We start from the raw sequence: 144179 nt of genomic DNA on the forward strand, positions 1-144179 counted from the left end.
AGATTCCTGTAGAAACGAAATAGGTCAATCTTTGTATTAAATTCATTAGTTGAATATGTAGGGGCAAAGGACAGTCCTTTAGACAATAGCCTTATGCAATCATCAGAAAGGGGTTCTCCAGAAATGTTGATCACAGCCTTGTTCTGGTCCTGCTCCGTGTGGTTGGATCGTCTTGATTACTTATAGTTTGGAGTTGTATTTTTATGATAACATAGCTACAGTATTTCACCTTTTAATGTGTATAGTATTGCTTACTAGGTGTGTCCAATCAATTGTGTAACCACCCCCTCTTCCAATTAGCGCTAATTGAAAAGCTGTTAAAAAGAGGACATTGTATTCCTTTTTTTTTGTACTCCCTGATGAAGGCCATGCAGCCGAAACGCGTCTGTTTAAAAAAAAAAAACTGTTTCTATTTAACATGCCATACTAATAAAGGCATTTTAGTCAATTATATGAAGAGTGCCTTGGTCCTCCTTTCTTTTTGAAAACAAAGAGATCTGTTAAATCTGACAATTAATCTTGATGGTTGCACAGTCGTCTCAAATAAAACTATGAAGGACCTCTGTGTTACTCTGGACCCTGATCTCTCTTTTGACGAAAATATCAAGACTGTTTCAAGGACATTTTTTTTACATCTATGTAACATTGCAAAAATCAGAAACTTTCTGTCCAAAAATGATGCAGAAAAATTAATTCATGGTTTTGGCACTTCTAGGTTAGACTACTGCAATGCTCTACTTTCCGGCTACTCGGATAAAGCACTAAATAAACTTCAGTTTGTGCTAAACACGGCTGCTAGAATCTTGACTAGAACCAAGAAATTTGATCATATTACTCCAGTACTAGCCTCTTTACACTGGCTTCCTGTCAAGGCAATGGCTGATTTCAAGGTTTTACTGCTAACCTACAAAGCATTACATGGGCTTGCTCCTACCTATCTTTCTGATTTGGTCCTGCCGTACATACCTACACGTACGCTATGGTCACAGGATGCAGGCCTCCTAACTGTCCCTAGAATTTCGAAGCAAACAGCTGGAGGCAGGGCTTTCTCCTATAGAGCTCCATTAATATGGAATGGTCTAGCTACCCATGTGAGAGACGCAGACTCGGTTTCAACTTTTAAGTCTTTATTGAAGACTCATCTTTTCAGTAGGTCCTATGATTGAGTGTAGTCTGGCCCAGTAGTGTGAAGGTGAACGGAAAGGCACTGGAGCAACGAACCACCCTTGCTGTCTCTGCCTGGCCGGTTCTCCTCTCTCCACTGGGATTCTCTGCCTCTAACAGGGGCTGAATCACTGGCTTACTGGTGCTCTTCCATGCCGTCCCTAGGAGGGGTGCGTCACTTGAGTGGGTTGAGTCACTGACGTGATCTCCTTGTCTGGGTTGGTGGGCTATACACGGCCTTGTCTCAGGATGTTAAGTTGGTGGTTGAAGATATCCCTCTAGTGGTGTGGGGACTGTGCTTTGGCAAAGTGGTTGGGGTTATATCCTGCCTGTTTGGCCCTGTCCGGGAGTATCGTCGGACAGGGCCACAGTGTCTCCCGACCCCTCCTGTCTCAGCCTCCAGTATTTATGCTGCAGTAGTTTATGTCGTGGGGCTAGGGTCAGTCTGTTATATCTGCAGTATTTCTCCTGTTTTATCCGGTGTCCTGTGTGAATTTAAGTATGCTCTCTCTAATTCTTTCTTTCTCTCTTTCTCTCTCTCTCTGAGGACCTGAGCCCTAGCGCCATGCCTCAGGACTACCTAGCCTGATGACTCCTTGCTGTCCCCAGTCCACCTGGCCGTGCTGCTGCTCCAGTTTCAACTGTTCTGCCTGCGGCTATGGAGCCCTGACCTGTTCACCGGACGTGCTTCCTGTCCCAGACCTGCTGATTTCAACTCTAGAGACAGCAGGAGTGGTGGAGATACTCTGAATGATCGGCTATGAAAAGCCAACTGCCATTTACTCCTGAGTTGCTGACCTGTTGCATCTTTGACAACCACTGTGATTATTATTATTTGACCCTGCTGGTCATCTATGAACATTTGAACATCTTGGCCATGTTCTGTTACAATCTCCACCCGGCACAGCCAGAAGAGGACTGGCCACCCCTCATAGCCTGGTTCCTCTCTAGGTTTCTTCCTAGGTGCTGGCCTTTCTTGGGAGTTTTTCCTAGCCACCGTGCTTCTACACCTGCATTGCTTGCTGTTTGGGGTTTTAGGCTGGGTTTCAGTACAGCACTTTGAGGTATCAGCTGATGTAAGAAGGGCTTTATAAATATATTTGATTTGATTTGGTCTGCCTGCTCTTCAGTCTGAGAGAGATATTCTGAGAGCAAGTTCGTGTCTCCTTCCTCTGTACATAAAAAACTGTTTAAAACTATATAACACAATAGTGTCTTTGGAAAATGGGTTCATATTCAATAGTGAATGTGACTATGTATATATTTATCTCACCGATAATGTATTTAAGGCCTATTTCGACAAGTTAACCAAGTTTTTGCTGGTTAAGCTAGCCATGTTAATGACGAGCTGACTAGCACCGTTGTCAGTCCAGTGCACTGTAATGTTAAGCTAGCTATTGCTAGCAGGTGATTTGCTAGCAGGTAATTTATTGAAATATTAAGTGAGTGTTTATTTTTTTACTACCTTAAAAGGTTTATATGAAAAGGGTTGTACTTGTGCTTTGTATTTATGGATTAATATCACTTCACATTGAGGGCATGTATCATTGCTTTTGCTCCTATCTAAAAGATATCTTGTGTTCTACCTAACCAGTGAATGTGTGGCTGTGACCGTCCTGTCAATGCCTGTCATCATTGTTTGATATCTTTTATTGCAGAAAAAAACAAGTCAACCTGAAGTGTGGGTGTCTGTGTGCATTTCTTCTGGGGGGGCTATGTGAAGTTGGTTACAATTGCATAGTGCAGAAAATACACGAGAGTTCAGGGGCCTTGCTTTAACCAAGTTAACTATTTTCACTTTAGTGTCCAAAACATCTTTCAAGCTGTCAGGTATTCCCTTGGTAGCAAGAGCCTCTCCGTGGATGCTGCAGTGTACCCAAGTGGCGTCGGGAGCAACTGCTTGCGCGCGTGTTCCCACTCCACTATGTCTCCCTGTCTTGGCTTTTGCGCCATCAGTACAGATTCCAACATGAGCAGCAGCTACATATGGACCGTTAGTAGAATTCCTGCGCGAGAGTAACGGTTAATGTGATTGGATGTTAATTATTTGACCAGGCTACATGTATTTGACTTTGTGTTGTTATTTCGCTGAACACCCAGATGGTTTAATTTTATTTTAGATGATTTAATTGTATTTTTGGCAGTGAAACGAGGCTACTCAGGCGAGAAAAAAAACTCACCCAAATGCATAACCCTGTTGGAATATATATATATATTTAAATGTGAATCACATTTTTATTTGGTGTACCTCTAGGGGGAATACCTGGGCTACATGAGCATGTTCTTGCTATTTTTCCGCCCTAGGCAGACCAAGTAAATTAGTATTTTCCCGATGTTGAAAATATGTATTTTCTGGATGTTGAAATCAGACTCATATTTGGTTCTGAATGAAAGTTGTGAAGACATTTATAGATTTTTTTATTAGATTTTTTTTATTTCACCTTTATTTAACCAGGTAGGCTAGTTGAGAACAAGTTCTCATTTGCAACTGCGACCTGGCCAAGATAAAGCATAGCAGTGTGAACAGACAACACAGAGTTACACATGGAGTAAACAATTAACAAGTCAATAACACAGTAGAAAAAAAGGGGAGTCTATATACATTGTGTGTAAAAGGCATGAGGAGGTAGGCGAATAATTACAATTTTGCAGATTAACACTGGAGTGATAAATGATCAGATGGTCATGTACAGGTAGAGATATTGGTGTGCAAAAGAGCAAAAAAGTAAAAACAGTATGGGGATGAGGTAGGTAAAAATGGGTGGGCTATTTACCGATAGACTATGTACAGCTGCAGCGATCGGTTAGCTGCTCAGATAGCAGATGTTTGAAGTTGGTGAGGGAGATAAAAGTCTCCAACTTCAGTGATTTTTGCAATTCGTTCCAGTCACAGGCAGCAGAGAACTGGAACGAAAGGCGGCCAAATGAGGTGTTGGCTTTAGGGATGATCAGTGAGATACACCTGCTGGAGCGCGTGCTACGGATGGGTGTTGCCATCGTGACCAGTGAACTGAGATAAGGCGGAGCTTTACCTAGCATGGACTTGTAGATGACCTGGAGCCAGTGGGTCTGGCGACGAATATGTAGCGAGGGCCAGCCGACTAGAGCATACAAGTCGCAGTGGTGGGTGGTATAAGGTGCTTTAGTGACAAAACGGATGGCACTGTGATAAACTGCATCCAGTTTGCTGAGTAGAGTGTTGGAAGCAATTTTGTAGATGACATCGCCGAAGTCAAGGATCGGTAGGATAGTCAGTTTTACTAGGGTAAGGTTGGCGGCGTGAGTGAAGGAGGCTTTGTTGCAGAATACAAAGCCGACTCTTGATTTGATTTTCGATTGGAGATGTTTGATATGAGTCTGGAAGGAGAGTTTACAGTCTAGCCAGACACCTAGGTACTTATAGATGTCCACATATTCAAGGTCGGAACCATCCAGGGTGGTGATGCTGGTCAGGCGTGCGGGTGCAGGCAGCGAACGGTTGAAAAGCATGCATTTGGTTTTACTAGCGTTTAAGAGCAGTTGGAGGCCACGGAAGGAGTGTTGTATGGCATTGAAGCTCGTTTGGAGATTAGACAGCACAGTGTCCAAGGACGGGCCGGAAGTATATAGAATGGTGTCGTCTGCGTAGAGGTGGATCAGGGAATCGCCCGCAGCAAGATCATTGATATATACAGAGAAAAGAGTCGGCCCGAGGATTGAACCCTGTGGCACCCCCATAGAGACTGCCAGAGGACCGGACAGCATGCCCTCCGATTTGACACACTGAACTCTGTCTGCAAAGTAATTGGTGAACCAGGCAAGGCAGTCATCCGAAAAACCGTGGCTACTGAGTCTGCCGATAAGAATATGGTGATTGACAGAGTCGAAAGCCTTGGCAAGGTCGATGAAGACGGCTGCACAGTACTGTCTTTTATCGATGGCGGTTATGATATCGTTTAGTACCTTGAGCGTGGCTGAGGTGCACCCGTGACCGGCTCGGAAACCAGATTGCACAGCGGAGAAGGTACGGTGGGATTCGAGATGGTCAGTGACCTGTTTGTTGACTTGGCTTTCGAAGACCTTAGATAGGCAGGGCAGGATGGATATAGGTCTGTAACAGTTTGGGTCCAGGATGTCTCCCCCTTTGAAGAGGGGGATGACTGCGGCAGCTTTCCAATCCTTGGGGATCTCAGACGATATGAAAGAGAGGTTGGACAGGCTGGTATTAGTGGTTGCGACAATGGCGGCGGATAGTTTCAGGAATAGAGGGTCCAGATTGTCAAGCCCAGCTGATTTGTACGGGTCCAGGTTTTGCAGCTCTTTCAGAACATCTGCTATCTGGATTTGGGTAAAGGAGAACCGGGAGAGGCTTGGGGAGTAGCTGCGGCGGGGGGCGGAGCTGTTGGCCGAGGTTGGAGTAGCCAGGCGGAAGGCAGGGCCAGCTGTTGAGAAATGCTTGTTGAAGTTTTCGATAATCATGGATTTATCGGTGGTGACCGTGTTACCTAGCCTCATTGCAGTGGGCAGCTGGGAGGAGGTGCTCTTGTTCTCCATGGACTTCACAGTGTCCCAGAACTTTTTGGAGTTGGAGCTACAGGATGCAAACTTCTGCCTGAAGAAGCTGGCCTTAGCTTTCCTGACTGACTGCGTGTATTGGTTCCTGACTTCCCTGAAGAGTTGCATATCGCGGGGACTATTCGATGCTATTGCAGTCCGCCACAGGATATTTTTGTGCTGGTCGAGGGCAGTCAGGTCTGGAGTGAACCAAGGGCTATATCTCTTCTTAGTTCTGCATTTTTTGAACGGAGCATGCTTATCTAAAATGGTGAGGAAGTTACTTTTAAAGAATGACCAGGCATCCTCAACTGACGGGATGAGGTCAATGTCCTTCCAGGATACCCGGGCCAGGTCGATTAGAAAGGCCTGCTCGCAGAAGTGTTTTAGGGAGCGTTTGACAGTGATGAGGGGTGGTCGTTTGACTGCGGCTCCGTAGCGGATACAGGCAATGAGGCAGTGATCGCTGAGATCCTGGTTGAAGACAGCGGAGGTGTATTTGGAGGGCCAGTTGGTCAGGATGACGTCTATGAGGGTGCCCTTGTTTACAGATTTAGGGTTGTACCTGGTGGGTTCCTTGATGATTTGTGTGAGATTGAGGGCATCTAGCTTGGATTGTAGGACTGCCGGGGTGCTAAGCATATCCCAGTTTAGGTCACCTAACAGAACAAACTCTGAAGCTAGATGGGGGGCGATCAATTCACAAATGGTGTCCAGGGCACAGCTGGGAGCTGAGGGGGGTCGGTAGCAGTCGGCAACAGTGAGAGACTTATTTCTGGAGAGAGTAATTTTCAAAATTAGTAGTTCGAACTGTTTGGGTATGGACCTGGAAAGTATGACATTACTTTGCAGGCTATCTCTGCAGTAAACTGCAACTCCTCCCCCTTTGGCAGTTCTATCTTAACGGAAAATGTTATAGTTGGGTATGGAAATCTCAGAATTTTTGGTGGCCTTCCTGAGCCAGGATTCAGACACGGCAAGGACATCAGGGTTAGCAGAGTGTGCTAAAGCAGTGAGTAAAACAAACTTAGGGAGGAGGCTTCTGAGGTTGACGTGCATGAAACCAAGGCTTTTTCGATCACAGAAGTCAACAAATGAGGGTGCCTGGGGACATGCAGGGCCTGGGTTTACCTCCACATCACCCGCGGAACAGAGGAGGAGTAGAATGAGGGTGCGGCTAAAGGCTATCAAAACTGGTCGCCTAGAGCGTTGGGGACAGAGAATAAAAGGAGCAGATGTCTTTGATTGGTTCAAATTTGTTTTGTACTAGATCAAAACTCAATGTCCTTGTATGTGGAAATCAACGTTGGTCCAGACTGCACCAAAAAAAGATGGCGTGAGTTGGTCTGTGCTAATTTATTACATTTTTATTTAACTTTTTAATTTTTTTTATCTTGGCAAGTCAGTTAAAGAACAAATTCTTATTTGCAATGACAGCCTAACCTGCATGACGCTGGGCCAATTATGTGCCACCCTATGGGACTCCAAATCACGGGCGGTTGTGATACAGCCTGGAATCAAACCAGGGTCTGTAGTGACGCCTCTAGCACTGAGATGCACGTCCCTCGGCCGCTGTAGGAGTAGCCTACATTGTTGCCTGAAATTGAATTTTGCCCATCTATGTGGTAAGCCTACCGTTTGCAAAACACCAAAAAAAGATGTCCAAAAGAAGTCAGCTCTGAGATCTAGTTTTACCAAATCAGCCCACAATGGAATTTTATGAATCCATGTGGTAGCCCCACCATTTGCTAAACAGGCCGTTACATTGGCTTTACTAGTCCTGATTCATGTGACTAATCAATTTGGCTATTTAAGCTCTGAAAAGCCGCTACCCAACTTTATCAGGAGTTATCGTGAGGCTATTTGCAATGTGTTTACACAGCCGGAAACGCATAATGATTTTATTTTTCGCCATGATTAGCTTGTCAATAATGGACAGGTACAACTTGAAACCACTGATCATGACAATTGGGTGAAACTCCAGGACATTTTACTGACCTATCCTGTTTTTAGGTTAGGCGCATTTTGTAGGTTAGGCTATTTGATCGGATAAACCTGCATGATGTAAAAAGTGTCCGTCTCATTACATTGTCATACCTTTATCTCGAGCCAGTAGGCTACAAAAAAGGCCACATACTCTTTCTACCATATCCTATATCTGCTACATGATTTATGTTGGATTTTTTTTTTGTGACGGAACGTTGGTGGAGACCACAGTGAACAAATTATTATTATTTACAATGCCCGGCCAAAAGCGGACAACGCTGGGCCAATGGCGCGTCGCCCTATGGGACTCCCAATTGCGGCCAGTTGTTATGAAGCCTGGATTCGAACCAGGTTCGGTAGTGACGCTTCTAGCATTGCATTGAGATGCATTGCCTTAGACCGCTGCGCTACTTGAGAGCACAATGGACAATAAAAAATATTTGGACACTGCTTATCACAGGGCAGCATCAACGCTTACCACCAAAGCCCACATCTCTGGTTGAGAGAAATTGGCATTGTTTTTGGGCAGAATTATGTTGAGAACTAAGCCTAGCCCATGCACAAACTCCTTTGTAAACTGGGGTTTTACACTGTTGAGTGCTGACACCGGTGTAGATGGATTGGAAATCTCTATTTGATTTTGAAGTACTGGCTGAGTGGGAGTCTGAAAGGCTAGATAAAGCAGGATGTATTTGCCTACTTTTGAATTGGGTTTGGCCGGGCCTCCTTATGTGGAATTTACATTGACATGTATATTGTAAAGAGGGGCGTGTTTGAGCTGGGCCCTACAACATGTTGTCATCATCATGATCGTGCGCTCAACAACCCAGCCAGGGTAAACTCCATACCGTCTATGGTGGTAAACTCCTTCAATGAGCCTCCACCGGGGCTCATGCGCAGTACTTGACGTTTCAAAGTTGCTTCTCCGGGTGTTTGAACAGGAAGGCGGACATGTTGGTCAGGCGGTGGGAGAAAATCGGGCATCGTTTAGTTTTTCGAAAAATAACATAGCTAACGTTAGATCAAAACCAGATTTATCTATGTAGAACCAGAAAGTTTTCCTTCTGTATAGGTCAATATCGATGGCCGATGACAATGTGAGGCTTACAGCGAACGGACGGCAATGAAATGTTGTAACAAGACGGTGTTTTAAACTGATCGAAATTTGGAAGGATCATTGTTTTTCCGCCACTTCTACTTTGCAGCTGTCAGACTCGTTTATTGTTTTTTTTTCAAGGGCCTTACACTGATATATGGAAACAAGCCCGGGAGTAATGTGGCTACTTTGCAGCCTATCGGATTTTTAAAACTGTATTTAAGTTTTACTCTTTGGATGTATTGATATATTTTTTTAATTCTGCACAACTCATCTGCGGCATCCTGTGGACGCCGACTAATCTGTTGATGCATTTAGCCAAGTTAACTTGCTAACGCGAGCTAAATTAACTTCTTTTGAATTGCTGAAGTTGTCTGCAAAACCTGTCTGAACTGGGGAAATATTTATTCTGAAAATGTGGCTTTTGAACATCAAACGTTTCATGGTCAGTGAAAAAGAGATAAGAGACACGTTTCTTTGATTGAATCTGTGGGTTCTTTCTAAACACTTGAGTTCACGCAAAGGAAATAACATTAGGCTAAATAGCTACGTTAGCACTTGAGCTAGATTGCTAACTCGTTTTATTCAGCTATAGCACCGGCGTGGAACTCTACTTGTCTGCAAAAATGTCGGCTGGAGAAAGTTTGGAAGCTCGTTTTGAGAAAATCGATGCCATGTTGAAGGACCCGAAGTCGGAAATAAACACGGATTGCCTTTTGGTAAGTAAACTAGCCAGCGTTAACCTGACGATAAGCTTGGCTCGCTAAAGTTAGCTAGATATGTTATTGAATTAGCTAACTATCATTAGCATAATTTAGCTAACTAGGTAATGAATGTGTTAGTAAGCTAGCTACCGTTAGCCAAGCTGAAATTGGTTTGATTAAATTAGCTAGCTAACGTTTAGATTAAATAACTGAAGTTAGTTTGCTAACCAACTTTCTAGCTACCTGGTGTAGGCAGCTATATGAATAGCTGCCTGCTATAGGCTATATTTGTTAGCCAGCCGACGTCTTGAAGATTAGCTTGCTACCTTGTAAACGTTAGCTCACTAACGTTGACTACCTGTTAGCTGATTAGCTAACGTTATTTGGCTAACAAGCTGAACAAGTGGCAATCCAAAACAACCATGAGATGTAACGTTAGTAGGGCTGTGAATTGCCAGGGATCCCACGATACGATGTTATCACGATATGTAACTACGTGCCTAAACGATATGTATTGCGATTCTACATTATATGTAACGTTATTGCAATAACACGTTGAGTTTTTTTTATTGCGATTTGATGTTCCAAACATATTGCTCACTAAAGTTATGTCTGCTGCCGAGTGACTGTTGATCAGCCAGGGAAATAAAAGGTATCTATATCGTCATTCCAGTCCATTTTTTTTTCTGTTTCCGGGAACCGTTAGTTAAAATATATATTTTTAAATGTCCATGTTAACTTCTTATCAGGCATCGATGCTAGAATGGCTGAATATTCTAATTAAGTTGAATACCGGTATGTCTGATTATTGATATAATTACAATTGACACATTTCACTACTACTAGTAGCTATTTTAAAATCGTCAACGCTGTTGATAGTGAAGGTGCTATGCTATTTGAACCTGAGGGTATTTTGCAGTCGAAATATTAATAAATAACTGTGTAGTTTTGTTTCCATGAAGATGGACAGACAGTCCAACCTTGACCATGGTGACTTTGCAGCCTGGTCTCATAGACAAGACGTAACACAGTAAAGGTTCACAGAACACTCAAATTACTATGGTATGGTGACACAAGACTTACTCCATCCAAAAATGAAAGTTGGGTGGATGCTACTTCGAATCTCATCATGGACAAAGTTAGCATTTTAGCTATTAACCAATTTTTCAACTACTTACTACTTTTGAGCTACTTTGCAAATACTTAACATGTTAGCTAACTTGTCCCTTAACCTTAATACTTTTAGCTAACCCTTCCCCTAACCTTAACCCCTAGCATAGCTAACGCTAGCCACTTAGCTAGAGTTAGTAACATAGACATTTTGGACACTTGTAACACATCATACGAAATGGGTGTTGGACATCCACAAATTAATACATACCATAAGAAATGGAACATATGCTAAATGGAGTGTCTCGGATTTATGTACAGAATGATACGAAATGCTCCGAGGCCAGGTTGGGCTTTTGGTTGTCAATAATGCATTGAATCAAAACAGGAAAGGCATGTAAAAAGGCAGAGTGGACCAAATGTGACAGGGGTTGTGGCTGTCTGCCTGAAGGCCTCCTCTGTGATGTACAGGCAATATTAGAACAAACTCTTTGGAGAGTAGGGCTATACATGGACATTTATTTTTTAATATCCTCTGAAGTGGTAGCATCACGCCTGTTCGAACCTGCCAACCCAGCTGCATCAGTTAACTTGCTTGGGTCTGCCTGCCCTGACGTTTTACTGTGTCACTCATTCCCCGCTCATGATGTAACTTGTATCAGACTGCCACGTGCTAAACCTCAGAGGAACACCTCCAGACTCGAGTATCAATCATGCAAACCGAAAACAAAACTGTTGTTGAGGTTTCTCCCCCAGAAAAGACAGTGATGTACCCTCCTTGAGTGCGTGTCAGTTGGGGACTGTCGTGTGTCTGCCTATGTTCCCATGAATGTCCATACCACTTAGAATAAAACATTGTATTGGGCATGCATTTTTAGTGACAATCACATGTGGATATTGGAACACAGCCTTTGTCTCTGTTAATATCATTCAGAGCATTCTAGTGAAGGCTGGATGTCTTCGATTCACATGGTAGTCGAAAGCCTCTGCATATTAGCCAGTGTGACATCTAAGTAGTCCATATGTGTGGTTACACTGTAACTATCCTTTTTGGTGAATTGGGCTTTCAGGATATCGCTTACTGTCTGCTTCCCGAGGACTGGGATCATTCAATAATCCCATCTGAAGCAGTATGTAAATGTAACTCAATGGAAAGCACTAGCCTGAATTTCCTGTAGTTGTATTAAGCAACGGCAATGTTATGCAGACAGGTGTGAACCTATAAGGGCCTTTCTATAAACTAGGGTACCGTTGAGGTTTTGGTATGCTGGACAACTTGCTACAGCTGTTGATAAGTCATTGATAATAATCGCAGGTTTTTTCTTGTCATTACATTCAGCTATAAGGATTGAACATATCTATATTCAATCAAATTCAGGAGTTGATTTAAAACCTATTTTTAACCCTGTCATGGTAGGTGTCTTGAAGTATTGGTCCAAAGTCGTGTGACATGAAACACATTACTTTTCTCTCCTTGCATTCATGGCAGTGTAAGTTATATCATATATTAAGCATTAATCAATTAAATTACCCATTGAACTTGAATCCTGGATCTAGCTGTCGGACAGTTTTAGTTTTTTTATATATATATACATGACCGTTGAAATGTTTGGGGTCACTTAAAAATGTCCTTGTTTTGAAAGAGAATCACTTTTTGTTTGTTAATTAAAATAACATCAGATTGATCAGAAATACAGTGTAGACATTGTTAATGTTGTAAATGACTATTGTTGGTGGAAACAGCAGATTTTTTTTTAATGGAATATTTACGTAGGCGTACAGAGGCCCATTATCAGCAACCATCACTCGTGTTCCAATGGCACATCGTGTTAGCTAATCCAAGTTTATCATTTTAAAAAGCTAATTGATCATTAGAAAACCCTTTTGCAATTATGTTAGCACAGCTGAAAACTGTTGTTCTGGTTAAAGAAGCAATAAAACTGTCTGCCTTTAGACTAGTTGAGTACCTGGAGCATCATCATTTGTGGGTTCGATTACAGGCTCAAAAATGGGCAAAAACAAAGACCTTTGTTCTGAAACTCGTCAGTCTATTCTTGTTCTGGCAGCGTCATTAAAAAGTACCTGCAAAACACCAGTGAAGAGGCGACTCCGGGATGCTGGCCATCTAGGCAGAGTTGCAAAGAAAAAGCCATATCTCAGACTGGCCAATAAAAATAAAACATTTAGATGGGCAAAAGAACACAGACACTGGACAGAGGAACTCTGCCTAGAAAGCCAGCATCCCGGAGTTGCCTCTTCACTGTTGACATTGAGACTGGTGTTTTGCGGCTACTATTCAATGATGCTGCCAGTTTTACTGCTTCTTTAATTAGAACAACAGTTTTCAGCTGTGCTAAAATAATTGCAAAAGGGTTTTCTTTTCAAAAAATGTTTATTTAAAAAACAAGGACATTTCTAGGTGACCCCAAGCTTTTGAACGGTAGTGTATATATCTCAGAAATGCAGTGTAACATTTTGTCTCCTTATATTACAGGGTGAAGATAATTATTTTTTTTGACGGACAACTCTCCAAAAATCTGTGATGGCAAAATCGAGAGCTTCTAAAAATATCACCTTAACTTGATAATTAAAACGTCAATTGATACTGTCATTAACGTGGTTCTTCACTGACCATGTTTACATGCACACCCATATCCCCCTATTTTCCGGGGTACTCAAGTATTCTGTTTCTGAGTTGACGAACATAAGCGGCATATCGAGTTTTGCAATAACCCGAAAAAAGATTATATCGCGGTTTTGAGAAACCAGGGTTAAGATGCCTGGGAAATATTTATCTTAGACATGATACTGTGGCATGTAATCATCTTTTCCCATTTTAATGTTTTTCGCGGTCTGTGCAGGCTGTTTCTCTTATCATGGGTGTTGTGTGAGGATGCTTTTATCTGATTGTCAAAGAAATCACTTCAAAAAGTGATTCTGCCAAATTCTCTAAAACAACATTGGAGGTGGCTTATGGTAGAGAAATGAACATTCAATTATCTTGCAACAGCTCTGGTTGACATTCCTGCAGTCAGCATTCCAATTGCACGCTCCCTTAACTTAAGACTGGCGTTGTGTTGCAAATCTCCACATTGTAGTGTCCTTTTCTCCTCAGCACAAGGTGCACCTGTGTAATGATCATGCTGTTTAATCAGCTTCTTGATATGCGACACCTTTCAGGTGTATGGATTATCTTGGCTAAGTAGAAATGCTCACTAACAGGGATGTAAACAAATTTGTGCACTTTTGAGAGAAATAAGCTTTTTGCGCTTATAGAACATTTCTGGGATTTGAATTTCACCTCGTGAAACATTTTTGTTGCATTTATATATTTGTTCAGTGTAGTTAATACTGGTAAAGTTGTCTGTATTTAGAGACCCAGGAGCAAGCACAATAACAGTGAAAAGATTGGTCCTGTCCAAAATGTTAAAATGTCATCAGTTGGATCGGTTTTAAGGAAATTAAAGGTTCAGTTTGCCTTGGGTGCATATTTTACGTGGTTGAAGTACTCTCTGCTTGCGTTTAGTTACTATTCCATTTCACCCATATGAATTTAAATGAGGAATATTCATGGAAACGGGGATACTCGTAAGCGGGATATCAAAGGTGCATGTAAACAGCTTATCGTGAATAAGACCTTAAGTGGGATATGAGGTACTAACCGTAATACTGTGTGTGTGTAAACATGGTTAACTATACTATACATAATACTTGTATGATGCGCATTTGGTGTCAAGCTGTTTAATTACACTGATATTTTCAAGCAGCGTCATTATCTGATCCAGGAAGGAATTTTCTGAATGACAGTCAATATACGAACAGCTGTTGTGATAGCACATGCGATGCAAAAACAGCCCAAGTGCTTGAAGAAAGGTAATTTGTTTCGCCAGTGAAGACAATTGTGCCTATATGCATGTTGGATCTAATATGTCTAGTGAATTGATTTTTCTATGCTTGATAGTGCTCAGTTAACTGGCGTTTTTGTTTTTACCAACATCAGTTCAATTACTTGAATTCTGTTTGCTCCAGATTTTTTGTGACCCCAATGCGCCGTTTCTGTCGAGAAATCAAATAATTCACGAGAGAAATCGAGGAAACTACAATGTGGGATGCTGGGAGTTGTAGTTTTGATTAAGCAAATTTTCAACCTAGGTCAGCGTCGAAACGTAATTAACTACAATGACCATATTCAACCTAACTTTAGACTTAAGTTTGTCGCCTGTCTTCCCGCTTTTGGGATGACCCCCCATTGTTAGGGTGTGGACATGAGCATCTGTCATTATATACTGATCTGCGGACGGATACACTTTTACGCCTGATACGTCAGGTACACACACACACAAACCGTGTGAAAGAGGAATGTATACCAAGACAGTTTGTTAAAGTATGCCTTACCTACTTTGAGGAAATAGTAAAATGATCTCGTCAGACAGCTCTGCAGCATGATAGGCATGCTAGCCAAATAGGGTGACTAAAGATAGTACTGTATGGGGAGCATTATATGGCCTGGCTGCTACTGTCTGAGCAGAGATGAGTTGATTACTTTAAGCAATGAAAAATAATAGTCATCAAATAACTAAATCATTTTATTATTTCCTATTTATCTATTGGGTCGACATCAATCTGGACCTGACAGACTGTTTAAAAAAATAAAAAATAAAAATATGATCAATGTTTTGGCAATTGAATGTTAACTATTTTTAGCTTTGGTTTCTTTTTTAATTTATCCAAACCGGACCGACTGCAAAAAGCACTAATCGCTCAGCACTACTGCTTGATTTACAGCAGGGTCTTGTTAGATTTAACAGAGGTAGCATCCAGGTGATGTCATTTTCAGTTTTTTTGTGGCTCGGATTGGACACTGAGTCTACTGTGCGCAATTGTGTAGGATAGACTATTGTGCAACACCCAACGCTATTCTTCTTAATCATTCTGAATAGAATGGCAACAAATTACATAGCCTCGTGTTCGTCTTCACAATATGTTCTGCTGATTTACATGTCATACATTTTGGTTTCCATGTTACACCTTTTTTAGTTTAAACAATACAAGGGGCTTGAAGTAGTATACTCAATCTGGAATTTGGAGCTCAGAAGTTCAAGTACTGGAATAGGCCTACCTTGAAAATCTGACGTTTCCTTACTTTTGTGCTTGTAATTATCGAAGGCAATTTATACTTTTTCATTCTCCCTTATCTGTGATTATATCTGCCACTTTCGTTTGTTTCCTGGCGCTTCAGTTGAAGGGTGTTGCGAAACTCTGTTGTGGTAAAACCACGTGCTGTTATGAGGATGGCAACATCTAATGCTGGCTCCAACTTGCCTCATATTTTACAATATAGTAATTAGAATTAGAATATCAATTTGTTTGCAAGGCCTAAACAAACTCTTTGATAATGGCATATTTAATTTAATTTTTAAAAAAACTTTTTTTTTTACACTTTGCATACTTTTTGGGGAGGGGTTTGTATTGTGCCCTATATGTACAATTATATAAATTATACAATTGTCTAACATTGAGGTCCTTAAATTACAATTAAGTGCTTGAAAAAGTCCTTGAATTTGACTTGCCAATGTCTGTATGAACCCTGCTTAAATTGTGAATAGGCCTAGATCTATGTTTTATAGGAGGAGTTATGGGAAAATTTGCATATATTCCTTTAACTACACACTTATAACTGCATCAAAATATATATATTTTTGTTTCCAACCATTTTAAATTTTGATCCTAGTGTGTCAAATTTGCCCAATTATTTATAGAAAGACCCACAAGCAAGTTGCCTAAAATGTGTGATAAGTATGAATAGGACTGGGAACTGCCAGGGGCCTCACGATACAATATCATCACCATACTTAGGTGCCGATACGATATGTATTGTGATTCTCACGGTTTTAAATTTGTTGAGATTCGAGGGACGAGAGAGCATGAGAGTTTTATTTTGATCAGTCATGGAAATAAGTGCTGAAAACAAATTGGCTCACTATTTAAAAAGATGAAGAACAAGCTAGAATGGAAAAAATATAACAGTTTTGGTACAGTTACAGCCGACTAGCGCAAAAGTATTGCCATATTGTACAAAATGATATTGCCATATGTCGTCCATAATAATATCCTGATACCCCCCCATAAACAAAACTTATAAACGGGAGGCATAGAAATGGCGCACATAAAACAAATCTACCGCTTCTTAGACTTGCTTTTAATGAGTGACAGAGCTATAACAAACATTTTCTATGTGAATATGACCGGGTCGCCCGAAAAGTTACATATTGCAGCTTTAAATTAAGCTAGCAGGTATTAGGCTAAGCCGAATACAGATGGGGGAAGCATTTCTCTACATGGAGTTCAAATAAATAAAACCGCACACTGTCGAAAAAGTAATTGTTTAAAACCGAGGCTTTAATGCAAAATAAAGATGTTTATTGAAACGTGGCTAAAAAAAGCTCCCTAAATAATTGATATTTCTTGCTTTTGTATATTTTGTATATAATCTAGATCATGTATTCTATTGTACTTGGTACTGATTCATAGATTTTCCAGTGTTTTTCTTGCTTGATCATGTGACACATGCAATTAACCTTGAAATACAAGCCAGGTGTGTGTGCTGACAATTTCCACTGATGACCTGAGGTAAAAAAGCTTGTTTTCACCTATTTTAATTTTATGAATTTTCTTGCGCTATGGTTTTTTGGGGCACCGTGATGGTTCAATAAACATCTTTATTTTGCTTTCAAGCCTCGGTTTTGGATTTTCCTTTTTTTCCTATGGTTTGTGGTTCTATTTATTTGGCTCCTACACACCTGGAACAGACACTATTCAGTAGGTAGGACCTTTTTTAAAGAGCATCATCTACATGGAGGGTGCCAGGGCTGCTAGCCATATTAAAAACGACTCCCTTTTAAAGAAGAACAGTTGTTTAGTCTCCCTGGCCTGCCTGCCTGTCCTAGAGAAAGGCACTCACCTAATGCACACACTCCGGCTCTGCTCTGACTTAATGGCAAAAAGCTGTGGCGACTTTTCCGAAGCTCAAGCCCAGGGCAGCCACACACACAAGGGTGTTGTTCCTCTTTTCCCCCTTAGCTGCAATCTCCCTCAATGAATGGAAGCCTTTGCTTCAACCCCCTCTCCACCACCACTCTGCTTCTTCACCCACAGCTTAATAAAATTCCATGCTAATCAAATAACCTCTTGTCTTTGACTGGCCTGGAGTCCCCTGTGTGTCCCAAAGCCATTCTGTACGTGCTGCCTGCGCCTGGAGAGAGTCAGAGCTGCTTGCCCGGCCTCTGCTCTGAGGTAGCTAGCTGGGTGTGTTCTCTCCACCCATAAAACCAAAATTATGTGGGCCGTGGTAGTTTCATGTTTCTGAGAGCTTTGCCTGTAACATTTAACTCGTAAAGCAGTTTCCAACATGTTTGGCTGCTAGGTTATGAGTAGGCTAATCAGTTCCATCAAAAAACACAATGCTAGCTGTTTTCTAAGGATGCTATGGTTATCTGACTCTAACCTGATTTGACTTTTTGTGGTGTTTTTCCGCTAGCTCTGGCGGGGTCTGGGGTTCCAATCTGTTTTTGCTCTCTTGCCAACTCCCTATGGAATTGCCATGCCAAATGTTGTCAAGAGAGCAGGAACAGACTGGCACCCAGGCTAGTTTGACCGCTGACCTTAGCCGAAAGCAGTGATGTTGCTCTTTTGCCCATTTGTTGTTTTGACTGTGATATTTTGCCCCCGTCCTGCACTCAGGGGTAGCCTACTACTCAGACACTATGTTCCAGCCCTGTCAAGCTTATCTTCTCCCGAAATAATTTCTGTTGGAAAGAGAGATGGAACCTTATCTGTATCACACTGCCCGCCCTCACCACAGCTCCAGGCAGGCTCCTGCTCCTGAGAGCCTCTCCGCACAACCAGAATTCCTGGCATTGTGATGGGAAAGCTCGCTGACATTTTAAGGGTGTTTTTTATCGTCCAATAGTGAGCTATGTGTGTTTTTCCATAGGTCTTTTGATAGTACACAGGCTTAGTTTAAAAAAAGTGTCATGCCCTGGAAATCCTGGAATAGGAGCCTGAAGCTGTCTGAAATAGCATTTTTAACAAAAGCTGCATTCTAGTAACAGAATGTTATATTTAAATCCTAATTGCTAGTTGGTAGTTTCCTTGAGTTTGATCACATGTTTGGTAGAACTAATTCACCGGCTGGCAGAATGGGATGGCTGGATTGATCTGTTGGAACTTGCCTGGTATGGGCCTTTGTTCCTGCCATAGCTCAGTCTTTATTTAAGCAGTAAGGCTCGAGGAGGTGTGGTATATTGGCCATATACCACAAACCCCCAAGGTACCTTATTGCTTAAATAAAGACTTGGCTATTATAAACTGGTTACCAATGTAATTAGAGCAGTAAAAATACATGTTTTGTCATACCCGTGGTATAAGGTCTGATATACCACGGCTGTCAGCCGATTTAGCATTCAGGGCTCAAACCACCCAGTTAATTTTTACATTTTTTTAGACACTTCGCACATTGGGCTCCCTAGCCTAGCATAAGTCTGCTTTGCCTCTTCCTTGAGCTAATGCCTAGCTGATTTTTAATGTGCTCACATTTCTAGATTTTCCTTGTACCAAGTCTTTCATTCCATCCATCCTCAACCCCAGGACGTGGGTGCTGACATTACACTCTGATTCCCTAGTTCAGAGATCAACTAGATTCAGCCATGGGCTGATTTTTATTATAATAATTTTTCCTGGAGCGGATGGTCAGCGGGCCGGAACATGCACATTGGCCACAAAGCCACAACGTATATTTGACTTAAACAATCCTTTAAAACTTTGCTTTCATTTGTATACTTTCATATACACTGAGTATACCACACATTAGGAACACCTTCCTAATATTGAGTTGCAGCCCCATTTGCCCTCGGAACAGCCTCAATTCATTGTGGCATGGAATCTCCAAGGTGTCAGAAGCGTTCCACAGGGATGCTGGCCCATGTTCACTCCACCGTTGTCAAGTTGGCTTGATTCCCTTTTGGGTGGTGGACCATTCTTGATACACACAGGAAACTGTTGAAAGTAAAAGCGTTGCAATTATTGACACAAACTGGTGCGCCTGGCACCTACTACCATACCCCTTTCAAATGCACTTAAATCTTTTTTCTTTGCCCATTCACCCTCAGAATGGCACGCACACTATTGTATTTATTTAACCTTTTATTTTACCAGGTAAGTTGAGTGACAACGCGTTCTCTTTTACAGCAACGACCTGGGGAATAGTGACAGGGGTGAGGAGGGGGGGATGAATGAGCCAATTGTAATCTGGGGATGATTCGGTGACCATGATGGTATGAGGGCCAGATTGAGAATTTAGCCAGGACACCAGGGTTTAACACCCCTACTCTTACGATAAGTGCCATGGGATCTTTAGTGACCAGAGAGTCAGGACACCCGTTTAACATCCCATCCGAAAGACTGCACCGTACACAGGGCAATGTCCCTAATCACTGCCCTGGGGCATTGGGATATATATCTTTAGACCAGTGGAAAGGGTGCCTCCTACTGGCCCTTCAACACCACTTGTAGCAGCATCTGGTCTACCATCCATGGACTGACCAGGATCGACCCTGCTTAGCTTCAGAAGCAAGCCAGCGGTGGGATGCAGGGTGGTAATGTTGCACAATCCATGTTTCAAGGCTTAAAAATCTGTCTTTAACTGGTCTCCACCCCTTCATCTACACTGATTTTGAAGTGGATATAACAAGTGACATCAATAAGGGATCATAGCTTTCACCTGGTCAGTCTGTCATGGAAAGAGCATGTTTTAAGCATGTTTTCAGTGTATGCTGTAGTGTTAAGATTTCCCTTCACTGGAACAAATGGGCCCAGTCCAAACCATGACAAACAGCCCCAGACCATTATTCCTCCTCCACCAAACTTTACAGTGGGCACTATGCATTTGGGCAGGTAGCAATCCCCTGGCATCCGCCAAACTCTGATTTTTCTGTCAGACTGCCATATGGTGAAGCGTGATTCATCACTCCAGAGAACGCGTTTCCACTGCTCGAGAGTCCAATAGCAGCGAGCTTTACTCCACTCCAGCCGATGCTTGGCATTGCGCATGGGGATCTCAGGCTTGTGTGCGGCTGTTCAGCCATGGAAAGCCATTTCGTGAAGCTCCCGACTAATTTCGCGCTCCCGTTTTGCGCTCATGTGGCCGACCACTTCATGGCTGAGCCGTCTTTGCTCCAAGACGTTTCCACTTCACAATAACAGTTGGCCTGGGCAGCTCTAGCAGGGCAGGAATTTGATGAACTGACTTGTTGGAGAGGTGGCATCCTATGATGGTGCCACGTTAAGTCACTGAGCTCTTCGGTCAGGCCATTCTACTGCCAATGTTTTTCCTATGGAGATTGCATGGCTGAGTGCTCGATTGTTATACACCTGTCAGCAATGGGTGTGGCAGAAATCGCCAACTGCACTAATTTGAAAGTGTGTGTGTGTGTGTGTGTATATAGTGTGTTTGAGAAGTCCGTACTAGGCCCATTGGTGTTCCAAATAAGCCCACCTCTTAAATTGTAAATTCTAATTAATTTCCAAATGTTCAAAACTTATAAACTGACATTTATGTAAAATTGGATCATATTAATATTCCTTAAAGTTATTAAAATAAACTGATCATTACTATTGTTGATCATGAAGGTAGCACATAACAGGGGGGTTCAATCGGATCACACGGAGATCAATGTGGATTTAGGCTTTTGTTTTTGCCAACCAGTGTACAAACCGGATTCAACTAATCATAGACTTGATTCAATATGTGATTAGTTGAATCAGGTGTGTTGTTGCTTGGTGAGAACACAAACCTGCACCCACACTGGCCCTCTGAGGATAAGAAGAAAGATAACACACACAATTTTCAATGAATTTTCTGAAAGCTGATTTCACATTTGCTCTACGGCTGTTCTTGTTAATTGTCTTTCTAAAGCATATCTAAAGAATAAGATCTACTCTTATTTTACCAAGGTATAGGTGGTGGTCCAAAAAATGTAATCACCTGGATGAATGAAGGATAACAATATGACTGTCCCCACCCAATATTGCATGAGTCGTCACCCAGTAGTCCATATTCTTGTCCCTCATTTGTTTGCATTTTAGTCTACCACTTGTAGGTTTTTTATTCCTTATGTCCCTCAAGCCTGATCTTATTCTCTCTCTGCATCAACCTGTCCTTTCCAAAAAATCTTGGCGAGAGTACAGAGGTTTCTAATCTTGGTAAAGGCACCGTTGCTAGATTAGGGCTGTGGTGGTCATGACGTTTTTCCAGACGGTTATTGTCATGCAAAAGACTGCCAGTCTCACGGTAATTGACGGAAAGATGGAAAGGCATGGTGGTGAGATTCTGTAGCTTAAGGTAATGTCAGCTTAATTTTAAAAATATAAAAATGCCCTATTACTAGGCTATTCAAAATCATATAGAAATGCACTATAATTGTAGGCAAACTCTGTTAGCCGCCTTGCACAATCAAGGAACCAATCTTATTTTTTTAACTTAAATAGATTTTTTTTTTTTAACTAGGCAAGTCATTTAAGAACATTCTTATTTACAATGACGGCCTAGGAACAGTGGGTTAACTGCCTTGTTCAGGGGCAGAACGACAGATTTTTACCTTGTCAGCTCGGGGATTCGATCTAGCAACCTTTCGGTTACTGGCCCAACGCTCTAACCACTAGGCTACGTACCGCCCCATTGCCTAGGTCTGTACATTCTCTCCCAGACTCACGGATAGAAAGTTTGGAGCATAGCATAAGTCAACCAGTCCATCCAGTATGCGTAATAATTCAGTACACACTCAAAAGCCATTACTAAAAATGTTTATTTTGGAGGATAGGCTACACCAAATGTACCCAAAGACTTCTTAAATATTTTTTTATTTAAATTGTCGTGTGTAATATGCGGTAGGCTATGTATTGTATAACGACACAATCATCATTTTAAGTCAGTTTTTTTGGAGGGGACTTGGGCTCATTATGCCTGTGTAAACACTAATATGCGTATGCTTTTTTTCTTATCTTCAGCGTAGAAAGCTTTGTCCATTTAGGCTTTAAAACAACATCCACAACGACCATGTTTTCCAATCAGTTTCAACCTGTTGAACTACTTAATTCAAATTGATCAATCAGTGAGATGAGCTTTTAAAAAAATATATAAAAAAATACTGTTTTCATGAAGTGTGTGTGGTTTTAGATTGCATTTGCATTGATGTTAGATGGACAATAGAGCCCTGAGTACTAGGCCATCAGCGACCTGATGATCGTTAGTGTGTTGGGTACCACCAATGCATGTTCAGAGTGCATTAATGGAGATTACTGTGACTTTCCTGTGGTCAAGACTAATTAGTGGCGGTAATATGGTCAAAGCAACAGCCCTAGGCTACATGCACAATATGCATAACTGTAGTTTTTTTGTATGTTCTAAATAACTTAAATCTGGAACAAAAAATGTATGCTCATGTTCAATGAATATTAGGGAGAGCAACACAATCCCCATGTTTCAAGTCAAACTGGGCTTAATAGGAGCGTTCTGGGCTTAATGGTGAAAAAGACAGAATAGCGAAGTCTCTACTCATAAAATATGATGCAAAGTTAGTATTGAACAGTATTTTATTTATTTATTGCCATTTTACATTTTGTGTAGAGTGTTGACATGAGAGATGGCATCTGTGTATAACAATGCCAGGTTAATTTGAACAAAAATGCATTGAAGAATGAGCTGTGAAAGATCATTTCCAGCAATCTTTCTGTAGTTCAAGTTATGTTGCTACAGTGTGACATGCAGGCACAATTGCTAGCATGGAAAAACCCATGTTTCTTAATTGTCAAGAAAGTCATTAACTCTCAAGGAATATGCTATCATGTGCATTCAGAAAGTATTCAGGCCCTTCCCCTTTTCCACATTTAGTTACATTACAGCCTGATTCTAATATCGATTTAAATATATGTTTTTCCTCATCAATCTACACACACTACCCCATAATGGCAAAATGTATAGATTTTTATTTTTGCTCAACTTGAATTGGCCAAATATAATGACCTGTGGGCCGCCAGTTGGGGAATACTGCCCTAGTTGATCCTGCCATGCGTTTCTCGGTGCGAACAAAAAACAAAAGATACATTCAAACTGCGAGCTGCTTTATTAGTGTGCCCATTATTATGTGCAGAAACATGGGGAAAGTCACGGTAACTAGGCTTCTCCAAAACTGCTCTGATGCTGCTGATGGTCATTAGAAGCCTACCAAACATGCTAACGGCCAGTCACTAATAGCCTGGTACTCGGCGCTCTGTTGTCCCTCTAATCACTCTGACATCAATGCAAATGCCTAGGACCCCTGGAACAGCTTTAGAGAGCAGATAGCGTACAGAGCCTAGTGACGGGTGTCGCACATGAAATGAGTTTTGACTACCCACTATTTAAAAGAGGATCCCAGCTTTCTCCTGCCTCTACATTTATTGCTCAATTCTTAAAATGAAGCACATGAATCCGCTTTACAACCTGGCATACAAGGGCGTGAGTTTCAAGTTTGGGGAAGTAAATTTTCACAATAAAAAATTTAAAAAATGCAGATTTTATTATAATAATAAAAAAAAATTCTATGCATCATAAGTCTGCATTTGCCTTGTAGCGTTGTATTCGTAATGTGATGAGTAGATCGGATAGTCATAATTTAGGCTAATAATATAACTCACTGTTCAATGCATGGCTGTGTGTGTGTGTAGTGTAGGCCTAGACTATATCAGATAGAAGAAACATATCTTTGCATGGGGAAAAAATGGAGCCTTTTTATGAACACATTTCATGCAATTCTACTACACTTTATGACTGGAGACATTAGCAGAATATGTTTTTATATGACTAATTACAGGGTTGCCTAATCTGCTGACACTGACAAACAGATCAGTGAAAACGACATTGTCCATATAGGACTTTTGAGAAGGGGGAGACGGAATATGAAGTCGATCTAAAAATCCTTGAAATTGTTGCGTTTTTAAAAAATATTTTTGTTAAGTGTAGATGAGTTTGTTGCAGACAGACCGGTAGAGAGATGAATGCGATTTGCAAGAACATTAACAAACTGCCATGCACAGCCGATGTGATTAATAGGATATTTGTTTTTAGCAGGATATTTTCTACCGGTAATATATTTGTTGATTTTATGTAGGATATTTGTACCTAGTTGCATTGTGTGTGTGTGTGTGTGTGTGTGTGTGTGTGTGTGTGTATATATATATACACACAGTGGGGCAAAAAAGTATTTAGTCAGCCACCAATTGTGCAAGTTCTCCCACTTAAAAAGATGAGAGGCCTGTAATTTTCATCATAGGTACACTTCAACTATGACAGACAAAACGAGAAAAAAAAATCCAGAAAATCACATTCTCGGATTTTTAATGAATTTATTTGCAAATTATGGTGGAAAATAAGTATTTGGTCACCTACAAACAAGCAAGATTTCTGGCTCTCACAGACCTGTAACTTCTTCTTTAAGAGGCTCCTCTGTCCTCCACTGCTTACCTGTATTAATGGCACCTGTTTGAACTTGTTATCAGTATAAAAGACACCTGTCCACAACCTCAAACAGTCACACTCCAAACTCCACTATGGCCAAGACCAAAGAGCTGTCAAAGGACACCAGAAACAAAATTGTAGGCCTGCACTAGGCTGGGAAGACTGAATCTGCAATAGGTAAGCAGCTTGGTTTGAAGAAATCAACTGTGGGAGCAATTATTAGGAAATGGAAAACATACAAGACCACTGATAATCTCCCTCGATCTGGGGCTCCACGCAAGATCTCACCCCATGGGGTCAAAATGATCACAAGATCAAAAATCCCAGAACCACATGGGGGGACCTAGTGAATGACCTGCAGAGAGCTGGGACCAAAGTAACAAAGCCTACCATCAGTAACACACTACGCCGCCAGGGACTCAATCCTGCAGTGCCAGACGTGTCACCCTGCTTAAGCCAGTACATGTCCAGGCCCGTCTGAAGTTTGCTAGAGAGCATTTGGATGATCCAGAAGAAGATTGGGAGAATGTCATATGAAACCAAAATAGAACTTTTTGGTAAAAACTCAAAGAATGCTGAGTTGCATCCAAAGAACACCATACCTACTGTGAAGCATGGGGGTGGAAACATCATGCTTTGGAGCTGTTTTTCTGCAAAGGGACTAGGACGACTGATCCGTGTAAAGGAAAGAATGAATGGGGCCATGTATCGTGAGATTTTGAGTGAAAACCTTCCATCAGCAAGGGCATTGAAGATGAAACGTGGCTGGGTCTTTCAGCATGACAATGATCCCAAACACACCGCCCGGGCTACGAAGGAGTGGCTTCGTAAGAAGCATTTCAAGGTCCTGGAGTGGCCTAGCCAGTCTCCAGATCTCAACCCTATAGAAAATCTTTGGAGGAAGTTGAAAGTCCGTGTTTCCCAGCAACAGCCCCAAAACATCACTGCTCTAGAGGAGATCTGCATGGAGGAATGGGCCAAAATACCAGCAACAGTGTGTGAAAACCTTGTGAAGACTTACAGAAAACGTTTGACCTCTGTCATTGCCAACAAAGGGTATATAACAAAGTATTGAGAAACTTTTGTTATTGAGCAAATACTTATTTTCCACCATAATTTGCAAATAAATTCATTAAAAATCCTACAATGTGATTTTCTGGCTTTCCCCCCTCATTTTGTCTGTCATAGTTGAAAGTGTACCTATGATGGAAATTACAGGCCTCATCTTTTTAACTGGGAGACCTTGCACAATTGGTGGCTGACTAAATACTTTTGTGCCCCACTGTATGTATATTCTCTGCTTTCTGCGCAGAGAATCCTTTTAGTCCTTTTAGCTGCCAATTTCTCACGGTGTATCTTATCTTAATGTGTATTTTGCAGAGGTAGGCGCTCTTGCATTAGATTAGTTTAAACTTTTACATTTGTATCATTTTCATTTGGATTTAAATAGGATTTAGATAGGAAGACATGATTATTTAATTTGAAACTGTTCCAAGAAAAGCTGCGAATGAAAAGCATAACTGACGCACAGATCGGTAGAAATGTTAAGGTCAATTGTGAAGTGTCAGTCCACATGGAAAAAGGTTGCCGACCCTTTACTAATTCTTGTGAAGAAGTGTGTCAGTAAACTGTATTCTGTAATTTAGTTACGAAACAATAGAAATGCAATTGTGTATTGCTGCTGTTTGTCTGATATTCAACAGTCCATGATCAGCTCTGTTGGCCATTAGAGCATTTTGTAGAGAGAAGAGAGTGAGGCATATAATTTAGGCTTGGAATGACATGTGGCACATTGTTTACCTTGTTACCTGGCAATGTCCACAAGGGTGTTTAAAAGAGCTGTCAGTCAAGGTGAGCTCATGAATATAAGCTCCCCGCCCACTCAGCCTCTTCTTTAAGATTTCCTGATCTAGATGCGAGAAGTTAAACATTTCTTCAATTTTGAACGTTTTAGTAGTTAAACAATATTATGGGTGAAAAAAACAAATAACTTCACAGATCTTCATTGTAAAGGGTTTAAACATTGTTTCCCATGCTTCTTCAATGAACCATTAACAATGAACGAACATGCACGTGTGGAAAGGTTGTTAAGACACTAACAGCTTACAGACGGTAGGCAATTAAGGTCACAGTTATGAAAACTTAGGACACAAAAGAGGCATGAGGACTGCAGATGTGCCCAGGGCAATAAAATATCTACTGTGAGACGTCTAAGACAGCGCTACAGGGAGACAGGACGGACAACTGATCGTCCTCGCAGTGTCAGACCACGTGTAACAACACCTGCACAGGATCGGTACATCCGAACATCACACCTGCGGGACAGGTACAGGATGTTAACAACAACTGCTCGAGTTACACCAGGAATGCACAATCCCTCCATCAGTGCTCAGACTGTCCGCAATAGCCTGAGTGAGGCTGGACTGAGGGCTTGTAGGCCTGTTGTAAGGCAGGTCCTCACCAGACATCACCGGCAACAACGTCACCTATGGGCACAAACCGGCCGTCGCTGGACCAGACATGACTGGCAAAAAGTTATCTTCACTGACGAGTCGCGGTTGTGTCTCATCAGGGGTGATGGTCGGATTCGCGTTTATCGTTGAAGGAATGGGCGTTACACCGAGGCCTGTACTCTGGAGCGGGATCGATTTGGAGGTGGAGGGTCCGTCATGGTCTGGGGTGGTGTATGACAGCATCATCGGACTAAGCTTGTTGTCCTTGCAGGCAATCTCAACGCTGTGCATTACAGAGAAGACATCCTCCTCCCTCATGTGGTACCCTTCCTGCAGACTCATCCTGATATGACCCTCCAGCATGACAAGCCATACTGCCATACTGCTCGTTCTGTGCGTGATTTCCTGCAAGAAAGGAATGTCAGTGTTCTGCCTTGGCCAGCGAAGAGCCCGGATCTCAATCCCATTGAGCACGTCTGGGACCTGTTGGATTGGAGGGTGAGGGCTAAGGCCATTCCCCGCCCCTAGAAATGCCCAGGAACTTGTAGGTGCCTTGGGAAGAGTGGGGTGACATCTCACAGCAAGAACTGGCAAATCTGGTTCAGTCCATGAGGTGGAGATGCACTGCAGTACTTAATGCAGCTGGTGGCCACGTCAGATACTGACTGTTACTTTTGATTTTGACCCCCCCCCCCCTTTGTTCAGGGACACATTATTCAATTTCTGTTAGTCACATGTCTGTGGAACTTGTTCAGTTAATGTCTGTTGTTGAATCTTATGTTCATACAAATATTTACACATTTAGTTTGGTTTGCTATTTAGTTTGCTGAAAATAAACGCAGTTGACAGTGAGAGGACGTTTCTTTTTTTGCTGATTTTATTATAACACAGGGTGTGTATATATGGAAAAATACACGTTTAAAAATTGACATTGATTGGTCGAAAGAACAGGTGCTTCCTGGTCGACCAATATTTTGTTTTGTCAGGGACAGCCCTAGCTAGAATGCAGACTAAAATGATGCAGATCCAGGCCCTTTACTAGATAGGCAACCCAACCCACAGTCCTCTCCTCCTCCCTTGATTTATTTCATTTAACATAATTTCCTCCTGTTTTTTTTTGTTCCTTTTAATTTTTCTTCTTTACTGTTCTTTTTCTTTGTATCCCACAAACCAAGGAATCCCCTCTGCATGCCCTGGCTGTGCTGTCTGTGTGCTTCAGTCGAGTGAGCTGCAGCTCTACCAGCCTCAGGACAATGTTTAATAAATTGTTTAGTTGGGCCAGGTTATCTCTGGGGTGAGGTCAGGATCCTGCCAAGGCAAGGCAGGCAGCCATGGTTGAGTTTGCTTTGCTTTGCCTAGAATCTGTACTAAGGAACTTGTGAGCAGTGCTCCTCTCTCTGTTGGAATAACTCAATTATATTTTGATGTGAAAGCCTTTGACAGCCAGTACAACTCACTGGGGCCTCATAAGGAAATGGAATGCCCTGGTTCGCCATGCCTGGGTTCACTGTCATTGCCATTTATACACAATGCTTGTTAGATATGCGGTCTTTCTAGGTAAATGTGATTTCCTGTCAGCACTGTACAGTGGGGCAAAAAAGTATTTAGTCAGCCACCAATTGTGCAAGTTCTTCCACTTAAAAAGATGAGAGGCCTGTAATTTTCATCATAGGTAATCTTCAACTATGACAGACAAAATGAGGGGAAAAAAAATCTGAAAATCACATACACTAAGTGCCTTTAAACAGCTTGGAAAATTCCACAAATGAGGCCTTGAAATACATCCACAGGTACATCACTAATTGACTCAAATAATGTCTTCAAACTTAGTGCCTCTTTGCTTGACATCATGGGAAAATCAAAAGAAAATCAGCCAAGACCTCCACAAATCTGGTTCATCCTTGGGAACAATTTCCAAACGCCTGAAGGTACCATGTTCATCTGTACAAACAATAGTACGCAAGTATAAACACCATGGGACCACGCAGCTGTCATACCGCTCAGGAAGGAGACTCATTCTGTCTCCTAGAGATGAACATACGTTGGTGCGAAAAGTGCAAATCAATCCCAGAACATCAGCAAAGGACCTTGTGAAGATGCTGGAGGAATCCAGTACAAAATTACCTATATCCACAGTAAAACGAGTCCTATATCGACAACCTGAAAGGCCGCTCGGCAAGGAAGAAGCCACTGCTCCAAAACTGCCATAAACAAGCCAGACTACAGTTTGCAACTGCACATGGGGACAAAGAGTACTTTTTGGAGAAATGTCCTCTGGTCTGGTGAAACGAAAATAGAGCTGTTTGGCCATAATGACCATCGTTATGTTTGGAGTAAAAAGGGGGAGGCTTGCAAGCCAGCACGTGGGTGGGAGCATCATGTTGTGGGGGTGCTTTGTTGCAGGAGGGACTGCTGCACTTCACAAAACAGATGGCATGAGGTAGGAAAATGATGTGGATATATTGAAGCAATATCTCAAGGCATCTGTCTGGAAGTTAAAGCTTGGTTGCAAATGGGTCTTCCAAATGGACAATGACCCGAAGCACATTTCTAAAGTTGTGGCAAAATGGCTTAAGGACAACAAAGTCAAGGTATTGGAGTGGCCATCGAAAAAGCCCTGACCTCAGTCCTATGGAAAATTTGTGGGTAGAGCTGAGTAAGCGTGTGTGAGCAAGGAGGCCTACAAACCTGACTCAGTTACACCAGCTCTGTCAGGAGGAATGGGCCAAAATGTACCCAACTTATTGTTGGAAGCTTGTGGAAGGCTACCCAAAATGTTTGACGTAAGTTAAACAATTTAAAGGCAATGCTTCCAAATACTAATTTAGTGTGTGTAAACTTCTGACCCACTGGGAATGTGATGAAAGAAATAAAACATTCTCTATTATTCTGAGATTTCATAATCTTAAAATAAAGTGGTGATCCTAAAACGGATACATTTTACTCTGATTAAATGTCAGGAATTGTGAAAAACTGAGTTTAAATGTATTTGGCTAAGGTGTATGTAAACTTCTGACTTCAACTGTACGTCCCTGCATACAGGGTATTTTCCTATTCATTCCCATTATTTGGCTTTTCCCCCATTGACAATGCATTGCAGTAGACGTATGCAAAAAAGGCGTTTCATATATTTTTATTCATTTGATCGGCCAAGGCTTTAGCAAGTAAAGTTTGTATAAGTTGCAGACTGAGAGAGCCCGCCATCGGCACAGTTTGGTTTTAGTTGGCCTTTTTGATAGATACCGAATTTTTTTGCGTCTGTATTTCTAATATGTGTGTGGGTGGGTGACCTCTTTTAGGTGGCAAAGGGAAATGAGAGGTAAAGGCTACAGTTAGACTTCTGTGCCTGGCCTGTCCACAGTGCCCAGCGTTGGTATGTAGAGAAGGAAGATGTGGTTGAGTCGCCCATGGAAACTAACTCCAACTGAAATGTCTGCCGAAAAAAAAAGAGGTGGTCTGACTAAATGTGTAGATTTCAACTCCCTTTCAGCATAATATAAATAATTGCCATGTTATGTCAACCACAGATTTTTATTTGCACTTATGAATGTCCTTTTCATCAATAGTAGTGTGCTTTTTGTGTTATTATTTAGCAATCTTCGGGATGGATGTCACCCTTCCCTGCAGCATCAGCAGAATGCAGGAGAAGTACAGAGTTGGCAGGATGCAATGCAGTGCTCTCCTCGGTCTGCTTTTCTAGCCATTTTCCCCAAACCGCCATATGTGATTGGTAGAGGTTTGATTTTCTTCAGTTTGTGGAGTGAAGCAAGCTATAGCCTATGGACTAGAGCCATATACATGACTCTGGCTATAGACCTAGGCTTACTTTTTTATTTATTTTTTACATAGGCTTAGTCTGAAGAGTTAGGCTTAGCCCAGCATACAATTGATCTGTTTTTACCTTGGTCTGAATCTGTCAAGCAACAGTGCCATACGGAGCAGTTATTTGGCCTAGATCCTTCGTATGCTGAGACTCTAAAATATTACCAGCTGGCCATATTGCATTAGTCATTACTTCTGTTTGTTATGCATTTATTGATGGTCGCTGCACGAGTCACCTCCTGTGCCTGGAAAGCAGATAGACTGCACACCTCTGGTGCTCTGTAATACCCTTCTCGCACGACTGAGCTGAGCCAAGCTGTACTATGCTGGTCTGGTTACACATCCATCATAATGGCTGGAATTGAGATCGAAAGGACAGTCTGACACACAAACTCTGAAACCGCACCGTATGATTCCGGTTGGCGTAAAGGCATTTAAAAAGTGTAAAGAAAAGCGATCCGTACGGTCCGGGTTGGCATGATGGCGTGAAAGGTGTCAATCAGTGCATTGGTGGCAGAGGCTTTTTTGGCCCTGTGTTCCTGTCTTCTCCATGTAGCCAGACGGAGAAAGGAGAGATGGATGAACTCAGGTCAATCACTGCCCGTGCCCTGCTCAACACTGGTTGCCTGGTGCATCGCTTTCTGCACAGAATTTGAAACCAGAGCCTTCATTATTGGTAGGTCTAGTAAAGTCACTGTGGTTTACACAGCTACCGGGTTTCTCAGAACAGCGGCTGTGACTTTTGCCCATGAAAAGACGTTTCACGCATCACTGGTGCATGGATGACCTGGGTTCCATCTCTTTCCTCCACAATGCATACTTGGGCTTAAGCCTTGGGTTGGTGTATCTGAAGACAACGTGTATATACACTTAGGCTAATATGTCTTTTTGTTCTGAGTTAATATTATACTGAACAAAAATATAAACGCAACATGTACATTTCAGACGTAGCTGGTAAATTCGCTCAGAATATGGCTGGTGTCAGCCGAACCAGCTCTGCTAGGGTGAGTAAAATGGTCAGAGTGAGCTGTTCCCTCATTTGTGTCTGGAAGTAGCTAGCCAACGTTAGTATGGGTGCTTGACTGCGTCCAGTGTGCGTGCTGAACACGCCGAGACTGCAACGCTCTGAAGTTACGAATGGACAATCTGACAACGCTCTTGAGTTTACGAACCCAAAGAACATACTGGCACTCCAGATGACGAACACACCCGTAGTATAAACCACCCTTTTAGTCTTGAAATCCTTTGTTGTTTTAGTACATAGCCCCACAGTGAATCCTTAAAGAGATGCGTGGGGCTAAAGCTTCAAAGTGTTTGTATGATGCTAAATGGGTGTAGACGAAGCTCTCCAGTAGGTACCAAAACATTTGATTCATTTTCTCAAAAGTGAGTTTACAAGTTTATCAACCTTCAAAGCAGAATTACTTTCCCATTGTTCCTCAACTGTAGTGTATGATATACCATTTTCTAGCTCTGAGTCTCTACTTTTATCCTATGTAAAAAATAAAATTTCCCATTTTGCTTCATAAGACTGAATTGAGCCAGTCGGTCATATTTTATTGATGGCCATTTGAATGCACAGATACCATGACGAGATGCTATTCATCCGCCGCCATCACATGTTTCAGCATGATAATGCACGACCCCATGTCGCAAGGATCTGTACACAATTCCTGGAAGCTGAACATGTCCCAGTTCTTCTATGGCCTGCAGGCTCACCAGACATGTCACCCCTTGAACAAGCTGTCGTACACATCGATCCAGATGTGGGTGACATGTCACCTACATCTGGATCGATCTGTACGACAGCGTATTGAAGTTACCCGCCAATATCCAGAAACTTCGCACAGCCATGAAAGAGAAGTGGGACAACATTTCACAGGGCACAATTAACAGCCTGATCAACTCTATGTGAAGGAGATGTCGCACTGCATGAGGCAAATGGGGGGGTTACATCAGATAGTGACTGGTTTTCTGATCCACGCCCCTACTTTTTTTTGTGACCAACAGATGCATATCTGTATTCCCAGTCATGTGAAATCCATAGATTAGGGCCTAATGAACTGAAATAGTTACATGTTGCGTTTTTAACATTTTTGTTCAATGTATCATTATTAGGCCTATATTAGACATGTTATGTTTTATATTATTATTGTTAGGTTACTATTATAAGCCTATTATTCAGTATATACTCATAGCGAGTCTGACAACAAATCTGTGTTTTTAAATTGAAAGTCAAGGGTGGGGACCTTCAATGCTGCAGACATTTTTTTTGGTACGCTTCCCCAGATCTGTGCCTTGACACAATCCTGTCTCGGAGCTCTCCGGGCAATTCCTTTGACCTCATGGCTTGGTTTTTGCTCTGGCATGCACTGTCAACTGGGGAGACCATATATAGATAGACAAGAGTGTGGTGTGTGTGTGTGTGTGTCTTTCCAAATCATGTCCAATCAATTGAATTTACCATAGGTGGACTCCAATCAAGTTGTAGAAACATCTCAAGGATGATCAATTAAAACAGGATGCACTTGAGCTCAATTTCGAGTCTCGTAGCAAAGGGTCGGAATACTTTTATGTAAATAAGTTATTACCCTTTAAAAAAAAAATCAAAACCTGTTTTCACTTTGTCATTATGGGGTATTGTGTATAGAATGCAGAGTTTAAAACAAACGAAAACATTTTAGAATAAGGCTGTAACTTAACGAAATGTGCAGTAAGTCGTCTGGTCTGAATACTTTCTGAAGGCGCTGGCATGGTGACCAAATTACCGCCACACCTGCGGTCACAAGTCATGACGGCAGTCAAATTCCACGTGGCTGTTTAGTCATGGTAAATAGGCTTCTCCAAGCTCTGACGCTGCTGATGGTCATTAGTAGCCTACCAAACTTACTAACTGCCTTGTACTCTGCACTCTTATTGTCCCTCTAATCACTCTTATGCAAATGTCATCGCAAATCAAAATCGGGCACTTAATGAGTGCCAGTGAGCTCATGTTGCTCAACATTTCTATAGGCTGTGCAATTGCGTGAGAAAATGTTGAAGGACTCTAAGAGTTTTCTAAAGGCTAGGCCTACTATTTTTTTTCTCAACCTTCCTAATATTAAGCACATTGTTTCTCTTTAAAACAGGAGTATAGCCTACCTGGCTGGCATGAAAATGAACCGTGGGAAAAGTGTCCTCCATTCGCTAATTAAGTGCAAAGATGACATGTGTTCCCCCCCCTGCCCCTGTTTCGAGACGTGCATGATAATGGTCCGTTCTTCTTCTAAAAAAATGTCACACATTATTTACTATCTGTAAAGACGAGATTAAATCAAGTATAGTGTGATGAGTGACAATATTAGCCTATCACTTCTGAATGATGCTTTGTTTCGGGCAACTTTTCAAGTCATAGTTGCACACTTAATGGAATGAAGCACATTAAGCCACTTTACAACGGCTGTAGAGTGGGGCAACTGGCATACAGTGGGGCAAAAAAGTATTTAGTCAGCCACCAATTGTGCAAGTTCTCCCACTTAAAAAGATGAGGCCTGTAATTTTCATCATAGGTACACTTCAACTATGACAGACAAAATGAGAAAAAAAAATCCAGAAAATCACATTGTAGGATTTTTAATGAATTTATTTGCAAATTATGGTGGAAAATAAGTATTTCTCAATACTTTGTCATTGCCAACAAACGGTATATAACAGAGGTCAAACGTTTTCTGTAAGTCTTCATCAGGTTTTCACACACTGTTGCTGGTATTTTGGCCCATTCCTACATGCAGATCTCCTCTAGAGCAGTCGTCCTGGTCCCTTTGTAGAAAAACAGCCCCAAAGCATGATGTTTCCACCCCCATGCTTCACAGTAGGTATGGTGTTCTTTGGATGCAACTTAGCGTTCTTTGTCCTCCAAACTCAACTCGTCGTGTTTTTACCAAAAAGTTATATTTTGGTTTCATCTGACCATATGACATTCTCCCAATCTTCTTCTGGCTCATCCAAATGCTCTCTAGCAAACTTCAGACAGGCCTGGACATGTACTGGCTTAAGCAGGGGACACGTCTGGCACTGCAGGATTTGAGTCCCTGGCAACGTAGTGTGTTACTGATGGTAGGCTTTGTTACTTTGGTCCCAGCTCTCTGCAGGTCATTCACTAGGTCCCCCCCCATGTGGTTCTGGGATTTTTGCTCACCGTTCTTGTGATCATTTTGACCCCACGGGGTGAGATCTTGCGTGGAGCCCCAGATCGAGGGAGATTATCAGTGGTCTTGTGTGTCTTCCATTTCCTAATAATTTCTCCCACAGTTGATTTCTTCAAACCAAGCTGCTTACCTATTGCAGATTCAGTCTTCCCAGCCTGGTGCAGGTCTACAATTTTGTTTCTGGTGTCCTTTGACAGCTCTTTGGTCTTGGCCATAGTGGAGTTTGGAGTGTGACTGTGAGGTTGTGGACAGGTGTCTTTTATACTGATAACAAGTTCAAACAGGTGCCATTAATACAGGTAACGAGTGGAGGACAGAGGAGCCTCTTAAAGAAGTTGTTACAGGTCTGTGAGAGCCAGAAATCTTGCTTGTTTGTAGGTGACCAAATACTTATTTTCCACCATAATTTGCAAATAAATTCATTAAAAATCCTACAATGTGATTTTCTGGATTTTTTTTCTCTCATTTTGTCTGTCATAGTTGAAGTCTACCTATGATGAAAATTACAGGCCTCATCTTTTTAAGTGGGAGAACTTGCACAATTGGTGGCTGACTAAATACTTTTTTGCCCCACTGTACATACGCAGCGCGTGAGTTTATAGTTTGGGGAAGATCATATTCACCATAGAAATGCACCTTTTATAATATGTATTACATGTATATTCTTAATTGTGGTCACTTTTGACAATGTTGCTTTCATGCTAATGGAAAAATGTTTTGCGCATATTGCCTACTGCCTTGTGCGCATTTCTGCGCTCCGTAATGTTTAGAAATAGCCTGATCGTTTAGCTTAAAATGTTGATAAACTTTCTGATCTGTTGCATCAGGCTCATTGCTTAAAACGGTTAAAAAAATAAAAAATAAAAAAAGCTTTTTGGTTGAATTGATTTGGGATCCATCGCGTCCCACAACTGTCCAAGAGTATGTTTTGGAATATTTATTTCTCGCACAGACTAGAATAGGTCAACTTTTGTACTATGGGTATTGTAGGTTGACATAGGGTAGTGCTCTTGCTGTTCGTTAGGCCTACTCATCTTGTTGTCTGCCGAAAATTAAATGTGGACAGTTCTTCCAATATCTTCAATATGCTCCTCAGAATTTGATAAGGACGCGCGCAGTTGCTTCCCATATGTGTCTGTCTTCACTTGTAGAAGAGAAAAGACCCAATCACGTGACTGAGGGCCATGTGCGTCAGAGGTTCTTCAGCATGCAGTTGGGAGAAGAGAATTCTATTCAGCCACAGGCCGCAAAAGGCATGTTTTTTTAGGGGGATTATGGCCACACAGGGACGCAGCCGGGAAATAGAGGCTTGTCAAATGAGACTGAAGTGTGTGCAGCCTGCGCAAAAAACAAAGCAGACCTCATGCCTTCTCATGCAACTTTTAAAAAAATCACCATTAGTCACATCTTGCCGCCTTAATGTTTTAAAATTCAAAACATATATCCCAACATTTGTATCCCAACTAAAGTGACATAATCCTAAATTAAGCATATAGGAGTACCTATTTCTTAACTGCTCAACACAGAATAGCCGCATGTGTGCACTCCCTAAAATCGTTTGGAGAAAATATCCTTTCTATTTTATTCGGCTATGTTCAATTGCATTCTTCATACTATTAAAAATAATGCCACGTAATTCAAAGCAAATCTTGTCTGCTAAATGAGCCTAGTGTAGCCCACAGCCATATGGCATAGCCAGATCAGGGCCTAACATAAGGACAAGTCAGAGTATGCTATTCTGTTCTTCTGAAATAGGCTACATTTTCTTTTAGACCTGTCTAAAATAAATAATGGGTTAATTGTGATGGTGTAGGTTATACAGTGCCTTGCGAAAGTATTCGGCCCCCTTGAACTTTGCGACCTTTTGCCACATTTCAGGCTTCAAACATAAAGATATAAAACTGTATTTTTTTGTGAAGAATCAACAACAAGTGGGACACAATCATGAAGTGGAACGACATCATTTATTGGATATTTCAAACTTTTTTAACAATTCAAAAACTGAAAAATTGGGCGTGCAAAATTATTCAGCCCCTTTACTTTCAAGGCAGCAAACTCTCTCCAGAAGTTCAGTGAGGATCTCTGAATGATCCAATGTTGACCTAAATGACTAATGATGATAAATACAATCCACCTGTGTGTAATCAAGTCTCCGTATAAATGCACCTGCACTGTGATAGTCTCAGAGGTCCGTTAAAAGCGCAGAGAGCATCATGAAGAACAAGGAACACACCAGGCAGGTCCGAGATACTGTTGTGAAGAAGTTTAAAGCCGGATTTGGATACAAAAAGATTTCCCAAGCTTTAAACATCCCAAGGAGCACTGTGCAAGCGATAATATTGAAATGGAAGGAGTATCAGACCACTGCAAATCTACCAAGACCTGGCCGTCCCTCTAAACGTTCAGCTCATACAAGGAGAAGACTGATCAGAGATGCAGCCAAGAGGCCCATGATCACTCTGGATGAACTGCAGAGATCTACAGCTGAGGTGGGAGACTCTGTCCATAGGACAACAATCAGTCGTATATTGCACAAATCTGGCCTTTATGGAAGAGTGGAAGAAGAAAGCCATTTCTTAAAGATATCCATAAAAAGTGTCGTTTAAAGTTTGCCACAAGCCACCTGGGAGACACACCAAACATGTGGAAGAAGGTGCTCTGGTCAGATGAAACCAAAATTGAACTTTTTGGCAACAATGCAAAAACGTTATGTTTGGCGTAAAAGCAACACAGCTCATCACCCTGACCACACCATCCCCACTGTCAAACATGGTGGTGGCAGCATCATGGTTTGGGCCTGCTTTTCTTCAGCAGGGACAGGGAAGATGGTTAAAATTGATGGGAAGATGGATGGAGCCAAATACAGGACCATTCTGGAAGAAAACCTGATGGAGTCTGCAAAAGACCTGAGACTGGGATGGAGATTTGTCTTCCAACAAGACAATGATCCAAAACATAAAGCAAAATCTACAATGGAATGGTTCAAAAATAAACATATCCAGGTGTTAGAATGGCCAAGTCAAAGTCCAGACCTGAATCCAATTCGAGAATCTGTGGAAAGAACTGAAAACTGCTGTTCACAAATGCTCTCCATCCAACCTCACTGAGCTCGAGCTGTTTTGCAAGGAGGAATGGGAAAAAATGTCAGTCTCTCGATGTGCAAAACTGATAGACACATACCCCAAGCGACTTACAGCTGTAATCGCAGCAAAAGGTGGCGCTACAAAGTATTAACTTAAGGGGGCTGAATAATTTTGCACGCCCAATTTTTCAGTTTTTGATTTGTTAAAAAAGTTTGAAATATCTAATAAATGTCGTTCCACTTCATGATTGTGTCCCACTTGTGGTTGATTCTTCACAAAAAAATACAGTTTTATATCTTTATGTTTGAAGCCTGAAATGTGGCAAAAGGTCGCAAAGTTCAAGGGGGCCGAATACTTTTGCAAGGCACTGTAATTACATGGATTTATTAGACTTGTTAAAATTGAGATGTTCCAAAGGTCTGCATCTCAGTGGCTTGTAGGCTATGCGTGGAAGCCAGGAGATGCTAAATGTGTATGTTAATTAATGGTCAGTTACCGTGAGACCGGCAATTATTTGCTTGACAATCACCGGTTGGCATAATTTCATGACTGCCACAGCCCTAGGTTTGCAAATATAGTTTTTCTAAAATGGAAATACATTAGTGCAACATATTTGGCTGAAAAAAATAGCTTCATTATCATCAGAAAACAGAAGTGCAATGTTTTTTTGGCGAGCAGCCACACAAGTAAATTAGCTTGCATCGTTTTGCATAAACGATGCATGGCCATCATATTTCTGTTTTATCACAGAGAGAATGGAACCAGCTACATTTCTTATTGTTTTGCTCGGTGTTAATCTTGCATTTTTCTGGAGAAAAGTAGGCTACACTGACGAATGCCTGTTCGTGAATTGCAGCCGAAGTACAAAATTAGTCTGATGCCGATCAGAAATGACCATAAGGAGCGTTTTAGATATGCGTTTACAAAACGCAGCATGATTTTTCTTATGGGTTATATATTTTATATATTGTTTGAAAATTTTGTATTGTGACCCCTGCAGTTGTAATGCAGGATATCTTCTTCTCACCCACTCTTCCATGGCCAAGCTTAGCCCCTCGGCTATATTGCCTAAAGTGTCGTTTCCAGGCATTTTGACTCCAGCTCCCAGTCCTTGGTGATGGAGTGTGCCGTCGCAGTCACATAGGGCGTAAGGTGCAGCTGGAGAACTTATCATCTGCAGCAGAGGTAACTCTGGGTCTTCCTTTTCTGTGGCGGTCCTCGTGAGAGCCAGTTTCATCATAGCGCTTGATGGTTTTTGAGACTGCACTTGAAGAAACTTTGAAAGTTCTTGACATTTTCAGGATTGACTGACATTCATATCTTAAAGTAATGATGGACTGTCGTTTCTCTTTGCTTATTTGAGCTGTTATTGCCATAATATGGACTTCATCTTTTTCCAAATAGGGCGATCTTTTGTATACCAAACCTATCTTGTCACAACACAACTGATTGGCTCAAACGCATTAATAAGGAAAGAAATTCCATAAATTAACTTTAATCAAGGCACACCATTTGGTGGCCCCCTTTCAGCCTGTGTTGGTATCAGAAGTCTGGCACTATGGTGTGATAGAGCATCTGCTAAATTAACTAAATGTATGTATATGTAAAAATTAACAATCGCATGCTGAGTATTATTCTAATGAGCTCTGCCCCAAAACAAACCCAATAATGAATACCTAGTGTGTTGCAGTTCATTTAGCTATGTTCACATGTACATTTACATTTTTGTGATTTAGCAGACACTCTTAAGGCGTCAGCATGCTTCAGTTCGGCTGGCGCCTAGCTGAACTCTTCTAACCGAACAGGTGTGCTCGCATAGTCCCTTAAGACTGTCACTTGAAAAATTAGGAAAAGCGGCAATAATACTTTGTCCATTTTGAGACATTGTATCCAGTACTCACTGCCTCAAAATTGTCAGAAGGAATCTAAAATAACTAAAGAAATCTGCCGAGGAGATCTTCGTCGAGCAATTTTACGTCAGATGTTTGGTGCAGTATTTCTCGACTAAAAAATTTGCATTAAAACCAGTCTTCTCACATTGAATGACAAATACTTTATTGAAGATTCCGTACTGTTGACCAATCACCGACGAAGGGGCGTAGACTTCGGCTCCGAACTTCGGCTTGCCTTTAGATAGAATCTTGTCTTCCTGAAAAGCTGATTTAAAAAAATCTCACAAGTCCAAAAACAAACGACCTGTGAGGCTTCTGTTTCTCAAACTAGACACCCTGTGCTTGTCCTCTTGCTCAGTTGTGCACCGGGGCCTCTCACTCCTCTTTCTTTTCTGGTTAGAGACAGTTTGCTATTCTGTGAAGGGAGTAGTACACAGCATTGTACGAGATCTTCAGTTTCTTGGCATTTTCTCACATGGAATAACCTTTCTCAGAACAAGAATAGACTGATGAGTTTCTGAAGAAAGTTATTTGTTCCTGGCTATTTTGAACCTGTAATCGAACCCACAAATGCTGATGCTCCAGATACTCAACTAGTCTAAAGAAGGCCAGTTGTATTGCTTCTTTAACCAGAACAACAGTATTCGGCTGTGCTAACATAATTGCAAAAGGGTTTTCTAATGATCAATTAGCCTTTTTAAAATGATGAACTTGGATTAGCTAACACAATGTGCCATTGGAACACAGGAGTGATGGTCGCTGATAATGGTCCTCTGTGTGCCTTTGTAGATATTCCATAAAAAATCAGCTGTTTCCAGCTACACTAGTCATGTATAACATAAACAATATCTACACTGAATTTCTGATCAATTTGATATTTTAATTGACAAAAAATGTGCTTTTCTTTCAAAAACATGGACATTTCTAAGTGACTCCAAACTTTTGAATGGTAGTGTAAGCATGAACTCTTCCAAACTGTTTCGGCTGGGAAGCATGCAGACGCCTTTATCCAAAGTGACTACCTATATTAAAAAATATATATATATAAACGCAACATGCAGTTGTAGTGACGGGTCTGTAGTGACGCCTGCGATGCCTGTCGATCTTCAACAGTTGCATTTCATATAAGGAAATCAGTCAATTGAAATAAATTCATTAGGCCCTAATCTATGGATTTCACATGACTGGGCATGGGTGCAGCCATGGTTGTACCTGGGAGTTCATGAGCTTTTCCCCACAAAATGGCATTTTTACAGACAGTCTTAAGCATTTGAGAAGTTTTTTGTGTGATTATGGAGCATTTTTTTTTTTTTTTCAGGTCAATAAACATGGGACCAACACTTTACATGTTGCGTTAATATATAATTAAGTGTATTTACCGTCCATGCATTCAACTGAGGTAGATAAACATCACATTCATAGCAAATAACATGTTCTGTAACTGTTTCTGAGAATGTTGTTGCTGTTCGGGACGGCTACTTGCAAATGCATTTCTGTATTTTAAAAAACAACACGTATTTTTGTTTTAAATGCATTTCAAAATACAAGTGTTATGTAGTTATGATACATTGATATTTTTGCCCAATCCTGTCCGCCATCCGGAGCCATCGTCACTTAAGAGCATTCCTCTCTTGTCTGAGCTGCAGCTGATTCACCATGTTTCCCCATGAGGAGGGTCGGGCCTATCTGTCTGTAGTGTCATCTATTGTTTTTATTTCACACAGATTGGTTGATCAAGTCATAACTAGGTAGACAAAGGTCAAGGTTCTGTGCTCACGTGACACAGAACAGAATACGTGACATCTATGCCTGACTCAATCAGTCCATCACACTTGACTCAAATGCTTCCTTCTTACTTGTGTGGGAGCCAAGGAAAGAACCATACATGTCCTGCTGTTGTTAAATTGCATGCAGCTCTGATAACTTTTTTATAGCCCTAGATATCAAGGTGTGAAATAATGTTTTTGCATTTTTATGATTCTCTCCGTGAGGCATCAGTTCCCCAGTCAATTGAGCACACGAAAGAGTCACAGACAAAGAAGTTTGCTTCTGCAGCAGCCTTCGCTGTAAAATATAACTCTTTGCAGCAGCGATTCGGTCCTGCTGCAGGCCTGGCTAAAACGTCTCTCTTCGACGATGTGGCCCTACCCTCTTTGTGTGAGACATCCTGGATTAGGGAAGATTAGGTTAAATCCCGCCAGTTGGCTGGCCGGCGGCACTTTTTTATGCTCCAGTATGGCCCGACCGACCTAGGCTCTGAGGAGGTCCCTTTTGTTCACACCCAGATGATGACTGGGGATTAATATGTTATAGTAATTAATCATCGTGTTGGAATAACATCATATGGATGACCTCATGTCATGAGATGTAGAGAGGACTACTTATCTACTTCCATTCGAGTCGAGGTGCTAATTGTCTTAAGCCTTGCCAAGTTGACTTAAGGTAGAAACTCTGTCAACCAGACAGGTTTGCATTGAAGAGAGCTCCCTGACCTGTGAAATTCAGGCAATTATTACAACCCACTGTTTTACGTCATTCGATTTGTAGTGCTTTCTCATTCTTCAGTTTCCTCAGTTGCTGTTCTTAAGGAGTGGCTGGTGTTAAATGAAATCTCAATGCTTGTGAGTGTGACGTCCAATGCCTGTGGCTAACCTGTCCATTAATAATTTGTTTCTTATGAACATAGATTTGCGATCTTGCTGTAAGGGGAATGAGCTGTAAAATCAGACTGAACAGGCTTTGTCCATCTTTTTTTTTTTTTGGAGACCAAATGTAGTCAGGCGTTTTGATGTCACACCATTGCTGTGATGTGTAGTGCACTAGCTCTATGACTTAATGTGACTTGCAGGGCTCTATGCTGAGTTTAAAAAAAGAAAGAAATTACAAGCAGGATGTGTGCACTTACATTGGAAAATGTAGGCACACATAAAGACATTTATGTGCTCAATGAAAGCTCAATGAAAAATATTTCAGATAATGAATTTGTCTAGGTGCATTGGTGCTCCTAAATGAAAATTCCAGGTCGAAGAGGAAAATATTTAGCCGCATTTGCGAGTAAATTGGTCACCACTGTAGAGCCCTGCCTTGATGCTTTTTTTTCTGGGGTCTGAAACTCCTTAAAGATGGATAAAGTTGTGAAACAAAACCCTTTTCAATCTGTCATTAGATCAGCTATTAAACTAAATTGCAACCATTTAGGCTACAAGTGGCACAGAAATATGATATTTTGATTTGCTGAAAACCCTGGCCTCTGTTGGCTAAGCCAGGTTGGGGCTACTGCTTGCAGGGTTGCTTATTGTGAAGGTTTCGGTATATAGCTGGTTTATAGCCTATAGCCTCCAGGTAACACACCATAGATTTCTTCTACTGCAGACCAGCTAAGAGCTGGTTACAGTATTGCCTTAGGCCTTGAAGACTATACTTTTTCTTAATGCTTCTCTTCTCTCTCTCTAGGATGGCTTGGATGCGTTGGTGTACGACCTTGACTTTCCAGCCTTGAGGAAAAACAAAAGCATCGACAACTTTTTGAATAGATGTAAGTAACTAACCCATATGAGGTGCTTTTCCCCATTTGTCATCCTTCCTTTGAATCTGTGACTTCCACCATGTAGAACACGCGCACCAGCGTTTCCCCTAGGATTTTTTCCAGCAGTGGCGACAAAGTTAGCATAGGTGGGGGGTGGTGGTGAGTGTGGCCAATGGCGCAATCTCCGATCAACATTTTTAGAGGCTTTCCTCTTGGCTGCAGAGACACAATTTAGCTGTTTCAAAGAGAAGTTCCTGCAAATCTACACATTTTGCCATGGGGTTGAGAGAATTTGCTGTTTTTAAAGCTAATTTTCTGCATTTCTACACAGCATGAGCCTTGGCAAAATATCTGAGTGACTAAAACATAACAACAAAATCAATAGGGGCCCCATGATCATTTTAGATTCTCCCCGATGGTTATTTTTTTCACCCCAATTTTGTGATATCCAATTGGTAGTTAGTCTTGTCCCATCGCCGCAACTCCCATACGGACCCGGGAGAGGCGAAGGTCGAGGGCCGTGCGTCCTCCGAAACACAACCGCCCCAAGCCGCACTGCTTCTTGACACACTGTTCGCTGAACTCGGAAGCCTACCGAACCAATGTGTCGAAGGAAACACCGTACACCTGGCGACTGTCTCAGTGTGCATGCACCTGGCCCGGCCTGCCACAGGAGTCGCTAGAGCGCGATGGGACAAGGACATCACGGCCGGCCGAACCCTCCCCTAACCCGGCAGATGTTGGGCCAATTGTGTGCCGCCTCATGGGTCTCCCGGTTGCGACACAGCCCGGTATTGAACCCGGGTCTGTAGTGACGCCTGCGATGCCTGTCGTTTTTATTTTGGTGATTTTAGTTCTGATGATGTTATAAAATAATATAGCGATCCATTATCTTTTCTATATGTTTTATCTGGCTTTTGTCGTTTAAGTTCACACTTTTTATATTGAGTCGCGGCAACGATTTAGCAGTGGCGGCAGGAGAGATTGGAGGCTGTTTTTAGGTCACTGCCTCGCCTCTGTCCAGTCCCGGGTATAATTGTCTGCAGCTTAGCCCACTCAGGGTCCCCAACAAAGGGGCTTTCATGAGTGGCTGGTGACCCACATGGTGTCTATCATGACACATTCCCTTCACCACTACACCCTCTATGACTGTAAAACTTATGCTATGGCATTTTTACACATGGACTCTCGTCATTTGTGTTAGTGTCTCTATGATGACAATTCTTCACAAACTGTTCATTGTATTAGAAACAAACTATTGTTGAATTAGTCTACTTGGTACTTTTTTCACGTTCAACTCGGGCTGGGTGATATACCGTATTTTACTATATACCAGTATTCTTGCACCACCCGCTTTGGGTTTTTAATTTACTTTCTATAATGGTATTTTTAATGTTTCAAAAAAATGAAATGTGATACTGAAGTCCAGCGCGTGTAGTGTCTGTTTTTATAGTTTCCTCCAATTGCTATTGGTCATCTTTCTCCCCCTCTTGCTGCATACCACTTCCCACACCAAGCCCTGCCCTCTGTCACTCAAGGAGAGAGCAGTTGCTCAACCAGGGAGTCATGAGCACTTTTTTTCCCTTCAATTTTCACTTCTTCATGGTCAGATAGATGCGACAAGATGTTGGTGACAACTAGTGACGGGCAATTTGAAATTATTTCAGTATTTGAATAACATAATGATATCCGGATAGTTGAAATACATGTTTTCAATTATTTTAATCTTTTTTATTTTACTTCAATGGAGACTTGCTCACGCAACTCAGGAGGAACCGCCGGTAGTGGTGTGCAGGTCAGCTGTTTGTTCACCTGCTCCTGCCTGCAATTACTAATAACGCATCTGAAATCTGAAAACGCCTGACTATTTGTGATAGTGTAAATCTGAGGCCCGCACCTAACCCCCCCCAAAATATATATATATATTTTTTTTTTGGGGGGACAGGGGTTGCAGGATTTTGTTTTGTCATTTAGATATGTTTCTGCTTATAATTTCAGACATATTGGTAGGCTATTTGTTATTCAACTTGTCTATAATTAGATACATATAGCTTCTCTTTTGTCATATGTTGCCCTAGAAGACGAAATAAACCATTGCTCAACAGAATGTGGTTGAAATACTATCATATTTTATGAAGACAGCACCTCTACAGATCGTATCTAACGGAGCATTGCATTCTCAAGATGCAGAAAGAAATGAATCATTATTCTCCACTCCTGTTCCCAAGTAGAAATGTTCCTCATTTGGTGTATAATTTTACTGCATGAAATGCTTAATTCAGCAGAGGTTAAGACTATAGCCCTGTTCGCACGGTACGAATATTACCAGAGAACGTTGGTTATGTATTTGTTACCCCAGAATATCTGTTATTCCAGAGAAGGATTTGACGGGATACGTTTTTTTCCAACCTGCCCCCTGTAATTGGGTTTAGTGTCGCTATAATATTTGCATTGAGGAAGTGTGATCAATATCATTAGGATATTTTAGCTATCCGCAGTAGCCATCCTAAATGCCCCCCAGCCTTTAGATGTGAGCTAAACGGCTAACTACAAATCACATTTTATTTACCAAATACAACAGGTTTAGACTTTACAGTGAAATGCTTACTTACAAGCCCTTACTAACCAACAATGCAGTTAAAAAATAAAAATAAAAGATTAACAAGGAATATAATACAAAAAAAAATTACGAAATGAAAGTTACATAATTAAAGAGCAGCAGTAAAATAACAATAGCGAGGCTATATACAAGGGGCACTGGTTAGTCGAGGTAATATGTACATGTAGGTAGAGTTATAAAAGTGACTGCATAGATAATAACAGAGTAGCAGCAGTGTAGGAGAGGGGGGGTCAATACAAATAGTCTGGGTAGTCTTTTGATTAGTTGTTCAGGAGTCTTATGGCTTGGGGGTAGAAGCTGTTATGGAGCCTTTTGGTCCTAGACTTGGCGCTCCAGTACCGCTTGCCATGTGGTAGCTGAGAGAACAGTCTATGACCTGGATGGCTGGAGTCAATTTTTAGGGCCTTCCTCTGACACTGCTTGGTCTAGAGGTCCTGGATGGCAGGAAGCTTGGCCCCAGTGATGTACTGGCCTGTACGCACTACCCTCTAGTGCCTTGCGTTGGCCGAGCAGTTGCCATACCAGGCAGTGATGCAACCAGTCAGGAAGCTCTATATGGTGCAGCTGTATAAGTTATCCTTTTGAGGATTTGAGGACCCTTGCCAAATCTTTTCAGTCTCCTGAGGGGGAATAGGTTTTGTTGTGCTCTTCACGACTGTCTTGGTGTGCTTGGACCTTGTTAGTTTGTTGGTGATGTGGACACCAAGGAACTTGAAGCTCTCAACCTGCTCCACCACAGCCGCATCGATGTGAATGGGGGTGTGCTCGGTCCTACTTTTCCTGTAGTCCACAATCATCTCCTTTGTCCTTGGTCACTTTGAGGGAGAGGTTGTTTTTCCTGGCACCACACGGCCAGATCTCTGACCTCCTACCACTGTTGTTATCGGCAAACTTAATGATGGCATTTGGAGTCGTGCCTGGCCGTGCAGTCATGAGTGAACAGGGAGTACAGGAGGGGACTGAACACGCACCCCTGAGGGACCCCTGTGTTGAGGAACAGCGTGGCGGATGTGTTGTTACCTACCCTTACCACCTGGGGGTTGCCCGTCAGGAAGTCCAGGATCCAGTTGCAGAGGGAGGTGTTTAGTCCCATGGTCCTTAGCTTAGTGATGAGCTTTGAGGGCACTATGGTGTTGAACACTGAGCTGTTGTCAATGAATAGCATTCTCACATAGGTGTTCCTTTAGTCCAGATGTTAAAGGGCATTGTGAAGTGCAATAGAGATTGCATCATCTGTGGATCTGTTGATGCTGTATGCAAATTGGAGTGGGTCTAGGGTTTCTGGGATAATGGTGTTGATGTGAGCCATGACCAGCCTTTCAAAGCACTTCATGGCTACAGACGTGAGTGCTACTTGTCTGTAGTAATTTAGGCCGGTTACCTTAGTGTTCTTGGGCACAGGGACTATTGTTGTCTGCTTGAAACATGTTGGTATTATAGACTCAGACAGGGAAAGTTTGAAAATGTCAGTGAAGACACTTTAAAAAAAATTTAGGCTATGGATGAGAAAGTGAATTTGTTCCAAATGTTTAGCTCAGTTGTATGCTGCTTTGCGATCTATTAAAAGCAGGGGTTGCATTAAATATCAAATCAAATGTATTTATATAGCCCTTATTACATCAGCAGATATATCAAAGTGCTGTACAGAAACCCAGCCTAAAACCCCAAGCACGCTATTAATTTATCTGTCTGCTAGTTTATTTTCTTAGCAAATGCTGGCTGAAGGTAATTGTGTTAGCCGTGAATGCTAATTGCTAGTTAGCTGGCTAGCTAGTAGGGATCTGAACAATGGAAAATGTTTCTGAATGTTTAAACTGACATTTAAAAAAATGTTTTTTTTCCCTTAAAATTATAAGAAAGGAATATAATTCCACGTGAATTCACACTCCAGCGTCGCTGCTAGAGCAACAGTTTGGTCTCATGATGCGTCCCTTTCGGATGGTTATGCGTTGCACCTGGACTACCATTACTGTACCTCAATTTCAACGGGCAAAGTTAACACTTCTTTCTCGTTTAACTTCTTAAAGTATTGCCATACAGGACTTTGCTGATGTCGCTTGCCTTTCTCTGCCATTGTTCCAACTGTTAACGATGCTAACTAGGCAAGTCAGTTAAGAACAAATTCTTATTTACAATGACGGCCGGCCAAACCGCCCTATGGGACTCCCAATCATGGCCGGTTGTGATACAGCCTGGATGTCGCGGTGGAGTGTCGACTCCAAAATAATTGATTGCTCAACTCCTTACACATAGACTCAATTATATATTTTTTTGCCCATATCATGCAGCTCTGCGTGTGGAAATTAAAACGAAAGTCCAGGAAATGCAGAAATTGGTTAAAATGCTGCAATATTGTTGTTGGATTGAGCATTATAAAACTGTGTGTTGCCACCCTGGTGTCATGAACTAATCATAAAGCATATTTTGAACTTTTATTATTCAAAAACATAAAATAACATGAATTAGAAAAATAAGTTCAACAGCCAAGTGTTGGAGAGGCCTCGATGGACATTAATGGACTAGCTGTGTTGTGAGGGGGACTTGTTGCCAATGGGATGCTTCCCCTCTGGGGTTCTGTACTCCTTGTACTGCTAGTGCTCTCTTTCTTACAAACTGCTAGCCCATGACATGTAGTCCAATCATATTCTTTATCACACATAAGCCTATACACATAGACTCAGTCACATTAGCCGACAGCACAAACACGTGATTTAAAGCTGGAATCCGTAGTGGTGAAACTACCACGCCCGTTTAGGATATTATATTACTTCAAACCACAAACCGTTTTCTTCCCCTCGGGCATCATTGCACATCATTGCTCGATAGAACAGAAGAGTATTTACGACAAAAATATTCATCACGAATTGCCTCCGCTCTGTTTACATAAACAAAACAATGACAATGAGCCTGGGGCGACCAGTGGTGTTGGTTCACCTGATGCGGATCTCGGCTTAAATGCTTCTCAAAATGTATTTTAATCCCGTTTTTTCAATACCATTTCTCAAGTAAGGATCATGTTCTTTACCTTCTTGAAACTGTAACTGCTGGAAATGACTGCATCAAAATGTTCTGATTTTAATGGTCCATGGCTTTATTTTGTAGATCAATTGAACTGTGATATGGATACGGTGACACTGGACTCTGGCGCAGTGGAAATGTGTTCTCTGGATGAATGAATCACGCTTCACCTTCTGGAAATCAGTCGGAATAATCTAGGTTTGGCGGGTGCTAGGTGAACTCTACCTGCCCCGATGCATAGTGCCAACTGTAAAGTTTGGTGGAGGAGGAATAATGTCTGCGGCTGTTTTTCATGGTTCGGACTAGGCCCATTTGTTCCAGGCAAGGGAAATCTTAACGCTACAGATTACAGTGGCATTCTAGACGATTCTGTGCTTCCGATTTTGTGGCAACAGTTTGGGGAAGGCCCTTTCCTGTTTCAGCATGGCAATGCCCCCGTGCACAAAGTGAGGTCCATACAGGTCTTTCGAGATCGGTGTGGAAGAACTGGACTGGCCTGCACATAGCCCTGACCTCAACCCCATCGAACACCTTTGGGATGAGTTGGAACACCGACTACGAGCCAGGCCTAATCGCCCAACATCGTTGCCCGACCTCACTAATGCTCTTGTGGCTGAATGGAAGCAAGTTCCCGCAGCAATGTTCCAACATTTAGTACAAGGCCTTCCCAGAAGAGTGGAGGCTGTTATAGCAACAAAGGGGGAACCAACTCCATATGAATGCCCATGATTTTGTAATGAGCTGTTCGACAAGCAGGTGTCCACATACTTTTGGTCATGTCGTGTACTTCAGATATTCAGTGAGGGTACTGACAGGTTTTCATCTGCTGTTGAGCCTTTTTTTTCCTATTCTGAATTCTCAGTCAGTGGACAAAAGCCTCCTTTAGTCATACTCACTAATCAACCCAGTTTACTAATGATAAACCCTTGCCCTGCTCTAACTGGTTTCCTCTTAATGTCATCTCTCCTCCTCAGATAAGGACACCATCAGTAAGATCCGGGACCTGCGGATGAAAGCAGAGGACTATGAGGTGGTCAAGGTTATCGGGAGGGGTGCTTTTGGAGAAGTGCAGTTGGTGAGGATAACCATTATGGTTATGCTAATTTGTCCTCCAGTGAATTACATCAACTGTCATTTGTCTGTCTGCTTGCCCATTTTTATAAATCTGGTGCAGACGTATGAAATAATTACATGGCTTAAGTCTTTGTTTTCATCTGTATGGAAGCCCAATGCACATCCTAAGAAGACTGTTCTCCCGTCTCTCCCAGGTAAGACACAAAGCCACCAGGAAGGTGTACGCCATGAAGCTGCTTAGCAAGTTTGAAATGATCAAAAGGTCGGACTCTGCTTTCTTCTGGGAGGAGAGGGACATCATGGCCTTTGCCAACAGCGCCTGGGTTGTGCAGGTATAGATAATTGAATAACAGTTTATTTTTTATAGCAACTCCCTAGTGTCGTCCTCACTTTGCCTACTAGGAACAATCTGCAAGGAAGCCCGGTGATTGAGTTTCATATAACAGAATATTCATGCAATTTCTAGTTTTGGGTCCTTTAACTGTCCATTCCTCCTACTTATGTTTGGTCACTAACCCTAAGCCCCCCCCCCCAGCTGTTTTATGCATTCCAGGATGACCGTTGCCTCTACATGGTGATGGAGTATATGCCCGGCGGAGACCTGGTCAACTTGATGAGCAACTATGACGTCCCCGAGAAGTGGGCCCGTTTCTACACCGCTGAGGTGGTGCTGGCTCTGGACGGGATCCACGCCATGGGCTTCATACACAGGTATACTTACTGGGCTTCTCTTTCTCTTCGTCTCCACTTCTATGTCAGTTCTGTCGTGGCAGTTCTCGCCATCCTTCCAAAGCCTCCCTGAATTGGAGAAAGCCGCTCTTTCTCTTGACTGGGTCTTGAAAATGGCAGTTTTAATGTACCGTTGTTGGTTTGAGAACGGTTTGGTTGTATAATATCATGTCTTAGGTTCAAGAGGTGCTGGTTTGTTATATTATTGTGTCTTTGTCTTTTCAGGGACGTGAAGCCTGATAACATGTTGCTAGACAAAGCGGGCCACTTGAAGTTGGCAGACTTTGGGACCTGTATGAAAATGAACAAGGTAGCTATCGCACTAGCCTTCTAATTCACCACGACTAAAAATGAGGAGTTAGTTGACAGTTCAACACCTTGTAGAGTAGACTGTAGGTCTTCTCGGATCCCGAAATTGAGATCCGAACCGAATTGGATCTGCGGAATTTCCATCTGACATCAACAGGACCCTTTTTAAAATGTTTAAAAAAATAAAAAAAGATAATACCGGATCCGAGGTAGACCAGATCCAACCCAAAATATGTCAGAGATGGCGGAGAATTTTATCGGACATGACCCAGTTTATCAATAGCCTAGAGATTTACCATTCAAATAAATGATTGTTTTTTTACCAGTCTAATTGATTGTTTGACTGTATAATTGATTTGTTAATGCATACATAAAATAATCTAATCATTGATATGGAACTCAAAAGATCTGTCTGGATTAAGTGCCATCTGAGACGAGCTGATTCGTCTTCTTTTTTTTGCCGTGGTATTTGTTTTGGTATCGACTATTGTGATACTAAACCTGGTATCGAAGTCAACATTCTGGAATGGAGAGAGGGGCAGGCAGGCGGCGGAGAGATATGAATGCTTTTGACTGAACTGACTGCCATGCGTAGCACGATTTAACCGTGCATCCATCTTTAGAACGGTTTAGCAGTTTAACACATTTACTTTCCATTTTTCCTCATCCATATGAGCTACGTAGGGTTACAATTTTTTTGCTTTCTTGTACTGATAGCTTATGCATTTTATGCAGATCGCATTAAGTATTGTACGATGCGAGACACAGCTGTGTTTTATAAATACGGTAGTGTAGCAGTATAATATGAGGCTGTGTTTCAGGATGGTATGGTACGATGCGACACCGCAGTGGGAACACCAGACTACATTTCGCCAGAGGTACTAAAATCCCAGGGAGGAGATGGATATTACGGCCGGGAATGTGACTGGTGGTCCGTGGGAGTCTTCCTGTACGAAATGCTCGTTGGTGAGTCGCAATACGTGCCTTTTTCTCACACTGTTACGATGGGAAACAAACTGATCATATGAACTTGTTGTAGTTCTGGAGCAGAGTATTCCCATTAACTTGCAGACAGGACATAACAAAATTCTCCTGGTTAGTTCTTAACATCTTTCCCTTGTTTTGTCATGTTGTGTAACCCTGCACTAAAGGAACCATGAAATCCATACTATACAATGATGAAGTTGAAAATAATACTATCATGTGTTTTCACATTGGCCACTGGTTGCGTATCACATGCCTGATTTATTTTATTAGGATCCCCATTAGCTGTTGCAAAAGCAGCGCTACTTTTCCTGAGGTCCACACAAAACCATGACAATACAGAACATCAATAGACAAGAACAGCTCAAGGACAGAACTATATATATATATATAAATATATATTAAATATATATTAAATATATATATATATATATATAATAAATAAATAAATAAATATATATATATTAAATAAATAAATATATATATATTAAATAAATAAATAAATATATATTAAATAAATAAATAAATATTTATTTATTTATTTATTTTAAAAGGCACATGTAGCATAGATATCAATGCATACACACAAACTATCTAGGTCAAGAAAACAACATTTCACACACACTGAACCTGGTTGGATGTGACCTCTGGAATGACCTGGGGCTTCCAGTGTTGTTGTTTATTTGTCGCGTGTGCTTTTCCAGTATGTTTATTTGTGATGGTTTTGTCGGAACTTATTGTAGACATTCCAGGAACCTAAAAGAAGTGGATAGGATGTTTTAACCGGCAGATCCAAAGATTATGGTTCGGCATATGGATCAAAATGGGTTAAGGTGAAAGGTCGACGTAAAGTTAAGGAGGTAGCAAACCACCTTTGTGAACCATTGAAAATCTGGCTGTATATACAGTGCATTCGTGAAGTATTACAGACCTCTTGACATCGTTACGTTAATGTCTTCTTCTAAAATTGATTAAATACCCCCCCTCAATCTACAAACATTACCCAATAATGACAGAGTAAGTACAGGTTTAAAAAAAATGTTTTTGCAAATGTATTAATAATAAACAACTGAAAATACATTTACCTAAGTATTTAGTTCCTTTAGTCAGGTACTTTGTTGATGCACCTATGGCAGTGATTACAGCATTGAGTCTTCTTGGGTATGACGCTACAAGCTTGGCACACCTCTATTTGGGAATTTTACCCCCATTCTTCTCTGCCGATCCACTCAAGCTCTGTCAGGTTGAATGGGGAGTGTTACTGCACAGCTATTTTCAGGTCTCCTTATGTGTTCGATCGGGTTTGGGACAAGAGACATGTTCCGAAGCCACTCCTGACCTTGTGCTTAGGGTCGTTGTCCTGTTGGAAGGTGAACTTTGGCCCCAGTCAGGTTCTGAGCTCTCTGGAGCAGGTTTTCATCAAGGGTCTCTCTGTACTTTGCTCCGTTCATCTTTCGCTCGATCCTGGCTAGTCTCCCAGTCCCTGCCGCTGAGAATCATCCCCACAGCATGATGCTGTCACCGTAGGGATGGTGGCAGGTTTCCTCCAGATGTGACATCTAGTATCCAGAGAATCTTGTTTCTCATGGTCCGAGTGTACTTTAGGTGCCTTTTGGCAAACTCCAAGCGGGCTGTCATGTGCCTTTTTACTGAGGAGTAGCTTCAGTCTAGCACTCTACCATAAAGCCCTGATTGGTGGAGTCCTGCAGAGATGGTTGTCCTTCTGGAAGGTTCTCTCATCTCCACAGAGGAATTCTGGAGCTCTGTCAGCTTGACCATCGGGTTCTTGGTCACCTCCCTGACCAAGGCCGTTCTCCTATGATTCCTCAGTTTGGCCGAGCGGCCTGCTCTTGATGGTTACAAACTTCTTCCATTTAAGAATGATGGAGGCCACTGTGATCTTGGGGACCTTCAATACTGCAGACATTTTTTTGATACCCTTCCTCAACACAATCCTGTCTCGGAGCTCTACGGTCAATTCCTTCGACCTCATGGCTTGGTTTTTGCTCTGACATGCAACTGTCATCCGTGAGACCTCATGTCCAGTCAATTGAGTTTATCACAGGTGGACAATCAAGTTGTAGAAACATCTCAAGGATGATCAATGGAAACAGGATGCACCTGAGCTCAATTTCGGTCTGAGTACCTAGGTAAATCAGGTATTTGTTTTTTATTTGTAATAAAAAACAAATACCTAATTTGTCATTATGGGGTATTGTGTGTAGATTGATGAGGAAAAACAATTTGATCAATTTTAGAATAAGTTTGTAACAAAATGTGGGAAAGAAAAGGGGTCTGAATACTTTCTGAATGCACTGCACTAGCTAACCCCAATGCCTTTGGTTTTGTGTGCCTATAGGTGACACACCGTTCTATGCTGACTCGTTGGTGGGGACGTACAGTAAGATCATGAACCACAAGAATGCCCTGACCTTCCCTGATGACAGCGACATCTCCAAGGATGCCAAGAACCTTATCTGTGCCTTCCTGACTGACAGGTGAGGATGATGATGATGGTTGTTCAGAGGGGCCCGACTTAGAAAGAGATGTTATAGTCTGAAAGGGATAGTGCGAGATTTATCTACTTGTCCAGTCAGCTTAACTCACTGAAGGAAGTTAACGGTAGTTTTGTACGCAATTGCTAACTAGTTAGCGCAATGACTGGAAGTTTATGGGATCAGCTAGCATTGTGCCGACACATCAAACTGCACACAGACAACACAATTGTATCCAGAAGTTCATCTGTCAATTAAGCCCTTTATCTATTTACCCAATCTCGCACTATCCCCCTCTCTGTTTCACCAATGATTTTCCATGTGAACACACAGCTAGAAAGGGAATAGTGTTATGAACTCATTGATTGGATTTGACTTAAGTCCTTGAGAAATGACTTAAACATCGAGCAGTGATCTTTTGAAGAGCTGTCAATCATGTCTAAATGCTTTCACTGGGTTGTGCCCGGAGACTGTTAGATGCAAAGCCATAGACTTAGATTAATAATGGACGTTATCGGTGGACGGCAGAATCGCTAAACTGTACGTCCTCTGTTCCTGTGTTTTAATTTGTCACCAGGGAGGTAAGACTGGGTCGCAACGGGGTGGATGAGATCAAGAGACATCCTTTCTTCAAGAACGACCAGTGGACATGGGAGAACATCCGAGACAGTGAGTTCCGTTCAGGTTTCATGCTTCCTTTGAAGGGGAGGGGCGTTACATTCTGTATTGTTCTGTTGACAAATGTTACAGATAGCCAGACATGCTATAATACCATGTTTTCCAATTGACCTACTAAAGACAGTCACAGGAAAATTCAGAATAAGAACCATTCATTTCATTCAGTATCACAACCACTGAATTCCACGATTTCATTGTGTGAACCTAGATGGTTGATTTTGAGGGTGAGAATGGGGAGGAAAGCTTTCCTCGGTCATGTCCAGTAGGTAGGAAAAAAACAATTTTGAAACTGGGAGGTACCTACCTAAACTTGTCCAATAAGAATGGCTCATTTTGGTTTTCTGTTGCAAATAGTTTTTGCTGCGGTGTACCCTACTGAACAGGAGCCTGGCATTAGTATTCATGTGGTCTCCGGCTACAACAGAGAGATTAGAGGCGGGATGCTAAATGTAAATCGAGTGGCTGTAGCAGCTCTCAGGATCGCTTGAGCTTTCAAAAGTCTGCATTTTCAAAACGCAGACCAACCAAAAAGCTGCGTTTTTTAATAGATTTCATATACATGGGTCCTCTCAGTGTTCTAGAATGCAGGAAAATGGGCCTCCCGGGTGACGCAGTAGTCTAAGGCACTGCATCGCAGTGCTAGCTGTGCCACCAGAGACTCTGGGTTCGCGCCCCTCCAAAAAGAAAACATTTGATAAGTGTTGACACACTCATGAAAATTGGCTAATCAAACACTGGTTCGAACCCAAGCAAACAAACTAGAGTGAAAACGGCGACATGGCAAACGTTCTGAATGTGCACACGCATCCTATCTTACGTCCTCATTTCCACTCCCTCCGTTTTTCTCGATTTTCTCCTTTCGGCAGCCTGGTCAAAAATGGTTTTCCCTTATCAAAGTAAAAAATTTGGGACTACGGAGCCCTCATTTTAAATTTTAATTTGTGTCTGTGGGTTCTGGGAGCTGCAACCCCTTTCAGCGGGAACACTGGACTTTGGGAGGACCACAGAAAGCTCCCCGAGCTGAGCGTGTGCTGGGAACACGTTGCAAAGACCATTGACAGAGACACCAGCCGGGCACACCCTCCCTGCAGAGAGAGTGGTTGTCAGCGAGAGGTTGGGGAGGATGGATGAGACTTTTCAGATAATTGCAGCGGGTCTATTTAAATATAAAAAATTCTGCGTGAATGTGACCCCTGGCTCTTTACCGGGTTTATATGAAGTCATCTGAAGCGCTGCGGTCAGCGCTTTGGCTGGGACCCACTGGCCCTGCTCCGGCCTACTCTGCCATGGCACCAGCTGTCCTAGCTAATACGTCGTACTGTGTCAACTGTCAGACTGAATGCTTGTGTTTTATAGTTGATGCATTTGATCTCCAAGCAACCTAGCCTGCATCCAAATGTATGCTAGATTGACAAGATACTGTTTTATATAATCTAATGGGGGAGGTGCTTCTTGCCTCAGTTTAGGACGGACATTTCCGCTACAACATGCTCTCAACTCAGTGTGGCTCTGCACCAACTCATAGAAAACTAGTAGAATACCTCTCCATCTGCAGTGAGTCATGTTTCTCTCTTCTCTCCTCCACCTTCTGTCCATCCGTGTTTCCAGCAGCGGCCCCGGTGGTGCCTGAGCTGAGCAGCGACATCGACACCAGTAACTTTGACGACATCGAGGCGGACCGGGGAGACGAGGAGACCTTCCCCATACCAAAGGCCTTCGTGGGCAACCAGCTGCCCTTTGTGGGCTTCACCTACTACAGCAGTCATCAGTAAGTCTTACTCCGCATAGCCAGGCTTCAAACTACTACAGCAATCAGTGATGCTCTTAAGGCCCTTTTTTTCCTGGAGAATTTCCATCGATTTTTAGTCCAAAACGGTGTCCAGTGTATGTATTGGCACTGTCTGCTTAGCCAGGCTTCATCAACTACTGTCAACACTGTTAGTCTTTTCCTAGGCTTTTCCTGGTCAGCTCAGTTGGTCAGAAAAAACATCAAGGCCCCTAACCACAGTCGAAATAGTCAGGCTGCACCTACTGGAGCAATCATCAGTTTGTCTAATGTCAACTACAGTCATCACATTCTAGGCTGCACCTATTAGAACAGGCGTGTTTGTGGGCCGGTTCCGGCCCGTAAACACATTCAATCTGGGCGCGCGGGCGGTTTGAGTAAAACAAGTTTTGTGGATTTATAATGGACCTACTTTTATAGTCTCTTCACTCTGCCCAGCTTGCTAACGGTCATCGAAACGAATGGTAGACTGTCAGGAAGTGTCGGAAATTCTAAAAGCCATGGATATGGGACTATTTATTGCTAATTAAGAGAGGCGAGGAAATATAACCAATTTTAAGTGCGGCCATCCGGACCTCGGTGAACGAATGCGGTCAGCGGGACCAAATTAGTTTGACACCTCTGTACTAGAGCCATTAGCCTTTTTTTTTTATACCGCCACAGAAATACACTGCTCAAAAAAATAAAGGGAACACTAAAATAACACATCCTAGATCTGAATGAATTAAATATTCTTATTAAATACTTTTTTCTTTACATAGTTGAATGTGCTGACAACAAAATCACACAAAAATGATCAATGGTAATCAAATTTATCAACCCATGGAGGTCTGGATTTGGAGTCACACTCAAAATTAAAGTGGAAAACTACACTACAGGCTGATCCAACTTTGATGTAATATCCTTAAAACAAGTCAAAATGAGGCTCAGTAGTGTGTGGCCTCCACGTGCCTGTATGACCTCCCTACAACGCCTGGGCATGCTGTGGTGCAACGTGGCGTTGGTGGATGGAGCGAGACATGATGTCCCAGATGTGCTCAATTGGATTCAGGATTCAGGTCTGGGGAACGGGCGGGCCAGTCCATAGCATCAATGCCTTCCTCTTGCCTTCCTCTTGCAGGAACACACTGACACACTCTGTCACATGTGCTCAGTGTGAACCTGCTTTCATCTGTGAAGAGCACAGGGCGCCAGTGGCAAATTTGCCAATCTTGGTGTTTTCTGGCAAATGCCAAACGTCCTGCACGGTGTTGGGCTGTAAGCACAACCCCCACCTGTGGACGTCGGGCCCTCATACCACCCTCATGGAGTCTGTTTCTGACCGTTTGAGCAAACACATGCACATTTGTGGCCTGCTGGAGGTCATTTTGCAGGGCTCTGGCAGTGCTCCTCCTTGCACAAAGGCAGAGGTAGCGGTCCTGCTGCTGGGTTGTTGCCCTCCTACGGCCTCCTCCACGTCTCCTGATGTACTGGCCTGTCTCCTGGTAGCGCCTCCATGCTCTGGACACTACGCTGACAGACACAGCAAACATTCTTGTCACAGCTCACATTGATGTGCCATCCTGGATGAGCTGCACTACCTGAGCCACTTGTGTGGGTTGTAGACTCCGTCTCATGCTACCACTAGAGTGAAAGCACCGCCAGCATTCAAAAGTGACCAAAACATCAGCCAGGAAGCATAGGTACTGAGAAGTGGTCTGTGGTCACCACCTGCAGAACCACTCCTTTATTGGGGGGTGTCTTGCTAATTGCTTATAATTTCCACCTGTTGTCTATTCCATTTACACAACAGCATGTGAAATGTATTGTCAATCAGTGTTGCTTCCTAAGTGGACAGTTTGATTTCACAGAAGTGTGATTGACTTGGAGTTGTGTTGTTTAAGTGTTCCCTTTATTTTTTTGAGCAGTGTATAATGTAACCTGTTTAAATCACCCAGAGCTTGTTAGACCTGCACACGTGTCAAACCGCAGACTAGGTAACCTGACCTAGATAACAACCACAACATGTTTGACCCAAAGGGATGTGTTTTTGCGGTGTGGTCAGGTCATCCTTGGCTCAGGTCAGGTGTTGCCTCTGACGAGATCTGATCCTCCTGTTGTGGTCTATTCTCCAGGTTTTCCCGGAGCTCCAGCACCAAGAGTGTTGACAAACGCAGCAGCTCCACCAAGGAAGACAAGAGCCATGTGAGTACTCACTTGGATATTAAAACATAGAGACTGTTGCATCTGCAGTTGCGTTACTACTTTCTGTATAGGCAAGTTTATTGGGATGGGCACGGTTAATCTGTTAATTGAATATCCGAACGGATGTTAGTATTAGATTACTTGAGTGGGTTCAGGAATAAATAAATACAAATAAGTGTAGGCCTATTTTAGCAATGGGAAAAGCTTTGTCTAAGTTATCCTTGAGACATTGTTACCTACAAGGGTATACAATCGCATTGAAAAGTGTTAATTCAATAAAATGTGAATGTTGTAATGGTGCATTGAGCTACTGCTGCTATTTCCGACCTTACAATAGTTATTAAAAGGCTCGCACCTAGCAGTTTCCACAGGACCTGACACAGATCAAGACAAAACACTCACCAGAAAACCTTTTCGGTATCAGAATCAGTTCTATAGATGGCGAAAATAGGACTTCTTTCTCACTGTTGCCATTACTCCAAACCACCGGGTTAAAGCAGTCTACTTCTGCCATTTGAATCATGACCCTAGTTTATTGACGTTTTTGTCATTTAGAAGACAAAGAGTATCTGTTTAACGTGTTATACGTTGTTTATCGTTCAGCTGGAGAACCTGCAGAAGAGGATCTACCAGCTAGAAGAACAACTCCACAGTGAGATGCAGCTGAAGGACGAAATGGAGCAGAAGTGCAGGTACACAACCTGCCAATCAGTTCCGATAACTTCCATCTCTAGCTAGACAAATACACAATGCTGGTTTTGAGAGACAAAACAACCCGTCTGTCTTTTTCAAAGAACAATGCGCTTGATCTCAAGTCGTCCCCGCTTTAGAAGACCAAGCAAAGCTATTTTAAACGTGCAAATCTGTGTCTGTCTTTTTAGGGCCTCGAACACAAAGCTTGACAAGATCATGAAAGAGCTGGACGAGGAGGTGAGTGAATATCTCGGATTCTGCGACACAAATGTAGGCGAATGGATAATAACGATCTACGGTAGTCTACAAAATGTGTTTTAAAAAACAACACATAATATAGGGCCGAAATGCTCTGTACTTTGAGGACTTACTCCTGTCCTCCCTTCCCTCCCAGGGCAACGTGAGGAAGGGTGTGGAGGCCAGCATGTCCCTGCTGGAGAAAGACAAGATGATGATCCAGCACCGAGCCACCGAGTACCAAAGAAAGGCCGACCAGGAGGCCGAGAAGAGACGCAACTTGGAGAACGAGGGTAAGGATTGTTTTTGTCCTCTCTCATTCACCCGATCATTTCATCTCTTTTCGATCTGCCCCCGTTTAAGTCCAAACCTCTGTTTTATAATCATGTCTATAACATGTGTTTTTAACACTGATTATGAACAAATATGATCATAGGTGTGTACAGAATGTATTACAGAATGTATTACAGAATGTATACAAGTGGTTTGGCCATTATATTGATAGGGTTTGGACAGGGTTAATGCTACAGTATAATCCATGATAAGCCCCCCCGGGGCTGTAGTGGTTCAAATAACAGATTTTTAACCTTGCCAGCTCGGGTAAGGTGCTCTTGAGCAAGGCACTTAACCCTCATTTTCTCCATGGGCGCCGTACTACTATGGCTGACCCTGTAAAACGACACATTTCACTGCACCTGTCCGGTGTATGTGACAATGCATATATACCTTTGTAGCATCCCTCTCCTCCCTGAAGTTGGGAGCGTCCCAAAATGGCACCCTGTTCCATATAAAGTGGACAGCGTTTGACCGGGGCCCGTAGGGAATAGGGCGCCATTTAGGGCCTAGCCTTGATCTGGCCCGAACAGATGTTTGTCCCAACTGGATTACTACTCACCTTGGCCGAGCAAGACTAGAGCTGCTTGACCCGCTAGTCTGGTTGTCTGCTAGTCTCTGTCCCTCTGACGAGCGGTCTTAACCCAGACACACATCATCTGCGACCCTCCCATTGACTGGGACCAGTGGCTCGCTGTGAATTCAAGCACAACCAGATCCGGTACCATAAACGGAGCACTTTAAATGCAACGCGTGAGCAAGTCCCATGCACAAAATAACAGGTTCTCGATACAGTTAGTTTAGTGTAGCGTCATGTTTCGAAAGGGACGTGTGTGTATGTGTGTGTGTGAAGATTTACTTAATCTTTGATTGACTCCTCTTACTCTCTCTCGTCTCAGTGTCCACTCTGAAGGAGCAGCTTGAGGACATGAGGAAAATCTGCCAAAACTCTCAGGCCTCGAATGACAAGATCCTACAGTTACAAAATCAGGTACAGTATCTCACACACACACACGGCTCTCTTTGATTACCATCCACACAGCACAGGGGTCAGTGTAGTTGTGAGGGGGTTGTTTGAGGTCTGTGTCAATGTAGTAGTCGGCTCATCCAATCAAAGAGTCAATGTCTGTCAAAGGTCAGAATCTGGGGTCAACGGTACAGACGGTGAAGGGGATGTGTGAGGGATGTTAGTTTTGAGGGTTGTGTGAGACGGGTCAAGGAGAGGGCAGGCCAGGTTTTAACCACAGATCAAGGATCAGATTACTCCACTCTAAATCGGAACCTTAACCATGACAAGGATGAACAATATCTGACCCGGTGTCATCACCCTAAGGCTTTGTTGCATTACATGACTGGATGTTTATCAGCAAATTGAAGTCACTTTTTATTTTTATAGAGCAAGTCCTCAGACTATAGAAACAAGGCCTCAGACTGGACTGGTATAGACCTTTCAGAGAGCAGAAGTAGTCTTTGCCTATTAGGTATTATTAGAAGCTTATGATTGGATATCATTCTGTTCACAACATTAGACGTCCTCCCACATGTCGGTTAAGAAACCCAACTGTCTCAATCAACGTTCTGCAGCAACTGAGCGGATCGTCTGTGTCCGGAAGTAATATTGACTCCGAGCTTTCCCTAATGGCCGTTTCCTTGACTGGCAGCTGGAGGAGGCCAATGACCTGCTGCGGGCAGAGTCGGACACGGCGGCGCGGCTGAGGAAGAGCCACACGGAGATGGCCAAGTCCATGAGCCAGCTGGAGGGGCTGAACCGCGAGCTGCAGGAGAAGTGTCGTTCGTCTGAGGGGGGGAGGGCCCAGCTGGAGAAGGAGCTGCTGCAGCTGCAGAGCACGCTTGACTCTGAAAGGAGGTGCTACAGCCAGGGATCAGAGGAGATCCACGAGCTGCAAGGTACCATTTGGCTACATCCTAATTCTCCACACTTCTCCCAAGTGTGTACTTTTTAATCTTTATTCTGATCCCCATTAGCCGACAGCTACTCTTCCTGCGGTCGATACACACAACAACAAATACATATCTAAGCACTCAGCTAAGCATGGTCTCTTACACCAATCAAAGGCTCTTAAATCTATGTAGGGGAGTGCACCAGACAAGGAAAAGGGTGGTGATTTTGGACACTCGGGGCCCAAAGACTGCACTCATTGTTCTATGAGTAAATGTGACTACGACATGACTCTGTGTTTGAGTAAATACGAGGTGTCTGACTGCATGTGTTAGAACTAGAATGGATTCGTGGTCGCCTACACCCATTTTAGTTTGCTTTACAGTAATACCTCAGTCACTCTTACTTAGCTGTTCAACTAACTTCAAATGATCTGAAGTGAACTCACTCGCTGTTTAAGAGACAGCTGGGGATTATTAGCTCCAGTCCTAACCATTCTCATTCATCACATTAGACATGCCCAGGCACTGTCCAATGCCTACAGAACTCTTTGTACAGTAGGAGAGGCTCGGGGGTGAATATATCTGAGGGATTGTGTTGAAATATTGCTCTTAATTCCGAATGAATTTGAAGTGGTACAGAAGTCCACATTGACTAGAAAAATAATACTTTACAGTCCAGACATTTGTAGATGTACAGATATAGTTTTCCAAGTCTTAAAGCTATGCATTCTGCTGCGTTGAGCACGTTGCACAAACCCCTGTTTTGACAGTGACTCTCTGTGTGTGTGTGTGTGTGTGTGTGTGTGTGTGTGTGTGTGTGTGTCTGTAGTGCGGACGACTGGTCTTCAGGAGGACAATAAGAACTTGAAACTCTGCTTGTCCAAAGTGGAGGCGGAACGCAAACAGGCCCAGGAGAGGAGAAACAACCTGGAGAAGGTTTGTACCCTCCCAAGTCTCTCCACACGTCACATACAAACCCATACTATGCGTTCTCCTGCTAACACAAAGTCTCCCGTTGATATCCAGTTACTTGTGAAGTCCACCTACTGTCAGTAGGGGTCCAAATGGAAGTATAAAAATAAATAGAATATAAAATTAAACAGCTGTGCTCCTTATTAGCTTATTTTCTTTTCAATCTTGACAAAGTAAATCTAACATTTTAGACGAATAAAAACATCTTACGGTGGGATAACTAAATGTTCATCTAACTGGTATTTTAGTCCCCTTATTCGCAGTGTCTCTCCCATAAAGATCAGCAGAATTACTGTTTTTCCAGATCAAGATGGACACGCTGCTCGTATGCACATGTCCATTCTTGGGATTCTTTATGCAATTCAGTGTTGTCTCCCAACAGGAGAAGAACAACCTGGAGATTGACCTGAACTACAAGCTGAAGACTCTGCAGCAGCGTTTGGACCAGGAGCACACGGAACACAGAGTGACGCGGGCCCAGCTCACTGACAAATACGAGTCCATTGAAGAGGCCAAGTCAGCTGCCATGCATGGTATTTCTGAGCCTGTGTTGGAGCATACCCTATCTTTCTCCTTTTTCTGTTTGTCGCCCCCCCCCACCTGTACCACTCTTACCCAGGGGGCACTGAATGGAAAGGGGCGGAATTCAGGGAATGTACTCCGCTCCCCTCCATGTGGCATGTTGAGACTTTACCCCCCCCCCACATATTAAAAAGCTGGACCACATCCCACCTTCCAAAAACAGAAATGACTGAGACTGTCTAGCACTGAAGCAACATTTACTTCTCTTCTAGCAGTTGTTGCAGTCCCGACCTTTTTCGATGTAGTTTATTTGAAATGACTGAGCACGAATGTCCTATTAAATCTGTCGGTAAGATCCTCCATAGAATGACGGATGGACAGTTGCAACTGAGTGACACGTCTTCCCTCCAGCGGTGCAGCAGAAGGTGTCGGAGGAGAGCGGGGCGAGGATGCGAGCGGAGAGCAGGGTGGTGGAGGTGGAGAAGCAGTGCTCCATGCTGGAGTTTGACCTTAAGCAGTCAGTGCAGAAGATGGAGCAGCTGATGAAGCAGAAGGAGAGGCTGGAGGACGAGGTGAGCACCACCGGATGTTAACTCGTACTGTCTGGGGTGGATGCCCACGGTCATGTGCTGATAACCTTCAACTTTGCATCACTCATTCAACTGTCGGACTTATCAGACGTCAGTCATGAATGGTTACTAATGGCAAATTTCACAGTAGTTAGGATTCAGGCCCACTGTGAACTTTGGCGAATTTGTTAAAAAAATATATATATTTTTATTTTTTACCCAAGACACAATCTCCTGGTATAACCTGTGTAGTAAGGACATACTGTTTGTGTCCTAACACATGGGGTTCCCTCCCTCTTTCCTCTCAGGTGAAAGGTCTACGGATGCAGCTGGAGCAGGAGTCCAGTAAGAGGCTGCTGGCCCAGAACGAGCTGAAGAGCCGCTCGCAGGAGGCCGACCGGCTGAAGGGCTCAGAGAAGCAGCTGAAGCAGGAGATCAACGCGGCACTAGAGAGCAAACGGTCGCTCGAGTTCCAGCTCGCACAGCTCACCAAGTGAGAATACCCTCCAAAACTAGTCGCATGTTGTCACAGCCCACCACAGTTTGACTTACCCCAAATAGAGTATGTCGAGTTTACCACTAGTCACTCGTACAAGGGCCAGAGATCTTTCCATCCCCCTAATGTTTATTATAGTTGGGATGGGGGTTGGGTGATCTGATCCTAGGTCTGTGGGTAACTTCTAGCTTGGATTCTTAACAGGCCCACATTGAGCATCGTCTCAATGCATGTTACCTCCCTTCCAAATGTGTGCAATACCTTTCAACCACACTTATCCGTCTTCATTAGCTCAACTCTATTCTAAAAGTCTAACATTCTGTAAGAGTCTTTTAGTTTGACGTTTTTCCTTCCTGCAGCTAGCTAATACCGCTTTGGGAGTCAAGACCCTACAATTGGTTGATATTCCAGTAAAAAGGCTCTTATTCCAGCTTAGGGGGTAATTGTGGCAAAGCTGCCCTCTGACAATGTTTACACCACAGGATTAAGGATTAGCCTGGAGTCCAGCTCCTCCCACCAGACTGACTGGACTGTTAATCCGGCTGCAGAGCGTTCTGTAGGTTTCCGCCTACGGAGCTCTGCAAGCAGTGGTGGTGGTGGTATTCCCCAGCTAATTACAGCCCTGGCACATATTGGATAGTACAGTGTCATTAGGTTCATAATCTATACACACATTTTGGGGCTGACAAGCTTGATCGCTTCTTGATGATTTTATCTGAATTTCCCTTTCAACACTGATTTGGTTGTTTTGAAACTCCAATATGTTAAATCGTGTGGTTTGTGTGTCTGTCTTCCAGGCAGTACAGGGGCAACGAGGGACAGATGAGGGAACTTCAGGACCAGCTTGAGGCCGAACAGTATTTCTCAGTGAGTAGGACCCATCTACCCCACTCTCCGATAACCTGGCTCAGTGGCTAATTTAATTGCCATATCTCCTCTCTCTACCCCTCCCAGACGCTTTATAAAACTCAGGTGAAGGAACTGAAAGAGGATATTGAGGAGAGGAACCGGCAGGTCCAGGAAGTTCAAAAGAAGGTGCAGGAGCTGCACAGCGAAAGGTAACAAATCACAAAATGGAAACCGTTATAAATCAGGCATTTGTCAATGTAGCAAGAATGTGTATTGCAATCATACGTTGTACTTCAAATATGGCGTGCATCTTTTTTTTCCACCACTCCTTTCGAATCTCCACGCAGTGATTTATTATTCCATTTTAAACTGTGTGTGTCCATCCTCCCTCCCACCAGGGACTCCCTGTTGGCCCAGCTGGATCTGACAGTGACCAAGGCGGAGTCGGAGCAGCTGGCCAGGGCGCTCCAGGAGGAGCAATACTTTGAGCTGAGCCAGGAGAACAAGAAGACCACGGCCAGACACAAGCAGGAGGGCACCGAGAAGGATGCCACCATCGCACGGGTCAGTTACAGCGTGCCTCAATACACACTGCTCTCCTGCATTGTAAATGAATGTCAGGGAAAATGCATACCTACCCAGGAATAGGGGCGCAGAGGAAACAACAGCTTGGTATACTTTCAATATTGGGATATTTAATGATTGTTTTTGTGTGTCTCAGGCAGCTGTAGAACACCTACATTTTAAACCTCTGACTGCATCTCTCCCCAGCTTGAGGATTCCAACAAAACTCTGACCAAAGATGTGGAGAACCTCAGCAAGGAGAAGGCCGAGCTGAACAACAAGCTTTGCATTCAGGAGGAAGGTAGCGCCAAGACTCAATTGTCATAATTTGGTGTAATTACTATATTCTAGGTCTATGGGTAAGGTCAACATAGGCCCTTGTATGTCCCCGATTGGTCAGTTAGATCCCTGTAAGACTGCCTAGTTTCCTCAGGCTGTACCCTTCTTTCCTGCAGAGTATGCCTCCCAGAAAGAGGAGATTACAAACGCAATCAAGGCCAACTACGAGAAGGTTCTCAGCACAGAGCGCACGCTCAAGACTCAGGTGAAGACACTTTATCCTTACACCACAATTTACATTACAGAATTCTACATCAATAGTTATCCTTATTTACATCCAAACACCTCAACCAGTTGCCCCAATTTGTTATACCTTAACCTTACCTAAACTGGTTACCCTATTTGATCCCAACCCTCAACTGTGTCTCCAGGCGGTGAACAAGCTGGCAGAGATCATGAACAGGAAGGATATGAAGCTGGACACCAAGAAGAAGGGCAACACGACCGACCTGAGGAAGAAGGAGAAGGAGAACCGCAAGCTGCAGCTTGAGCTCAAACAGGAGAAGGACAAGTTCAACCACATGGCCATTAAGTACCAGAAGGAGCTCAGTGAGATGCAGGCGGTCAGTAATACATTGTCATTCAATTGAACAGTGGGGTCAAATTGGTCTGAACATCATCTGACGATGATCATGGGAACATTTAACTAGTAGTATGCTTTAAAATAGTACAAAAAAAAGCACCCTTTTAGGTAAAAGAGTGAGGTAATACGACAGTTAGGAAGATTTAGTCATACATTCCTAATTTAGAACAGAGCTGAAAGTCAATAGTGATAGTCAGTGCTACATTCCTCCTCGACGGTGCTTCTGATCTTCCCTAAAGTGACTGCGTATTCACTGTTTGCCTCTCCTCTTCTACAACAGCAACTGTCCGAGGAGTGCACGTACCGCAACGAGCTGCAGATGCAGCTGGACAGCAAGGAGAGTGACATCGAGCAGCTGAGGGAGAGGCTCAACGACCTGCAGCTGCGCATGGACAACTCCAGCGTCACCAGCCTGCAGATGGACGAGACGGACAGCAACATCGCCGGTAAGTTCACCGCGTGGGTCAACTGACCCGAGGGCAGCTGTGTCAAAGGACGGGCTAGGCCAAACATCCTCAAACACTGTTCGTGATGAGCCACAGCACACATGATTCAGCGAAGGGGGGGGATGATGCTAAGCTGGGACAAAAATCTACAGTACTACAGCTCTCAATGAGCAGGATTTTGGATCACTGAACTAGATGTTTGGTCCATCAGGCTAGCTTTAATGATTCAACACGAACCCTGACATTATTTAAATCTTATCAATCCTAGCCGTTCCAAGTTATTAAACCATTCCATGACTGGTTGAGCTATGACTGTATTGTTCTGAAGCAGTGAAGTACCTAGAGTGCATTCGGAAAGTATTCAGACCCCACATTGTAAGTATCACATATACAGTTGAAGTCGGAAGTTTACATACACTTAGGTTTGAGTCATTAAAACTAATTTTTCAACCACTCCACAAATGTCTTGTTAACTAACTATAGTTTTGGCAATTCGGTTAAGACATCTACTTTGTGCATAATTTTTCCAACAATTGTTTACAGACAGATTATTTCCCTTATAATTCACAATTCCAGTGGGTCAGAAGTTTACATACACTAAGTTGACTGTGCCTTTAAACAGCATGGAAAATTCCAGAAAATGATGTCATGGCTTTAGAAGCTTCTGATAGGCGAATTGACATCATTTGAGTCAATTGGAGGTGTACCTGTGGATGTATTTCAAGGCCGACCTTCAAACTCAGTGCCTCTTTGCTTGACATCATAGGGAGAGAAAAAATTTAAAACACAGAAAAAAAAATTGTAGACCTCCACAAGTCTGGTTCAGGCTTGGGAGCAATTTCCAAATGCCTGAAGGTACCACGTTCATCTGAACAAACAATAGTATGCAAGTATAAACACCAGAGTTTAATGTACTTTGGTGCAAAAGGTGCAAATCAATCCCAGAACAACATCAAAAGGACCTTGTGAAGATGGTACAAAGGTATCTCTATCCACATAACCTGAAAGGCCGCTCAGCAAGGAAGAAGCCACTGCTCCAAAGCCGCAGTAAAAAAAAAGCCAGACTACGGTTTCCAATTGCATATGGGGACAAAGATGGTACATTTTGGAGAAATGTCCTCTGGTCTGATGAAACAAAAATAGAACTGTTTGGCCATAATGACCATTATGTTTGGAGGAAAAGGGGGAGGCTTGTAAGCCGAAGAACACCATCCCAACTGTGAAGCACTGCTGTGGCAGCATCATGTTGTGGGTGTGCTTTGCTGCAGGAGGGACTGGTGCACTTCATAAAATAGATGGCATCATGAGCAAGAGAAAATATGTGGATATATTGAAGCAACATCTCAAGACATCAGTCAAGAAGTTTAAGCTTCGTCGTAAATGGGTCTTCCAAATGGACAATGACCCCAAGCATACTTCTGAAGTTGTGGCAAAATGGCTTAAGGACAACAAAGTCAAGGTATTAGAGTGGCCATCACAAAGCCCTGACCTCAATCCTATAGAAAATTTGTGGGTAGAACTGAAAAAACATGTGCGAGCAAGGAGGCCTACGAACCTGACTCAGTTACACCAGCTCTGTCAGGAGGAATGGGCCAAAATTCACTCAATTTATTGTGGGAAGCTTGTGGAAGGCTACCTGAAACGTTGGACCCAAGTTAAACAATTGAAAGGCAATGCTACCACTGGGAATGTGATGAAGGAAATTAAAGCTGAAATAAATCATTCCCTCTATTTTTCTGACATGTCACATTCTTAAAATAGTGGTGATCCTAACTGACCTAAGACGGGGAATTTTTACTAGGATTAAATGTATTTGGCTAAGGTGTATGTAAACTTCCGACTTCAACTGTACATAAGTATTCAGACCCTCTACTCAGTACTTTGTTGAAGCACCTTTGGCAGTGATTACTGCCTCGAGTGTTCTTGGATATGACGCTACAAGCTTGACACACTTGTATTTGGGAAGTTTCTTCCATTCTTCTGTGCAGATGCTCTCAAGCTCTGTCATGTTGGATGGGTGGGTGTGTCGCTGCACAGCTATTTTCAGGTCTGTCGTGAGATGTTTGACCGTGGTTTAAGTCCGGGATCTGGTTTGGCCATTCAAGGACATTCAGAGACTTGTCCTGAAGCTACTCCTGCGTTGCCTTGGCTGTGTGCTTAGGGTTGTTGTCCTGTTGGAAAGTGAACCTCCACCCCAGTCTGAGGTCCTGAGCACTCTGGAGCAGGTTTTCATCAAGGATCTATCTGTACTTTGCTCTGTTCATCTTTCCCTCGATCTGGACTAGTCTCCCAGTCCTTGCCTCTGAAAAACATCCCCAAAGAGTTCAATCTTGGTTTCATCAGACAAGATAATCTTGTTTCTCATGGTCGGAGAGTCCTTTAGGTCCTTTTGGCAAACTCCCAAGTGGGTTGTCATGTGCCTTTTACTGGTCACTACCATAAAGGCCTAATTGGTGGAGTGCTGCAGACATGGTTGACCTTCTGCAAGGTTCTCCCATCTCCACAGAGGAACTCTGCAGCTCTGTCAGAGTGACCATTTGGTTCTTGGTCACCTCCCTGACCAAGGCCCTTCTCTCCCGATTGCTCGGTTTGGCCTAGCGGCCAGCTCTTGGTGGTTACAAACTTCTTCCATTTAAGAATGATGGAGGCCACTTTGTTCTTGGGTACCTTCAGTACTGCAGACATTTTTTGGTACCCTTCCCCAGATCTGTGCCTCGACACAATACTGTCTCGGAGCTCTACGGTCAATTCCTTCGACATTATGGCTTGGTTTTTTTTCTCTGACATGCACTGTCAACCGTGAGACCTTATATTGACAGCTGTGTGCCTTTCCAATTCATGTCCAATCAATTGAATATTCCACAGGTGGACAATCAAGTTGTAGAAACATCTCAAGGGTGAATGGAAACGGGATGCACCTGACCTTAATTTTGAGTCTCTTAGCAAAGTGTCTGAATAGTTATGTAATTAAGGTATTTCTGTTTTTAATTTTTAAATGTGCAAAAAAAATCTTAACCTATTTTCGCTTTGTCGTTTTGGGGGTATTGTGTGTAGTTTGAGAAAAATATTTAATCCAATTTAGAATAAGGCTGTAATGTAACCAAGTGGTAAAAGTTTAGGGGTCTGAGTACTTTCCGAATGCACCGTATAGGAGATTGCTGATTTTCATATTTCCTAACCCACCTGGTTCAAGTGTCAACTTGAATAGTCCATTTTAAAATGACAGTTTTTTTCTTTGGAGACCTACCAACAATGTTTGCTGTACATTGAATACCTGATGTGCCTGTGGTTAAAGTCCTCTCTCATCTCTTATTCCCCCCATCTCCAGTTGGTTCTCCTTGCTCTCCCCCCTATCTTTGTGTCTTCTGTTCTTTTCCTTCTGTGAGTAACTCGGAGTTGTGGACCCCAATTGTGCCTGGTCTAGGCTGCACTACTGTATGTCTTTCGCATCCCTTGTGTTTTTGGTTTTTGGGGCGAGAAAGGTATCCATCCTTCTTGTATGCTCTCGCCAACACTTTTGAAAGGCCATTCCGAGTGACAGCAGTTATAGCCCCCTTTTAGGGTATTTTAAGCAAGTTGGCTTTTGTTGAACCAAGTTGTGCCATGCTGGGGGGCATTTTCATGTACTAACCGTGAATCATAATTCACATAAGCCATTTGTAGGGTGCAAATGAACCATTTACAGTATAGAACTTCATTTAACATTTATTTCAGTACAAATTCTAACTGTACCCTATAAATGAGTCTTCTGTAGGTAATCAGTTTCAATGCTGTCAGCTGTACATTTATTTTGCGGCAGGGCAAGCGATCATAAAATCTGAGTGACTCCTAAAGTGACTACATGAGAGGTTAGCTACTGTAACACTAGACTACAACAGCACTGTGTGGTTTAACCCATCACTCTGAGCACCTTTCAAAACGTGTCTGGAAACCACGATCCACACCCTACCTTTTGAGCCTCTGTCCCTTGTGCTTCAAACAAACAATCCTTTAAAAAAAAAAAAAATGTTTTAAAGTTTTGTTTTGGCATGTTCACCTCAGAACAGAAGCAGCTCCTTTTCAGAGTCAAGGAACTCTCACACACTTGTAGTTGAGCTTTTGATCAATTCACTGTTCTTTTGTAGCTTGCGTTGCGCCAAAGCATGCTCTTTTGTGTGGAGTCTGTAAAGCTTTTAACACAATGGAAGGATATTCCCAACCATATACAGTTCCCTGCTATGTGACGGTAGACTGAGGCATCAGAAGCCCCATGTTGGATGGACAGATCCATTGAATTAGAATTTGATAAGTGGTTCATAATTCTATGGCTGGAACGGCCATGCTTGGTCAACCGTTGACTGAGTAGAAAATAGTTGTACGCCACACATCTATCTAGACCACCATGGAGTTTAAGCTAGTCCATGTTATCTAACTGGCTGGGAGAAAATAACGTGGATGTGACTTGCTTTTAGTGAAAACATTTATACTGTCCTATATATCCCTTTTGAATTAATGCTCCTTTATGCGTGAGATCTAAAACTACTGAGCTTGAAGTAACCGTATGGGATATTCTAACTCTGTCGGTCACATGCTATTGTATAACTACAGTTATTTTGAAGTGTAACCCGGGCAGAGAAATTGAACTTGAGTTGAACTTGAAATGACTTATTATGGCCCGGCCTTGTCACATGACTTTTTTTTTTTTTGTTCTTCCCCTCCAGCTGAGTTTGAATTGAATCACTGCATGATGTTTTGGGGACAGTGTTACCCACAGGCTTGGTTTTCATTTGTGTCTATCTTGTGTCTGTGTAGAATCCAGACTGGAAGGGTGGCTGTCCATTCCTAATAAACCTAATATCAAACGATATGGCTGGAAGAAGCAGGTATGTCACCTGGACGCTTTTGAATCGATTTCCTGACATTACTGATTCAGATTCAATGGCACAGTACGGGTCGTACTGATGGTGCTGCCTAGGTGCCTACTCCTTTGGGCCAACATGATTCTTCCTAACATTATTTCTCCTCAGTATGTGGTGGTGAGCAGCAAGAAGATTCTGTTCTACAATGATGAACAGGACAAAGAACAGTCCAACCCCTCCATGGTACTAGATATCGAGTAAGTACCCTTGTTCTGTGGATTTTGTTTAAAAAAATATATATTTAAAAAACTTTCTTTACACTCGCCATCTGTTTTAACACTGACAGAATATCCACCATCTTAGATGAGTTTGTTTTATGTGAAGATTATTACTTGGGTTGTAAAGAGCTCGTGTAACAGTGTCTGAGGCAGTGTATTCTGATCCCTCAATCACACATGGCTTGTTGTTCTGTGCAGCAAACTGTTCCACGTGCGTCCAGTCACCCAGGGTGATGTGTACCGTGCAGAGACCGAGGAGATCCCAAGGATATTCCAGGTAGGAAGGAACCTTCTGACCTGACCAATCGACCTTCTTGACCCATTGCCTTACGTCAGAAAGCACGGAGGCCGTCTGTACTACTGGTTCGTGGCTTCGCGTTAGAATGCCCCCATCGGTCGGAGGACGATACCTTCTGACCTAAACCAATCAAGTTATCCAGCTCAGTATTTTTTTTTAGGTCTACAATCACCTTACTTGCCCATTCTCAAACAAGTTCTCACAGTCTGTCAGAATTAGACGTTCAGCCATGTTTTGAAGTGTTTGGGTACTTCTCTGTGTCGTTCCAAGGTTACGTTTAGGCATGAATTCAGAATGGTTAAGGTTTGGGATAGGCTTAAAACACAAATATAAAAAAAAAACTTCATATTGCTGGATTCGAACATGCAACCTTTGGAACCATAGGCAGATGCTTACACCGTCCACCATCCCTGTCCACAACATCCGAGCAAAACCGATTTAAACGTATCACTCATCGTTAACCCCTAGTGGGCAGACGTCGAATACTGGGTGACCTGCCTGCTCAAATCGATGATTACAATCCCATTGTAGATTTTGACACCTGTCTTGAGTGCACTTCAGTCTACATTCACAATTAGTTAAGTAGACTCCTTTTTTACCCCAGAGAGACTTTCAATTCGATTTTCGGATTCAGTAGTATACAACCCTGAAAGCCCCGCTTCAAACGATCCCTTTTATAAAAACGCAGACATGTTTGGGAGAGACTCTTACTCTCTCTCGTCTCCCGCCTTTAGATCCTGTATGCCAATGAGGGGGAGTGCAGGAAGGAGGCGGACATGGAGACGGTCTCGCAGGGCGACAAGACCAACTGCCTGCCCCACAAAGGTCATGAGTTCATCCCCACGCTTTACCACTTCCCCACGAACTGCGAGGCCTGCGCCAAGCCCCTGTGGAACGTCTTCAAGCCCCCACCTGCCCTGGAGTGCCGCCGCTGCCATGTCAAGTGCCACCAGGACCACCTCGACAAGAAGGAGGACGTCATTGCCCCCTGCAAAGGTACTGTCGCAGAGTTTAGGTTAGACTGACGAAACTTAAATCAGTGGTGAAAGTGGGGGAAAATATACTTTAAAAATTACAAGACCAACTGCTTGATCCTGGTTTTCAGCACCAAAATAAAGGCGAGAAAGAAAAACAGGTTAATTGAATATACACTGCTCAAAAAAATAAAGGGAACACTAAAATAACACATCCTAGTTCTGAATGAATGAAATATTCTTATTAAATAGTTTTTATTTACATAGTTGAATGTGCTGACAACAAAATCACACAAAAATTATCAATGGAAATAAAATGTATCAACCCATGGAGGTCTGGATTTGGAGTAACACTCAAAATTAAAGTGGAAAACCACACTACAGGCTGATCCAACTTTGATGTAAAACAAGTCAAAATGAGGCTCAGTAGTGTGTGTGTGGCCTCCACGTGCCTGAATGACCTCCCTACAATGCCTGTGCATGCTCCTGATGAGGTGGCGGATGGTCTCCTGAGGGATCTCCTCCCAGACCTGGACTAAAGCATCCGCCAACTCCTTGACAGTCTGTGGTGCAACGTGGCGTTGGTGGATGGAGCGAGACATGATGTCCCAGATGTGCTCAATTGGATTCAGGTCTGGGGAACGGGCGGGTCAGTCCATAGCATCAATGCCTTCCTCTTGCAGGAACTGCTGACACACTCCAGCCACATGAGGTCTAGCATTGTCTTGCATTAGGAGGAACCCAGGGCCAACCACACCAGCATATGGTCTCACAAGGGGTCTGAGGATCGAGATGACTCGGTACCTAATGGCAGTCAGGCTACCTCTGGCGAGCACATGGAGGGCTGTGCGGGCCCCCAAAGAAATGCCACCCCACACCATGACTGACCCACCGCCAAACCGGTCATGCTGGAGGATGTTGCAGGCAGCAGAACGTTCTCCATGGCGTCTCCAGACTGTCATGTCTGTCACATGTGCTCAGTGTGAACCTGCTTTCATCTGTGAAGAGCACAGGTCGCCAGTGGCGAATTTGCCAATCTTGGTGTTTTCTGGCAAATGCCAAACGTCCTGCACGGTGTTGGGCTGTAAGCACAACCCCCACCTGTGGACATCGGGCCCTCATGGAGTCTGTTTTTGACCGTTTGAGCAGACACATGCACATTTGTGGTCTGCTGGAGGTAATTTTGCAGGGCTCTGGCAGTGCTCCTCCTTGCACAAAGGCAGAGGTAGCGGTCCTGCTGCTGGGTTGTTGCCCTCCTACGGCCTCCTCCACGTCTCCTGATGTACTGGCCTGTCTCCTGGTAGCGCCTCCATGCTCTGGACACTACGCTGACAGACACAGCAAACCTTCTTGCCACATCTCGCATTGATGTGCCATCCTGGATGAGCTGCACTACCTGAGCCACTTGTGTGGGTTGTAGACTCCGTCTCATGCTACCACTAGAGTGAAAGCACCGCCAGCATTCAAAAGTGATCAAAACATCAGCCAGGAAGCATAGGAAATGAGAAGTGGTCTGTGGTCCCCACCTGCAGAACCACTCCTTTATTGGGGGTGTCTTGCTAAATGCCTATAATTTCCACCTGTTGTCTATTCCATTTGCACAACAGCATGTGAAATTTATTGTCAATCAGTGTTGCTTCCTAAGTGGACAGTTTGATTTCACAGAAGTGTGATTGACTTGGAGTTACATTGTGTTGTTTAAGTGTTCCCTTTATTTTTTTAAGCAGTGTAATATAACTTGATTTGGCTTTCGTTAAGGGGTAAGTGGGGACTTCCTGAGTTTGTGTTCTCAGTGTTCTGCCTGCTTTTGTCTCCTCTAACAGTGAACTACGACGTGACCTCTGCCCGGGACATGCTCCTGCTAGCTCTGACCCAAGACGAGCAGAAGAAATGGATTGGCCACCTGGGCAAGAAGATCCCCAAAACACCGCCCTCCTCCTTCCTGAGGGCGTCGCCTCGCACCATGTCCACCCGCCCCGCACCCAACCAGTCCTTCCGCAAGAACCCCAAAAGCATCACAGGCAAGCCAAGGTAACCTTACATACACTCTCTGGGCCTGAAATGGCATCCTTTTCCTTCTATAAAGTAGTACACTACAGTTGTCCAGAGCATCTTATTTTCCATATAGTGCACTACTTTTGGTCAAAAGTAGTGCACTATATAGGTAATGGGGTGTAATTTTGGACACAACCTCTGATGGTCCCACAGGGCAGCCCTTTCCAACCTCCTTGTACTGCCTTAGCAGCCACACTCGTTCTCCATAGCTTGAGGCTTGTTTTGGCCTATACAGAACATTGAGGCTAAGAGACGATAAGGGAGGTTGTGCTCCGGTCCAGAAGTCCTCTGTTCATCCCTGCTGCTGCTGGTGGACTGTCTGTGACTGTTGTCGTCCAGTCAGCCACGTGACTTGCTATTTTGTTTTCTCCTGCCCTGTGTAACAAGCAGGTCGCAGTCTCATTCTGCTACCACAGCCTCCAGCCTCCAAGCAGCAGACGCAACATCCAGCACTTGTTGACATTGACAACAACTCCTCCTCACCAAATTTACAGAAGAAGTCTTAACTCTTTACACTATTGTCTCCTTACTGTTTTGGCTTGATTATTTATTATTAACAGACTGTGTTGATGGTGTGTCTAACGGCAGTGGTACTGTCCTTTTGTGGATCTTTCCCGTTTGACTTGGAACTCTTTCAATCTAATTTGACACTAAAGTGTTTTTTTTTTTCCATTGACTAACTCTTAGGCCTCTATGCAACCTTTCCCGAAGCGTTTCCCTCGACCAAGTATGACGCCAGAGACCATGGAATGCATAATGGAGATGTAGTTGCTATGTCAAACCTGTTTTTCTATGTAATGTATTAACATCTACCGGGGGGTACTAACCAAGTGTCAAATGTCTTACTCTTTCACTGGACACCTGTTTTCTCTTTCTTCCAGCTAACCATCTGAACCATTGGATTCTATTGGGACTTTGTGTTTTTTTCTTTCCCACCTCACAAAAACAGGAGGGTCCCTATTTGATATCAAAGTCAATTAAAGCAATCTGACCAGCGCTGGAAATTTGGGATAGTTATCTGACATAAGGCATCAGGGACATTGAAAAGGCCTGCTATTCCCCCCTCACCCCCTCTTCTCCTACCCTCACCCTCACCCTGGAACCTCAACTAAGACTCCCTCATCCAGCCACCACATACTTGCAACTCTTTGTTTCTTCCAGAAGATGGCGTGGCTCGTCATTCCAAAACGTGGGACTTGGGACCTGAATGGGAGATGGAAAGACAGAGCGAGGGGCTCGTGACATGCTGTGGGTAGTACATCTTCCATGTCAGGAATAGGAAGGGTTTATGGTTGAATAAATGACTGAAGGTTTTGCTGGGACTCTTGCATGTAAACATGGTCAACGTTGAGGTACTGTAGTACAGGGATTGGCTTAACTCTGTGGAGAATGGGTACATCTCGGGGGAAAGTAAATGTGTGTGTGTGTGTGTGTGTCCCAGCCCCCGACTGAGGAAAAAGATACTCTGTTTCCATCTAAATTGACTTCAATGCCTTTGACTGATGGACTCTGGTGGCCTTTGCTTCGATCCCTCATTACTTGGCACTCCAGCTATATCAGGGGTCAGTTGAGACAGAGTATGTATTGGGAACTGAGTATTAGATGTTTTTCAGTATTGAGTGAGGAGCGTGCAGGATCATTTAAATCTATGCATTATTTTTTATGAATTATTGTAATTGCTCCAAGCCATAAGCAAATTCCATTGTAATGGCAGATAGGAGACCTAAAAAGGATTATCTTTTTCTTTGTGTATTCTTTGGGTACATTGTTTTCTGTAATATTGTATTTTTTTGTATGTATTGCCTTACATTGACTCATAGATAAATGGCTCAAAAGGAAAACATTAAGTTAACAAATGTAAAACTGCACTGTTTGAATTGTAAATTATTTGTAGAAGACTTAACCAGGTGTAGCATTTGGCCCACCTAGTGCCTTAATGTTTGGATAATGAATTTACTGCCATATCTGTTTTGTGTTTATCTCCAAAAACAAGACAAATCCAAACTCTTCCATTTTTTTTCTTTTTTAAAAATCTACTTCATTGTGGTTTTATCAGAACATTTCCTGTCTGGTTGGAGTATATTTTGAATGCCTCTTTATAGACTCATTGCAATAGTGTAATGTGTCAACACAAAGTACCCAGAGTCCAGTATCTAGTTCACAACAGTTTCTGGATGGTGTACCTTGACGAAGGCTTGTTAAAAATGCAGTTATAATTATATTCATATGGTAACGTCCCATTCACGCAAATCCAGCTGTGTACATCATTTGAAGATACAAAAAAAATAATTATCATGAATAAACTGCTAATTCAAAATGTTTTTTTTTTTTTTGTTTAAGTAAAAAGAGGGTGAGGGGGAAGCACTGGAACTATGACCTACTTACTCTATTTTGTCTTGGATGAATCGCATGTTTAATTGCATTGGAGGCCGCACTGATGGATATGTGTCAATAAACATATCTTTATCTATAATCTACAGACTTCTCTTTTGTTATGTATTTAGGCAATGAGAGTGATTTTGATATACAGTGGGGCAAAAAAGTATTTAGTCCGCCACCAATTGTGCAAGTTCTCCCACTTAAAAAGATGAGAGGCCTGTAATTTTCATCATAGGTAATCTTCAACTATGACAGGCAAAATGAGAAGAAAAAAATCCAGAAAATCATATTGTAGGATTTTTAATGAATTTATTTGCAAATTATGGTGTTAAATAAGTATTTGGTCACCTACAAACAAGCAAGATTTCTGGCTCTCACAGACCTGTAACTTCTTTAAGAGGCTCCTCTGTCCTCCACTCGTTACCTGTATTAATGGCACCGGTTTGAACTTGTTATCAGTGTAAAAGACAGTCACACTCCAAACTCCACTATGGCCAAGACCAAAGAGCTGTCAAAGGACACCAGAAACAACATTGTAGACCTGCACCAGGCTGGGAAGACTGAATCTGCAATAGGTAAGCAGCTTGGTTTGAAGAAATCAACTGTGGGAGCAATTATTAGGAAATGGAAGACATACAAGACCACTGATAATCTCCCTCGATCTGGGGCTCCACGCAAGATCTCAACCCGTGGGTTCAAAATGATCACAAGAACGGTGAGCAAAAATCCCAGAACCACACGGGGGACCTAGTGAATGACCTGAAAATTACAGACCTCATCTTTTTAAGTGGGAGAACTTGCACCATTGGTGGCTGACTAAATACTTTTTTGCCCCACTGTACAGTCATTTGTTCTGAGCAACTGCATATTGACTTGTGGCTAATGAAGTGATTTACCAATCACAGGGCTGTGATTGTAGCTAGTAATTCAACAATCACAGTACTGGGAACAGAGAAGAGGTGTGTGACGGATGAGCATCACTGTTGATTGGCAGGAAGGAAATGACAAAGCACAAGGTAAAGAAGGTTTTGAACTACTGACGTGCTGCTTTTACATTTTGGTCATTTAGCAGATGCTCTTATCCAGAGCGACTTAGTGCTTTCACCTTAAGATGGCTAGGTGAGACAACCAAATATCAGTCTTAGTAAGTACATTTTCCTCAATAAAGAAGTTAACAGCAAAGTCGATGCTAGCTGGAAAAGACAAGTGCAAGGTGTGTTTGTGTGTGTGTGTGTGTGGTGTGTGTGTGGGGGGGGTTATAAGGCCGGTGTCTAGTTTTAGGATAGTCTTTGAAGAGGTAGGGTTTTCGGAAGATGGGCAGGAACTCTACTGTCCTAGCATCAGGGCGAAGCTGGTTCCTGGGAGCTGACCTCCCGTAGGGGTGGGATGGCCAAGAGACCAGAGGTGGCAGAATGGAGTTCTCTGGTTGGGATGTAGGGTTTGAGCATAGTTGTCTCTAACTTTTTGCCTTTGTGCTGTTGTCTGTGCCCAATAATGTTTGTTTTGTGCATCAACCGTGTTGTGGTGTCTTGTCGTGATGTGTGTTTTGTCCTATATTTTTATTTTTAAATCCCAGCTCCCTTCCCCACAGGAGGCCTTTTGGTAGGCCGTCATTGTAAATAAGAATTTAACTGACTTGCCTAGGAAAATAAATGATACCCTGAAGGTAGGGAGGGGTTGTTCCCCTGTAGGGGTAGAGGTAGGGGTAGATTTAGGCTAGGGATTTGGTCAGTTTTCTAGCGATCATGATTCATCAGGAGAGTCAACCTTGGAGACTGAAACTGGTTAAATTATTTTGTGCGCGTTTTTAAAAAATATATATATATTTTTACAATTAAATCGGCTGTGTCTGATGTGGGAATTTGATGAGATTACAAAAATACTATTTGAACCAGGCTGGATAGCTGCAGGCAGAGCGCATCGATAATGTTTCAGCGTGCACACTGGCATGCAGTTGCAGCGTCATTGTGCGAGCTGCTTAAATGAAGTTCGGTGACGGTGTAGCTAGCTGACTAGCTAGTCCGAAACCTAACGTAGCCACCTGCACCAGACAGCGAATTCGCGTCCCGGCGACTGGAATTGGACATTAACAAACAAAACTGCCTAAAATATGCCCGTGTTTTCAGGTATGTTAACCCTATAACGTGACCACTTGCCTTGATAATACTTTTCCCGGAACTATTTATACACGTGTTTTAGTGATCATAATTGGAACGCTAGTAATTTAGCATCATAGGCCGACAAAAATAAACGATTCGGGAGTGTTCTCCGATTTTAAGAAAATACTAAATTAAAAACTAACCAACTATTTACAAGCTAACTAGCTAAACCAGATCCGTGTTGGTTTTGTGGACATAACTACCAAACGAAATAACTAATTTAGCCTACGGTATCTAGCTATTAACGTACATATTTTATGTTATGCTAACAAATTCCATCAGCATCACTAACTTCCTGCACTCACGTCAATATTTAGCTAACTACGTTAGCCTACTAACTGCTAAACCAGCCAGATAGACTCTGTGACAGTTCATATCTAGCTATGAAAACTGCTGCAACGTTTGCACGTTTTTGGGGGGGGGGCCAGATGTAGCTAAACAAGTACCTAGTCAAACGTTAGCCAATTGGTTACAGCTAAATGTATGGATTTTTGTGTGATTCTTTTGCTAGCCAGGTAACTAATTAGCAAGACAGTTATGGTACTTAGTAAGAGAGTTTAGCTAGCTACAGGTTAGCTAGTATGCTAACGCTTTATCAGCACAGTAACGTTAGCCGAAGTGGTTCACTTGCTTATGTTCGACTAACGTTAACATTATGGATGTACTTAATGTTAAAACAGTGTAACTGAAAAAGGTTACATCACATCAAGGAAGCTTGCCAGCCTTCATTATCCCTAAAATCTAGATAGCTAACGTTAGCATATAAGGCGAGGGTGGACATGTCTATTTAGCAGGTGATCAAGACTAACATAACCAACATTCGACTCCTATTTCAAGCCATTCTCTGCATCACAAAGGTTATCACTATAACATATGATTGTGCTGTATCATTCATGACTTGACATGATGCATCAGAGATGCCCTCCACTCCCAGATGCCGGCTTGGTTTTCACACATACCTGTTTTGTTTCTCTTTTATTTCCGCAGTGAATGTGAAATGGGGAAAGGAGAAGTTTGATGCAATAGAGCTGAACACAGAAGAACCTCCAATGGTCTTCAAGGCTCAGCTCTTTGCCTTGTCAGGGGTACAACCAGAGAGACAGAAGGTTATGGTCAAGGGAGGCACACTCAAGGTAAAGTTGCTGTCACGTTTTAGTTTACAATCAATGAATTTGGACCACAGGTAATCAATACATGAATTATTTCCAATAATACATTTGTGTATATATTTTTAGGATGATGACTGGGGAAACATCAAATTGAAGAATGTAAGTATAGTCTGAGTTTGTTATGAAATAATAAAAATAATAAAAAGATGTCACACACACTGGATAGCTGCAGTAAAATGTGTTGTTTTACAGGGTTAGCCATAATAGTATTGTAATGAAACAGCAGGGAGCAGGTCTCGAACCCTCGACCTTCTAGCCCGAGGTCCGGCGCGCTATCGACTGTGCCGCAAAAGCATGCTCGTGCGGCAGGGTCGATATCCGCGCTCATAAACCCAGGGTCGTTACACTACTCCCTCCTTTCAAAGAGCCAAGCACACGCACTGTCATGGATGCAAGCTCCGATCCCACTTTTGACGCCAATGTAATGAAACAGCAGGGAGCAGGTCTCGAACCCTCGACCTTCTAGCCCGAGGTCCGGCGCACTATCGACTGTGCCGCAAAAGCATGCTCGCGCGGCATGATCGATTTCTGCGCTTATAAACCCAGGGTCGTTACAGTATGGAGCAAATGAAATGTTAATGGTCGCATACACATTTAGCAGGTGTTATTGCAGGTGTAGAGAAATGTTTGTGTTCCTAGCTCCAACAGTGCAATTATATCAAACAATACACACATCTACACAGTAATAGACTGGAATGAGGAAATATTAGGGCGAGCCATATCAGATGGGTCAATAACAAATAAGGATTTCAAAATGCGTGGGGGGGGGGTGGTGGTGTGTGTGTTAAATGCTAGTTAAGTTCTTTCTACTTTCATTAGTTGTTGAAATATACAGTACCAGTCAAAGTTTGGATACCTCCTCATTCAAGTTTTTTTTTTTTACTATTTTCTACATTGTAGATTAAATAACACATTGAATCATGTAGTAACCAAAAAAGTGTTAAACAAATCCAAAAATATTTGAGATTCTTCAAAGTAGCCACCCTTTGCCTTGATGACAGCTTTGCACACTCTTGGCATTCTCTCAACCAGCTTCACCTAGAATGCTTTTCCAACAGTGTTGAAGGAGTTCCCACATATGCTGAGCACTTGTTAGCTGCTTTTCCTTCACTCTGCTGTCCAACTCATCCTAACCCATCTCAATTGGGTTAAGGTCAGGTGATTGTGGAGGCCAGGTCATCTGATGCAGAATGCTGTGGTAGCCATGCTGGTTAAGTGTGTTTTGAATTCTAAATAAATCAGACAGTGTCACCAGCAAAGCACTCCATCACACCTCCTCCTACTTGCTTCACGGTGGGAACCACACATGCAGAGATCATCCGTTCACCTACTCTGCGTCTCACGGTTGGAACCAAAAGTCTCAAATTTGGACTCATCAGACCAAAATAAGTTTTCCACCGGTCTAGTGTCCATTACTCGTGTTTCCTAGCCCAAGCAAGTCTCTTCTTCTTATTGGTGTCCTTTAGTGGAGGTTTCTTTGTAGCAATTCAAACATGAAGTCCTGGTTCATGCAGTGTCCTCTGAACAGTTGATGTTGAGATGTGTCTATTCCTTGAACTATGAAGCATTTATTTGGGCTACATTCTGAGGTGCAGTGAACTCCAATGTACTTATCCTCTGCGGCAGAGGTAACTCTGGGTCTTCCTTTCCTGTGGCGGTCCTCATGAGAGCCAGTTTCATCATAGCGCTTGATGGTTTTTGCGACTGCACTTGAAGAAAATTTCAAAGTTCTTGAAATGTTCCGTATTGACTGACCTTGATGTCTAAAGTAATGGACTGTTGTTTCTCTTTGCTTATTTGAGCTGTCTTTGCCATAATATGGACTTGGTATTTTACCAAATAGGGCGATCTTCTGTATACCCACCCCTACCTTGTCACAACACAACTGATTGGCTCAAACGCATTACGAAGGAAAGAACTTCCATATATTAACTTAACAAGGCACACCTGTTAGTTGAAATGCATTCCAGGTGACTACCCCATGAAGCTGGTTGGGAGTGCCTAGAGTTAGCAAAGCTGTCATCAAGGCAAAGGGTTCTTACTTTGAAAAAAATCTAAAATATTTTTGGATGTAACACTTTTTTGGTTACTACATCATTCCATGTGGGTTATTTCATAGTTTTGTCTTCACTACAGAAAATAGTAAAAATAAAGAAACATTGACTGAGTAGGTGTGTCCAAACTTTTGACTGGTAGTGTACATACACACAAGATTTAGTCACCGAAAATAAAAATCCATGCATTTGAATTTTGAATCATTATTTCTCCATGAATGTCATTCGGTGTAACAATAATGGATTTTCTAATTATTTAGCAGTATTAGCATTCAGCTGTTTATAGATAGTAATTGTATCTCAACAAACATGTACTGCTTCGAAAATCAAAATTACATCATAATTAATATCATACATTTTGGCCTTTCTGAACATTTTAGCACCCAAAATGTCATACTCAAAAGTGAAAAAAGCTGAACAATTTCAAGAAAATGATTTTCTGTAATGGGCTAAAGATTGTTATTGTTTCCTCCTGCTTGATTAAACAAAATTATGTAAATGACGTAGAGAAACTGCTTTACACTGTCTGACTGTGGCATCGTTATATCGAATGACATACTGTGAAGTTCCACATGGGATGATCCTTAGACTGGCTCAGCAACAAAAATGTACTTCTAAAATGAGAGGCACTGGCAGTCAGTTTTAATCTGGTTTGTAAGGTAAATTGAGAAAAGTCATATGAGAACTCCTAATTAATATATGACATGAAGGGAAAGGGGATACCTAAGTCAGTTGTACAACTGAATGCATTCAACTGAAATGTGTCTTCCGCATTTAACCCAACCTCTGAATCAGAGAGGTGCGGGGGGGCTGCCTTATAGCATTTTGATTGAATAACATTCTCTGCAAAATGTGATGAACTTGGATTGAAAATCGAATGAATAAAATCCTGGTTGACATTTTATCCTACTGACAAGACTGAGGATGATATGGAATAATGACACCATGTTTATCATTTGGAATGTTGGTTTAAAACTTAAATGCATAACTATTTTTTTAAATAACTTGTTTCTCTTCACATTTGACTTTTATATGGCCTTGTAACCATCACTTTAAGTCGAGATACAAAATACCCAGTCTGGTGAACTCTCCCCATTTCAGGTGGAGCCTTTGAGTTATCACCTCTTTGAATTGTTTCCAGTCAGGGCTGCGTAGTTTTGAACTTCGATTGGTGGATGGCTCTGGCTCGGAGGTGACTGCTTTCACGTCAGATAACTAGTAAAAGATCACATCGCTTCTGGCCTCATGTCTCAGTTCTTCCCAACGTTTGTCTCCTGCAGCTCACCTCAATTTCATTCCCCACTGGATCAAGGACTTGTCCAATGAAAGGTTGGTCATCATACATCATGGTGTTCTACAGCTTGCAAGCGTCCCCCTTTTTCCTCCAAACACAACGATGGTCGTTATGGCCAATCGTTTTGTTTCATCCGACCAGAGGACACTTCTCCAAAAAGTATGATCTTTGTCCCCATGTGCAGTTGCAAACCGTAGTATGGCGGTTTTGGAGCAGTGGCTTCTTCCTTGCTGAGCGACCTTTCAGGTTATGTCGATTATAGGACTCGTTTTATTGTGGATATAGATCATGTTGTACCTGTTTCCTCCAGCATCTTCACAAGGTCCTTTGCTGTTCTGGGATTGATTTGCACTTTTTGCACCAAAGTACGTTCATTTCTAGGAGACAGAACACGTCTCCTTCCTGAGCGGTATGACGGCTGCGTGGTCCCATGGTGTTTATACTTGTGTACTATTGTTTGTACAGATGAACGTGGTACCTTCAGGCGTTTGGAAATTGTTCACAAGGATGAACCAGACTTGTGGAGGTCTACAATTTATTTTTCTGAAGTCTTGGCTGATTTTCTTTTGATTTTCCCATGATGTCAAGCAAAGAGGCACTGAGTTTGAAGGTAGGCCTTGAAATACATCCACCAATACACCTCCAATAGGCTAATTGACATCATTTGAGTCAATCGGAAGCTTCTAAAGCCATGACATTTTCTGGAATTTTCCATGCTGTTTTTAAAGGCACAGTGAACTTAGTGAATGTAAAATTCTGACCCACTGTAATTATGATACAGGGTATTATAAGTGAAATAATCTGTCTGTAAACAATTGTTGGAAAAATGACTTGTGCCATGCACAAAGTAGATGACCTAACCGACTTGCCAAAACTATAGTGTATGTAAACTTCCAATTACAACTGTATGGTGGCCTGCTTTCTGCTCCCACCAAAATGGAAAGCCTGAACCTCTGTTTGCAATTTACATGCATAGTTTTCTGAGAAGTCCACGTGAACAAGTACTTCATTGTCACCGATGATTTCCTTAAGATTTGGGCACTCAACTTGATGAAGCCAGATGAAATGGTGCTTGGCGAGCATGTCGAGTTTTTGATTCAGGCTTTTGTTCAGATCCTGCCATGTTCGTGTCTTTTGTTGTTTCCACAAAGGTTGTGAATGTCTTCTTCATTGCTGGTATTCTCTTTCATATTACTGCCATGTTGTATTTACCTAACTGTAAGGGCTTGTTGCTCAGGGTGCTCCTCAAGATTTTCACCATCCATGGAGTGAGGTTCATCACAGCATGCATCTGCCCAAAAATTTTCCCAGTCACTTAACTGCATCACCACTAATACCTTGCTTTCCTGCTCAGAAGCCACTCTACCCTAACTTGTGGATCTGTGTTCTTCCGGGCCCTGAACTTGCAGTCGTCTCTTTGTTGGATAGAGGCATCTATAAGGACAGATATTTCCTCGACATCATCAAAACTGTAGTGATAGAGCATGAATAAAATATTATGATAATTAAGTGCTTATGACTTGAATAGGTCACTTCACTAAAAAAGAAAATTACCATGTTGTCATTACTTTTGTCTTTCACAATCTAATACATAGACAATATATATCTTAACACATAAAGATACATGTTACTAATTAAACTTACAAATATACACTACATTCTGTAAAAGCTTAAGAATAGAAAAACTATATGTCAGGCGGAATAACGAATGACGTGGTATAACAGTTATACAGAATGACATAATCGTTACTCTGTATGACAAACCGTTAACTTATTCTACAGGAAATTGCTTGGCCACATATGGAAAATATACCATTAAGAAACTGTAGATCAAGGTAATTGTATCTTTCACATCAAATATGCCATTTTAAAATAAAACAACATTCTACATGTTTTTTTTTTAGGTATTTTACCGTATGCCACAGGATTTTGTATCATAGTGCACCAGTGACCGAATAGGATCCTCACCATTATTTTAATTTTTCTATACAAGTGTTTCCCAAACTTTTTATAGTCCCGTACCCCTTCAAACATTCAACCTCCAGCTGCATACCCCCTCTAGCACCAGGGTTAGTGCACTTTCAAATGTTGTTTTTTGCCATCATTGTCGACCTACCATACACACACACACACACACTATATGATACATTTTTTAAACATATGAGTGAGTTTTTGTCACAAACCTGCTCGTGGGAAGTGACAAAGAGCTCTTATAGGACCAGGGCACCAATAATAATTTAGCTTCAATTTCCGTGAGCAGCAAAAGGTGGCGCTACAAAGTATTAACTTAAGGGGGCTGAATAATTTTTTTAGTTTTTGATTTGTTAAAAAAGTTTGAAATATCCAATAAATGTCGTTCCACTTCATGATTGTGTCCCACTTGTTGTTGATTCTTCACAAAAAAATACAGTTTTATATCTTTATGTTTGAAGCCTGAAATGTGGCAAAAGGTCGCAAAGTTCAAGGGGGCCGAATACTTTCGCAAGGCACTGTATAGGGGAAGGTTACATCTTATAGTGCAGTGTTTATAAAAGTTTTTTTACAATACCGAAGATATGTTTCGGACACAAATGGACACGTCACAACTTTGATGGGATGTATAGACAATATGGATAGAATATGTGGTATATCTGGAAAAATATGTAGGATAGAATAGTATATGTACAGCAATAGTTAAATAGGATAGGCCTTGACTAGAATATAGTATATGCATATATGAATTCGGTAAAACGGTATGTAAACATTAAAGTGACAAAAGTGTTCCATGTTTATGTACAGAGGTCAGCAGCCTCTAGGGTGCAGGGTTGACTAAAGGTCAAGGAAGGGTACTGGGCGGAGGCTGACTAGTGGTGACTATTTAACAGTCTGATGGCCTTGCGGTAGAATCTGTTTTTCAGCCTGTCGGTCACAGCTTTGATGCACCTGTACTGACCTCAACTTCTGAATGGTAGCTGGGTGGCGGAGGTCCTTGATGATCTTCTTGGCCAGTTGTGCAGACCGCACCACCCTCTGGAGAGCCCTGGGGTTGCGGACGGTGATACAGCCTGACAGGATGCTCTCAATGTTGCATCTGTAAAAGTTTGTGGGTATTAGGGGCCAAGTCAAATTTTTCACCCTACTGAGGTTGAAAAGGTGCTGTTGCACTGCCTTCACCATACTGTCTGTGTGGACCATTTCAGATTGTCAGCCGAGATGTGTATGCCGAGGAACTTGAAGCTTTTCACCTTCACTGTGGCCTCGTTGATGTGGTTCGGGGCGTGCTCCTTCCTCTGTCTCCTGAAGTCCACTATCAGCTCCTTCATTTTGTTGGGAACACAGGAGGGTGGCTGTGCACCCACCCTTGTGGGACCCCTGTGTTGAGGATCAGTGTAGTAGAGGGGTTATTGCCTATCTTCACCTCCTGGGGGGCGGCCCGTCAAGAAGTCCAGGACCCAGTTGTACAGGGCGAGGTTCAGACGCAGGGCCCTGAGCTTAATGATGTTCGAGGGTACGATGGTGTTTAAGGCTGAGCTGTAGTCAATGAACAGCATTCTTACATAGGTATTCCTCTTGTCCAAATGGGATAGGGCAGTGTGCCTTGCTCAAGGGCACATTGACTGATTCAAGAAAAATTATAATATTTTTTTCAGATTTGTTATCTGTAATTGCTATGACGATACCAATATCACTTTTTTTCAATGGCAATCATGGAAACACGAAGCAGTCATAACTCTTTGGTCATTTAAAAACCTGCTGTATGTAAAATATTGTGTGTTATTGCTTGAAAAAATAAATATGTGACACTGGATGACAGCTGTTTGTTTCCAACATTATGGCTATTGTCCTAAAGAAGTCAAATCCGCGTCGCGTTTTGTTTCCTTGCCACGAGATTAGTGAGTATCGCGGTACAGGTGTCGCCCCGGCCCTACTATCGACGTCAGTATTGTGCAAAGTAGGCTATGATATATTGGCTGATTTCATTGTCATTTTAGTGGGATGGATTTATGGTGCATGTTATCTAACCTAATGCTGCTGGCGATTACCATCTCCAGTTATCTGATGGAATGCAATGTGACACTTTTTCTCCTCTCCCCTCTCCTCCCCAGGGGATGACTCTGTTGATGATGGGCTCAGCCGAGGCCCTGCCCGAGGAGCCTGCAGTCAGGCCCATGTTTGTTGAGGACATGACTGAAGACCAGCTGGCCTCAGCTGTGAGTTCATGTTCACTAGCTGGCTCTTTTTAATAGCTATGTCGAGTACTGTTTTCAAGCTGGCTCTCAGGGCCAGTGTCTAGTCCGTCTGGAACTGTATGATATGTTCAGGCTAATGCCTTCCACAGTAGTGCTATGAACGGCCACAGATGTCTGTCATTTCTACTAGCCCTGATGGAAATTGAGACTGTACAATGTATGACTTAGTCGTTGGATGTGTTTTGTTTTAATGGAATCAATGCTGCCTGGGTTTGCCAGTGCAGGCAGTCATAGAGAAACTAACCCAATTTTGCTTGTTGTCTGATCCGATGTGTAGATGGAGATGCCTTGTGGACTGACCAACCTGGGCAACACCTGCTATATGAACGCCACAGTGCAGTGTCTTCGCTCCGTGCCAGAGCTGAAAGGAGCCCTCGGAAGGTGGGCCCTTGATGCAATATCAACGCCAATCTGTGAAGATGCAATCAACGTTTGTTGGATCTATAGCGTTGATGATAAAATAGGTTTCTTATTCATTTGATATCTATGCAATGATACAACTGAGAATTAGATCACACAGACTTCGTTAGAGTTGGGACGATAAACTGAAAATTACAGGCAACCACATTGCCTTCTTACCGATGGTCAGTGATTTTGTTACTCACCGTTCCTGCAGATTTTCGGGTTGTTCTAAAACCATTATTTGGTCAACAATAATAGCCTATGCATTATGTTGATTCCTGTTATGAAAGTATCTGCCTGTCCCTGTTTGGCTGGCTTTGCTCTTAGTTATTATCCCTCTGTCTCCCTCTACAGGTATACAGGTGCTCTGCGGTCCTCTGGGGCCAGTGTACCATCCCAGTACATCACAGCAGGTTTGTCATTTCCCTTTTGTCTCTGTATGTTTTTTTTAATATATATCATTGTGCCACTGCCTTTTTTGTTATCTGCTAGTGTAGATGTTAATAGTAGGACTCGGTGAGTCAGGGCATGGTGCAGGCTACACCAGCTTTGTGGGCCACATACTATGAACTGCTTTGTATAAAAGAGGCACCTGTTAAATGGCCATGTTAGAACTGCTAAATTACCATTTTATTCCCCCCAGCCCTCCGTGACCTCTACAAGATCATGGACAAGACCTCCTCCAGCATACACCCCATCATCCTGCTGCAGTTTCTGCACATTGCCTTCCCCCAGTTTGCTGAGAAGGGAGATCAGGGACAGTACCTCCAGCAGGTGAGACCATGGCCTCTGACTGGCACCAGTCAGTCACTCACTCACCATCAGAAGATGCCGCTTTGCGATCACTGCATGGTACTGCACATCCTATACTCCAATGAACCACATTGATTGCTACGTTTTTAGTCGTTTTTTGTTGATACTAAAAGTGGTCTGAAGAGTAGAAATGAGCTTCATTTGTCAATTTCTGCCCCTCTCTAGGATGCCAACGAGTGCTGGTTGCAGATGATGAGGGTCCTTCAGCAGAAGTTGGAGCCACAAGACACAGATTCTCCCATGGAAGTATGTGTAAATGGAAGTATGTAAGCTATCAAGCTAGTTACAGATGTGAGTGTTGTCCTAACTTTCTCCTCCACCTCCAGACTGAGAGTGGAGCTGCCAAGAAGAACTTCATTGACCAGTATTTTGGAGTGGAGTTCGAAACCACGTATCCTGGCAGTCTGAACATCTGATACATTGAAGTTCAGATGAGTGCAAGACCTATTAGGGAATGGAGAATGGCTTCCAAATTGTTATATTATTTCAACAAACCTTTGCTCTCTCCTCCCAAGAATAAGTCTCCTGTCTCTCTCTCAGTTCCTTCCTTAACCCCTCTCCACAGTATGAAATGTACAGAGTCTGAGGACGAGGAGCCAGCCAAAGGTAAAGAGAGCCAGCTCCAACTCAGCTGTTTCATCAACCAGGAGGTCAAGTACCTGGCCACTGGCCTCAGGCTGGTGAGTAGTACCACTGCAACTCACAATCACATGCACAGGAACACAGACACATGCACAGCCCGCACGCACACCGTGAGGTCTCCAATGTGGTCGGTCACCATGGCAACACTGATCTAATCCCCATCACGTGTCTCTTGTTTCTTTCTCTTCAGAGACTGCAGGAAGAAATCACCAAGCTGTCTCCGTCTTTGCAAAGAAATGCCCTGTACATAAAATCTGTAAGTTTGGCATGGGCCCCTAAGGTTTTTATAAACCACTGAGAGGGTGTGGCATTTGTTTTATTGTTATGTACTTTTTTAGTTGGTTGGTTCACTTGGTCTCCCTTTCTTCGTCTAGTCTAAAGTCAGCCGCCTCCCTGCCTACCTAACCATTCAGATGGTTCGATTTTTCTACAAAGAGAAGGAGTCTGTCAATGCAAAAGTCCTTAAGGTATGTATTCTGATGTTATAGGAATGTCCTCCTAATCGATGGGATTATCATCAGAATACTGTTGCAAGTAAAAGGAAGAATATTGTCTTGATGCTTTTCTTCCCCCCATTGACTTAATGTTCCAGGATGTAAAGTTCCCACTGATGCTGGATGTGTATGAGCTGTGTACCTCGGGGCTGCAGGAGAAGATGGTGGCCGTTAGGTCAAAGTTCAAGGAGATTGAGGACAAGAAGCTGGAGAAACAGTCGCAAAAGGTAGAAATGAATTGAATCGCTTGTCTACTTTGTCCGTCGCGAATCAGCTTTGAACTGCAAATGTATACTCTACGAAGTAGACCTAAACCTCCAAGAAATACATTGCTCAGTGTTGTTCCCTGACCAAACAAAGTAATTCAGTGTGAACGAACATTAGTGTAGTCCGTTTAGCTTACATTGTTCCCTTTGTGTATCAAACAGGTGGAGAGGAAAGTGGGAGACGAGCCGAAAGAAGTGAAATACGAGCCCTTTTCATTCGCCGACGGTTGGTTACTTTACATCATATGGATTTGTGGCCTGCCCCTACAAACAAGGCATCAGTCAGTCATTCACACACACACACACACACACACGTGTAAGGGATAGGTTGTTACACACGGTAACTTAAGGAATATGTTTCTAAGCGTGTGCCTGTCTATTGCCTGCAGACTTGGGCTCTAACAACAGTGGCTACTACGACCTGCAGGGAGTGCTGACACACCAGGGCAGATCGAGCTCCTCCGGACACTACGTCGCCTGGGTCAAGAGGAAAGAAGGTGACCTCGATAGCATTAAGAAAAGAGTCTCTGCACACAAGTCATTTAATGTGAAACGTTTTCAGTCACAGTAGACCTTCATCAAAGCATACGGCCAGACAATGAGTAGCTGTGTAAGAGGCCAGTCAGTCAGTGCAATCGACATGATTCATAGATGTCAGTCTGTTCCTTAAAGGGATAGTTCATCCAAATTACAAAATGGTATGTTGGTTTCCTTACCCTGTAAGCAGTCTATGGATAAGATGTGACAGCAATCCATGCTTTGTTTTAGTTTCTCTAGCGACGTTTTTGGTTTTGCACTGTTACCAAATGCTAACGTTTTTGCATTTGTGGCACAAATTCCATTCACAGGGTGTCCGCGAGTCCTTAGTCTAAAAAAGTTAATTTATCTGATTTAAAGGCCTTAAGTCTTAATGTATTACATTCTGTTTTCACAGGTCTTAAAAAATGTGACGTAGATGACTACAGTGTTACCGTTATTGTGCTGCTGCTTAATTGTTGCCTCCATGGCAACAAAAAAGATTTAAACATGAAATAATACTCTAGGCCACTTTCAAGATCTTAGAGCAATCCGTGTGCACGTCGTGTGTGTGTGTGTGCGCGTCGTGTGTGTGTGTGTGTGTGTGTGTGTGTGTGCGCGTTGTGTGTGTGTGCGCGTCGTGTGTGTGTGTGTGTGTGCGCGTGTGTGTGTGTGTGTGTGCGCGTCGTGTGTGTGTGTGTGTGTGCGCGTCGTGTGTGTGCGCGTCGTGTGTGTGTGCGCGTCGTGTGTGTGTGTGTGTGCGCGTGTGTGTGTGTGTGTGTGTGCGCGTCGTGTGTGTGTGTGCGCGTCGTGTGTGTGTTGCGCGTCGTGTGTGTGTGTGCGCGTCGTGTGTGTGTGCGCGTCGTGTGTGTGTGTGTGCGCGTCGTGTGTGTGTGCGCGTCGTGTGTGTGTGCGCGTCGTGTGTGCGCGCGTCGTGTGTGTGTGCGCGCGTCGTGTGTGTGCGCGCGTCGTGTGTGTGCGCGTCGTGTGTGTGCGCGCGTCGTGTGTGTGCGCGTCGTGTGTGTGTGTGTGTGCGCGTCGTGTGTGTGTGTGCGCGTCGTGTGTGTGTGTGCGCGTCGTGTGTGTGTGTGCGCGTCGTGTGTGTGTGTGCGCGTGTGTGTGTGTGCGCGTCGTGTGTGTGTGTGCGCGTGTGTGTGCGCGTCGTGTGTGTCGTGTGTGTGCGCGTGTGTGTGCGCGTCGTGTGTGTGCGCGCGTCGTGTGTGTGCGCGTCGTGTGTGTGTGTGTGTGCGCGTCGTGTGTGTGTGTGCGCGTCGTGTGTGTGCGCGTCGTGTGTGTGCGCGTCGTGTGTGTGCGCGTCGTGTGTGTGCGCGTCGTGTGTGTGCGTCGTGTGTGTGCGCGTGTGTGTGTGCGCGTCGTGTGTGTGCGCGTCGTGTGTGTGCGCGTCGTGTGTGTGCGCGTGTGTGTGTGCGCGTGTGTGTGTGCGCGTCGTGTGTGTGCGCGTCGTGTGTGTGCGCGTCGTGTGTGTCGTGTGTGCGCGTCGTGTGTGCGCGTCGTGTGTGCGCGTCGTGTGTGCGCGCGTGTGTGCGCGTGTGTGTGCGCGTGTGTGTGCGCGTCGTGTGTGTGCGCGTCGTGTGTGTGCGCGCGCGTCGTGTGTGTGCGTGCGCGTCGTGTGTGTGCGTGCGCGTCGTGTGTGTGCGTGCGCGTCGTGTGTGTGCGTGCGCGTCGTGTGTGTGCGTGCGCGTCGTGTGTGTGCGCGTCGTGTGTGCGTGCGCGTCGTGTGTGTGTGCGCGTCGTGTGTGTGTGCGCGTCGTGTGTGTGCGCGTCGTGTGTGTGTGCGCGTCGTGTGTGTGTGCGCGTCGTGTGTGCGCGTCGTGTGTGCGCGTCGTGTGTGTGCGCGTCGTGTGTGTGCGCGTGTGTGTGTGCGCGTCGTGTGTGTGTCGTGTGTGTGCGCGTCGTGTGTGCGCGTCGTGTGTGTGTGTGCGCGTCGTGTGTGTGTGTGCGCGTCGTGTGTGTGTGTGCGCGTCGTGTGTGTGTGTGCGCGCGTCGTGTGTGTGTGTGCGCGCGTCGTGTGTGTGTGCGCGCGTCGTGTGTGTGTGTGTGCGCGTCGTGTGTGTGTGTGTGTGTGCGCGTCGTGTGTGTGCGCGTCGTGTGTGTGCGCGTCGTGTGTGTGTGCGCGTCGTGTGTGTGTGCGCGCGCGCGGTCGCGCGTCGTGTGTTAGACAGGCCGTTGCCAGGGGAGAGAGCAAAGTAACCTATACAATTTGATAGACATCAACACTCACTAGAGCCCGGACAGTAACTTGAAAATTATCGACACCTGACATTGCCCTCTTAAACAATTTTGCTTACGTGAGTAATTTCGGTGGTTAGTCTACACAATATTCCTGCAGCTTTTTTGGGTCCTAAAACCATTCTTTTGTCAGGTTAATGTCCATATTTCGCTGATGGCTCTCACCCCCTTTCCCCCCTTTGCACACGGAGTGAAGGGAGAGATGCATTCTGATAAGAGCTAGCATAGCCTACTGACTAGGGATGTGAGAAATGTAAAACATTTCTTAATGTTTAAACTGCAATTTTTTTTAAATTGTTAAAACGATCATAGAAATGAAATCATAAAATGACGAACTCACAATTCCGAGATGATCCTGCGTATGACCGATAGGGAGCAATGCAGTTCAATCTATCACAGTCCTGGCTACCTACCAGATTGTGCTCGCCTTACTGCTGTCCACCACCGACTCAGCAACAATGGTAGTTAATGCCTTTGCGTTTTGAGTTCATAGTGCTACATAGAGCCATGGCTACATGGAACTCTATTCCACATCGGGTAACTGATGCAGCAGTAGAATCAGATTTTTTTTAAACAGATACAAATACACCTTACGGAACAGCGGGGACTGTGAAGAGACACACACAGAAGTATAGTCGTGGCCTGAGGGGGCACACTTAATGTTTTGTGAAAAGTGTTATCAAATGTACTGTCATATTTTTATTGTATATAACTGCTTTAATGTTGCTGGAACCCAGGATCCTTAATAAATACAAAAAGGCCCCTTAGTTCCAGTGAAGGGATATTTTAATCCTACAGCATACAATGACATTCTAGACGATTATGTGCTTCCAACTTTGTGGCAGCAGTTTGGGGAAGGCCCTTTCCTGTTTCAGCATAACAATGCCCCATGCACAAAGTGAGGTCCATACAGAAATGGTTTGTCAAGATTGGTGTGGATTAACTTGACTAGCCTGCACAGAGCCCTGCCCTCAACCCCATCGAACACCTTTGGGATGAATTGGAACACCAACTGAGAGCCAGGCCTAAATTACCCCACATCAGTGCCCGACTTCACTCATGCTCTTGTGGCTGAATGGAAGCAAGTCCCTGCAGCAGTGTTCCAACATCTTGTGGAAAGCCTTCTCAGAAGAGTGGAGGCTGTTATAGCAGCAAAGGGGGGACCAACTCCATGTTAATGCCCATGATTTTAGAATGAGATGTTCGATGAGCAGGTACCCACATACTTTAGGTCATGTAGTGTATGTGACTTTGTTGAGCTTAATCTATTTGAGATACTTTTGGATGATTTGGTCATGATGCAGTGAAAAATGCTAATATCGGTCCCATGACTTGAATGGGATTCATACCACAAAGGCTAAAATGTTAGCATGTAGAAAGTGCCAGGGAAACTAAATCAAAGCATGGATTTCTGTGTTATACCTTGTCTATAGACTGCTTACAGGGTAAGTAAACCAACATGTAATTTGGGTGAACTATCCCTATAAAGGAATAGTTCACCTCAGTCAGTTCAACACAACCAGAGGGTGTGGGATATGGACCCAGATACGTGTAGACCACTTGAGGTCTGAACACATTGATTTTGGGGATCTATCACTTAAACTAACTCATGGCGATATGATGTAGCCACATAGCAGCCGGACGAACGGCCGATATTGCAGATGAGCGCAATACAACATGATGCACTCGAGTATATGCGTATGTACACTTTCTGCTGCAACGTGGTAGTTGCGGGACCAAAACATCAAAAGTTTATCCTCGCGTTTCACACTCTTATTTGTCGAGGAAGTCTGCCCGATATTGCTGTTTACCTTGTGCATTGCAGACTACATGAGTGATACAAACAACTGTATTAATTAACATATATTTTTGAGGTTCAGGTGAATAATATAACTCATGTTTTTCCCATCATAGATGAGTGGGTGAAGTTTGATGACGACAAGGTAAGCGTGGTATCTCCAGAAGATATACTGAGGCTGTCCGGTGGAGGAGACTGGCATATAGCCTACGTTCTACTATACGGACCAAGACGACTGGAAATACTTGAAGAGCAACAGTAACCAACCTTAACATAAATAAAATCTAGCCAACCTACACACATGCCATTTCCAAGCACTGTCTACTCTGTAGATGTGCAATAAATTCTGGGTGTCTACAAAAATGGATTACCTTCCTTATTTTTTTGACACATGCTTGTAAACCCAGCATCATGAGGTATTTTATCTATCAAAGCAAGGTTTTAAATGGTTTATTATAAGAGCCAGGCCATCTCTGGACTGGATCCTTGAGAGGTTTTGCTAGATTTAGTTCTGCAGTTTCATTAACATTGTGTATATATTTTTTAAAGCCTTGAACAAGGTGCTTATGACATAACTAATCCGCTTGTTCAGAGAAGTCTTTGGCCAAGCAACATTGTTTTAAGGTGTCTTGAGATACCCTGAACCTTCACATCATACGAGCAGTTCAACATCTGTGCTGTGAAACTGAGTATAAACGCTTCACTGTACATGCAGTCATTATCCTGCCAGCTACGATGTGTAAGAATATGACGGTCTCTCTGTAATAAGTTGACATTGCTTTTCATAAATGGTCAAAGTAAACCGTTTTGATTCATTTAAAGGGGGAAATGTGTGATTGCTACATCCATTTTTTTTTTTTTACTTATTGATACGCCATGAGCTCAACTTGATCAGAACCCAAATTTTACTCCATTGTGAACATGCTTGGATGGTCAGTCCTTGCATCCATAGTTATGGGGATGTCAAGTGCTAGTTAAAATACATTTGGGGGGGGTTGAGGTGCCCCATTTGTGTTATGAATCTAAATGCCCTTCCTGTATGGCTAGAAGACATTACAATAAAGTATACCGTGTTGAGGGGTCGAAGTAGAGCATTTATTTAGAAAAAAGATTTATTGAAGATTCTAGAGGACAAAATTACAGTTCATGTCCCTTGAGCATAACTACAGACCAACATAAGGAAAGCCTTGACAAGTCAGGGAGGGAGGGGTACATTAAAAGAGGAATAGATGGGGGGAATGATCTATGTCTCATTGAGGATGTCTGCGATCTTGGGGAAGCCAGCAGCGTTGAGGGCTGTAACAAGGCTCTCAACGGTGGCCTGTGTCCCCTCGCGGTCCTGCCAGGCCACCAGCAGCAGCTTGGCCTGCATGTCCACATCCTCGCTGTCTGTCTCAATCTCCCGGATCTCTGCAGCCTTTATCTCCAGCTGGCCAGCCAGGGTCTTCCACTGGGCACCCAGCTTGGCTGCTATCTCATCCATCTGCTGGTTGGACACCAGCTTGTTCTGCATGCTCGGACCTGGGGGCACACAAAATGAAGGAATCAATCAGGTGATGATTTTGTAAAATCAAAAAGATAGACAACATAGAAAATATTTTACAACTAACTCATATCTAGATGATATGAAGTTAAAACGCACTGTCGTTGCTCTCCTTGAGTAGGGTGTCACTGTTGTCTTCATCGTCTTCCTCCCCGGTCTTTATCTCCTCAGACGGAAGGTCCTTCTGTGAAGACGGGGAAAAGGGATCAATCAAGAGTGAGGTGGAGACATGGATGCCAAGATGACCACCTAAGTCGTCATGAAATGTTTGAGTAGCCATGGTTCCAGACTAGACTTCTCACCGGCAGCTCCTTGGCCAGTTTGATGACCATGCTCTCTAGGTAGTCGGCCAGGCTCTTGAACTGCTGGTTAGTAGGCTGGAAGAAGTGAGGACTCCTCCTGGACAGCAGACGCAGGGCTCGCCATCCATAGTTAGAGTTATGAACCACCCTACGTGACACGGAGGAGGGTGGAGGTTAGTTGAAGAATATCGCATCAGAACACTTTTCTCATGGCAGGATCTTTCTTTACACCATTGGTTAGGTCTTTGGGCAATCATCAGTTCCAAATCATTTGCATACTTGTATTCATTTTCCACCATGTTGGCTGGGTCTGCCTGTTCAATGGCCTCTTCAAAGAAATCTTCCAGAGAAGGCATAAACTCCCTGTCGAAAAGACATTTACATTATGTAGGGTCAACAAACAGTTGACTGAAAAAAAACGTTTTTTTGAACCGGGTGAACAACAAGCAAGTTATACACAAAAACCTTCCATGTAGGTATGTGATCTTTGTCAATTTGACCAGCTGCACAGTGACGCATGATCATTCACCTGCTCTCGGACTGACAAGCCGCCATATTGTCGTGGTTCAGATTCCAAAGTCTCGTGAGTTCATCACTGCAAGAAAAGAAACGCGTGTGTTTTGGCAAAGCCAAGTGCAAGAGAAGCTGAGTCACCCGTTAAGACTCCCAAATGTGAGGGCTAGACATTGTCAATCATCCTACTGGGCATATAAACCATCCTAAACCAATTATGGTTTTGGAGAAGACATGACTAGGCTGTCCCAGTTATCACTGCCATACAGAGGACAGGTTAGAATTGCTACTTACTTCCCCATGAAGACCTTCCTGTCAGGGCCTTTACCCAGGAAATCTTCTGGAGCTTGTCTTTTCCTCGTGGGTCTCTTGGGTTTGTCATCTACTGGTCTGGGGGGGTACATTTGTATCGTTCATGAGGTTAACGCTGTATATATTCCACATTTGAATGTATGATATGAGTTTTCAATTTGTACTTTGTCTTGACAATGAATATTTTTTACAACATAGGATTCCATACCGGTCCTTCACAAAGCTCGGACATCCCTCATTCTTCCACGAGTTCCAGTTCTCCTCTGTGTTTAAGACATGCTGTCAAAATATAAGAGAGGACTTTAAAACGGTCATCGTCATCAATAACCCTTTACCGGTCTCACCTTGGCTTGTCAAACAGTTGGCCACATGTTGTGATGTTACTCAGAAAACGTTTGAACGAGCAGATATTACAAAGATGTCGGAACACCAGAATATTCAGACTAGTCTTACCTCGACCATGGTGGCAAACTTGTCTCCATCAGGTGGGATCTCTTTGAGAAGCTACATGGAAACAAGTTAGACAGGATAGTACAACATGCCCAACAATGTGCCATCTCCGGACTAGAGAGAAAGAGAAAAAAAAACACAGACCTGGTACACCAGTTTGGTGGTCTCCTCCATCCACAAACACTGGTCATCATTCAGGATACAACTGGAGCTGTGGCAACAGACAAATAGTTAGGCAAACCAGCAGTCAAAGCGTATTATGGATTTTACTATGACGTACGTCTTCTGCCAGACAAACTGCCATAGGGTATGACGGAGTGGCACGGGGGTCATCTTTTTGGGCCATCTCACCTTTTGAACTTGACCTGTCCCTTGAGGTACTGGAACAGGACAAGGTACTGCAGGAGGATGTGTCGTCGGAAGTTACTGTCACTGAGCTGCAGGTCCATTAGCTAGATGGTCGAAAAGAGACTCAGCGTATGAGGGGATCCGTTTAAACAAGTCGAGGCACAGAGTTGCACATAATGACGACTTATTTGGGACGCAAGGTGATTTTGTCAACCAAGTGACACTGCACTCTCACTGCAATGTAGTCAATATCAAACACCCATGCATAGATCTATTCTATTCTTTTATGATTAGGAGGGTGGGATATGCAACCTTCTCGCTGGTGAGGAACTTGGCGAAGTAGACGTGGTCTCCTCCCGCTGTCCTCAGCTCCTCCAGCTTCCTCTTCGAAGCCTGCATGTCGTCCAGCTTGAAGCTCTTAAACACCGCCAACGTCTCATCTGAATACTACAGACAACATACAGAACATTTCCATGAACTCAAACATATTTTCACGGTCTTCTCGAAAGGAACAAACATGGTCAGTGTGTTTTGAACAATAAACATTTTAAAGCAAAGTGTCATACTTTTAGTCAGATAAAAAAAAAAGATAAAAAAATGGCCTAGAATTATTTTAGAAGGAAAGGTTAGATGGCAGAAGAGTCACCTTGAGGAAAGTAATCCAGGAGAACTTTTCGTAACACTGAACAGGGTTTCTAAAGTAGTCCTGCAGGGTCCAGAACTTCCTGTATAGGTTGTAGTCGATGGGGATGGAACTACGAACAAAGGGAGCAATGTCATAGGTGGAAACCTGTTTAAGCAAGCTGCAAAAAAGATGTTCAACAAAAGTTGCCGGCATAGGGCTCTATGTAATAGCTATGTTCATGATGATTCCAAGCATTGTGATAGATAGAACAAGGACTCATGTTGCTAACCAAGGTGCAGGTGCACCAGGTTCCTCATCTCCCATCTCCCCCTCCTCCACCTCCATCCCATCCTCTTTTTCCTCTGTGGGCTGTAAAACACAACACAGAGTTAGTGTTGAGGGTTAATTCATCGTTAACACATACAACAGCACATATACAATATCTATAATATCATTTCAACAGCTCACACGCTATACAGTATCTGTAATCCTTAGAACGAGGCCTTACCCTTTGACCGAGAGTGCTTTCCTGCTCGTTTTTGTTGAACACTGTGATGTTGTCGAGATTAAACTGGCTCTGCAAGTTCAGACCTGAAACACACATAGGAACACATAAAAGCACACGAGGGTGTCCACACCCACGATTAAACGCAAATTAGCTTCGTTCCTGTAGTGATTTGAGATCCATGTAAATCCTCTCACCTGATTTCTCCGACAGGGGGAAGAGACGAGCCAGGAACAGCTGGATCCGCCCACAGAAGACTGTGTTCTGAGACTTGGACAACCTCCTCAAAAGATCTGCAGGTTCAGAAGGTGTTTCATGATGGAATATCTGCACATATCAAGGGAACAACAACAAACAAACAAACTTTGTGACTTTATCCTCACCATTACACATCCTTAACAGGTAGTTCTTCCCAGCAGTGTAGAAGGAGTTCTGGAAGTGAGAAGAGAAAGTATTCTTGGCGTTACTTCCTCAATACCCAAAGGAAAGATCTTCTGGAGTTACATTGAAGGTACTTTTAAAAACGGCGCAAACGCAGACTAAGCTACTCACAGACTTCCAGGTGGAGACATTCTCTTCAACAAAGGAGAAGATCTTATCACACTGGTCAAGAGGTAGACAGTCCAGAATATCTCCCAAAAGTAGGAAAGGGGTAGTGGCGGAGCAGATACCTGCAAGGACAAGGGACTTTACTACACAACTACAACATCATTTGCTGTCCGACATGTATATCAATTAAATACTAAGGAGGTAGAACAGAGGTAGAGGTAGAACAGAGGTAGATGTAACGATGCTATGAAGTGACGCTCAGCCTCACTGAGCCTGCTGCTTACCTTCAGTGACTCCATCAATGCTGAGATAGATGAGAGACAGGAAGTCATCGACAAGTGCTTTCTTTTCCACCTGTAGAAGAAAAGGCGAGAAAGGGAGAATGTTACTCGACTCCAGCTATAGCTCTCACTAATTATTCGTAAAGCATATTGAGCATAAACATGACCAGGTACTAGCAGTATACCTATATTAACTGTAGAAACCAAGCAAGATACAAAATGGATAAGGCCAAATCCCAACATTATATAGACACCGTTAATGACAACTTGCATCAGCCTCAGAAACTGTGGAACATTTTTAAAAGGACATTGGCCCAAAAACTCCCCATAAAGTAAAATCCTGCAGTATTGGCCTGGATATTGATGTTTTATGTTTTGACCAGGCAAAGGTTGCAAATTATTTTACCACTTTTACATTTCCCAAGGATCTCAAAACAGCCCGGGTGGTTCCACTCCACAAGAAGAGCAGTAGAACAAATGTGTCTATCCTCAGCACCTTATCCAAAGTTGTTGAGAGATTAGTTTTTAATCAACTTGAGGCATACCTTCTTGAGCAAAAACTTCTTTATGAACTACAATCTGGCTTTAGAACAGCTCATTCCACTGATACTTGCATTATCCACCTTTTTGACCACATTAAGCAGGAAAGTGAGAAGGGGAACTATACAGGTAGGGTCATGTTAGACTTGCAGAAAGCTTTTGACACTGTGGACCGTGATATTCTCCTGATTCTCCTCCATCAGTGCTCAGACTGTCCGCAATAGGCTGAGAGGTGCTGGACTGAGGGCTTGCAGGCCTGTTGAAAGGCAGGTCCTCAGCAGACATCACCGGCAACAACGTCACCTATGGGCACAAACCGACCGTCGCTGGACCAGACATGACTGGCAAAAAGTTATCTTCACTGACGAGTCGCGGTTGTGTCTCATCAGGGGTGATGGTCGGATTCGCGTTTATCGTTGAAGGAATGGGCGTTACACCGAGGCCTGTACTCTGGAGCGGGATCGATTTGGAGGTGGAGGGTCCGTCATGGTCTGGGGCAGTGTGTCACAGCATCATCGGACTGAGCTTGTTGTCATCGCAGGCAATCTCAACACTGTGCGTTATAGGGAAGACATCCTCCTCCCTCATGTGGTACCCTTCCTGCAGGCTCATCCTGACATGACCCTCCAGCATGACAATGCCACCAGCCATACTGCTCGTTCTGTGCGTGATTTCCTGCAAGACTGAAATGTCAGTGTTCTGCCATGGCCAGCGAAGAGCCCAGATCTCAATCCCATTGAGTACATTTGGGACCTGTTGGATCGGAGGGTGAGGGCTAGGGCCATTCCCCCCAAAAATGTCCAGGAACTTGCAGGTGCCTTGGTGGAAGATTGAGGTAACATCTCACAGCAAGAACTGGCAAATCTGGCACAGTCCATGAGGAGGAGATGCACTGCAGTACTTAATGCAGCTGGTGGCCACACCAGATACAGACTGTTACTTTTTATTTGGACCCCCCTTTGTTAAGGGACATATTATTCAATTTCTGTTAGTCACACGACTGTGGAACTTGTTCAGTTTGTGTCTCAGTTGTTGAATCTTATGTTCATACAAATATTTACACATGTTAAGTTTGCTGGAAAAAAAACGCAGTTGACAGTGAGAAGACGTATCTTTTTTTGCTGAGTTTAGTTTACATAGAGGAGACCCTGAGTAAGGAATTGCATTTTGTTAGAGATGGTTTGTCTGACAACGAACTGTCACTACATTTGGGATAAACGTAGATTTCCTAGGGCTGACAGGGTAACGGTAAACTGTGCAGGCAAGGAGATTGAATCTAAAACAAGTGCATCTTGGTGTCCCTAGATCAATCCCTTTCTGGAGACCTGATTGCTGCTAAAATTCTTTCTAAAACTGAAAACATATTGAAATGTTTATATCGTAACACTAGATACTTTAACATTAACGTTAAGAAACTGCTTGTCTTAACCTTTATTCCGTGTCATTTTGTTTATGCCTTCTCTGCTTGGTCTAGTGGGCTATCAAAAAAGCTGAAAAAGAGAATGCAGGTCATGCAAAATAATGTTATCAGGTATATGCTGAATGTCCCCCCTAGGACCCACATAGGGGTAAAGGAGTTCTGGAAGATGGGCGTGTTGTCTTTGGAGTCCAGAGTGGACAAACTTAAACTTAAGCATATGCTTGACATCTTAAAATGATCGCGCCCCAGGTTATATGAAAAACCACAATGATATGGTCTATTTTGACCAAATAATTTTTACTCCCTTTGTCAATTCATTGTTTTATTTTATGCAGTTTTGCTGCAGTTACAATACCAGATCTAGTGTTATGTCTTGTAAAATCCCAATAGTAAACAGTACCGCGAGGAGCACGTTTTTCCATACAGGCATTTGTCTATGGAATAGCCTTCCCTTGGAGATCAATTGTAAAAAGCAACATTTTTCATTTGAACAAGGTTGTTTAAGTAAGGGAAATCACTCCACTGCCGGTCAGGTGTATAGGTATGATGGGCAATTAATAGATTGTTTTAATGTGAAATGAATATGGTTTATTTTCAAGGTTAGGGAGAAGTGCAGTGAATAGTGCCACTTTTTTGGACGTCTATATAAATTTATGTACTTTTGTCTCGTCTTTTAAATCAATATGTGACCACTTTGGAAGAAAACATTTGAATTAATACTTTCAAGTCATATCCTCTAGGTCCACATTGTGCATTTTGTTGTATATGTCTATTGACCCAAATAAATTCAATATACTATAGATAAAATACACTTTCAACTTACAATCTGCTCCTCCAGGACCTGCCTTAGAGCTTGGTCAAGGGTGGTCTTCTTCTCTGTCTCACTGTGGAGAGACAAGTAGGCAGGCACGGTCATGAGGTGGGCAGAAGAGGCATAGCCTAGAGATCATTTAATTAATATAGTCCGTTAGCTAGCTAACGTTTGTATTTACTTAACGTACTTTCCAGTGATCTGGTTGAATGCGTTTATCAAAGGTTTGCTGGTTTTGTTGTCCAACGCACTTCTGGTTGCGGCCTAGGTGAGATATATAACAAATCAACAAAGAATACTAGTTTAGTTTTCTTGAGACTACACATAATCTGCCAACGTTATCTAGCTAGCTAGCTAACGCGTGGCTAATGTAATGAATCATGCTCGGCTTGCAAAGTTAATGTAAGCGTTTCTAAAAAAGATGTGATAAACAACTTCATTTAAGCATAGACGAGATTCTGAAATACACCATATTGAAGACAAGTTCTTACAGTAAATGTATCTTTTGCATCGTTGAAGTTGAATAAGATCGGAGGAGACATAGCTATTTCCTCACAATAAGCGTGACCCCGACGGAAGTTTTAGATCCGGTTCAAATGGGGTGCATTCAGGATGGCAACATTGAAACGCATGGTTCAAAAAGTAATGTTACAGTTATGTAACAGAAATACAATTTACTTATTGAGTCTTCTGCTCTGCCGGTATTTAGATTTTGTGACGTATGCTTGTCAAAGTTTACTAGGAAGATCATCATAAACACAGGTATAAATTGAAAACCATCGTCAACTCACTGTTAAAAACGAGGCATAGGCATTGCAAAATCTAATACATTGCTGGCCTTTAGATATTGTGCAAAAACGTTGTTTTATAACCAGTTCAACATGAATGATTTATCGTGTATTCCCTGGATGTTAATTGTAATTAATAGCCTACTTATTGATGGATGTGTAGTTTTACATGAGGCCAGATGATGGCACTAATGCACCTCTAAAATGGAACAACCATTACATGCGCGTGCTCTCCGTGAGTGCAGTCTCATTGTCTGAATGACTGCATGTTCCGCATGTTGGGCTGTAGTCTATGACAGGATGACGTCAAATGATTCAACCCTAGGAACATTGTCCCCATCTCCCAGTTCTCAGACCGCACATTTCCTGACATTTAAAATAATCTCAAGTCTTTTGAAAGCTTTTAGTCCCCTGTATTGCCCCTGCCATTGTGTGAAGAAGAAGATAACCCCATAATAATCTGTCCAATGGTCAAGCCAGGCTGACGTGTGATGTTAGATACTCTGAGGCCTGTTCCCATGCCTCCAAAAGGAGGTGGACAGAAACCAAATAGATAAGGAGAAATTGTACATTGCCACACTGGACTACCGGTTAGTGTGTAGCCGGTAAAGTGTTTGTTTGAGTGTGTGTGTGCGTGCTCATGTGTGTCTCTTAGATGAATGATGTGTTCTCTGAAGTAAAGACAACTGCTTCTGTGTGCAACTTTTAGTCGGCTCCGGTATGCAGCTGGCAGGGCCTTCTGAAGAGAATGGGCTAAGTGGACATTAACATTAATCAGCTGTTATAAAAGTAACACTTCAGTGGAATTTCAAGCTTCTTTTTTACCACCATCTTCAGTGCTGTGTTTTTGCAAGAAAGGTTTGTGTCGTTTCAAAACGAGCCAAGTGCTTTTGTCAGATTGATCCTCTCTATGGAATGTACTTAGGTTCAGTGACACGAGTCAATGCCATGATTTTATTGTCGGGAAGGGGGGGGCCAATGACATCAGAGTAAACCCATCAGACCAAATCCTTGAATGGCCAACTCCTGAAGTTTGCAGTTGTGTCTACAAAACACCCTTAAGTGTGTGAACATTACTGTATATATACAAAATATCTGGCGTGCATCTTTAATCATTAACTTCTGATATGATCAATATGAACATTTTGCTGTGTGTGACATTGTGTGGTGTGTGACATTTGACAATTGTTGTTGCATAGCTAATTTGTAATTGGGTCTGGTACTTTGTATAACCTGACCAACGTTCTATTGTTGGATGTGTTCATATTTTAGCCTCCATATTTGCTCTCAGTACCAGAGGCATGTTTGAAGCAAGAGTCCAGTATGCTGATGTGTTTAACAGACTAGGAACATTTTGTTGGGTTTCTGCAGTGCAGCACATTTTGAAAATGAGAGACACTTATAACTAAACTTTGGGGTGTTATGGGTGCTTCTGTCTGAGCAACAAGACTGTAAATGGTGGACCAGGAGGTGTTGATATCTCACCGAGGAGACAAGGCTAAGAAACAAATCACTCTGCTTGTGTGGCTGGAAAAGAGGGCACATTTAGGGGGCCTCCAAAGAGGCTGAAAATATGAGTCCCAACTACAAAAGACTATTCCTTTTTTTCCCCTCAAAGTAAGAAAAGCTATTCAAGAATTGACTCCATTTTTCTGGATTCAAAAATTCATGATATAGAGATATCGAATCATCCTCCGTTTAATTACACCAATACACTTAGCGACAGTTTTGAGAATGAACAGAGCACATTTTCTGGAACCAAAACATATTAAATACAGAAACGAAACATTTTAAACCTTTACCATTACACATGTAGACAGTGGACAGAGAAAAGCCAACCCCCGATATAATTTGGGATGCCTTTAATGCGACATATAACTTTTGAAGAGAGCCAACAGCTACAGGTTTAACTCAGATAAAGCATATTACTTCATGGAAAATAAACCTGGTAAATATCTCGCAGCTCTCACAAAATGAATACATGCTAAACCAATTATCATCTTTGAAGATACAGGTACAAAAGCAGTAAGGAAAAACAATGCAATTAATGACAACTTTAAAATCTTATCAATCCAATTTGAACAGTTGAATGGTTCCTATAGCCTTCTTAGACTCAACAACTCTGAAGCAATTATCAGCAGACAAAAAAATCATCACGAAAAAAAGAGAATCACCTAAGAATAAATATGAGATACTGTTAAAAACAGTCACACAGAGAATAGCAACAGGAATGGATTGCTTTCCCATAGAATTCTATTCAACATTTTGGGACAAAGTAGCCCCACTATTAATTACAATTTAGCATTAATACTGATTATAGTAATAGATAATAGTGATAGATGTGCAGATGATGATGTGCAAGTAGAGATACTGCGACGCAAAAAGAGCAAGAGGGTAAGTAATAATATGGGGATGAGGTAGTTGGGTGTGCTATTGACAGATTGGCTGTGTACAGGTACAGTGATCAGTAAGCTGCTCTGACAGTTGATGCTTAAAGTTAGAGAGGGAGATATAAGACTCCAGCTTCAGAGATTTTTGTAAACCGTTCCAGTCATTGTCAGCAGAGAACTGGACGGAAAGGCGGCCAAAGCACGTGTTGGCTTTGGGGATTGACATTGCAACATACCTGCTGGAGCGTGTGCTACGAGTGGATGTTGCTCTGGTGACCAGTGAGCTGAGATAAGGCGGATAGTTAAGATAGTTCAAAAACACTATAACAATATGGAAGAAAATGAAACAACGTATTCTACAAGAAGCAATATCACTCCCTAAAAACATAACCTTATCGAACAATCCTTGGATAGCTTTTCAGAATTGACCTATAAATGGATCCACATGGAAAACGAAAGGCATAGAAACCATAAATGACGTGGTAACAGGAAATACATTTATTGCCATGACAGAATTAAAAATATATTTTGGACTGACCAATGTAGAGTTTCAAAAACATGCAACTTAAAAGTTACATATCACAAAATTTAGATTGGAAATCTTTTAGCAACCTTGAGGGAATTTTATTTGAGTCAGAAAAGGATGTTCATATGATAGGTTAGCTATACAAAACCTTGCGGAGAGCATATGCAACTGACAATCTCTTAGAAAAAAAATCAACTTTTGGAACCAAGACTTAAAATAACTGATGTTGGCACAAGATGGAGGGAAAGTTGGAGCATAACTAAAGCAATTACAGTTAACGAAAATATACGCTTAATCCGGTATAAACCAATGTATAGAATGTATTATACAAGTGACAAAATTCACAAATTCTACAGCACAACAGCAGAGTCATGTCTTAAGTGTAAACTAACAGTGATTCAATAATCCATGCTTTCTGGGAATGCTATGAAGTCCAAAGGGGCGGAGCTAGAAATGGGCGGAGCTAGAAAGACAGATGTCAGAAGTGTTACAATGTAAACGTACTTTTAATCTGCCTGTCTGCATATCTCAAGACACGGCATACTGTGTGGGGGTGTTGTGAGATACACAATGGGCTGGACCATTCTCTTATCACTCATTTAAAAAAAAAAACGTATATTAAAAACTTGGAAATCAATTAACCTGCCATCATTAACACAATGGATAAATCAATTGATTTATTATTGAAATATTGAAATAGCATGGGCGACCGAGAAAAACAAATTGGTCAAATTTAAGGCCATGTGGCTATTTATAATGCAGACACTAGGGATGGGGGTGTGAGCATGTGGGTCTGGGCAGAGGAGATGTAGTCATATGTGTATGTTTCTATTTGGTGTGAAATGTCTAAAAGAAAACATCCAAATAAAAAAATATTAAGTCATGACTGCTTGACCCAGCAGTTGAGTGGCACCTTGTTCCTCCTAAATTTGATTGTACACAGTTCTCTCCTTTCGCCCCCTTCGTCACAGATAATGATAACCATGGCCAAATGAACTTCACCTCCAACGTCAAAACAATTACTAGGTTACATACCTCAGCAGTGTCGCTCCCCCATCTGCCACAGCGGGTTCTGACCGTTTACCAGTAACTGATGAGAAGCAGAGAGGGAGGGAATGCATCAAGTCTCTCTGGGGTCACAGATAAGGGCTCGACATTGCTCAACACCGTTAATGTGTACATCAGGTGGTGGGGCATGTGTCTGCTGGAGGACACAGATTAGAAATAAACAGTTGGGATATTATGGAGAGGGTATGACGAGGCTGAGGCTAAGCACTACTAATGAATACTGTTGTTTGAACCAGGTAATGTCTCAATGCACAGGGTCAAAGATAGAGGGAATGTCCTATACGGATGTGTTTCTATATGCATTTATATGCAATTCAATATGGTAGGAATAAGTGACAAATCATTTATGCAAGTTAGCAGACACTTTTATTGAAAGCAACTTACAGAAGTGGTTTACGTATGGGTTATCCCAGCAGGGATCGAACCCATGACCCTTGGCGTCACTAGCTCCATGTTCTACTGACTGAGCCACACAGACCTACAAAAGGGAATATGGAAGGATCTAGGCCACAGTGGCAATTCGTCATTCAGTGCAACATTTACATGCTTAAATCGCCACTGCACAGGATACAGTCAGGGCTCCACAGTAGAATCACTAAATCCCTATCCATCCATCCATCCATTTACTGTATCTACCCAGCCTCCGTAAACAAATGATGATGACCTCTTACATGAGTCAAATAACATGACGAGACGAATTCCATCACACACGATAACAAAAAGTGCATGGTTCATGCCGTGGAGGGCAAACATCAAAAAACAGAAGCCCAACACAATGCAATGACCTCAGAAGTTGAACACACAAAGGAAATAGGGGCTATTAGGCCCTTCACATGGCAGGGGAAGATGCTGCCATCAGACAGAACAGAGGCATGGAGGCTGAACGTATTAACTTGAGCAGGCCAGCACATCTCCACTACCATACTAGCACAATTAATATAAGCTACAGTATTGAATCGTTGAATCGTTTGAAAACACGTCCAAATGATTCTTTGAGACAGATGACAGGGAGCAGTTATACTACTAGGTAAGGGTTCTCTGCTCCCTTCGCAGTAGTGGTCGATATTCCTTGCGCTAGTTGGCCTCAGTGAGCACATTTACTGCAATCACAAGAACCGAGACAAAGGAGCAGCAGGAACTCGCTTGAACCTTTTTTTTGTGATCTACATTTGGTTGATTTAAGCTGTGAATGTGACTTTTTGAGAATCAGGTAATGCATGTATCAAGCGTGTCGAGGGGAAGAACACAATACACCTTCTAGTGGAAGCATCTGTCGTCACTTCAGGGATAGATTTAGCTGGAATACTTCAAATGAACCTCTCCAACCTTCATCCTGTGTGTGTTTGTGTGTCTTTCGGAGGGGTTAGGATCAAAGCTGAACATGAATTTGAGTCCATTTGTGGTTGCCATGTATGATAACTAAACATGACCAAATGGTTCTTTGTCCCTTGCAGTAACACAGAAGTAATACATAAATATAGACAAAAGTATGTGGACACCCCTTCAAATGAGTGGATTCTGCTATTTCTGCCACAACCGTTGCTGACAGGTGTATAAAATCGAGCACACAGCCATTCACTCTCCATAGACAAACATTGGCAGTAAAATGGCCTTACTGAAGAGCTCAGTGACTTTCAATGTGGCACCGTCGCAGGATGCCACCTTTCCAACAAGTCAGTTTGTAACATTTCTGCCCTGCTAGAGCTCCCCGGGTCAACTATAAGTGCTGTTATTGTGAAGTGGAAACGTCTACAAGCAACAACGGCTCAGCCGCGAAATGTTAGGACACACAAGCGCACAGAACGAGACTGCTGAGTGCTGAGGCGCATAGCATGTCAAATTTGTCTGTCCTTGATTGTAACACTCACTACCGAGTTCAAAATTGCCTCTGGAAGCAACATCAGCACAAGAAGTGATCGTCGGGAGCTTCATGAAATAGGTCTCCATGGCCGAGCAGCCGCACACAAGCCTAAGATCCCCATGCGCAATGCCAAGCGTCGGCTGGAGTTGTGTAAAGCTCTCCGCCATTGGACTCTGGAGCAGTGGAAACGAGTTCTTTGGAGTGATGAATCCTGCTTCATCATCTGGCAGCCCGGAGGACTAATCTGGGTTTGGTGGAAGCCAGGAGAATGCTACCTGCTCCAATGCATAGTGCTAACTGTAAACTTTGGTGATGGGGGGTTGTTTTTCATGGTTCGGGCTCGGCCCCTTAGTTCCAGTGAAGGGAAATCTTCACATTATAGCATGCAATGACATTCTAGACAATTTTGTGCTTCCAACTTTGTGGCAACAGTTTGGGGAAGGCCCTTTCCTGTTTCAGCATGACAATGCCCCCATGCACAAAGCGAGGTCCATACATAAATGGTTTGTCGAGATCGGTGTGGAATAACTTGACTGGCCTGCACAGATCCCTGATCTCAACCCCTTCGAACACCTTTGGGATGAATTGGAACGGCGACTGTGAGCCAGGTTTAAATCGCCCAACATCAGTGCCCAACTTCACTAATGCTCTTGTGGCTGAATGGAAGCAAGTCCCTGCAGCAACGTTCTAACATCTAGTGGAAAGCTTTCCCAGAAGAGTGGAGGCTGTTATAGCAGCAAAGGGTGGACCAACTCCATATTAATGCCCATGATTTTGGAATGATGTTCGATGAGCAGGTGTCCACATAGTTCTGGTCATGTAGTGTAAGTTATATATCTTGCATTCTTACACCAAGTAGCCTACTTTCTGTTGTTATGTAATTCGACTGATATCTGACTCTGCTGCAGGCAATTGTTCATTGTCCCCCATGATGAAATCGGGGAGGGGACTGTGGATCTGACTCTGTCCGTTAGTCACGTGATATCTCAGACAGCACTGGCCCCATTTTGATGAAACTTCGGTCAATGATGCGTACACTGATTGGCCAAATGTGGGAGCTACAGTGCATTTGGAAAGTATTCAGACCTCTTTACTTTTTAAAAAACTTTTTAACGTTTTTTTTTGTTACGTCACAGCATTATTCTAAATGGATACAATATATATGTTCTCATCAATCGACACACAATACCCCATAATGACAAAGCAAAAACAGGTTTTTAGAAACTTTATGAAAAATAACAAACAGAAATACCTTACAGTACCAATCAAAAGTTTGGACACACCTACTCATTCAAGGGTTTTTCTTTATTTTTAAAATGTTCTACATTGTAGAATAATAGCGAAAACATCAACACTATGAAATAACACATATTGAATCATGTAGTAACCAAAAAAGTATTAAACAAATCCCCAAATATTTTAGATTCTTCAAAGTAGTCACCCTTTGCCTTAATGACAGCTTTGCACACTCTTGGCATTCTCTCAAGCAGCTTCACCTGGAATGCTTTTCCAACAGTCTTGAAGGAGTTCCCACATATGCTGAGCACTTGTTGCATGCTTTTCCTTCACTCTGTGGTCCAACTCATCCCAATCCATCTCAATTGGGTTGAGATTGTGTGTTTGTGGAGGCCAGGTCATCTGATGCAGCACTCCATCGCTCCCCTTCTTGGTCAAATAGCCCTTTCACAGCCTGGAGGTTTGTTGGGTCATTGTCCTGTTGAAAAACAAATGATAGTGGGACTAAGCGCAAACCAGATGGGATGGCACATCGCTGCTAAATGCTGTGATAGTAATGCTGCTTAAGTGTGCCTTGAATGGGAAATAAATCACTGACAGTGTCTTCAGCAAAGCACCCCCACACCATTACACCTTCTTGTCCATGCTTCACTGTGGGAACCACACATGTGGAGATCGTTCACCTACTCTGCGTCTAACAAAGACACGGCGGTTGGAATCAAAAATCTCAAATTCGGACTCATCAGACTAAAGGACAAATTTCCACTGGTCTAATTGCTTGTTTTTTTTGGAGCAAGCAAGTTTCTTATTGGGGTCCTTTAGTAGTGGTTTCTTTGCAGCAACTCGACGATGAAGGCCTGATTCACGCAGTCTCCTCTGATTCACGCAGTCTCCTCCTCAGTTGATGTTGAGATGTGTCTGTTACTTGAACTCTGTAAAGCATTTAGTTTGGCTGCAATCTGAGGTGCATTTAACTCTAATGAATTTATCCTCCGTAGCAGAGGTAACTCTTGGTCATCCTTTCCTGTGGCGGTCCTCATGAGAGCCAGTTTTATCATAGCGCTTGATTGTTTTTGCGACTGCACTTGAAGAAACATTCAAAGTTCTTAACATTTTACAGATTGACTGACCTTGTCTTGAAGCAATGATGGACTGTCATTTCTCTTTGCTTATTTGAGCTGTTCTTGCCTTAATATGGACTTGGTCTTTTACCAAATAGGGCTATCTTCTGTATACCACCCCTACCTTGTCACAACACAACTGATTATCTCAAATGCATTAAGAAGGAAAGAAATTCCACAAATTAGCTTAACAAGGCACACCTGTTAATTGAAACACATTCCAGGTGACTACCTCATGAAGCTGGTTGAGAGAATGCCAAGAGTGTGCAAAGCTGTCATCAAGGCAAAGGGTGTCTACTTTGAAGAATCTCAAATATAAAATATTTTTGGATTTGTTTAAACTTTTTTGGTTACTACATGATTCAATGTGTGTTATTTCATAGTGTTGACGTCTTCACTATTATTCTACAATCTAGAAAATAGTAAAAAAGAAAGAAAAACCGTTGAATGAGTAGGTGTGTCCAAACTTTTGACTGGTACTGAATACACATAATTATTCAGACCCTTTGCTATGAGACTTGAAATTGAGCTCAGGTGCATCCTGTTTCCATTGATCATCCTTTTATTGTGTCTACAACTTGATTGGAGTCCACCTGTGGTAAATTCATTTCATTGGACATTATTTGGAAAGGCAAACGTGTCTATATAAGCTCCCACAGTTGACAGTGTATGTCAGAGCAAAAAAATAAACCATGAAGTCGAAGGAATTGTCCGTAGTTCTCTGAGACAGGATTGTGAGGCACAAATCTGGGAAGGGTATGCAAACATTTCTGCAGCATTGAAGGTCCCCACGAACACAGTGGCCTCCATCATTCTTAAATGGAAGAGATTTGGAACCATCAAGACTCTTCCTAGAGCTGTCCGCCTGGCAAAACTGAGCAATCGGGAGAGATTTGGGCCTTGGTCAGGGAGGTGACCAATAACACGATGGTCACGCTGACAGAGCTCCAGAATTCCTCTGTGGAGATGGGAGAAACTTCCAGAAGGACAACCATCTCTTCAGCACTCCACCAATCAGGCCTTTATGGTAGAGTGGCCAGACGGAAGCCATTCCTCAGTAAAAGGCACATGACAGCCCACTTGGAGTTTGCCAAAAGGAACATAAAGGACTCTCAGACCATAAGAAACAAGATTCTCTGGTCTGATGAAACCAAGATTGAACTCTTTGGCCTGAATGCCAAACGTCACGTCTGGAGGAAACCTGGCATCAGCCCTACGGTGAAGCATGGTGGTGGCAGCATCAGGCTGTGGGGATGTTTTTCAGCGGCAGGGACTAGGAGACTAGTCAGGGTGGAGGGAAAGATGAATGGAGAAAAGTACAGAGATCCTTGATGAAAACCTGCTCAGGACCTCAGACTGGGGTGCAGGTTCACCTTCCAACAGGACAACGAACATAAGCACCCCCCAAATGAATCCATTTTATAATAAGGCTGTAACGTAACAAAATGTGAAATAAGTCAAAGGGTCTGAATTCTTTCAGAATGCACTGTATAGTAATTAACAAGAAATTGGCCCAAAGGGGGACACTGCATCATTTGTAGGGGGCGACATGTTTAGATTAGTTTATCAGTCACATGCACAGGGTCGCAGATGTAGTCGCAGGGGTACACTGATTTTCTTTAGCTCCAACAGTGCAGGTCAAAAAGAAGTGAATGAAACAATAACACTAGGACGACTGGGGGCAGGGGGGAGGGGGGAGCGGGCAGCTGCCTAGTGGTGGGTATTCAGCAGTCTGAAAGTCCGCAGGTAGAAGTGATTGGCCAGTCTGACAGTTTTTGCCACGATACTCCAGTAATGAAAGCGGAAAGAACAGGTCGTGGCTCGGGTGGCTGAGTTCACTGATGATGTTATTGGCCTTCCTGCGACACCTGCTGATGTAGGTGTCCTGGAGGGCAGGCAGTGTGGGCACCCAATGGTGCGTTCGGCTGAGCGTGCCACCCTCCGTACAGCCTTGCGGTCAGCGGCGTTGTCGTAACAGACTGCGATGTCTTGTTTCCAATTGAGATGTAGAACAAACAGACACATCCAGTACATGCTAGATTGTACACCTTACTCCATTTGACTATCCTCCAGGGGACTCCAATAGTAATTGGGTTGAAAACATTAGAGGTTAATGATCCCCCGCACACAGAGTAAAATAATAGGAGCAGTCAACGAGAGGATGTTTATTCAAGCACAGAGCTTTTCCTGCCTCTGATTGGGGCTTCTGCCAAGAATAACTTACTAGTTAGTATTCACTGGGGCCACTGGCTGGATATGGATGTATTTACTTCCAGTCCAACGTCCCTATCTGTTCAGATTGACTCCACAGGCAAAGCTAAAGTAATTTGGTCGTTACTCAATGATTAGTGCAGGCCCAGGGTGTGGGCTAGGGACCATTAAATACCCATAACAAAAATGCAACCTCCCTACCCACTGGGCAAAGACGTCAGTTCAACGTCAAGTTTTGATTTACATTTGGGTTGAGTTGTCAAGTAATTCTGAATTCAACGTGAAATGACACCATGTCATTGGATTTAGGTTAAAAGTTTGGTGAAAAAAACCGTACAGAATGCCCTTACGTTTGACTTTTTGCAACTCCAAATGAGTTTTCCACATGGATTCAACTTCATCACATATTTTTTGGGGGGAGGTTGAAATGTGGAAACAATGTTAATTCAACCAGTTTTTGCCAATTGGATCTCCTCTCCACAGTGGGTATCCTCTCCACAGTGGGTATCCTCTCCATGCTGGAATCATCTTTCATTTTCTGGTGCAAAATGTATAGCCTTTTAATGTCCCATTATCAGATCCTCATCCTCATGTTGTTACTGTAGACACCTTGGAATGACTCCAGGGGACATCCAGCTAATTCTTCAAATAGTAAAAGGACCTGTGCCATACTTCTGATGACCTTGAAGTCAAGGTTAATTGATGCCAACTACTGTTTGGTGGTGTTTCCTGGATGATGGACATATGATGTAATGAGGTCAATGAGGTACTCTATTGAACATTACACTGAGTTGAGTCCATACAGATTTGTGGCTGACATTCGGCCTTTCAGTCCAGGAAAGTTCAAATAAATAATTACAAGTGTTGAAATATATTACTTAATAACAAAACATACTGTATTTATATGTGGTAAAAAAAATACTAAAATATTATGGGATGAAATGAGAAGTACCCTAGGTGTGAAATATATCCAAAACAAAACCACCAACATACTGTAGGACAAACTCAATGTTTTTCAATGTAACAGACATTACAACTAGGTCAGCTAGCGGAGAGGCGTTGTGAGGTGTTGTTTTATTTGTTTTTTAAAGCAAATTTTGCTGTTTGCTTGAGTTTATTAAGATGGAGTTGGTCCCCCTTTGCTGCTATAACAGCCTCCACTCTTCTGCGAAGACTTTCCACTAGATATTGGAACATTGCTGCGGGGGCTTCCATTTAGCCACAAGAGCATTAGTGAGGTCGGGCACTGATGTTGGGCGATAAAGTTCTTCCAGACAGATCTCGAAACACCATTTCTGTATGGACCTCACTTTGTGCACGGGGGCATTGTCATGCTGAAACAGGAAAGGGCCGTCCCAAACTGTTGCCACAAAGCTGGGAGTACTGAATCATCTAGAATGTCATTGTATGCTGTAGTGTTAAGATTTCCCTTCACTGGAACTAAGGGTCCTAGCCCGAACCAACATTGAGGCAGGTAGCATTCCCCTGGCATCCAAGAGGGGGGGGGGGGCAAACCCAGACTAAGGGGCCAAACCCAGATTCGTCCATCGGACTGCCAGATGGTGAAGTACAATTCATCACTCCAGAGAACGCGTTTCCGCTTCTCCAGAATCCAATGGTGGCGTGCTTTACACCACTCCAGCCGATGCTTGGCATTGCGCCTGGTGATCTTAGGCTTGTGTGCGGCTGCTCTGCCGTTGAAACCCATTTCATTAAGCTCCTGACGAACAGTTCTTGTGCAGTTTTGGAACTCGGTAGTGAGTGTTCCAGCCGAGGACAGACGATTTTTACGCACTACACACTGCATCACCAGGCGGTCCCGTTCTGTGAAATTGTGTGGTCTACCACTTCACAGCTGAACCGTTGTTGCTCCTAGACGTTTCCACTTCACAATAACAGCACTTACAGTTGACCGGTGCAGCTCTAGCAGGGCAGAAATCCTACGACTGTGCTACATTGAAAGTCACTGGGCTCTTCAGTAAGGCCATTCTACTGCCAATGTTTGTCTATGGAGATTGCATGGCGGTGTGCTCGATACACGTCAGCAACGGGTGTGGCAGAAATAGCCGAAACCACTCATTTGAAGGGGTGTTCACATACACTATATATACACAACTGTATGTTTTTAAATCGCTGACATCTGAAGGTTTGCATCATTCACAACTGAAGTTGACAAGTAACTCTACGTCTAGAGCATAGGGTCTGTTTCAAATGACCACTTCATATGCTCACTTGCTCCAGAATGGGAAAAATATGCTTTCTATTTTTATTCAGCTCAATTATATTCTTCTTACTATAAAATCATAGTATATAATAAAGGCACAGGACCTGAGCATATCTTGTCTGCTAAAGGAACTAGCCTACAGCCTATGGAATGGAGCATAGCCAGATAACAGACAGTAGGCCAACTCTTATTCTGTTATTTTTTTACACCGACCTAAAATAGATCTATTGTGGTGTATTTTAAATGGATTTATTCAGCTTTTTTAAATAATAAGGATATTCCAGAGGCGCTATCAGGTGTGTTACAGCAACACGTTCAGCATCCCCAGGCCTGGAAATGCTACATGTGTTTATGTTAATTAACTGCCAATTACCGTGAGACTGGCAGTCTTTTGCTTGGAAATAACCTAGCTGTGGCCGTAGCTGTTTTGACTTGTGGTCTGTATATTTTCTGTAACACACCGGATGGTCACTATATGTTTTTTTTCTTCATCCATCCCTAAGCTCCCTACATTGAGTCTCAACTCTCAGGACACAAAAGCAGTTGCTGTGTTTAGTATTTGTAATTTACTGTCTGCACAGCTTCTCAGGCAACCACCGCAGCAGGAATGCTGTGACACTGTATCAGCTTTCCCAAGGTAAAGGGGATATGCTGTGAAGCCTGTGAAGACAGATCATTTCAAATCATTTGAGCATTTCAGGCACACATATTCCAAATAGAAACATTGAAAAGTTTCCAAAAAGTGCTCAACCAAAGATTGCATATTTCAAATTTGATAGCATCATAACTTAGACCAGTACATAAAATTAACTACCCATTTAACAAACATTTCCCTTTTCAAAAACATTACAGGCTACGTTGATAGGCTCCTGGATCTCCTCAAAGAGGTCACCCTTGGTCCAGTGTCATATGTGGAGAAGCTGTGCAAGCTGTCCATCCCAGGACCACTGTCTGCCCAGGAGGAGGCCATAGCTGGATTTGTCTCTTTTCTTCAATTTTGGGGGTGACCAATGCCAGATGGGTGACTGAAGCCTTCTTGATTGAAGTGGGGTACATGGGTCCCCCTCCTCTCCTGCTCCCCTCCCCATCAATCTCTGTAGTTGGTTGCATTTCCTAAAGCCGAAGAAATTCACTTTTGTATGATTTCTTTTTTTCAAGCATTAGGGCAGGAGATGAGTGTTACAAATTGTACGAATCAAAGCAGCATTGAGGTGGCTTTTGGTATAGAAATTAACATTAAATTCTCTGGCAACCGCTCTGGTGGACATTCCTGCAGTCAGCATGCCAACTGCATGCTCCTTCAAAACTTGAGACATCTGTGGCATTGTGTTGTGTGACAAAACTACACATTTTAGAGTGGCCTTTTATTGTCCCCAGCACAAGGAGCAGCTGTGTAATGATCATGCTGTTTAATCAGCTTCTTGATATGCCACACCTGTCAGGTGGATGGATTATCTTTGCAATGGAGAAGTGCTCACTAACAGGGATGTAAACAAATCTGTGCACATTTCTCTGATATTTTTCAGCTCAAACAGACCAACACTTTACATGTTGCGTTTTATATTTTTTATCAGTATATTTGGTCTCGGAATGACGTGGCACATTTTTTACCTTGTCATCAATTACATGGCTCACGACAATAAGGGTGTTTCAAAGACCTGTCAGTCAAGGCGAGCTCATGAATATAAGCTCCCCGCCCACCCAGCCTCTTCTTTCAGGCTTCCTGATATTTAGAGATGAGAGAAAAGGTAGCGTTTCTTTAATTCTGAGCATTTTAATAGTGTACCAATATTATGGGTAATGTTTTGGTCATTCAAAGGCTCTTTTTATTTGGGAAATAGGATGGCTGTGCAGGACCTGTAAGCTACTCCATCTAAAACGTGAATCGATTCTGTATCAATTTACCCTTTTTGAAAATGATTTCTCACTGTCATATGAAAGATAAGGTCCTTATGCTTCCAAAACCGCACCACAATCAATGCACGTTAATGTTCAAACTGAGCGTCTGTGCTCTTAAAACTCCTCCCTTACAGAAGATGTCTTCATCCCATGACTTATGTCTAATGTAATGGAACAGAGTCACGATCAAGGGCTAATATACAGCTAACATCTTGAAGGAAATTAGAAATCTAAATCTTGTCAACATATTGGAACTCCTGTACTGAGGCCTGAGTGATTGTTCCATAAGAAAACCAATTACATGTCATTTCAAATAACTTGGCTATTGTACAATGTAAATGATCTTATGAGAAACATTGTAGAGGATGTCCGTCGTTAGAATTGCATACATTTTTTTATTTGAAGCAGCACTTCCCCAAAAGACACTCAATGTTCAAATGTGTGGGGCATACATCACACGCCACCCTTTCAATTACAAATCATTAATCCCATAGACTGGAATCACGTGCAGCACACTTAACTTATTAACACCAAGTGAATCTTCTACAGATGCACCATCGAGAGCATCCTGTCGGGCTGTATCACCGCCTGGTACGGCAACTGCTCCGCCCACAACCGTAAGGCTCTCCAGAGGGTAGTGAGGTCTGCACAATGCATCACTGGGGGAAAACTACCTGCCCTCCAGGACACCGACACCACCCGATGTCACAGGAAGGCCATAAAGATCATCAAGGACAACAACCACCCGAGCCACTGCCTGTTCACCCCGCTATCATCCAGAAGGCTAGGTCAGTACAGGTGCATCAAAGTTGGGACCGAGAGACTGAAAAACAGCTTCTATCTCAAGGCCATCAGGCTGTTAAACAGCCACCACTAACATTGAGTGGCTGCTGCCAACATACTGACTCGACTTCAGCCACTTTAATAATGGAAATTGATGTAATACATGTATCACTAGCCACTTTAAACTATGCCACTTTTATGTTTACATACCCTACATTACTCATCTCATATGTATATACTGTACTCGATACCATCTACTGCATCTTGCCTATGCCGTTCTGTACCATCACTCATTCATATATCTTTATGTACATATTCTTTATCCCTTTACACTTGTGTGTATAAGGTAGTAGTTGTGGAATTGTTAGGTTAGATTACTCGTTGGTTATTACTGCATTGTCGGAACTAGAAGCATAAGCATTTCGCTACACTTGCATTAACATCTGCTAACCATGTGTAGGTGACAAATAAAATTTGATTTGATTTGAATCTGTGGTTTTTGGCCTGACGTCCAACACTATAGCACTAGCCATATAAAACACATATATACATAGTTGGGGCCAATTCATATGGGCACTAGGTCAATGGTATTACGCAGCACTATTGAAGCTGATATGCTAAATTTGTAAGATACACCCTCACAAGTTTCAGCCCTGCAGCTAACATCTCATCCAACAGTTAATTTTGAGTACATTGGTTGGCTGGAGTTGAATTGGAATCAGCTGAGAGTCATGCCATAGAGTTAGAATTCTTTGAAAGTTCACATTTCCTTCCCCCTTTTGTTTGAAGTAATCACTGATTAGACATCATTGGGCAGGTGATATAAATGGCTGCATTCCCCTGCTCATACACTGCACGCATCAACCAACGGTTGCGTGCCATGTCATCAACTGTGCCGTCAGACACCAGATTGCTATACAATATGTGGTTAGCTGATATGTAAAATATCTGTCCAGGCGTTGTAAGGTCTGGTGTGTGTCAGCAACATATGAGCAGGGGAACATGACCAATGCCCCCACCGTCTTTTTCGTTGAGTTTTTCTTCTGAAACGTTCATGTATTGTTGCCAATTGAAATGTGCTGCATAGAACAGACATGAGGAGCAAGCCAATTGAAATGCTTTGAAATGCTTTGGAAATGAATGTCTTTCCCCTTATTATAAAGCCAATCATTATGTTTTGTTGTATTTTCGATTAATGATATTGAATTAAGGTTAATTATGTTGATTGAAAATGATTTATCTGTTGATACACAATATTGTGGTGAGCCGTGCACCCATAACTATTCTAGCTCTCTCTAGCCACCCATCAATTGGTGCTTTTAAAAAAAAAAATTCCCTTTATTTAACTAGGCAAGTCAGTTAAGAACAAATTCTTATTTTCAATGACGGCCTAGGAACAGTGGGTTAACTGCCTGTTCAGGGGCAGAACGACAGATTTGTACCTTGTCAGCTCATTGTACAAGGCCAGAATGAGAAATCAGTCAAACCCACACCTCTGATTTCCTGTTCATCCCACCCAAAGAAGGGAAACATTTTAATAAAAATTTAACAATGGTTTACAATCAAATAGTTGTTTTGAATCCTGTATTCTCTTACACACTCTGTTTTTATTTTTTGTAACCAAATAAAATGCAGATTGGTCTGGGTTGTCCAGTAAACATACTCATGACCCATGCACACAGTGGATTCGAAAGAACCCAGAAGAGAGGATAACTCATTCTAGTTAAGGGGGGTGTTTGTCTATTTGTCAATAACAGCTGGCGCGTGATGTCTAATATTAAAGAAGCCTCGAGGTATTGCTCACCTAAGGTAGAGTATCTCATGATAAGCTGTAGACCACACTATCTACCAAGAGAGTTCTCATCTATATTATTCGTAGCTGTCTATTTACCACCACTAACAGATGCTGGCACTAAGACCACACTCAATGAGCAGTAAAAAGCCATAAGCGTACAAGAAAATGCTCATCCAGGGGCGGCGCAGCTAATGGCCGGGGACATTAATGCAGGCAAACTTAAATCCGTTTTACCTCATTTCTACAAAGCTGCGGGGCCAGACGGATTACCAGGACATGTACTCAAAGCATGCACGGACCAACTGGCTTGTGTCTTCACTGAAATTTTCAACCTCTCCCTGACCGAGTCTGTAATACCACCATGTTTCTAGCAGACCACCATAGTCCCTTTGCCCAAGGAAGCGAAGGTAACGTGCCTAAATGATTACCGCCCCGTAGCACTCACGTCGGTAGCCATGAAGTGCTTTGAAAGGCTGGTCATGGCTCACATCAACAGCATCATCCCGGAAACACTAGACTCACTCCAATTCACATACCGCCTCAACCGATCGACAGATGACGCAATCTCTACTGCACTCCACACTGTCCTTTCCCACCTGGACAAAAGGAACACCTATGTGAGAATGATGTTAATTGACTACAGCTCAACGTTCAACACCATAGTGCCCACAAAGCTCATTACTAAGCTAAGGACCCTGGGAGTAAACACCTCCCTCTGCAACTGGACCCTGGACATCCTGACAGGCCACCCCCAGGTGGTAAGGGTAGGCAACTACATGTCTGTCACGCTGATCCTCAACACTGGGGCCCCTCAAGGATGTGTGCTTAGTCCCCTCCTGTACTTCCCGTTCACGCACAACTATGTGGCCAAGCATGACTCCAATGCAAACACACCAAGACAGTCGTGAAGAGAGCACGACAACTCCCCCCCCCCCAGGAGACTGAAAAGATTTGGCATGGGTCCCCAGATCCTCAAAAAGTTCTAGAGCTGCACCATCGACAGCATCCTGACCGGTTGCATCACTGCCTGGTATGGCAACTGCTCGGCATCTGACCGTAAGCCGCTACAGAGGGTTGTGCGTGTGGCACAGTACATCACTGGGGCCAAGCTTCCTACCATACCATCCCACCTATATACTAGGTGGTGTCAGAGGAAAGCCCTAAAGATTCCAGCCACCCTAGTTATAGACTGTTCTCTCTGCTACCGCACGGCAAGTGGTACCAGAGCGCCAAGTCTAGGACCAAAAGGCTCCTTAATAACATCTTCTACCCCCAAGCCATAAGACTGCTGAACAATTAATAAAATGGCCACCAGGACTATTTACATTGACCCCCCCCCATTTGTTTTTACACTGCTGTTTATTATCTAAGCATAGTCACTTTAGTCCTACTTACATGTACAAATTACCATGCCTAACCTGTAACCCCGCACATTGACACGGTACCACGGTACCCCATGGATTTAGCCTCGTTATTGTTATTGTGTTGCCTTTTATAATTTTTTGGTTTAGTTTATTTGGTAAATATTTTCTTAACTCTTTCTTGAACTGCATTGTTGGTTAAGGGCTTGTAAGTAAGCATTTCACGGTAAGGTCTACACCTGTTGTATTCGGCGCATGTGACAAAGTTTGATTTGAGTTAAGGAAATGGACTGATGATGACAAGGCTCCTGTTTCTTAACCTGATCACAGGTGTTGCTGTCGTCTTATGTTTTGATAGTGAAAATATCTTTATCTGTATCTCTCCACGGCCCTCACCCTCTGAGAAACACCTAAATTGTTTATGTGTTTGCCAAATTAATGGTCTTGGCTCTACGTTCTATGGAGATAAAATGAAAATAAACAGGGCACTGTTATAGACCGGATACAGTTTATGAAGAGAAAAATGCCAGGAGGGGTACATCTGGTGTTTTATTTACTTACAAAAGTGAAAGACAATTCAAGATTGCAAACAGAAATATAAACTTTATACATCAAGAAATAAAATGTTTATACATAAAACAGTAATATAGAAAATATACAAAAAACGAATGACTCTGTACAGTATATAGAATACTGATAGGGGAAATATTTTAACAAAGAGCAAGATGTTCCAACAACTCTTGTATAAAGAAATATGTTTAATAAATGTTAGTGAATAAGCTACTTAAGTTCATTTTGGATACTAATCGGTAGTTCAGTAATGAATTCTTTCAAATTCATGATCAGTATTTTGAAATAACAAATGAACTGCTCCCATTCTAAAGGAAATGTAAATGTTTTCTTTACAGGAGTAAAGTTAGATATCCAAGGTACTATACACTCTATGGTGTTTCTCTCACAATACTACTTTGATGCCATTTCTACTGCTGCGGTCTCTTCTCCATTGACATCATAGTCTCCCACAGGGCCACTGACCAGGACCCTCATGCGTTCAGGGAAGTCATCAAACTTGGGGTACAGCAGGAAGTCATAGACCAGAGCAGCTGCCACACCTCCGCTCATTGGCCCCACCCAGTACACCTGCCAAGGTGCAAATAAGTCAATCGATTAATCAATGGAAGAACAGATTAAAGACTAAATATTTCAGGGTTAACTTTAACTTTGTTCTCAATAGTTTTATCTTAACTTGGACCGTACAATGAAACAATAGAGATGCTGTCACTCAGTAACTACTGTATTGAAAGTAGCTCAGCTTTGGCAATCATTTTCGAGGTTTATTGAATTCACTGGTCATGACATTGATGTCACACTAAATACACCGCTCCACTCCAATTTACCCAGTGGTTTGTGTAATCATTCATGATCAAAGCAGGTCCAAAGGATCGGGCAGGGTTGATACCGCAGCCAGTGTAGCTGATCTGCGCAAAACAACAACAAAGAACAGAGACATGTATTAAGTCAATATGAGGGATGAGAAGATCGGATGTGAAATAAGTGGAAATGATCGTTTCTGACATGGTTGTAGGGTTAGGCCTATGGTTTAAGGGGCAAATTAAACAGAGTCAACCTTTCCACTGAGTAAAATGTAGCTTTTTAATTCAGTGGCGATTCATCATAATAATACTGTTGCTAAATCTATCGTTGTGAATCAGATGCGTGTTTTAGAGGAGTTACCTCGTTTACAAACTGCTATAAGTTACTTACGGCTGCCAAGTGTCCCAGAGCGACAGAGAGCCCAATGGCCAGGGGGGCAGAGCCGGTGACGTCGTGCCGCCTTTTATCAGTGACAGCTATGACACACAGGACCAGCTGGAAGGTAGCCAGGAGCTCGATGCCAACGCCTTGGCTGGCAGAGACACCATTTAGCTACGAGAGGGAATGAGGAGGGCAAAAGGGGGAGCCGAACAAAAGCAATTTGTCAGTGTGGATCAGCGTTATGTTTTTCTCAACTGCCACGTCCCATTGTAAATATCTGGCAAAGCAAAAGCTTCTCTATTGAAGTGGAGGATGAGGAGGAAACATTTTCATTTAAACTTCTAATGGGCTGATTATAGTCTAATTCTAATTTGGCAAAGTGTGAACAAGTCTTAGTATTCTCACTCACTGAAATTTTACACGGTTAAAATAAATGTTGATCACTGATAATATATTCTCACAGACTTTGCTCATGCCTAATTTAAATACTTCTGAATGACTTTAATGCAAATAGATATGATGATCCTCTATATGAATAGCTCAATAAAATACATATAATATGCATTTGTGTCTATAGGAGGTGTGGAGGTTCTGCATGCATGGGAAAGTAATTACCATGCAACAGTACACCCTATATTCGCTAGAGGACAGCAGAAGCACCTACGCTGAGTACGCGTTAGTGTGATCATAAACAACATCACATGATTCTGTTTGTCAACTATTTGCAGCCGGTGCATCAAAGCACACTCTAATCAACCATGAATGGCACCCCATTTGAGTCCCTTTAAAAAGAATTAAACTAAGTTCAATCAACTCTTTTATCAATGCAGTGCACGCAGGTTCATGTGCATTACTCTTGGCCAACGACTATGAGATGCAATATTAATTGATCAAGAAATGAATTGATCAAACACTTCCCCATGAAATGGAATTGAAAGCCAACATTTCTACTGAAACACCAGTAAATTGTTCAATTGAAAAGGACACACATAAACCACATATATCCACATTTGCATTATATAAAACATGAACCAAAAAGTGCCACTCACAGCGTTGACCCCCAGTGCAGCATTTCCCTCTGGCCGGGTTCCATAGACAATACCACTGGCCAGTGCAGAGCCCAGCATCTGAGCCACGATGTACATCACCCCCTTGAACACACTGATCTGGCAGCTGGCCAGCATGCCCAGTGTCACTGCTGGGTTCAGGTGGGCTCCACTGATGTGGCCCAAACTCTGGGCCAGCGTGGCGATGGCCAGACCAAAAGTCAGAGAAACCTTCACCTCCTGGTCAGGAGAAGTGTTGTTTGAGTTCCCAATGGCAGCCGAGATGCTGAGGAATATGAACATGGTCATCCCCACGAGCTCGGCCAGTACGGCCCTCCAGAAAGCCTTGCTCTTGAATTCTCTCATCTTGGCTGCAACCTGGGCCTATGATGTTCCTCTCGGAGATGGGATGTAGTGTGGTGTGTCAGTGGAACTCAAAAACATCATCAACAGGCTGCATTTATATGGCCTCTGCTGATAATGACAGGGGGGCAGGCTCTGAAAAAGTCAAAGGGAATGGCTTGCTGAATTAATGAGAAAACCCTCCCTCTTTTACTAGTCTCCCTCTCCCTATTTTTCTCTCCCCTCCTCCCATCCGTCTCTCGTTTCTCTTCCTTCTATCCCTCTCTCATTTTCCCCCCTCCCTCGGCTGCACTTACCTCCTTTTTTTCTTTGGACTTTTGGCTGTAGTGGTATAACTGCTTTAGAGCTGGCAAATCAGAGTGGCTGCTCGTGTGGTCATTGTCACGAAGCAACACCCGTCCCACTCGTGTTAGAAGTTCAGAACGAAAAAGTCAATTTAATCATTAAACTAAATAATGAGGATTTCTATCAGCTCAGTCGAGGAGTAGATTAGATCTCACATTCCAGTGTGCGTACTTAATAACACCGGGCAAAGATGTCAACTCAATGTCTATTCCACGTTGGTCAGGGGATAAAGGCATAAATTAATTGGTGGGTGGGGTGTCCACCCAGGCCTACCCATGCCTCCTTCCCTGACGTTGGTTTAATGTCATTTTATTGAAATGTTGTGGAAACAAGGTTGATTCAACCAATGTGTGCCCAGTGGGTTGTAAAACAAGGCTGCATGTGATTTCTCATAATATGACTCTGTGCAGCCAATGGCAATGTCCACTTTTGGTGTGATGCCGGGAGCTGCTTGTGGATTTGACAGCTCTAAAGCAGTTCCACCTGAGATAACACCAAAACAACCACTATGCGGCTGTCGGCTAGCCGGGATCTAGCTGGGATCTAGCTCAGTGGTGTAAAGTACTTAAGTAAAAATACTTTAAAGTACTACTTAAGTAGTTTATTTGGGTATCTCTACTTTACTTTGCTATTTATATTTTTGACTACTTTGACTTTTTCTTCACTACATTTTAAGAAAAAACTGTATTTTTTACTTTTTCCTTGACACCCAAAAGTACTTGTTACATTTTGAATGCTTAGCAGGACAGGAAAATAGTCAAATTCACGCACTTATCAACTGACCATCCCTGGTCATCCCTAATGCCTCTGATCTGACGGACTCACTAAACACAAATGCTTTGTTTGTAAGTTTTGTCTGATTGTTGGAGTGTGCCCCTGGCTTTCTGTAAATAAAACAAAAACAAGAAAATGGTGCCAACTGGTTTGCTTGATAAAAGGAATTTGAAATGATTTATACTTGTACTTTTGATACGTAAGTATATTTTAAACCAAATACTTTTAGACTTTTACTTTTACTTAAAACATTTAAAAATATATATTTTACTTGAGTCATTTTCTATTAAGGTATCATTTCTTTTACTCAAGTATGACAGTTGGGTACTTTTTCCACCACTGATCTAGCCCAAGGTTCAAATGGGAATACAGTGTCAGATATTTAACTTAATGTATTATCACTGTACTTCATCTAATAGCACAACCAATTCATCGAATAGCGTTGTGCCAGTAAGCGAAAGGTTGCTAGATTCAATCCCCGAGCTGACAAGGTAAAAATCTGTCGTTCTACCCCTGAACAAGGCAGTTAACCCACTGTTCGGAGGCCGTCATTGTAAATAAGAATTTGTTCTTAACTGACTTGTCTAGTTAAATAAAGGTTCAATTTTTAAAAATTAAAAAGCCAAAATGGTCTGGATTACATTTGAGATTACATTAAAAGTATATTATACAAGTGATCAATGCGTTTGAGATTATGAGCATATTTTTAGAACAATTGTGAAGATTTCCACAGAGCTACGACCTTGGCATGCTATCTTGAACATGCAGGCTTTCCATTATTACACAATAATACATTTACAGTTACATTTAACTTCAAAATGTGGCCATGGATGTGGTAATTCTTTTAAGGTTGAATAAATACTGTTACATTAGTTTGCAAGATAACCTTCGGCTATTTACTGTCTTACAAAAGTCAGAATTGTGTTTGGTTGAGAACACAACCAAATATCAACATTTAAAGAATAGGACTAAATAAAATCAAGTGCATTTAAAGTGGTTTAACTTCAATTTTTGATTGAGATGGAGACGTGAATCCAACATATCAATTCTTAATTTGAGGACAAACGGAAATGAAAGCCAGTCTAAGTCAGTGGGACAGATGGAACTATCCAAAAAGAAGATGATTGATATTTGGTTGTGCTCACAACCAAACATAAATCAATATCTAGTTTGTCTAAAAATTAATAATTGATATTTTGGATTCACATCTCTACCTCAACCAAAAGTACGTACAAGTTAAAGAATAATAATCATTCTCATGATAACACATTGGTAGTAGTCAGTGATAAGTATCAAAGCTAAGCATGACTAGCTTTAGTTAAAACCCTGGATGGGAGACCAAATAGGTAACTGTAGATAGATCAACTCTCCAGTAAGAGTTGCTACCAAGCGTAATGTTTTCTTCAGAAAATAGTGTAACGACCATGGGTTTATAAGCATGCTTTTGCGGCACAGTCGATAGCGCGCCGGACCTCGGGCTAGAAGGTCGAGGGTTCAAGACCTGCTCCCTGCCTGTTTCATTACAGTAGATACAACGTTGAAAATGTGACATGGTTTCAAGTAAAAATTCAATATATACTACGTCCAAAAGTATGTGGAGACCTGCTCTTCGAGTTGATCCACCCTTTGTTGCTCCACTCTTCTGGGAAGGCTTTCTACTAGATTTTGGAACATTGCTGTGGGGACTTCCTTCCATTCAGCAACAACAGCATTAGTGAGGTCGGCACTGATGTTGAGCGATTAGGCCTGGCTCGCAGTCAGCGTTCCAATTCGTCCTAAAGGTGTTCGATGGGGTTGAGATCAGGGCTCTGTGCAGGCCAGTCAAGTTCTTCCACACCGATCTCTTCCACACAAACCATTTCTGTATGGACCTCGCTTTGTGCATGGGGGGGGGGGGCATTGACATGCTGAAACAGAAAAGTGCCTCCCCCAAACTGTTGCCACAAAGTTGGAAACACAGAATCATCTAGAATGTCAGAAATCGTATGCTGTAGCATGTAGACCATTATGCCACCTCCACCAAACTTTACAGTTGGCATTATGCATTAGGGCAGGTAGCATTCTCCTGACATCCGCCAAACCCAGATTTGTCCGTCGGACTGCCAAATGGTGAAGTGTGATTCATCACTCAAGAATGTGTTTCCACTGTTCCGGAGACCAATGGCGGCAAGCTTTACACCACTACAACCGATGCTTGGCATTGTGCATGGTGATCTTTGGCTTGTGTGCGGCTGCTCGGCCATGAAAACCCAGCTCCCGACGAACAGTTCTTGTGCTGACGTTGCTTCCAGAGACAGTTTGGAACTCGGTAGTGAGTGATGCAACCGAGGATAGGCAATGTTTTTACTTACTACTCGCTTCAGCACTCGGCGGTCCCGTTCTGTAAGCTTGTGTGTCCTACCACTTTGCAGCTGAGCCGTTGTTGCTTCTAGACGTTTACACTTCACAATAACAGCACTGACAGCTGACCTGGGTAGCTCTAGCAAGGCAGAAATTTGACAAACTGACTTGCTGGAAAGGTGGCATCCTATGACGGTGCCACGTTGAAAATCACTGAGCTCTTCAGTAAGGCCATTCTACTGCCAATGTTTGTGTATGGAGATTGCATGGCTGTGCGCTCGATTTTATCTGTCGGGAACGGGTGTGGCAGAAATAGCCAAATCCACTAATTTAAAGGGGTGTTCACATACTTTTGTCTATATAGTGTAAGTTATACAAGGTTTTTCCTATAATTAAAATGTGTTACAATGATGACATATTCCTGTGAAATAAAATGTATTTTCCACATAGATTCCATGTCACAATACGTTAACAAATGACATTGAAACAATCAATCCACTTGGCTACCTGCCGCCCCAAGGACTGAGAATACAGGACTGGGAAAAGGTAGGGGCGTGGATCAGAAAACCAGTAAGTACCCCCCCCGACTTTGATTTTACACTGCTGCTACTCACTGTTTATTATCTATGCATAGTCACTTTACCCCTACTGTACCTACATGTACAAAATAACTCGAATGACCTGTACCCCCACACATTGACTCGGTACCGGTGCCTCCTGTACATAGCCTTGTTATTTTTATTGTGTTACTTTGTTTTTGTTTGACTTTTTTTACTTTAGTTTATTTAGTAATTATTTTCTTAACTATTTCTTGAACTGCATTGCTGGTTAAGGGCTTGTAAGTAAGCATTTCATGGTAACCTGTTGTATTCGGATGTGATAACGTGCGTCTCGGTGAGAGGTGTAGGAGTCAGGCGCGGGAGAGCAGGGATGTCTGAGAAGCGTGTTTAATAATATAGTCCAATACAAAAATGGCACAGACAAAAATCCAAAAACGACACTCTCGAATACTCAGAAACTCGTGCAAACGCACGGAGGAACAAACACAGTTCCGACACTTTACATACATGTGAGTTATAGTGAAAACAACAAACATCAAATACAATCGAGCGCAATACACACAAGTCTAATCCCGCACAAACTAAGGCAGGCAACAGGTACCTTATATACACACAGAAATAAACGCAAATGAAACCAGGTGTGAAAAGAATCACAGACAAAACAAACAGAAAAGGAGAAAGGGATCGGTGGCGGCTAGTAAACCGGGCCGCCGACAGCCGAGCGCCGCTGAACAGGGAGCGGAGGAGCGGAGTTACCTTCGGTAAGCCGGCATCGGCTCCCGCAGCGCGCCGATGCCGGCCTCGAGGACGATCCAGAGGACGAGGCACAGGGCGATCCAGATGGAGGCGGTGAAACTCCCTTAGCATAGGTGGATCCAGAACGTCCTCCACCGACACCCAGCATCTCTCCTCCGGACCGTACCCCTCCCAATCCACGAGGTACTGAAGGCCCCCCACCCGATGCCTCGAGTCCAGTATGGACCGAACTGCATACGCCAGCGCTCCCCCATCTTCTTGAAGTAGACCAGCCACCACCAGCCTGAGGAGAGACACATGAAACGAGGGGTTAATACGATAATAAGGGGGAGCTGTAACCTATAACGCACCTCGTTTATTCTCCTCAGGACTTCAAAATGTCCCAACAAACCGCGGACCCAGCTTCCGACAGGGCAGGCGGAGGGCCAGGTTTCTGCCACCCTTCGGCCCGTTTAAGGTACCCGTGGGCGGCCTCCCAGGTCTCCCTTGAGCGTCTCACCCAATCGTCCACCACATGAGCCTCGGTCTGGCTCTGATGCCATGGTACCAGGACCTGGATGATAGCCCAACACACATTGGAAGGGCCATGCCCCAGGACTACCTGACATGATGACTCCTTGCTGTCCCCAGTCCACCTGACCGTGCTGCTGCTCCAGTTTCAACTGTTCTGCCTTATTATTATACGACCATGCTGGTCATTTATGAACATTTGAACATCTTGGCCATGTTCTGTTATAATCTCCACCCGGCACAGCCAGAAGAGGACTGGCCACCCCACATAGCCTGGTTCCTCTCTAGGTTTCTTCCTAGGTTTTTGCCTTTCTAGGGAGTTTTTCCTAGCCACCGTGCTTCTACACCTGCATTGCTTGCTGTTTGGGGTTTTAGGCTAGGTTTCTGTACAGCACTTTGAGATATCAGCTGATGTATGAAGGGCTATATAAATAAATTTGATTTGATTTGATTTTGATTTGAAGGGCGACAGGTTCGTAGAGGAGTGGCGGAGTGAGTTCTGGGCCATCTCTGCCCAGGGGATGTACTTCGCCCACTCCCCTGGCCGGTCCTGGCAATACAACCTCAGAAACCTACCCACATCCTGGTTCACTCTCTCCACCTGCCCATTACTCTCGGGGTGACCGAGACCCCCAAACGTTCCAGGAACGCCTTCCACACCCTGGACGTGAACTGGGGACCCCGATCAGAAACAATGCCTTCAGGCACCCGGTAGTGCCGGAAGACGTGAGTAAACAGGGCCTCCACAGTCTGTAGGGCCGTAGGGAGACCGGGCAAAGGGAGGAGACGACAGGACTTAGAAAAACAATCCACAATGACCAGGATCGTGGAGTTGCCCTGTGACGGTGGCAGATCGGTCAAGAAGTCAACCGACAGGTGTGACCAAGGCCGCTGTGGAACGGGAAGGGGTTGTAACTTCTCTCTGGGCAGGTGCCTAGGAATCTTGCACTGAGCGCACACCGAGCAGGAGGCCACATAAACCCTCACGTCCTTGGCTAAAGTGGACTACCAGTACTTCCCCAAAAAGACATCGCACCGTCCTACCAATCACCGGGTGACCAGAGGAGGTAGATGTGTGATCCCACCAAATTAGCCTGTCTCTAACCTCCAGCGGAACGTCCACCCGTCCAGCTGGACACTGTCGTGGAGTAGGCTCAACACGCAATGCTCGCTCAATGTCTGTGTCCACCTCCCACCTCACAGGTGCTACTAGACAAGAAGCCGGGAGGATGGGCGCAGGATCGATGGCCCGCTCCTCCGTATCATATAGTTGGGACAGTGCGTCTGCCTTAGTGTTCTGGGAGCCTGGTCTATAGGATATGGTAAACCTAAATCGGGTGAAAAACATGGCCCACCTTGCCTGATGAGGGTTCAGTCTCCTCGCTGCCCGAATGTACTCTAGATTACGGTGGTCAGTCCAGATGAGAAAGGGTGTTGAGCCCCCTCAAGCCAATGTCTCCACACTTTCAGGGCCCTGACAACAGCCAGCAGCTCCCGATCCCCCACGTCATAGTTTCGCTCCGCCGGGCTGAGCTTCTGAGAAAAGAAAGCACAGGGGCGGAGCTTCGGTGGCGTACTCGAGCGCTGGGAGAGCCTGGCTCCAACCCCAGCCTCGGACACGTCCACCTCCACTATGAATGCCAAAGAGGGGTTTGGATTCGCCAGCACGGGAGCTGAGGTAAAAAGAGCCTTCAGGCGACCAAAAGCCCTGTCTGCCTCAGCCGACCATCCCAGACGCACCGGCCCCCCCTTCAGCCGTGACATAATGGGAGCAGCCACCTGCCCAAAATCCCGGATAAACCTCCGGTAGTAATTGGCAAACCCCAAGAACTGCAGCACCTCCTTTACCGTGGTTGGAGTCGGCCAATTACGCACGGCTGCAATGCGGTCACACTCCATCACCAACCCCGATGTGGAAATGTGATACCCAAGGAAGGAGACGGCATGTTGGAAGAACAAGAATTTCTCAGCCTTGACGTACAGGTCATGCTCCAACAGTCGCCCAAGTACCTTGCACACCAGAGACACATGTGCGGCGCGTGTAGCGGAATAGACCAGAATATCATTGATGTAAACCACCACACCCTGCCCGTGCAGGTCCGAGAATCTCGTCTACAAACGATTGGAAGACTGCTGGAGCATTCCTCAACCCGTATGGCATGACAAGGTACTCATAATGGCCGGATGTGGTACTAAACGTTGTCTTCCACTCATCTCCCTTCCGGATACGCACCATGTTATATGCACTCCTGAGATCCAGTTTTGTGAAAAAACATGCTCTGTGAAATGACTCAATTGCTGTGGCAATGAGAGGTAGCGGGTAACTATACCCCACCGTGATGGAATTTAGACCTCTATAGTCAATGCACGGATGCAGCCCTCCCTCCTTTTTCTTCACAAAAAAGAAACTCGAGGAGGCAGGTGAGATGGAGGGTCGAATGTACCCCTGCCCCAGAGATTCAGATATGTATGTCTCCATAGCCACCGTCTCCTCCTGGGACAGGGGATACACGTGACTCCTGGGAAGTGCAGCGCCTACCAGGAGATTTATCGCACAATCCCCTCGTCGATGAGGTGGTAATTGGGTCGCCCTCTTTTTACAGAAGGCGATACCCAAATCGGCATATTCTGAGGGAATGCGCATGGTGGAGACTTGGTCTGGACTCTCCACCGTTGTAGCACCGATGGAAACTCCTATACACCTGCATGAGCACTCCTCCGACCACCCCTGTAAAGCCCTCTGTTGCCACGAAATCCTGGGGTTGTGACGGGCCAACCAGGGGATCCCCAGCACCACCGGAAATGTAGGAGAATCAATGAGGAAGAGACTAATTCTCTCCTCATGACCCTCCTGCGTGACCATGCCCAGTGGAGCTGTTGCTTCCCTGACTAGCCCTGACCCTAATGGTTGGCTATCTAAGGCGCATGCCTGGGAAGGGTTTGTCAAGCTGAACAAGGGGGATTCCTAACCTGTGTGCTAAACCACGGTCAATAAAATTCCCTGCCGCGCCTGAATCTACTAGCGCCTTATGCCGAGAAAGAGGGGAAAATTCAGGAAAAACAATCAATACATACATGTGACCAACAGGGGGCTCTAGGTGAGCCTGGTGCCGACTCACACGAGGTGTCCGAGCAGTGCTCGGCCTGGCGTCTCGACTCCCTGGTGGACCCCCCAGCACCGGTCAGCAGTGTGCCCTCTGCGACCACAGCTGGCACAGGAAAGGCCCCCTCCTCCGGTCGCCCTCGCTGCAGCACCTCCTAGCTCCATGGGCGTTGGAGTGGAGGAGCTGGGGGATTGAACTGACAGAACCTGATCTGGACGTCCGCAGGTCGCCAGCAAGTTGTCCAACCGAATGGACATGTCGATCAACTGGTCCAAGGAGAGGGTGGTGGTGTCTCTACAGGCCAGCTCCCTACAGACGTCCTCACGCAAACTACACCTATAGTGATCGATCAAGGCCCTGTCATTCCATCCCGCGCCAGCGACCAAGGTCCGGAACTCTAGAGCAACGTCCTGAGCACTCCTCTTCTCCTGCCTCAGATGGAACAGCCGTTCAACCGCCGCTCGGCCCTTAGGTGAGTGATCGAACACGGCCCGAAAGCGGTGGGTGAACTCTGGGTAGTGGTCCCTCGCTGAGTCAGGGTCATTCCTTACCGCGTTGGCCCACTCCAAGGCTTTACCTGAGAGGCAGGAGACGTGGGCGCTCACCCTCCCACCTCCCGAAGGAGCCGGACGAACGTTCGCCAGGTATAGGTCCATCTGGAGTAAAGAACCCCTGGCACCCGGCCGCCGTCCCAGGGAGTGCGAGTCGAATCCCACTGTGCCCAGGCAATGAAGGAGAGGGTAGTGGTACTGGTTTGGGTGTGGCTGATGGAGGTGTGGGAAGGCCACCTCTCTCCCATCTTTCCATCGTCGTCATCACCTGTTCCATGGCGGTCCCCAGCCGGTGTAACACTGCCGTGTGGTGTTGAACTCGCTCCTCCACGGACCCTGGGAGTGCGTCCGCTCCTGCTGACTCCATAGATTTCTGGTGCGGGATTCTGTGATAACGTGCGTCTCGGTGAGAGGTGTAGGAGTCAGGCGCAGGAGAGCAGGGATGTCTGAGAAGTGTGTTTAATAATATAGTCCACCAATACAAAAATGGCACAGACAAAAATCCCAAAACTACGCTCTTGAATACTCAGAAACCTGCAAGGAGGAACAAACACAGTTCCGACACTTTACATACACGTGCGTAATAGTGAAAACAACAAACATCAAATACAATCGAGCTCAATACACACAAGTCTTATCCCGCACGAACTAAGGCAGGCAACACATACCCTATATACACACAGAAATAAACGCAAATGAAACCAGGTGTGAAAAGAATCACAGACAAAACAAACAGAAAAGGAAAAAGGGATCGGTGGCGGCTAGTAAACCGGCGACGCCGACCGCCAAGCGCCGCCTGAACAGGGAGAGGAGTTACTTTCGGTAGAAGTCGTGACATCCGAGCATGTGACAAATACCATTTGATTTGATAGGAATGTTCTTGCAACGTCCCATAAAACTTGCCTAGAACATTAATGTTGTATATATTCTGAGAACATAGCAACCACATTCTAGACAAGTTCTGCTTGACATTAAGGGAATGTTCTCCTACCTTTAACACTAAAACACACAAAAAAGTTCCTCAGGAGGTTTTTGCTAACATAGATAGAATGTTCCCCTAACTAACGGAAAACTGGACACTCAAACATTAGGAGAACTTTACGTGTAACATTACAAAAACGTTATCTCTTGCTAGAATTACTAGCTGGGCCAGTGTCCATTCATTTAGATTAGATGTAACTACACCACACAAGTGCAAGAAAGCCAGTAAAGTCTGTGGCACACAGGTCTTCTCAATGTTGTCAGCACGTGATGTTTAATTAGAATGCATTAAAATACTTTGTATCGAGATGAAGAAATGCCAACAAACAGAGCTTTTCCAGCACATAAAAATAAACCTTTATTTTTGCATCTGGCCTCTGAAAGTAAACCACAATACAATACAAAGGTGTCTGCTAAGAACAGACATGGACACAACACGTGTCAGTGAAATATAATTAAGAGATGGTTAAAAATGCACAGAATGATTACCTGGGACAAAATGGGGGAGGGTCGTGCTTTTTCAGTTTCAGTCAGAGGGTTTAGTCGTTTTTATGTCTAGTCCGGGGAGGGTCATGTCATTTGCAATTTATGAAATGTCTATATTTCTCAGTGTTTTAGAATTAGTTGCCGCCCCTCATCTCTGATTCTCAGCATATCAAGTGCGTCTATAGGCTATTTCACGTGGTCTCAATCAAATGGTCCATAGGCAATAGGCTACGAAGTGCATGCTCAGAGAGGCACAGGGCAACGTTATCTTTCTGAGATAGCTGCAGGGATGGTGTAAATACAACTAGGCTGCGCTACACACTGCAATGGACATTCCAACCCTGAGCCCCGGCCTGTTCTGCTCTTGCAGTTCAAAAATGTTGTGTGCTGTCTAACCAATGGCTGTGCTGTGTAAGTCTACGGTGGCAGTTCAGCAGGAGAGTCAAAGGCGTCTTCTGAAGGTTTGTTGACTAGGCCTAATCTTGCGAGCGGACTAGTCTATAGTCTATAGTCTATCTTCTGTTCAGTTTGAGAAGGACAGAGTGAATATGAGAAGGAGGTTAGCTTTGATAGCTTGCTACTACTGTAATAGATTTTATTAAACATAATATGTTTCTTGCCCATGATGAATATTTATCAGAGTAATTGACCTCACAATAAAACAGATTCGTCTAACTTATATTGTGGTGCTGAAACTTGAAGCAGCCGTGGCACAATCAATCGGAAATGGACAGCTCATGGTGCTGAAAGTAGGCAATTTCTGGTAGGCATAATTCATTTCAAGGTATTCATTTAAATGTAAATCCAGGATACTGAAATTAGTATGATGTGTTACGTTTGGTATGGACAAAAGGTAAAGCCGAAAGGAGGGAATAACGCGATTGTCTAGCAACCCAAATATTGCATGTTCGAATCTCATCACGGACAACTTTAGCATTTTAGCTAATTGACAACTTACTACTTTTTAGTTCCTTTGCAACTACTAAACATGTTAACTAACCCTTCCCCTAACCCTTTAACACAACCGCTAATCCTAACCTTAACCCCAACCTAACAAAGCATATCAGGTCAACAGGTCAAATGACGTAGCACACTATATATCCTACAATTTGTATTATAGTGTATGAGGCTAATGTAATGTAACCTAATGTAAAGTAACATATCATATCACCCTGAACAAAAATATAAACGCAACATGTAAAGTGTTGGACCCATGTTTCATGAGCTGAAATTCAAATCCCAGAAATGTTCTATAAGCACAAAAATCTTATTTCTCTCAAATGTTGTGCACAAGTGTGTTTACATCCTGTTAGTGAGCATTCCTCCTTTGCCAAGGTAATTCATCCACCTAACAGGTGTGGCATATCAAGAAGCTGATTAAACAGCATGAGCATTACACAGGTGCACCTTGTGCTGGGGAAAATAAAAGGCCAATCTACAATGTGCAGTTTTGTCACGCAACATAATGCCACAGATGTCTCAAGTTTTGAGTGCAAGAATGACTGCAGGAATGTCCACCAATTTGTTGGGCCTTCCTCTGACACCGCCTAGTATATAGGTCCTGGATGGTAGGAAGCTTGGCCCCAGTAATGCACTGGGCCATACGCACTACCCTCAGATGCTGAGCAGTTGCCATACCAGGCGGTGATGCAACCAGCTCTCAATGGTGAAAGCTGTAGAACTTTTGAGGATCTTGGGACCCATGCCAGATCTTTTCATTTTCCTGGGGGGGTCTCGTCGTACTCTCTTCACGACTGTCTTGGTGTGTTTGGATCATGATAGTTTGTTGGTGATGTGGACACCAGGAAACTTGAACCTCTCGACCCGCTCCACTACAGCCCCGCCGATGTTAATGGGGGCCTGTTCGGCTCACCTTTTCCTGTAGTCCACGATCAGTCCATGCGTCCGGTTTACTGAGGGGTTATCAGAATATTCCATCAACATTCCACCAAACATACACAGAACATGGTTGCCATGTTCTTAGAACACACACTATTAATGTTTTACACACTTTTCATGGGACGTTGCAAGAACATTCATGTGTTCAGTTTTCAGAAGGTTAGAAGAACATTCCATTCCAAAAAAAGGTGTTTTATTACACATTGTTACTGTGTTTTCACACAGTATTTAACATACGTGATTACATTGTGCATGTTTATTTATATTGTAATTATTGTTCAATGTCCTCACCTGGGTTTCGAACTCACCGGCTCTTGGTTCATGACATTCAGAACTTCCTGCTATGCCACCATATCTGTGGTCATTTAATTAGACTATTTTCTCATCGTTGATTTAATTACTTATTTATACAATTTAAGGGCTTTCTGTATAGTTGTCTAATGTTGGTGGGGCATATCAACCTGTTTTAATGATACTCCTGAATCACCATGATCACAGATCATCCATTATATTGATCAGATACTTAAGTGGCCGCTCTAACAATTTAAAAAGATTCTTAAGAAATGGAAGACTGTCGGGAGAAGGCAATATCAGGTGGGACCATTCTAGCCAATGAGTGGGCAGATATGTGTGGGAACAACAGGCACAAATCTGATATAAAGTGTTTTTTCTCAATGTTGCCGCCATGTCACGTGTCCTACTTATATCAGTACACACGAAAGAAATCTAAGTATTACAAAACGTCTATTTGATCAAATAAGCCACACATAGCAAATTCATGAATGTTTTTGTTAACCACATTCGACACTCTCTCATTGACCACCTGCTGGAGAAGATAATTTTTTTATTTATTGGAATCCAGGTTTCTCCTGAGACATAATATTAAGTTATACATGTCCTCAGAGAGTGGAGGGGGACCTGTTGGAGTGATCTTATGGTCTATGGTTATAACTGGTTTTATTTTATTTTATTTTCAAGTTTTATTTTCAAGTATAACTGGTTATAACCAGGTATGACCATATACAAAATAAAAATGACCTTAGATACAGTGGCAAGAAAAAGTATGTGAACCCTTTGGAATTACCTGGATTTCTACATAAATTTGACATAACATTTGATCTGGTCTTCATCTAAATCACAACAATATACAAACACAGTGTGCTCAAAGTAATAACACACACATTATTGTATTTGTCTTGTCTATATTGAATACATAATTTAAACATTCACAGTGTAGGTTGGAGAAAGTATGTGAACCCCTAGGCTAATGACATCGCCGAAGTCAAGGATCGGTAGGATAGCCAGTTTTACGAGGGTATGTTTGGCAGCATGAGTGAAGGAGGCTTTGTTGCGAAATAGGAAGCCGATTCTAGATTTAATTTTGGATTGGAGATGCTTAATGTGAGTCTGGAAGGAGAGTAAATGGAACACTAGTCACTTTAATAATGTCACTTTAAGAATGTTTACATATCTCTCATTACTTATCTCATATGTATATATTGTATACCTGTATCCTACACTATCTATGGCATCTTAGCCGCTCTGTTACTGATCATCCATATATTTATATATTCTTATGCCATTCCTTTACTAGATTGTGTGTATTAGGTTTTGTTGTGGAATTTGTTAGATATTAGGTTTTGTTGTGGAATTTGTTAGATATTAGGGTTTGTTGTGGAATTTGTTAGATATTACCTGTTTGATACTGCTGCACTGTCGGATCTAGAAGCATAAGCATTTCGCAACACTCCCAATAACATCTGCTAACCATGTGTATGTGACCACCAATTTTTTTTTGAAGCAAATAAAGAAAAATAAGCCTTATTTTTGGTAATTTTCTCTCAGGATCAATGGATGAATCCCTTTTTGTCAATACATTTGGTATATTCAAATGTTTTGGTGTACTGCCCCTTTAAATGGCAATTATTTTTCCACATAAATATGACAAATTAATATTTACTTCAACATGAAATAAATCAGCTTTTTAGTACTAATCTCGATTGAAAATCTGCACATTATATAAGGGAAACATGTAGGCCTATATTTTCATTTGCAGAATATATAAATGAACAGTTTGCATTGAAAAATTGTGCATTATTTACATGAAGTTATGATTGTTGCTTTTTCCAATAGTTTGTTCTTTGGGACAAAATGGACCCAGTTGATAATCCATGTATGTAAAATATGTTGGTAGTTTGAGGGTTAAAAACATTGAATAAAGAGTCCCCTATCATTTGTTTTAGGCAGTAAACATGGACTAATTGTGAGTGTTAAGCATACATGAATGATCGGTGCACAAAACAACATTAACTTGGCTATAACTCATGAATTTCATCATTTTAAGCAATTTGGTGACATTGGCCAAGTGCCATTGACGTGCAGCTGTTAATTACCTTTCCTGATATTGAACATAAAAATATGGAATGGAAAACACAGAGGGGACTTCTGAAAAGATGATAATTTTTTCCTCTGACCGTACGTTTTTCCTAGGCCAAAGAGCTACGGGTAGCAGACATTATGCCGTCTACTATTTTGAACAGGCACTATTCCCAAGTCAAGCTGGTGCAAACAGTAGGCCTACTAGTATTTTGAAGGAACAATGAACAAGATTCCCAAGTAAAGTTGTGTTTGCTACTCTGGGTTTTATGTCTGGATAGGGAGGGAGTCCAAACTTCTGGTTCATCGCAACCAATCAGCCACCTTATCAAACCTGGCATCACCAATGACACCATATGTACAGTATGTATGATGACAGATATCGTACCAGCGGCTCCAATGCACTGTGCAAAGTAAACAGCATTTTGGTCAGAACCACTTCACAATATAGAGTCCTTTTAGTTGATCAAATGTCATGATAAACTTTACGATTAAGAACGATAATTTAAACAGTTGCACAAGGTATGGCATATTAAATTGTGAGGAGTCAAAGAATTTGGGTAAGAATGTGCAGAATGCTTCGAAAAACATACATTTAGCATATAGCCACGTACAGCAAACATACGGAACATTTAGGAGTGATTGATTTCAACTGAGGTATTTTTTGAAAGCTTTTTTTTCCACAGCAAATCCAAACAATTGGGTCTTGGTAGCACTTTACTGACCAGGATGGTCCTTTTGAAGCTTTATGTTGTTCGTAGCAAAACTAAGATGGTGTCAAACCATGATCTGACTACTTTTTTTTTTGAGTTGATGGCTGAACTAACATATTGAGGGGTTAGGGGTTGTGGGATAGGCAACAACACAGTGACACTCACTGACCCGTTAAACATATTGGGACAGTGGAGGAACTCATTTTGCTAATTGCTCAAACCTATTTAATTGGTTCATAGAAATTTGGTTGGGAGGAATTTTGTGCTCAAAGAGAAATTCCTGCAACACCCAACAGTTTTTGTGTCAGAGCAAACAAAATGATCTACTGAGAGTCCAGTCATGGTTAACCTTTTCTTTTAAAGGACAATATAGGCTCATTTAAGAATAAGTTTGACAAATAAACTATTTGAATAATGACGTATAGAAGAAGAAAAAAAATCTAAATACTGATTTACTTTGAAAGGTGGCATTTTGAGAGTCTAATTTAAGGGTAAGTTTTGGCCATTCTTCACGGTGGTTACGCGCTGACAGGACAGGAATTTAGCTCCAAGCGTGTGAAACAGACGGAGACAAAAGACCTGAATGAATGGAGTGGATCCTCTTGGTCATAAAAGCAGAAAGAACCTTTCTAAAAAATACCTCACGTCAGATCATTCAGAATCTCAGGAGCTTTGCTGAATGTGATGCCCAGTCATGACGTTTCACAGTGTGCAGAACTTTCAGATACAGAGACCACAGCTGCGTCTGAAATGGCACCCTA

The 144179-nt window shown here is 43.0% G+C and overlaps 4 protein-coding genes across 12 annotated transcripts; 2 read left to right on the forward strand and 2 right to left on the reverse strand.

The window, feature by feature from the left end:
* The first annotated feature begins 8531 nt into the window (after nucleotides 1-8531).
* On the forward strand, nucleotides 8532-79405 carry rock1 (Rho-associated, coiled-coil containing protein kinase 1). Of its 7 annotated transcripts, none has more exons than XM_024391316.2 (33): nucleotides 8534-9498; nucleotides 44035-44116; nucleotides 50720-50820; nucleotides 51014-51151; nucleotides 51355-51530; nucleotides 51774-51858; nucleotides 52679-52823; nucleotides 55201-55339; nucleotides 55914-56005; nucleotides 57626-57782; nucleotides 59915-59984; nucleotides 60588-60676; nucleotides 60866-60914; nucleotides 61072-61207; nucleotides 62147-62238; nucleotides 62909-63155; nucleotides 63979-64085; nucleotides 64504-64654; nucleotides 65055-65215; nucleotides 65521-65705; nucleotides 66506-66575; nucleotides 66663-66766; nucleotides 66956-67121; nucleotides 67329-67422; nucleotides 67577-67665; nucleotides 67832-68023; nucleotides 68324-68489; nucleotides 73281-73351; nucleotides 73496-73584; nucleotides 73804-73882; nucleotides 74638-74899; nucleotides 76701-76908; nucleotides 77323-77613. In XM_024391316.2, the coding sequence occupies exons 1-33, from the start codon at nucleotides 9406-9408 to the stop codon at nucleotides 77390-77392; spliced, it is 4155 nt and encodes a 1384-aa protein (XP_024247084.1). In that variant the 5' UTR covers nucleotides 8534-9405; the 3' UTR covers nucleotides 77393-77613. The 7 variants fall into 7 exon arrangements, with proteins under 7 accessions (XP_024247090.1, XP_024247084.1, XP_024247085.1 ...); XM_024391317.2 differs by lacking the exon at nucleotides 77323-77613 and adding an exon at nucleotides 77620-79405 and having other exon boundaries at nucleotides 8535-9498; nucleotides 57623-57782; XM_024391319.2 differs by lacking the exon at nucleotides 77323-77613 and adding an exon at nucleotides 78094-79405 and having other exon boundaries at nucleotides 8535-9498; nucleotides 57623-57782.
* An 861-nt stretch (nucleotides 79406-80266) lies between these two features.
* LOC112226777 (ubiquitin carboxyl-terminal hydrolase 14) lies at nucleotides 80267-98218 on the forward strand. Of its 2 annotated transcripts, none has more exons than XM_024391325.1 (16): nucleotides 80267-80327; nucleotides 82458-82603; nucleotides 82706-82738; nucleotides 90073-90177; nucleotides 90494-90597; nucleotides 90973-91031; nucleotides 91262-91392; nucleotides 91597-91677; nucleotides 91758-91822; nucleotides 91997-92111; nucleotides 92264-92329; nucleotides 92448-92540; nucleotides 92666-92794; nucleotides 92996-93059; nucleotides 93223-93330; nucleotides 97514-98218. In XM_024391325.1, the coding sequence occupies exons 1-16, from the start codon at nucleotides 80282-80284 to the stop codon at nucleotides 97657-97659; spliced, it is 1491 nt and encodes a 496-aa protein (XP_024247093.1). In that variant the 5' UTR covers nucleotides 80267-80281; the 3' UTR covers nucleotides 97660-98218. The 2 variants fall into 2 exon arrangements, with proteins under 2 accessions (XP_024247093.1, XP_024247094.1); XM_024391326.2 differs by lacking the exon at nucleotides 80267-80327 and adding an exon at nucleotides 81251-81437.
* Nucleotides 98219-98470: 252 nt separating this feature from the next.
* Nucleotides 98471-106205, reverse strand: thoc1 (THO complex 1). 2 transcript variants are annotated; one of them, XM_024391323.2, is made up of 21 exons: nucleotides 106088-106205; nucleotides 105787-105860; nucleotides 105609-105669; nucleotides 102829-102898; nucleotides 102548-102666; nucleotides 102379-102427; nucleotides 102193-102288; nucleotides 101999-102081; nucleotides 101780-101859; nucleotides 101512-101620; nucleotides 101178-101312; nucleotides 100869-100969; nucleotides 100662-100728; nucleotides 100521-100571; nucleotides 100276-100346; nucleotides 100050-100145; nucleotides 99772-99837; nucleotides 99522-99605; nucleotides 99243-99390; nucleotides 99040-99124; nucleotides 98471-98918 (listed from the first exon to the last, which is right to left on the reverse strand). In XM_024391323.2, the coding sequence occupies exons 1-21, from the start codon at nucleotides 106136-106138 to the stop codon at nucleotides 98641-98643; spliced, it is 1974 nt and encodes a 657-aa protein (XP_024247091.1). In that variant the 5' UTR covers nucleotides 106139-106205; the 3' UTR covers nucleotides 98471-98640. The 2 variants fall into 2 exon arrangements, with proteins under 2 accessions (XP_024247091.1, XP_024247092.1); XM_024391324.2 differs by lacking the exon at nucleotides 102379-102427 and having other exon boundaries at nucleotides 102193-102322.
* A 19185-nt stretch (nucleotides 106206-125390) lies between these two features.
* Nucleotides 125391-128107, reverse strand: LOC112226778 (aquaporin FA-CHIP). The gene is made up of 4 exons (XM_024391327.2): nucleotides 127664-128107; nucleotides 126624-126785; nucleotides 126257-126337; nucleotides 125391-125999 (listed from the first exon to the last, which is right to left on the reverse strand). Exons 1-4 carry the CDS (start codon nucleotides 128024-128026, stop codon nucleotides 125823-125825), a joined length of 783 nt encoding a protein of 260 aa, XP_024247095.1. The 5' UTR covers nucleotides 128027-128107; the 3' UTR covers nucleotides 125391-125822.
* Nucleotides 128108-144179: the final 16072 nt, after the last annotated feature.

The sequence above is a fragment of the Oncorhynchus tshawytscha genome, linkage group LG28 (assembly GCF_018296145.1).
Source record: "Oncorhynchus tshawytscha isolate Ot180627B linkage group LG28, Otsh_v2.0, whole genome shotgun sequence".
NCBI lineage: Eukaryota > Metazoa > Chordata > Actinopteri > Salmoniformes > Salmonidae > Oncorhynchus > Oncorhynchus tshawytscha.

What these genes read in the sequence shown, in the direction of transcription:
- rock1 (XM_024391315.2), top strand. Translation starts at nt 9,406, where the DNA reads ATGTCGGCTGGAGAAAGTTTGGAAGCTCGTTTTGAGAAAATCGATGCC. An exon ending in CAGGAGCTGCACAGCGAAAG is followed by an intron (nt 66,767 to 66,955) that starts GTAACAAATCAC and finishes CCCTCCCACCAG; the next exon opens with GGACTCCCTGTTGGCCCAGC. An exon ending in GATATGGCTGGAAGAAGCAG is followed by an intron (nt 73,352 to 73,495) that starts GTATGTCACCTG and finishes ATTTCTCCTCAG; the next exon opens with TATGTGGTGGTGAGCAGCAA.
- LOC112226777 (XM_024391325.1), top strand. Translation starts at nt 80,282, where the DNA reads ATGAGCATCACTGTTGATTGGCAGGAAGGAAATGACAAAGCACAAG. An exon ending in ATCCCAGTACATCACAGCAG is followed by an intron (nt 91,032 to 91,261) that starts GTTTGTCATTTC and finishes TATTCCCCCCAG; the next exon opens with CCCTCCGTGACCTCTACAAG. An exon ending in GCCCTTTTCATTCGCCGACG is followed by an intron (nt 93,060 to 93,222) that starts GTTGGTTACTTT and finishes TATTGCCTGCAG; the next exon opens with ACTTGGGCTCTAACAACAGT.
- thoc1 (XM_024391323.2), bottom strand. Translation starts at nt 106,138, where the DNA reads ATGTCTCCTCCGATCTTATTCAACTTCAACGATGCAAAAGATACATTT. An exon ending in AGTTCCTCACCAGCGAGAAG is followed by an intron (nt 100,970 to 101,177) that starts GTTGCATATCCC and finishes TCGACCATCTAG; the next exon opens with CTAATGGACCTGCAGCTCAG. An exon ending in GCTTGTCAGTCCGAGAGCAG is followed by an intron (nt 99,606 to 99,771) that starts GTGAATGATCAT and finishes TCTTTTCGACAG; the next exon opens with GGAGTTTATGCCTTCTCTGG.
- LOC112226778 (XM_024391327.2), bottom strand. Translation starts at nt 128,026, where the DNA reads ATGAGAGAATTCAAGAGCAAGGCTTTCTGGAGGGCCGTACTGGCCGAG. An exon ending in CTGCACTGGGGGTCAACGCT is followed by an intron (nt 126,786 to 127,663) that starts GTGAGTGGCACT and finishes TCCCTCTCGTAG; the next exon opens with CTAAATGGTGTCTCTGCCAG. An exon ending in ATGATTACACAAACCACTGG is followed by an intron (nt 126,000 to 126,256) that starts GTAAATTGGAGT and finishes GCACCTTGGCAG; the next exon opens with GTGTACTGGGTGGGGCCAAT.